This window comes from Mirounga angustirostris, unplaced genomic scaffold (assembly GCF_029215605.1).
Source record: "Mirounga angustirostris isolate CCGP_5_RB_7025 unplaced genomic scaffold, mMirAng1.0.hap1 SCAF_9, whole genome shotgun sequence".
Classification (NCBI taxonomy): Eukaryota; Metazoa; Chordata; class Mammalia; order Carnivora; family Phocidae; genus Mirounga; species Mirounga angustirostris.
The window spans coordinates 5,952,884-6,053,893 of NW_026991717.1; the positions used below are offsets into that span (position 1 = coordinate 5,952,884).

At 52.7% G+C, this 101,010-nt stretch overlaps 3 protein-coding genes and 1 long non-coding RNA gene across 5 annotated transcripts; 3 read left to right on the top strand and 1 right to left on the bottom strand.

The window, feature by feature from the left end:
* Window positions 1–4,013: 4,013 nt before the first annotated feature.
* Window positions 4,014–21,999, top strand: IDH2 (isocitrate dehydrogenase (NADP(+)) 2). The gene is made up of 11 exons (XM_064569880.1): window positions 4,014–4,234; window positions 13,717–13,808; window positions 14,693–14,858; window positions 15,963–16,123; window positions 16,208–16,351; window positions 18,587–18,723; window positions 18,894–19,045; window positions 20,669–20,781; window positions 20,958–21,055; window positions 21,151–21,243; window positions 21,647–21,999. The coding sequence occupies exons 1-11, from the start codon at window positions 4,117–4,119 to the stop codon at window positions 21,729–21,731; spliced, it is 1,359 nt and encodes a 452-aa protein (XP_064425950.1). The 5' UTR covers window positions 4,014–4,116; the 3' UTR covers window positions 21,732–21,999.
* Window positions 22,000–23,246: 1,247 nt separating this feature from the next.
* Window positions 23,247–89,088, bottom strand: ZNF710 (zinc finger protein 710). Of its 2 annotated transcripts, none has more exons than XM_045899400.3 (5): window positions 88,750–89,088; window positions 33,828–35,318; window positions 30,232–30,423; window positions 29,541–29,715; window positions 23,247–25,856 (listed from the first exon to the last, which is right to left on the bottom strand). In XM_045899400.3, the coding sequence occupies exons 2-5, from the start codon at window positions 35,289–35,291 to the stop codon at window positions 25,690–25,692; spliced, it is 1,998 nt and encodes a 665-aa protein (XP_045755356.1). In that variant the 5' UTR covers window positions 35,292–35,318; window positions 88,750–89,088; the 3' UTR covers window positions 23,247–25,689. The 2 variants fall into 2 exon arrangements, with proteins under 2 accessions (XP_045755356.1, XP_064425949.1); XM_064569879.1 differs by lacking the exon at window positions 88,750–89,088 and adding an exon at window positions 87,733–88,094.
* Window positions 42,370–44,125, top strand: LOC123862259 (uncharacterized). Its single transcript, XR_006795179.3, has 3 exons — window positions 42,370–42,534; window positions 43,009–43,233; window positions 43,910–44,125. It is a non-coding gene; the product is annotated as an uncharacterized LOC123862259 (long non-coding RNA).
* On the top strand, window positions 86,273–93,238 carry LOC135361506 (uncharacterized). Its single transcript, XM_064569713.1, has 2 exons — window positions 86,273–86,298; window positions 89,051–93,238. The coding sequence occupies exons 1-2, from the start codon at window positions 86,273–86,275 to the stop codon at window positions 90,327–90,329; spliced, it is 1,305 nt and encodes a 434-aa protein (XP_064425783.1). The 3' UTR covers window positions 90,330–93,238.
* Window positions 93,239–101,010: the final 7,772 nt, after the last annotated feature.

Sequence of the window (101,010 nt, forward strand, 5' to 3'; positions counted from 1 at the left end):
CCTGTTCAGCGGGAAGCCTGTTTCTCCCTCTCCTACTCCCCTTGCTTGTGTTCCCTCTCTCGCTGTGTCTCTCTCTGTCAAATAAATAAATAAATCTAAAAAAAAAAAAAATCTTCCAAGTTCGTTTCTGGACCCCATCTGTTATTTTTATTTATTTATTTATTTTAAAGATTTTATTTACTTATTTGACAGAGAGAGAGGGCAGGAGAGCACAGGCAGGGGGAGCAGCAGAGGGAGAGGGAGAAGCAGGCTCCCCGCTGAGCAAGGAGCTGGATGTGGGACTCGATCCCAGGACTCTGGATCGTGACCTGAGCCGAAGGCAGATGCTTAACCGACTGAGCCACCCAGGCGCCCCGTCCATAGATTTCTTTGACAAAATTAAAATCAGAGTACATATGATCTCACTGATATGAGATGTCTGAAAAACAAACAGGGTTCTCGAGGGGAGGGGGGTGGGAGGATGGGTTAGCCTGGTGGTGGGTATTGAGGAGGGCACGTTCTGCATGGAGCACTGGGTGTTGTGCACAAACAATGAATCACGGAACACTTCATCTAAAACTAATGATGTAATGTATGGGGATTAACATAAGAATAAAAAAAAAATCAGAGTAGTATATGGTGCTCTTTTATTGGGAGGGGGAGCCTGGGGAGTTGTTTACCTTGCATGATGACTTAGGTGTAAATGAATGCTGTGTGCCCCTCACCCGCGGCGCAGGCTTGAGAAGGTGGGCTTGGGGATGGGGCGGGCTGTGTGGTGGGGGGGATGGGAAGAGTCCACTTAATGGAAGGAAGGGGCCGTGCAAAGGCTCAGAGTCAGGGACTATTTAAGGGAATGGCTAAATTTAGAGTTCTTGGGGAGAGGAAATAGTAGAAGAGAAGGATGGTGAGGGAGGTGAAGGCCGGGAAATGTTCTAAGGATCAGACTTGACTGTGTCACGCCTGGAGAGCGACTCCAGGCGACTGCCCAGAGCCGGCTGGGGAGTGACTGCTCAGGGCTGGGCAGCCATAGTGTGATTGGGAAGGGTAGGGAAAAGACTGCTGGCAGGGACATCCATTTAGAAATGACCATAAATAGCTCTGCTATCAACACCGCCCCCTCCCCCCCCACACCATACCCTGCCTTCTTCTCCTCTTTTCTGATTTCTAATAATGGCATGATTTTTTTTCTAACCCCCGGGATGGAAGTCTGAGTCACTCTGACTCCTCCCCCTGCCCAAGTCCAGCCAGTGGCCATTCCTGCTGATTCCATCTCTACACCACCTCTGGAGTCTTGAGGGTCCTGCCAGGACCTCGTGTGAGGCCTGGCCCTGGTTCAGGGACTCTGGCCTCCCCTGCCCAGGCCCGGTCCCCTAGTCCCCAATGTCCTCTCACTGCTGTTGCCCGATGTTACCCCCTGCCAACAAACACACCGCACAACTAATGCCCTAGAGTGTCCACGTGGGTGAATTGTGAGTCCCTCCCTCTCCCAGACGGCCAGGCCTGTCCACCCTCCTCCCAGATCGTAATTATCCTTAAGAGCCAGCTTGATGGGCATTCCTGCCCTAAACCAACCAGGGTGCCCCCCACAGAAGTAATTTCGTCTTTGACTTTGGTGCTTTGCTCATCACCTAAGCTCCTCTTGGGACACTTTCTTCTTGTGCCTGGTATGTGGTGATGACACAGCTGTGTGTCTGGTTCCCCAAGGGTAGAGACTGAGTTTGGTGCCTCCACAGGGAACTTGCAGATGACCTCGTCTCAATAACTAATTGCTGTTGGATTAAAAACATGGAAGGGTGGGAGTTTCCGCTTCCGCTGACCCCAAGCTGAAGGATCTGAGCATTTTTCCTTTAAACACCATCGTTCTAGGGACGCCTGGGTGGCTCAGTCGGTTAAACGTCTGCCTTCGGCTCAGGTCATGATCCCAGGGTCCTGGGATCGAGTCCCGCATCAGGCTCCCTGCTCTGCGGGGAGCCTGCTTCTCCCTCTGCCTCTGCCTCTCTCTCTCTGTCTCTCATGAATAAATAAATAAAATCTTTAAAAAACAACAACAAAAAAAACACCACCATTCTATGAAATGGCTCTCAAGGCCAGTAGCTTGCACTGCCAGGCATTCCAGACAAGTGCAATAGATAGGGACTCTGTTTTCTCCTTCTTTCTTCTTACAAGAGCAATAGACTGTGAGCCAGGCATATGGGTATGAACTAGAGTTCTGCTACTTCCCAGCTGTGTGACGTTGAGTAAGTGTCCTGACCTCTTCGAGCAAATGTCAGCTGTCTCACCAAATAGGCACCGTATGTGGAAGGCGGGCATGGAGCTGGAGCGCTGGGAGGCAGGGAGTGAAGACGTTAACCTGAAGACATTGCCTCACTGCCCTGGGCTACTGCTGGGTTTGCAAAGGATACACATGCCCCCACCCTCTCTGCAGGTGATGGCTAGACTCTGGAACACACTGAGGCTTCGGTGCTGCCTCTCACCAGGGCTTCTGACACCCTAGTCTACCATGCAGAGGCACAGATGAGCCCCTGGGGGTTTCTTCATGGCCATTTCAGAAGTGGTAGTATGGGTAGCTGACATCCATAACAGAAGGATCCTCAGGGGGTCCTTTCTCCCAGGTGACAGGCATGGACACCAAGGCCCAGGTGCCTGATAATACCAGGATGGCATAAAGGCAATACCAGAGGCTTCCAAGGTCTTTAGCTGTGTTTTGAACAAGAGGACTGGGAACAGAATGAAAGGCATCATGAGTCATTCTGGGACACGCTGGCCTAAGATCAGGCCTTTGACTGAGACCTCAGACTTTGGCGGGGAGGGGCGTCCAAAAGCAACCTCCCCTTGGATCCAGTCTACTGGGTCTCAGGGCCAAAGCAGTAGCTCTGCCTGGTTGGGACAGGGAGAAGGAAGCATTGAAGTCAGTAATTCAAGGTTGCTTTCTTGGCCCAGCCCCATCTGGCACTGTTGACTGTGAGGCAATGAAGGGGAGAGCTGGGGACACAGGGCAGAAAGAGGTTGCTAGTATTTGGAGTGAATTGGTGTGACCAGGAAAGTGGGGGTTGGGGTCAGATTTTTCTAAATAAAACCCAGCCCCAGCTGGTGTCTCATTTCAAGAACATGGGCGATGAGACTGGTTGCTTGCGACAGAACCAATCAGTACTGTGTTCCGCATGCAAACAGGCAAAGATGGATCTGTTTCCCTGGGTGGATCCTGAACTCCTTCGGTGCAGGCTGCATGAGGACTCGTCTGGATCGTGATAAGCATCAAGTACAACCGTTGAGCCGAGGGTGTGCCCCAAGCCTTTTCCTTGCGTTATGTCACCCACCTCTCCTGGCAGCCCTGTTACTGTTACAATTCCCATTTCGGACGGGAGAAAACAGAGTCTGGCTAGGCTGAATTAACTTCGAGGATCAGCAGCTTGACCTGGTGAGAAGCAGAGGAGAAGAGATTTCAGCTCTTGACTCGGATCAGTCTACGCAACTCGTGTGGACAGGAGTATCTGAGCGCGAACTTGAGGAGCCGACGTGCCCGTGGTCTTAGTCCAAGTACACGGAACCCGCACTTGGTTAATGCGAAGGAGTTTCAGTCCAGCCAACGCGAAGGGCGCAGGCGTTTGCTCACTTTGGGGGTTCAAGCTGATTTGTCAGCAACTGACACCCAGGTTTAAATAGGGCATCCCGGAGAGAGGGGTTTAGCCCCGCTAACAGCTGCCCTAATCCCCCAGCTCAGACCCCGGCTCGCGCATCCCCGCGGGTCTGTCGATCTCTAGCAGCAGCCCCTTGGCTCCAAAGGAAGCGCGCTCTGGGCGCTGGGGCGGGGTCCGGCTGGCGCGGGGGGCGGGGGGGCCCGGAGGAGGCCGGCCAGGCCCAGGCCCCGGCCCCGCCTCCTCTCCGGCGAGGCCCAATCGGGTGGCGGCCCCCGACATCCCCGCCCCGCCCCTGCCCGCGCGCGGGCGCCGGGCAGGCCTCGGCCCCGCCTCCTCTCCGGCGAGGCCCAATCGGGTGGCGGCCCCCGACACCCCCGCCCCGCCCCTGCCCGCGCGCGGGCGCCGGGCAGGCCTCGGCGGCTCGCAGCCAGGCGGCCCGGAGCAGCACGGGCGCTGGGGTCTCGTCTGCCTCGCTCGGTTCGCTCGCCTGCCTGGCGGGATGGCTGGCTACCTGCGGGTCGTACGCTCGCTCTGCAGAGTCTCCAGCTCCGGCGGGCCGGCCTGGGCGCCGGCAGCCCCGACGGGCCCCAACTTGCAGGAGCAGCCGCGGCGCCACTGTGAGTGCCACGAGCAGGGTCCGGGCGGGGCGGGCTCCGGGCACCGCGACGTGGCGGCCTCCCGGGCGGGGACCTGGGAGCGCGAGTCGGGACGATCGCGGGGCCGGGGCGGCGGGCTTGGCACATAAAGAGCCGGGGGGCGGGGACGCGCTCCCCGGCCCCAGGCTCTCTGGCCGCGCCAGGCGCAGGGGTGGGGACTTGAAGGACGGTGGCAACTGGTGGCCCTGGCACGGCAGGTCCTGCGGCCCTGCGCGGGCGGGGGTTCCGGGCCTCCCCGCGCCCCCAGGTATTCCTGTGGGGGGTGCCGGGGGGGGGCCCGGGAGGGGGACAGGCCGGCGAGTAGGGGGCCGGAGCACCCGGCCCGGTGTTCGCGTGAGAGGGATGGTCGCGGCGCGGGCCCCGCTCAGACAAAGGCGGGGAGGAGGCTGCCGCTTCCCCTTTGCAGCCCGGCGCTCTGTAACCCCTCCTCGCTGTCAGGCCCGCGTCAGCTATTTTTGGAGGCTTTTACGCGACGGCTGGAGGAGCGTCCTTTTTATTTTACCTTTTGTTTACCCCCACCCCCCACCCCGGTCTAACTTAAGTCTCCATCCTGGGGCCTCTCCTTGGCCTGACCTGCCTTTTCTCGCCAGCCCAGCCTGCGCTGCTCCTTGGCCTGGCCCTCTCTCCCAACTGGGAGACTGGGCTCCTGGGCCGCCGCACCAAAATGCCACTTTCCTGAATAGTTCCTCACTGCTTCTGCGGTAGCCTTAGCACCCTGCTTAGGAGAGAAGACAGTAGTCGGGTCAGAACGAGCAGGATTTAGCCTGAGTCTCCATTACCAACCCCTCCCCCGCCCCCTGTGGCATGTGGGCATTGGCCCGCCCTGAGGCTCTCCATTGCCAGCTACAAAAGGCAGGGAGAATGTAGGTCTCTTGGCCCTGTCTCTTGCCTGTTGCCGCGGAAACCCCTTTCCTGACCTGGCCTGCAGCCCCTCAGAGTGAGTGAGGACGGTGAGGAAGAGGGAGTGGGGCCCAGGCAGCCGGGCCTTAACTGTTAGGGTAGGTAATCTTTAACGAGTGTGGGAGCAGCTGACCAGAATTGGGGAGGGGGGGGGAGAGCTTGGTCCCCCACCCCCACGTCTCCTGCCAAGAAGAAAGGGGCATTTCTGCTTTTGTACTAATGGGATTTGTCTCTAAGTGGTCAGTCCTGCAACTCCAAGGTTCTAAGTGCCCACAGGCCCCAAAACAGAGTTTCCCATATGGCAGAGTTTCCTTTAGCAAAATGGAGTGGGAGTTAGGTACATTCTCCAGGTCTCCCCTTTTCTCCTTTGCATTGATGGTAAGAAAGAAAGTTCTTTCAGTTGTAGGTCCTTCCACAAGTCCCCAAGCGGATGGGTTATTAATGGGGCCAATACGTAGTATTTGAGTTGGACAAGAGATTACAACTGTGGCCTCTGCTAGTTTGTTACCTGGCAACGCTGCGGGAGGCAGAATATTTGGCATTCCCCTTGATGACAAGGAAAGAATATATTTTTTTTGGCTAAAACACTCCTGTGTCTTTGCTGCTCGGTAATTCCCACGTCTCTAGTTTTGCAGTTCCTAGCCTCCAGTGATTGCTGGTGGTGGTTCTGATATGCTGGCCTTTGGGAAAGTGAGGGTGGGCTCTGCCCAAGCGCTCACTGGGAGAATGATCTTGTCTGGCCTTCCTTAGCTCCACTCCTCTCCCGGGAGCTTCTTGATTTTCTCACCCTACCTCTTAACTTTTCAGACCTTGGTGACTTGCCTGAACTCTTAGATTCCAGGGCGGATTATTTAATGATTGTTCAAAGTTCTGCAGACCCACCGGTGGAGTTATTATTATTTTTTTTTAAACTCTTTTTTAAGATTTTATTTATTTATTCATGAGAGACACAGAGAGAGAGAGAGGCAGAGGGAGAAGCAGGCTCCCAAGGAGCAGGGAGCCCGATGCGGGACTCGATCCCAGGACGCTGGGATCATGACCTGAGCCGAAGGCAGAGGCTTAACCATCTGAGCCACCCAGGCGCCCTCACCGGTGGAGTTATTAACGTGTTCTCCACTGAAGCTGGTTTCAACCACATCAGATAAGACCACTGCTGCCCCATCAGAGGTTTACCCCAGCCCCCAAATCCTCCATGGGAGCTTGGAGTCTCTTGTGCTGGTTCCATTCAGGGTATGAGGTGCTGGACACCGCCCTCTGGTTACTGGAAGCTAGGCTCTGTGACCTGCCCTGGAGTTTACACTAATGTAAATGCATGTTTAAAATGCCAGTGGAGGGGCACCTGGGTGGCTCAGTCGGTTAAACTGCTGCCTTCGGCTCAGGTCATGATCCCAGGGTCCTGGGATCGAGCCCCGCATCGGGCTCCCTGCTCTGCGGGAGGCCTGCTTCTCCCTCTCCCTCTGCCTGCCTCTCTGCCTACTTGTGCTCTCTATCTCTCTGTCAAATAAATAAATAAAAAATCTTTTAAAATGCCAGTGGATTGCACATTTTAACACAGTATGAAGTGTGAGCTTTTCCAGGGCAAGTTGCCCATTGCCTGGCAGAGATGCCACCCATGTACATTTGTGATGGTCTGGTGCAATCTGCTGGTGAGAATTCGCCCAGTCTCTGTGTGGCAATGCATCCCGGGGTGGGGGGGCGGGGATGGGAGGGAGCACATTTCATCCCAAGAGGAGGGGAGGGAAGGGCAGCAGCTTACTATAGACCAAATTGACTGTGACTTGACATTCACTTGTGACTTCAACAACTATTGTGTTCTCCTGTGTTTCAGGCAAGGTGCTGGGGACCGAGCCAGGGGTAAGAGGCAAAGATTTCTGCCCTTGTGGAGCCTAAATTCTAATGCGGGGACAGTCAGTAAAACAAGGTCGAAGTTGGCTAGTATGGAGTAAAGGAACATTGGCTAAGGGGAACAAATCGGGGCCAGGCAGGTGTGCGTGGAAGTTTGGATGGGGTGGCCAGCAAAGACCTTGAATGAAGCGCTAAGGGAAGGAAGGAAACAGGCCGTTTGGTTGTCAGGTGCCAAGGCCATGCTGGGGGTGTCCCCCTTTGCTTGAGGGAGGAGTGCCTGCGGCTGGCACAGAGTTGGGGGGGCAGTGACAGATTAGGTCAGGCCTCTGGGGGTCTTGCATTTTTGAGGACTTTGACCTTTACTCTGTGCGAAAGGGGAAGCTTTGCAGGGTTTTGAGAAGAGTATGGCCTGATATACATTTTAACAGGAGCACTCTGGTTTCAGCGTCTTGGTAGGCTTGTAGTCCTAATCTGGCAAGAGATGGTGGGGAAAAAGAAAGAGAGAGAGAAATGGTGACGGGCACCTGGGTGGTAGCACTGGGAGTGGTGAGAAGGGACTGGATTCTGATGTATTTTGAAGGAAGAGCCAATAGGATTTTTTGATGGTGCAGATGCGGGTGTGAGGGAGTGGAGTGGAGGATGACACCAAGGAAAACGCTAGAGCCTCTTCCAGATCGCTGCCCTGCCTTCTTGAGCTCCCAGGAATTGGGGGCTTCCCCTCGCATTCTGCTGGGCCATGCTGGCCCATCAGCTTCTCTGCTGACCCGTGGCCAGGGTGGGAAAGTGCAAAGCACTTACTCTTGGGGGGAGGCTGTCTTGGGAGAGACCTTCAGCCTTGAGTTTGGAGTAGCAGGCCGATCTCGAAACTGGGGACAAGTTTTGATATCCTTACTTGGTGCTGGGTGCTAGCAGTCCAGATGAGGAGGAGAACTGGCCTGTTGGGTCGCCTGTGGCTGGTATAATTCCGTCCCACACAGTGACCAAGAGGACATGTGCAACATGGCTTCTGAAGATTTCATGGTGGTTGGCCCTTGGAAGCTGTCAGGGAGGCCCATGTACTGTTCCTTGGATTTCAGATTGCTTGTCATCATTTGTCACCCAGAGAGGGGCACACGACGGCGGTGTCTTTACCATATTGGCCGAACCACACACCAGGTCGCCAACTCTGATGTCTTGGGGGGTCCTCTGGAGGGTACATAATGGGCCTGGAATCAAGGAGAAGGTGTGCGTGAGCACCAGCTCAGTGTGGGGGAAGCAACTCATGCTTCAAGAAGAGACTGGAGGGGCGCCTGGGTGGCTCAGTGGGTTGAGCATCTGCCTTCGGCTCAGGTCATGATCCCAGAGTTCCGGGATCAATCCCAGTGTCAGGCTCCCTGCCCAGTGGGGAGCCTGCTTCTCCCTCTCCCTTGCCTTCTCCCTCTGCCACTCCCCCTGCTTTTCCCTCTCTCTCTCTCTCTCTCAAAGAAATAAATAAAATCTTTAAAAAAAAAAAAAGAGACTGTATTTTTATGTAAAATCTCCTGGGTTGTTCTCCCCCCCCCCCCGCCGCCCCCCGGTTCAAATTTTTAAAAAAAATCTTATTTCTTATTTTGTATTGTGGTAAAAACCACACAATAAAAATTTCCATCTTAACCATTTTTAAGAGTGCAGTTCAGTAGTGTTAATACTTTCACATTGTTGTAAAACCAATCCCCAGAGCTTTATCATCTTGCAAAACCGAAATTCTGTACCCATTAAACAACAGTGCCCCACCCCCTCCTCCCCCAGCTCCTGGCAACTCCCCACCCTTCCACTTTCTGTTTCTATGAATTTGACTACTCGAGGTACCACCTGTAAATAAAATCAGACCGTAGTTTTCTTCTTGTGCCTAGCCTGTTTCAGTCCTCATAAGTCCTCCAGGTTTATCCCTGTTATAGCTTGTGTCAGCATTTTCTTAATTTTTAGGGCTGAATATTCCACTCTCTATATACCCATTTAAAAAATAGTTCATTTGGGGGCACCTGGGTGGCTCAATCGTTGGGCGTCTGCCTTCCGCTCAGGTCATGATCCCGGGGTCCTGGGATCGAGCCCCGCATCGGGCCCTGCTCCGCGGGAAGCCTGCTTCTCCCTCTCCCACTCGCCCTGCTTGTGTTCCCTCTCTCACTGTCTCTCTATCTGTCAGATAGATTAATAGAATCTTTGAAAAAAAAAAAGTCCATTTAAAATTTACTGACGTTCTGCGTAAGGTACAGGAATTATGAAAAGCTTAGGCAGTATGGTTATTAATTCCTTGCATATTTATTATTGCTTCTAATTTATTATAAGAGTTACCTCCCAGAAATGTTAATCACAGACGTACTGAAAGTGTTTGGGATGGGGTAATGCTGTCTGGGTAAGTATACCACATTGTAAGTCCACTGGCCGTCCAAGGGGAAACTGGCTTTGTGGAATTTGAAACAAAAGAACTTGAGCAGCAAAAGCTATTGAGGTAGGTCCCGATCCATCGCTTGTCACTAACCATGCCGGCACTTCTTTTTTTTTTAGCTTCCAAGCAAGTCCATGCACATTTGAGTGGTGGGGAGCCCAGTCTTGGAGAAACTTGGAATTAGGAACATTGTTTAACCTTTGGAGGGACGTTTCTCTTACCCTTCCTGGATTAGTTTCCAGAGTCCTCTTCTCTCGAAGGCTCATACCACATTTTGTTCATCCATTCGTTCCTTGATGGACACTTGACTTGCTTCCACCTCTTGGCTATTGTCAATAATTCTGCTATGGGACATGAGTGTACAAATACCTCTTTGAGACCTTGCTTTTATTTTTAATTTTTTTTTTTAAGATTTTATTTATTTGCGAGAGAGAGAATGAGAGACAGAGAGCACGAGAGGGAAGAGGGTCAGAGGGAGAAGCAGACTCCCCGCTGAGCAGGGAGCCCGATGTGGGACTCGATCCAGGGACTCCAGGATCATGACCTGAGCCGAGGGCAGTCGCTTAACCAACTGAGCCACCCAGGCGCCTTGAGACCCTGCTTTTAATTATTTCGGATATATATCTAGAAGTGGGATTGCTGGACCATGTGGCAATTCTCCTTTTTTTTTTTTTAAGGGGGGAGGGGCAGAGGGAAAGGGAGAGAGAGAATCCCAAGCAGGCTCCATGCCCAGAGCAGAGCCTGAGCACCCCTCACCCCCCACCCCCCACCCCATCTCACAACCCTGAGATCATGACCTGAGTGGAAATCAAGAGTTGGGAGCTTAACCGACTGAGCCACCTGGGTGCCCCTGGACAATATGGCAATTCTATCTTTAATTTATTTTCTATCTTTAATTTTTTGAGGAACCATCATACTGTTTTCCATACTGGCTGCAACATTTTACATTCTTACCAGCTGTACACAGGGTTCCAGTTTCTCCACATCCTCACCAACACCTGTTGTTTTCTGTTGGGGGGTGGGGTTGTTAGTTTGGTTTTTTTTGATAGTAGCTATCCTCATGGGTGTGAGGTGGTATCTCATTGTGATTTTCATTTGCATTTCCCTAATGATTAGTGCTATGGGGTGACTTTTCATATGCTTCTTGGCCATTTATATATCATTTTTGAAGAAATATCTGTTCAAGTCCTTTGCCCATTTATTAATTGGTTGTTATTGTTGTTGAAATCACCTGATTTTAAAACCTTGGTCACCAATCAATATATTATTTTTTAAAAACCCTGCCTGAGCAGGGTCGTTTTCTTGTGATTGTTTGTAATTTTGTAATTGTTGGTAATTTTTATTTTATTTTTTAAAGTAGGCTCCATGCCCAGTGTGGGGCTTGAACTCACAACCTTGAGATCAGGAGTTGCATGCTCTACTGATTGAGCCAGCCAGGCGCCCCAGGTCTCTGCTGCTTTGGCTCCCATGGCTGCTGACTTTTTTTTTTTATTTTATTTAAGATTTTATTTATTTATTTGACAGCAAGAGAGTGAGAGCACAAGCAGGGGGAGCGGCAGGGAGCCTGATGCGGGACTTGATCCCAGGGCCCTGGGATCATGACCTGAACCAAAGGCAGACACTTTTTTTTTTTTTTTTTAGATTTTATTTATTTATTAGAGAGAGAATGAGAGACAGAGAGCATGAGAGGGAGGAGGGTCAGAGGGAGAAGCAGACTCCCTGCCGAGCAGGGAGCCCGATGCGGGACTTGATCCAGGGACTCCAGGATCATGACCTGAGCCGAAGGCAGTCGCTCAACCGACTGAGCCACCCAGGCGCCCCCAAAGGCAGACACTTAACCAACTGAGCCACCCAGGCGCCCCACTCCTGACTCTGTTAATAGCTCTGCTTGCCCTCTCTCTCCATCTGTAGGTTTCCCCTCACATATTCACTCCTTGAGGCCAGGCACTGTTACGTTTTTCTGTTTCAGGAAGAGGTGCTTAGCACCTGGTTGTAAATAAGTGGGCCCTGTGTCCTCTGAGGGTTTGACACACCTGCAGGCACAGCAGGGAGGGCTGCCCGCTGTGATCTTGACATTGAGTTCTGCATGTAGGAGGTGTGTCCACAGCCCACAGGTTGCTGTGTGTGAAACCCAAAACTTGAGTGGAGCCCAGGTGAAGCTGAAACCTTCAGGACTGGCCCCAAATGAATTTTCCTTAGGGATTATGATTATGGCAGATTCAGTAGAGTTAAAAAAAAAATCTTGATTAGCTCTCATGACATTAACGCTTAAGAGATGCTCTTAAAGGGCGCCTGGGTGGCTCAGTCGTTAAGCGTCTGCCTTCGGCTCAGGTCATGATCCCAGGGTCCTGGGATCGAGTCCCACATCGGGCTCCCTGCTCGGCAGGAAGCCTGCTTCTCCCTCTCCCACTCCCCCTGCTTGTGTTCCTGCTCTCGCTATCTCTCTCTCTGTCAAATAAATAAATAAAAATCTTAAAAAAAAAAAAAGTTTAAAAAAAAAAGAGATGCTCTTAAAAACTAAGCTAGCTCTGTAACAGCCCAGTAGACTTTCTGCAGGTCCTAAAGCCCTTTATACTCAAGCTTTCAACCAGGTAAGGTAAAGGAATTTTGTAACTTGGGTCCAAAGGCCCCTTCGAATCCTGGAAAGGGTGGTAGAGCTGGGTGCACCTTGTTCTGTAGGGAATGGAATGTTTGGAGTCTGTTTGCTTTCCACTTCTCTGCATGTGACCCATGAGGGTGTCCAGAGGCTGTGCTTGAACCAGAGACCTGGGATCTATCCTGACTTCTGACACAAGCCACACTCCCTGGGTCTCATTTTTCTTCCTAAATAATCTCTCAAATTCTTTTTAGGTTAAAAAAAAAAAATCTGTTTGCATATCCTTGAGAGATTATTTTTAGATTAAAAAAGATCTGTGCACATCTTTGGAAAGTGAGTCATTTTGCTGCACATAATTCACCTTTTTCTCAGCGGGCTGGGGAAGTCAGCATGAATCACGGTGGGGGTGTGTGTTGTCGGACAGTGATATGTTTGGGGTTGTGGGGTTTTGGCCACTTCTGTTTTACATGTGCGTAGGTGGTCATGCTTTTTTAGTCTTGGCCTGCTTTTTTTTTTTTTTTAAAGATTTTATTTATTTATTTGAGAGAGAATGAGATAGAGAGAGAGCATGAGAGGGGGGAGGGTCAGAGGGAGAAGCAGACTCCCTGCCGAGCAGGGAGCCCGATGCGGGACTCGATCCCAGGACTCCAGGATCATGACCTGAGCCGAAGGCAGTCGTTCAACCAACTGAGCCACCCAGGTGCCCCTAGTCTTGGCCTGCTTTTTACAGACTTCTGTCCCTTGCTGTCCACCTAGCGGTGGTCACTTCTTCTGACCATTGGTGTTTTTAAGTGAGCATCTTGGTCCCCTGTTCGGACTTGCTGTCTAATCTCTGGTGAGGTGAAAGACCCAGCACTCCATCTGTAAGGATTGTGCGTAACGTAAGAGTCCATGGGCCCTGAGTGAGGGCTGAGGAGGCTCTGCTGGGGACAGAGCCCCACTCTTAGCTGTCCTGCCTGCGTTCCAGCAGCGAGTGAACTTTCTGGTGATGGAGGCCGGCTGTAGGTGTCGCACAGATCTGCTTGCGCGACTCTGCAGTCACTGCCTCCTCCCGGCTGTGCATAGAGGAACGTGCTAGCGCGTGGGTACCTCCTCTGTCTGCTCCAGGCTGAGGCTCAACAAGCTCCCTCCAGGTAGCCTGCACTGATTTAATGCGGTAGGCCGTTTTCCTGAATTTTCTTTGGAATTCACTTCCCAGACTGTTGGTTTTTCTCATGAGTCAGACTTTGCTTGGAGAGCCTCCCCCGGCTCCTCTTGTCCTCAACCATCTCCCTGGACCTTAGATGCTTCTCTGGCGGGACTGGCTACCCTGAGCCAGCTCGTATTGAGGGTTCTGAGTTCTAGTCCAGATGCCCTAAGCCACGCTTTCCATCGAGAAAGGTGTGACTCCTGGTAGATGTATTGTCTTCAAGCAGTGTAACCTGTGTCAGTCTCTTCTGCCTTCAGATTCCAGGGGAGAGGGTCTGACCGGCCAGGCTGGCATCCTTCTGGCCAGTCCTAGGTGGCCATCCTCAGTGGGGGATCCAGGCCCCCCAGGTGGCCGGGGAGCTGCTCCTGCTGAGGGGGACGGAACGTGGGGAGCTGGGCCCTGGCTGACACGGCTCCCTCCTTGGTGAAGGGCAGGTCCGGCCGGGGAGGAGAGGGGCTCCCCCACGAACCTCCCCAGAGGTGTGATGCACTCTGTGTGCCCGGTTCCAGATGCCGACAAGAGGATCAAGGTGGCGAAGCCGGTGGTGGAGATGGACGGCGATGAGATGACCCGGATCATCTGGCAGTTCATCAAGGAGAAGGTAGTTCCTCCCAAAGCAGGCGGCTCTCCGCACGGCCTCCTGGGCCCCGTGTCCGGTCCCAGGGCTCACCCGCCACCCTGGTGGGCAGCAACAGCCTTTTTCTGTCCTTCCATCCACCTTTCTGTCATGGCCACACATAGTTTTCACGACGTCAGGCAGGGGCCCGGCCTCAGCCGTCTGTCTTGTGCTGGTACCAAAGCCCACATGTTTTCCAGAATGGGTGCACATTCAAGGCCCATCCTGTATCGGGTCCGTCTTGATGCCCCACAGTCCGATGTGCGTTCTCCAGGGCGTGGGAAGAGCAGGGCTGGTGTGCCGGGCAGCATGCACACCTTTCCTGGGCGGTTCAGGGACATTATCTGGAGTCGTGGTTGTGGTGTGTCGTCGGACAGCGATACGTCCGAGCCATCGAGCCGTCATGGCAGAAGGCTCCCAGCGTGGCTCCTTGGCTTCCCCAAAGTCGCTGTGGTCTGGATCTGCCTGGAGAACTTGTCCATGTGAAGACCCCTGTATTGTGTGTGTGTCCACAAGAAGGTCGAGAATTGCCACTTCTGAATGGGGAGGAGAAGGGAACCCACCATATAGAGAAATCTAGATGCACTTGGGGTTGGGGTTCAGCTGAGTTGGTGGGCCATTGCGGTCCATGCTAGGGGCTGAGCCCTCTGAGGGGCTGCAGCCTGGTCTGCTGGCCTCTTTCCAGAGAGCCCTGCGTCCTGACGGCTTCTGCCTGGCCCCGCGGAGGAATGGCTGATCCCACCCTTCTGGCCGTGCTGCCCGCTTCCTCCACTGGCCTTCCCTGACTGGGCGTCCTGTGCCATGGCCCACACATGCCCCTGAGTCACAGACATCTGAGCTGACGCCTTGCCCCGGTCATCTGTCTCTAGCTCATCCTACCCCACGTGGATGTCCAGCTCAAGTACTTCGACCTGGGGCTCCCACACCGTGACCAGACCAATGACCAGGTCACCATAGACTCTGCGTTGGCCACCCAGAAGTACAGTGTGGCCGTCAAGTGTGCCACCATCACCCCTGATGAGGCCCGTGTGGAAGGTGTGAGGGTGCGGAGGTGGGTGGGCCGGGGCAGTGGGGGCTGGGCCACGAACCCGGGAGACGGGAGCCCCAGGGGTGCCTGCAGATGAAGCTGGGCGGGGTGTTGTTCCCAGGCCCGTGGTGTTTGTGCTCTGCTGTGCGGCTCTGGCCAGGGTAGGGGTCGTTGGCAACAGCGAGGAGGAAGCTCATGCAGGCACAGTAAGGACGGCCTCTTTGGGCAGCCTGACCCTCTGGGCTCCTGGACTGTTCTGCAGGCAGAACACAGAGTGCTCTGTGTCAGGCTCATACCCTTCAGAGCCTCAGAGGGCGCTGGGGAGCATTGCTTGGATCTCACCCCCCACTCGGCACCACAACTCTGTCTCAGAGAGGTGCCCTCACCAGGCTTGGACTGGCTGCTGGGCCCTGGTTCTGGGACCACTTTCGAGGGTTCCATGAAATAGGGCCCCAGTGTGTGGACAAAGGGGCCGGGTTTGGAAAACTCGAGAAAGGGTAGCTTAGGGGCTCGCGGAGCTCTTCCTTTCTTGCTACGACCTGCAGTGTGAGGGAGCTGGAAGGAGGCATTCAAGGCCCATTTCCCAAACGCTCCAGAGCTCCTCCCGTCTTTCGGGTGCAACCTGACCTTAGGCTACTGGAATCATCTCCGTGCTAAACTCTTTTTGCAGGTTTTCTTTTATTTCTCCCGAGCCCCGGGATTTAGGCATCCCTATTTTGTGGACAAGGAAGTAGGGAGTCACTGTCTTAATAATGTGGGCTGGACCCCGTGGTTCGTGGCAGCACCACGGTCTGCTGCAGGGCCGGGCGCTGCCACGGCCGAACATGATGTGGGAGCCGCTTTAGGAAGAAGTTTATTTAATCCTCACCGCGAGCCTTAGCAATCATTTCATTTTATAGCTCGGGTTAAGCCACCTGCATAAAACTCACAGTTAGAGGTGGTGGAGTTAGACCCTGAAGCCAAGCAATCTGATCCCACAGCCCACACATTCATATTCTAGACATTCCCCAGGATGATTTCCAGGGCCCCCGTCTGGCCGCGTTCTTGCCTAGGGTTCAAATTTTGGTTGGAAGGTGGGGGCTGCAGCCGGGCCACTTCGTCTCTGTCCTCAGAGTTCAAGCTGAAGAAGATGTGGAAGAGTCCCAACGGGACCATCCGAAACATCCTCGGGGGGACCGTCTTCCGGGAACCCATCCTCTGCAAAAACATCCCCCGCCTCGTCCCTGGCTGGACCAAGCCCATCACCATTGGCAGGCACGCCCACGGCGACCAGGTTGGCCCCGGAGGGAGCTGGCTCGCACTGGCCTGGGACCCTCACCCGGGCCCCCTGGCCAGAGCCGCGCTCTTGTCTCCGTAGTACAAGGCCACGGACTTTGTGGTGGACCGGGCCGGCACGTTCAAGATCGTCTTCTCCCCGAAGGACGGCAGTGGCGCGAAGGAGTGGGAGGTGTTCAACTTCCCCGGCGGCGGCGTGGGGATGGGCATGTACAATACGGACGAGGTGAGGCCCCGGCGCGCGGCTCCCCGAGCCTGGCCCCCTGCTCGGGCCGCTGTGGACTAGCCGATTCTGACTGCCCCGCGACAGCGGCCTGAGGAAGCTCCGCGGCCTGCGAGCAAATGCATCGGGATGTGTTCAGGGGGACCCGCAATGTGCCTGGGGTGGAGTGGGGCGGGCGGACTCCTGCTTAGCAGATGCTCCTGCTGTGCTCCTTCTCCGACACCCCGACTTCCTGTGTGTCTTCTCCGACACCCTGACTTCCTGTGCTCCTTCTCCGACACCCCGACTTCCTGTGTGTCTTCTCCGACACCCTGACTTCCAGTGCTCCTTCTCCGAAACCCCGACTTCCTGTGTGTCTTCTCTGACACCCCGACTTCCTGTGCTCCTTCTCTGACACCCCGACTTCCTGTGTGTCTTCTCCGACACCCCGACTTCTGTGCTCCTTCTCTGACACCCCGACTTCCTGTGTGTCTTCTCCGACACCCCGACTTCCAGTGCTCCTTCTCCGAAACCCCGACTTCCTGTGTGTCTTCTCTGACACCCCGACTTCCTGTGCTCCTTCTCTGACACCCCGACTTCCTGTGTGTCTTCTCCGACACCCCAACTTCCAGTGCTCCTTCTCCGACACCCCGACTTCCAGTGCTCCTTCTCCGACACCCCAACTTCCTGAGTTCCTTCTCCTACACCCCGACTTCTTGTGTGTCTTCTCCAACACCCCGACTTCCTGTGCTCCTTCTCCGACACCCCGACTTCCTGTGCTCCTCGACACCCCGACTTCCTGTGTGTCTTCTCCAACACCCCGACTTCCAGTGCTCCTTCTCCGACACCCCGACTTCTGTGCGTCTTCTCCGACATCCCGACTTCCTGTGCTCCTTCTCCGACACCCCGACTTCCTGTGCTCCTCCGACACCCCAACTTCCTGAGTTCCTTCTCCTACACCCCGACTTCTTGTGTGTCTTCTCCGACACCCCGACTTCCTGTGCTCCTCCGACACCCTGACCTCCTGTGTGTCTTCTCCGACACCCCGACTTCCTGTGCTCCTCTGACACCCCAACTTCCTGAGTTCCTTCTCCTATACCCCGACTTCCTGTGTTCCTCTGACACCCCAACTTCCTGAGTTCCTTCTCCTACACCCCGACTTCCTGTGCTCCTCCGACACCCCGACTTCCTGTGTGTCTTCTCCGACACCCTGACTTCCAGTGCTCCTTCTCTGACACCCCGACTTCCTGTGCTCCTTCTCCGACACCCCGACTTCCTGTGTGTCTTCTCCGACACCCTGACTTCCAGTGCTCCTTCTCCGACACCCCGACCTCCTGTGTGTCTTCTCCGACACCCCGACTTCCTGTGCTCCTTCTCCGACATCCCGACTTCCTGTGTGTCTTCTCCGACACCCTGACTTCCAGTGCTCCTTCTCCGACACCCCGACCTCCTGTGTGTCTTCTCCGACACCCCGACTTCCTGTGCTCCTTCTCCAACATCCCGACTTACTGTGTCTTCTCCGACACCCTGACTTCCTGTGCTCCTTCTCCGACACCCCGACTTCCTGTGTGTCTTCTCTGACACCCCGACTTCCTGTGCTCCTCCGACACCCCGACTTCCTGTGTTCCTCTGACACCCCGACTTCCTGTGTGTCTTCTCCCGACACACCTTTCGGGGCACGTTCGTTGTCAGGATGCTTAGCTTAAGCAAACTGGATGGGCATTTTTTCCCCCCTTTCCCAACTCTTGGCTTTCATTTGTTCTGGGGTTGGCCTCATTCTCTGGCCGTGAGGAAGTGGCCACCAGGAGCCCCAGGCTTGTCCCCTGCCAGCTTGGTTACCCTATCAGAAAAGAGCCTTTTTGTCAACAGGGTTCCGGCAAAAGTGCAGGCCTGAGTCACATGACCACCTCTGAGCCAATCACAGAGGGGCTCGGAGACGATAAGCCGGGACTCGGGGTCCACTCTAGAGACGGCTGGGTGGGCCGGGGGAATCAGCCCCACCTCAGCCATATGGTCTAAGAATTGGGGAGGGGAGGGGAGTTTTCCAAGGCAAAACTGAGGGGCTGCTTCCTCCCAGAAGTTGGGAGGGGGCTACTGGGCCAGTAGAAAGAGCAGCTGCTCCCTCCAGGGTGGCTGGGTTCACCCAGACTGTCAGGGCGGGTGGTGTGGAGGGAAGGGATGCCGTTCCTGGGGCCCTGGGGCCCTGGGGTGCCGGGGCCCAGGCTGGGGCCCACACCAGGGACCTCTCTCCCCCTGCAGTCCATCTCGGGTTTTGCACACAGCTGCTTCCAGTATGCCATCCAGAAGAAGTGGCCCCTGTACATGAGCACCAAGAACACCATCCTGAAAGCCTACGACGGGCGTTTCAAGGACATCTTCCAGGAGATCTTTGAGAAGTAACAGCCTCTCCCTTCATCGCTCCCGCAGGATTTCACAGCCTTCCTTGCCTGTGCCCCTAGCCCCCAGCCTACAGGGTGGTCACTGTCCCAGTGCATTGAGCTTGGGGGGAGATCCGCAACCTGTCAGCCTCCCGCCCTCTCCCCACAACAGGCCCTTGTGCTTCCAGGCACTATAAGACCGACTTTGACAAGAATAAGATCTGGTATGAGCACCGGCTTATTGACGACATGGTGGCTCAGGTCCTCAAGTCTTCCGGCGGCTTCGTGTGGGCCTGCAAGAACTACGACGGAGATGTGCAGTCGGATATCCTGGCGCAGGGTACGCTGGGAGCACCGCTCTCCAGGGGCTGGGCTGTTGGTCTTTTCTGGCTGGGGGACTTTCAGACCCTTTTCATAGAAAACTCTAGTGTGGCCTGCTGACTCATTGCAGGGTTCCTTGTGGACAGCAGGGGGCAGGAGCTCTCTGGCATCTGAGTGAGGAAGGCTTCCCAAATTAGGTTTGGACTGGTGTATTACTAAGGCTACTGTTACAGAGAAGGGAGAACATAGGAATTCAAGTTCTTTTTTTTTTTTAAGTTTTTTTTTTTGGTAAAGATTTTATTTATTTGACAGAGAGAGACACAGCGAAAGAGGGAACACAAGCAGGGGGAGTGGGAGAGGGAGAAGCAGGCTTCCCGCGGAGCAGGGAGCCCGATGCGGGGCTCGATCCCAGGACCCCGAGATCATGACCTGAGCTGAAGGCAGACGCTTAATGACTGAGCCACCCAGGCGCCCCAGGAATTCAAGTTCTAAAGGGCCAGGTGTGTCAGCTTTGAGGTTGTTCCTGCCTGTGGGCCAAGTGACTGTGGCTCCAGGTTTGGCTCCAGGAGGAAAATGGGATTGAGCACAACTGGGTGCTTTTTGAACAACAGAGAATTCATTTTGCACAGTAAATCTGTTGGATGTAGGAGAATACTGGGGAAGGTGGCAAAGCCCCACGCCCTAGAGTGTCCCGTGAGACAAATTGGATTGTGGCAGGAGCATGGATGAGGCCATTAGCGAGGTAGCTGTGAGAACTCGCCCATTTGTGCTGGGAACGAGAGCAGGAAAGGCGGTGAGAGTAGACAACATGTGAAGTACGGAGAGGGAGGAAAAACAATGTTCCATGAGATGGGGTGAAGTCTAGCTCCTGATACGGAGGAAAGTGAAGTCCACCCCAGGTTGTTGAGGAAAAGACGTAGGGTCCTGATGTTTTATAAAAACCTTTGGCTTTATTTCAGTAAGTGCAGTGGTGATCCTCTCACTAGAACAATTCCTATCTAGGATGGAAAGATGAAAAGCCATAGCAGACCAGAGAAAGGCATGAAAGTTACCCTTAAGTAATAAGGAATTGGTGAGCGTGAGGGTCCGGTAACCATGGAGAAGAGACCCTCTCCCCCTGCCCCAGCTGCAGACATTCTTAGACAACTAATTTTTTTTCTTTTCTTTTTTTTAAGATTTTATTTCTTTGTTTGAGAGAAAGTGAGAGAGTACAAGCAGGGTAGGGGGAGAGGAGATGAGTAGAGGGAGAGGGAGAAGCAGCCTTCCCACTGAGCAGAGAGCCTGACACTGGGCTCGATCCCAGGGTGCCGGGATTGTGATCTGAGCCAAAGGCAGACACTTAACCAGCCGAGCCACCCAGGTGCCCCTTAGACAAGTAATTTTCTTATAGAAGTTTTTCACTTTTTTGGAACACCTAGGTAGCTACCCAGATGTATGTTCACAGGCTGACGAATGCCACCTTTGAATGCCCCCTGCCCTGTGCTGGGCTCTGGAGACCCAGGACAAGGGTAGACAAGCCGGAAACGGTGGCTGTCCTCCCAGGCACAGTCGGGGCTTGTGAGCTGAGAGGCAGCTCACGAGCAGGAGGGCAGGGTGGGTGAGGGGTGGTGTTGGCACTGAAAGGAGTCTTCCCCCTCTTCAGGCTTTGGCTCCCTTGGCCTGATGACGTCTGTGCTGGTCTGCCCGGATGGGAAGACCATCGAGGCTGAGGCTGCTCATGGAACGGTCACCCGCCATTATCGGGAGCATCAGAAGGTGAGTGGTAGGGACTGTGGTCGCGTGCCCCTCTACCCCAGGGGCTCAGAACCCATTGGCGCGGAAGACTGGGGGGATGGGTCTGGCTTGTCAGTCTAGGGGTGGGCAGCTGCGTCCAGGTGGCCCCCTTGTCAGCTGCTTTGGCTCCTAATGCCTCTGTGACCCCTGCCCCGCAGGGCCGGCCCACCAGCACGAACCCCATTGCCAGCATCTTTGCCTGGACACGTGGCCTGGAGCACCGGGGGAAGCTGGACGGGAACCAGGACCTCATCAGGTGAGCCGAGAGGGCGGGGGGCCTGAGCTGGCCCAGGGCAGGTGCTGGGCCCCGGCTCTGTGAGCTGGGGCCTCACTCTGCCCCGCCGCCTGCAGGTTTGCGCAGACCCTGGAGAAAGTGTGTGTCCAGACTGTGGAGAGCGGAGCCATGACCAAGGACCTGGCAGGCTGCATCCATGGCCTCAGCAAGTGCGTGGCCTGTGGCAGAGGGCGGGGCTGGCCTTCGCGGACCTCGGGGCCGGGTGGGAAGAAGCCAGAGGCTCCTTAGAGGCCCCTCCGGGATCCGCTTCGCTGCCAAGGGCCTGAGGTGGGACAGGTCCACAGCCCTGAGGCCCAGTGCGTTGGGCCCCGTTCCCGGGGCTAGCGGGCTGGCCACTCAGGGCCTTGCCCCCCCCTTCCCTACGAGTTCCTGCTGAACTTGCTGCGGCCCTTGGCCGTGGGCTCCCGGCAGCCTGTGACCGGTAGCCTGGGTGCGCGGCTCCCCACGGGCAAGGGGGTCAGGGGGCAGCCACTTGGGGGGCCCGAGCTCGGGCTCTGCCCTGGAAGGGCCCGGCGGGGGGCGCTCCTCACGCGAACCGTGTTCCCTCGGCAGTGTGAAGCTGAACGAGCACTTCCTGAACACGTCGGACTTCCTGGACACCATCAAGAACAACCTGGACAAGGCCCTGGGCCAGTAGTGGGGGCGGGAGCGCGGCCCGACGGCTGTGGCGGGCGGGCCGGGCCGAGCAAGCCGCGGGCCGCGGGGGAGCCCCGCCTCAGGCCTTTCTAGGGGACGTTTTTTATATGAGCAAGGTGTTTTTAAAAGTGTCTGTGTTTCCCCTCATGGTGATGTGAGGCAGGAACAGCGTTTTACCTCAGCCAGTCAGTGTGTTTTGCATACTGTAATTTATATTGCCCTTGGAACACGTGGTGCCATATTTAGCTACTAAAAAGTTCTCCACAAAACCGTCTGCTGTGTTTGTGGCCCAGGGAAGGAGGCCGCGCAGCTAGGGCCCCAGAGATAGGGCCTCAAGGACTGGCGGATTCTCCCCGGGACAGACTGGACGCCGCAGGCCTGGGTCCCCGGCCGCCACCAGTCAGGGCCCACCGTGAGGGGAGGGGAGTGGGCAGCACTGGGAGCGTCCGAACTGCCCGGGCGCCGCCTGACGGGCCCCGGGACTCCCGGTGTGCGGGCCTGTGGGCTCCCTGAGATTACCTAGCACAATCCCGTTCCTATATCCTCCTGCCCATTTCAGGGTTGCTATCACTGCTCATATAGATTCTGGTTTTTTGCTTTGTTGGTTCTAACCTTCTCAACATCTCCAGACCTCTCTCTCTCTGCCCTTTTCTGGGTCTTCAAAGTGGATCCCACACAGCAGCTGCCCCTCTGTCCTGTCCATGGCTGCCTGGGGCTGGGGGCTTGGGGCTGGGACTGGGACTGGGGCTGGGGCTGGGACTGGGGCCCAGACTTGGGTTCATCTTCACTGTTCTTTGGCGAAAAAGTAAGATTACAAAGTTGCTTTAAAGCTAAATAGATCCAATTGAAAGGGCTGTCTTTTACGCAGGGATTGTATTCTACTTTTGGTGTTTACATGTCCAGGGGAAGAGTTGTACCATCTTCACTTGATACAGTAAATACTCGGCAACCCAGTTTCGGGGGGACTCTCATGGCTCCTGAGACTGGACAGTTGGGACCTTGGGAGCTTGGAGATGGGCTGTGGCCACCACTCACTCAGGTGGCCTCCATCTGGCCGAGGGACAACTTACTCCCTTCGCTCATCACACTGAACTCCCAGGGTGGCAGGAAGAAAAGCTGGTGTGCTGGTTCTGCTTAGGCCCAACTCCTGGGGCGAAGCTCAAGGTTTCTGGGCCCTTCTTAAGGGCTGGCAGCCTCTGAAGGGCAGTGTGGCATCGTGAGCTGGCTTCTGTCCTGGTGCCCTGTTGGTGGGTCAGCAGGGGAAGCGGTTTTTCTCTGTAGTTGGTGGGAATTCTGGGGCCTGGGCTGGAGCCCTTCCCTCTTGGGGGGCTCGGAGCAGCTCCCCGTGGGTGCCGGGCCCTGCAGGTGGCCATTCCCATGCAAAGGATGGTCTGGGTTTCTTCCCCTCCTTGCAGAGTGACGCCTCCGCGGGGTTGGGAAGCCTCGTTGGGAGTCCCTTGTGGGGGACGGTGAGGACCAAGTCCTCAAGAACCAGGGGAAGAAGCACTCACAGTCACCTCGCTAAAGAATATTCATTTATTTATAATTATTGCTAAGTAAACTTCTCTTTTAAACGGGAACATAAAAACACAGTAGGGCTTTGCACAAGTGGAATTTCTAAACAGTTGGTTTGTATACACGTCAAAATAAGTTAGGATGGAATTTGTCCAGGAGTTTCCAAGTCACCCAAGAGGCCGCGTGCGCACCTCTCTTGAAAGGTTGGGGGAGGGGTGAGGACAGGAGCCTTGCGGAGACCACCCCCCAGCTCAAATGTGTGAGTTGTGCTGTTTCCTTCTCTTAGCTTTGCCCGGGTCCAAGGCACAGGGCAGGGGGGCGTTCAAGTATCGAACCTCGCAGAGGGCCGGTGCTGATGGTGGGGCTGGGGGAGGAAAGGGGAGCCCCACCCTGGGGGCCAGCCCTTCTCCCTTGGGTTTCCACGACCAAGGCCACTGCACTGGCAGGAAAGAAGAGGAGGAGGAGGTACAGGGTTCTTTTTGGTACCAGGGGAGAAAGACATTGTGGGAAGAGGTAGTTTGCAGGGGGTGAGGCTTCTGCTCAGCAGGAGAAAATGTCTTCTACAGTGACGGGGTCACTGCCACCTGAGGGTCATCATGGCGGGCACCTGGGGGGCGGGGGGGGCGCCTCGGGGTTCTGGAGGGGAAAGGCTCCTGTGAGCCCCCAGCCCTCTGGTCTGCTGCCTCTTAGCGTGAGTGAGCTTTAGCAGAGAAGGAAGGGGCACCTGGCTGCCTGATCCCGAGGCCACCTTGTCCTCCTCTCAGTCCTGATCACAGCCACCCTGTAGCCTGGCTTGGTCCTTCACTAAGGATACAGCTTTGGGGGCGGCTGCATTTCCAGCTGGTTCCCCCCCACCCCCCACCCCGTCTGTTACCCCTCCTTTCCTGGTTTCTGGGCTGAAGTTGGTGGCTTCACCTCCTTCGCGCCTTTGGGGACAGCCCTGCCTGCCCCTCCCCACCGAGGCCTCAGGTGAGTGGGCAGGAGTCTGGGTGCCCTAGCGTTCCTGAATGTGCCCTTTCGTGCCCCGGGCCTGTCTTGGGGTCCCGGGGCAGGAGGGGGCGTGGGGACAGAGGCCAGGAGAGCAGGCGAGCCGGGCCGCGGGCTGAGCGAGTCAGGGGCCACAGGGGCGGTGCAGGCCCCCCCCCCCCCCCCCCCCGCCAGGGCCTGTCCGGCTCCGCCCCCGGCCCCCCGCCCCGGCCCCTCCACGCCTGGGCCAGGCCTGAGCCCTGCCCGGCCAGCCGCTCGAGGTTGGGGAGGCATGAAGCACGCACAGCACACGAGGGAGCTTCCGTTTGGAAAAAGAAAATGATCTCCATCAGAAAAGAATAGGCGACACAGAATTGGAAAGAAAAAAAAAAAATAAATTACCTTCAAAATACCCCTTTTGCTCAAAAAAATTTTTTTTTCTCTATGGTCTTCATTTTCTTTTTAACTATGTTGCTCTTCATGGGAACCTGTTGACTCTTGGCTGTCCACTTCCTCAACATGGATACTTGTTAATAATACAACACTCCAGCCACCCCCCAGGTGGTCCTTGGCCTCCTCTGAGGACAGCCCCTCTCGGTCCCCTGCCCCTCACTCGAGGGGCTTCCAGCTGTCTTAGCGTGTGCCCAGCGAAAGGCACGTCCCAGCTCTGCTCACGTCGGGGGACCCTGGTGCGGTGGCCCGTTCAACAAAGAACTGGATGACATCTGTTGAAATCCACTTTAGGGACACCCACTTTCAAACTGGGGAAGGTGGGGGCCTTCGGGGGGTTCGCTGGAGAGGGCACTAGCTGGGGGCTGGGCTACACCCCGCTTTCCTGAGGCCAGGACCGGGGCTGCATGCATGCCTGGCTCCCGGAGAGCTCGGGAGGCACCAGGAGGTAGAAGGCAGAGGGCCCTGCCTGGCTGTTGATGAACAGGGTGGGGAAGGGGGCTCTGGGGCCTGGGCGTTTTGCAGCCCAGGGAAGGGGGTGGGCTGGGGGCGGGGGGCGCGCAGTGCTGACCAGCACAGGAGCTCAAACATCCCTTAGAGGCAGGAGTTGGTCCAGAGCGGAAGCAAGGCCAGGCTCAAGTTATGTCTTCCTCCAGTGCCAGGGCCCCTCTGCCGGGCCTGGAGAGACCTGAGGACCTGTGCCCTTGTGACCTGGCCCCAGATGGCCCCCACCAGCATCTCTCCCACCCTCCCACAGCAGCAGGCCAAGGAGACCCAGAGCTGGGCCTTCTGTGCTCTCCTTCCTTCCCCAGATGCCTGGGGCCTGTGCCTGGTTCACAGCTGAGGCTAGTAGTAGTCTCCATTTGGTCGAAAAGTCCCTAGTGGTGCAAACGACTCGGTGGGGGCGGGGGGGGGGCTCGGGACAGTGGGGCAGTAGCTTCTGGGCCGCGGCAGGTGCAGCCCGCAGCAGCGGGGCCTCCCCCCACGTCCCACGCCCTCCCCGCCCCTGCTGGGCGGCCCAGCTTGCGCTATAGCACGTTGTAGTAGGCCATCTCCTTCATGGCCTGTCCGGTGAGGACGCTGGCCTCGGCGCTGCTGTCCACCCCGGCGTAGGCGTAGGCGTTCTCGAAGTCCTCCATCTCCTGCTGGCCGTCAAGCTCGGAGGGGTCAGTGCCTGTCAGCTCCATCATGGGGTCTGCAAGAGAGGGGCACAGTTAGGCCCGGATGCCGCCTCCTGGGAAGAGCCAGTCCCTTCTACACGGAAGCAGAGGACCTTTCTCAAGAGAGGACTTCCTAGTCATTGCTTCCAGAGGATTCTCCGCTGCCTCTCTTCCTTCCTGTGCCGGGAAGCCCCAGGCTCCTGGGGCTTCTCAGAGGGGTCAGCAGACCTGAGCGCTAAAGCTGTGTGTGTTGGGGGAGGTGGGGGGAGCAGTGCAGGCCTGGCCCTGAACTCCTGTTTGCCCTCCGAAGTCAGCCCTCCTATGCATCCTCTGCAGTGTTTTGCATTGGCCCCCTTGGCCACGTGAAAGCCTGCTGCTGTACGTCATGTTTCTACAGCACCACTCACTTAGCGTGTGAACTATGGAACTGCCCATACACCGTCTCATGAATGCTCACGGCAATCCCGTGCAGGAGGTCAAAAGGAAGTTCAGAGGAGTTAATCCACTTGCCAAAGGGCGCCCAGCAAGTGCGTTGTTTTGGCCCACTGTGCTGTTCTGCCTCAAAGGGCGGAAGGGAGCCCTTTCTAACCTCTGGCTTCCTACCAGCCTTAGCGCTTTAGACCGGCTTTGCCCAGTGGTCTCCTTAGGCCTTGCTCTTCGAGGACAAACACCCAAGGTAGGTCAACAGAGATGCATGAGGCAAAAACTCCAAGAGGCCTCTCGTAATTTTATCAATTTGAAATCTTACTGTAAAGTTCTTAGCGTCAGAACAAAAGCCAGGTGGAAAGCTCCGCAGAGGAGGCCCGGGGCTGCCTTCCATCCGAGGGAGGGAGGGAAGCCCAGGGGATGATCTGGGGACCCTGGGAAGCTGGCTGCCAAGGACTGTGGCTGAGCCCCAGTGTGTGTTCTGCCCCTGTGCACCTAGGAGAAGTGATGTGTTTTGGGGAGAAACAGACCCCAGTCAAGGGGGTGGTCCTGACAAGTCTAAGGCAGGGTTTTGGCACTTCTAACATTTGGGGCCATAATTCTTTCCTGTGGGGGGCGCTGTAGGATGTGCGTGGTAGGACGGCTAGCAGTTTCCCTGGTCTCTACCGGCGTCACTCCAGGAACAACAATCCAAAACGTCTCTAGACTTGGCCAAATGTCCCCAGGAGGCAAACTCACCCCCAGTAAGAACCAGTGGTCTAAAGGCAATTCTACCCCTCGCCAACGAGTGGGTCAGGAGTGAATTCAGGCCAGTGAATCATGACAGGGCTGCTTGTGAATTCTTTGAATTCACACGATTCTCACTGGTTTTTATAGAGCAAAGGGAAGAGGCTCTTACTGTCCCACTGGCTGTGCACAAGCCCTGAGCAGCATGCCGCCCTAAAGAACAATGGCAGCCATCTTGTGACCATGAGGAAAATCAGAGCTAACGCTGTGAACAGACGGAGGGAGCCTCACCCTGGTGTCATTGTTGAGGGGCTGACTCAGCCAACTCTGAAGATGGCCTGGATTTCAAGTCCTTTCTGAATCTATTTCATTATTGTTTAACGAGTTGGGGGGGGGTCTATTACTCATCTGACAAACTGTGAGTCTTTCTGACTTTATAAAACAAGGTTAGCTGTTCCAACTCCTAAAGATACTAGGCTGTTCCTTCCTCAAATCCTAGTGCCATACCTTCAAAGGATACAGTTCACTAAACACTAAAACAAGCTAACAGTGTACCATTTTTTACAAGGACATTGATCCACCTCTCAGATTTATTAGATGGTTCCATCTAGAATGTACGCTGCCTTCCTCCTGCGTAAGTGTGAAGCCTGAGCTTTTCAGACCAAGGTTATATGCGAGAGGCGGATTGGCTTGGGTCCCAGCCATTCAAGTGCCAATCACTCTTTTACTGTCTGTCATCTGGTGCAGTCAGGAAGAAAGCAGTCCTCTGCAGCCCTGGTTACTGACCTCAGACAGAAAGAGCGTGTGCCTTCACCACCCCCTGGGAGCAAGGTGTGCAGGGACAGCTGTTTCCAAAAGGACAAGTTCTGCTCTGGTCCCTCCTGGTGGGTTAGGTACATGGCGGGTCTGCTAGACTGTAGCTGTCAAACCCTACTGCACATAGAATGATCTAAAGTGCTTTAAAGTGCTGATCCTAGGCCACATGCCAGATCAATTACATCTGACTCTCTGGGGCTGAGACTCAGGCATCAGCATTTTAAAAATTCCCCAGGTGCTTTCGATGCGTAGCCAAGTTTGAGAACCAGACCTTGAGAGTCCAGATCAAAGGTTCTCAAAGTGAGGTCCCTGATCAGCAGCTTTGGCATCCCCTGAGAACTTGCTGGAAATGCAAATTCTGCAACCCTACCCCAGACCTACAGATTCAGATGCCCCAGGGGTGGAGCCCTGCCATTTGTTTTAACAGATTTCCAGGTGATTCCAATGCATGCCAAAGTTTGAACCACCACTCTAGTCCCACGCCTCTAAAACTCTACTGTGCAAACAGATCGCCCTGGGATCTTTTTTGAAGTGCAGATTCTGATTCAGGAGGTGTGGGGTAGGGCTGAGTCAGCAGTTCTAGCAAGATCCCAGATGATCCTGATACTGTTGGTTCTCGTACCACATTTTGAGTTGGAAGGGGCTGCAGAGAGCACCTCTATGCAGCTAATGGGGTTGCATCCTTGCTCACAAGAACGGAAAACCGAGGACACCCGTTTCTGCCAGAAAACCCAGGCCATTCACTGGTAAGCTGCTGCAAAACCAAAGCAGGGTGCCTGCAGCCATCCCCCAACATCTGACTGACTGCTAGCGAGTAACGTCATGCAGGCAGGTCCACTCACCCGTATTGTTCCCTCTGCTACTTTGTCTGAGAAGACATGCCAGACAGTCAACTAGCTCCAGACCGTTCAGGGAGCCTTCCTGAGGTGCCATCAGCTCTTTCTTCCAGGAGAATCTCTTAAGTCCCTCCTCCCCTCAATAAGGCAAGAGAGACGAACGGTCTTCCACGACTGACGAGTGTGGAGGGCACAGGATATCGCTCACACTTAGGGATGTTATAAGCTACCAACCGCAGAGGTGAGGCCCCTCCCCTGAGTGCGTGGCCTACACTGTCTTTGGCAAGCACTGTGAAGAGTGTGACGGACTGCATTACACTTTTTGCCTTGGCCGCTGGGAAGCTCAGAGCTCCCCCGGGCTGTCCACAGACCCTCCCATGGTACAGTTGGGATCGACCTCACCCGGCTTCCCTCATCTCTCCAGCCTGCCCTTTTCCCTTTTGTTACTTCCTTTCCCAGCCAACCATTTCTTTTAAATGTCACTGTCATAGTCATAACAGTGTCTGTCCTCCCCCGCCCCCCATGCCCAGGTGCTGTGATCTTCCCTGAGTTACCTAACTTCTCTGGCCTTCAGTTTCTGCATCTGTAAGATGGGGATAATTAGCAGAGCCAACTTCACTGTGGGGAGCACGTGAGTTAATAAAGGCCTGGCACACAGTCTGCACTTGATCAGTATTAGTTAGGATTTTTATTTCTTACTGTTTACGTGAGCCCGCTGAAGTCCTCTGAGGAACATAAATGCCCCATCGTCAGCACCAGGACCACCTTCCAGGGTACCTCCCCCCTAGGCCGGAGCCCACCCCAGTGAGGTCTCAGGCCTGGCCAGCCTCCCCCCGGCCCTGACTGGACGGGAGGCTCCTGAGTGTGCCGTGACAGGACCACTCCTGTGCCGTCCGCTGTGCGTGGCCCACCCACCTTGGCTGTCTAGGCCGATGTCCATGACACCATGCTTGACCTTCATGTGCCGGCTCAGGTTGCCCTTGAGGTTAAACTTGCTGGAGCAGTAGGGGCACTTGAAGGGCTTGCTGCCCGCGTGCAGGTGCATGTGGCCCAGCAGGTTGTACATGCGGTTGAAGGACTTCCCACACACCTGGAACACACCAACTCGGCATCAGGAGCCCTTGGGGAGCCTGCCCTCCCTGAACCCTCAGCCCACTCCCACCTCCCTGCTGGGGCTCGAATCCCATTGGCTATGGACAGCACTCACTCTGTCCTTTCCTAGGTGACCCCAGAGGCCCGAGAGCCAGAGACCCAAGCCAACTCTTGCTGGCCGCTGTTCCACTCTCCCTGAGCTGGAGTTACCAAAAACCCAGGGCTGGGCTCTCACACTGAGTCCCACGCCTGGGCTTTTCCCCTCTGGCTGTGCAGGGACCTTCACCCCGTCCCCAACTTCCAAAAAATACCACCTCAACAGCGTATAAGCTCTGAACACCACGGCCCACAGCACCCCACCCACAGCACCGAGCCCGGGCGTTTTCACCCCCGAACTGGGTTCCCCTGCTTGCACTGGCCAGGCCGGCTCCGGGCAGGTGTTAGCGGCTGTAGTCATGCCGACCTGGGGCCACCCGTGGGGACGTCCTGCCTGGGGGCCCTGACAGCCTGGTACCTTGCATTTGAATGGCTTCACAGGCGAGTGTACAATCATGTGGGTCTTGAGGGTCTGCTTCTGCACGAAGGTCTTAAAGCAGATGTGGCACTGGTAGGGCCGGACGCTGGTATGGATCAGCATGTGCCGCTTCATGTTTGCCTGCAGGGTGAACTCCCGGCCGCACACCTCGCACTTGAACTCCTTCACGCCCTGGCGGGAGGAGGGGCGGGAGGGGTGATGGTCAGGCCATGCGACGGGCACAGCTCCTGGAAGTGTGTGTGTGTGGGGGGGGGGGGGGGCGGCCACAGTACCTGAATGTATGCACAGCTTCTAGAAAGCAACTTCCTGGGGGTGGGTTCCAGACGGGTACCCCTTGAGGAAAGCCTCTGGGAGAATGTTGGGGCGGGGCCACTGACTCCAGGAAGCCTTCTAGTTCCTACCCACACACCTGCTGTCTCCTGCCCACCTGGGCAGGTGTACCTCTAGGTTCATACCAGCGCACCAAGGCAAATGTGTTCATTCATTCGTTCGTCCGTCCATCCATCCATCCATCCATCCATCCAGCAACCATTTACTGGGCACCTGAGACAAGCCCAGCATCACGCCAGGCACCAGGGATCTGTGGCCAAGATGAGAGCCACAGCCTGGAGGACTGTCCTCAGGTCAAGGGCACATCTATGTGTTTTTCCCCTCAGTGTTGTCTCTCAGTGGTCCTTCTGGTTCATGGACCCCTTTGAGATTAAAAGTGTGGACACTCCAGGAAAAATGACACTTGGATCTGAATACAAGAGTTCTCAAACCTCCGGAGCCCATCCACTTGACCCCTTGAGAGTTTTCCGAGCTTCCCTGGTAATAAGAACCAACCACCTTGTTGCATATACAGCCTCTTGGGAGATTCCTCCCTGGAGATGCCGGGCCAGTAGGCCCAGGAATTTTTAGTCTCAACAAGTCCCTCAGATGATTCTTATCATTGAAGGAGTTTGGGACACTTGGCCCCAGGAGACAATGATTCCAGGGGCAAACCCTCTGGTTTATCGTAACATGCTCGTCCATGGTCTGGAGGGGGCCCCCGGAGTGGGACAGGGCGTTGTGAGCACAGGGGGTCCCATGTACTGCCTGGGGAGGAAAGTCAGGACAAAGGTTGGGAGTTGATCTCTTTGCCGAGGCAGTAATTTAGTAGACCCCCGGTGGGACAGACATGTGGGTGCGGGCATGGCTGCTGTCTGCTTATGTGGGACAGTTTCGTATTTTGAGGTGCCTGTGTCTATCTCTGTTAGCAGACAGGGGCTGTGGGGCGCGTCTCTACGCTCACCTGACACACTGAAGGTGTGTCTGACCACCAGGGGGACCTGCCTCGGGGCGCTGACTCCCTAAGTGCATATGATGTGCATGCTGTGCAAATTTAGGCTGATGACAGGCATGTTTTCCATTTTACCGGCCTTTGATTTTTGTTTTCGGTTTTTCTTCACAGTATTATTTCTCTTTTAACACTTTGCAGACTCGCAGGGATTTTTAGTAGAGGAGAAAAATGGCACAGAGAGGGCCCATGTGCTTTTGGTTGCCCCTCTTTTCCCTGCAGACACGAAGTCGGTCGGTCATCTGGTTTCACTCAAGGCACGGTCCGCTTTAATGGCGGAGCCCAGACTCAGCTTCAGAATCCTTCTTAACATCACACTCCGGGCAGCTATACCAGCTGACTGGGGAGCAGCTGCAAAAGCCTACAAATCATCTCTGCTCTAGTAGAAGGCGTTCCCAGGGCCGGGAAGGCTGGATTCTTGGGCTGGCAGGCTATCACCCCCCGACTCGCTGCCGCGTTCACTGTGGGAGGTGAGGGCACAGGCTGGACCCCGAGTGGCCCTACGGTGGCCATTACAGAACGAGGGAGCTCTCTACCTTGAGCTGCAAAACGTGAAGTTGGTTGGATTTGGGGTGGAAACGATGGGGCGGGCTAAGTGCCGGAGCGAGGCTGTGGGACCCACAAGGCCTCATTCCATCTGCTTGGACAGAAGGGCCTCTGGGAGGGGGTGGTGACAGTGGTTGAAAGGCAGGGTGGCTAGCGGCCTGAGGGGAGGGAGAGGACGGTGGGGGACAGTGGGTCAAAGTGATCTCGGGGACACAGTGGACAAGGACAGTGTGCTCCCCACCTTCCATCCCTACAAACCGCTCTGTCTAGTTTATGTCCTTTTCCATAACAAATATTTTTCCTTCTATCTGCTCCCTTTTAAAAATGAAATATATTCCAGCTTTTCCTAAAGGTAGGTCCCAGGTTTTGATACAGTTTTGTAATTACAAGGAGCAAAGGAAACCTTCTCTACTTCTGACCGGCTCGTCCACCGCCCTGTGGCCTCCCGGTCTCTGCGTTCCCGGAGGGTAGGCTGCTTCACTGATTCTCCAACTGGGTTCCCTGGGACCTGCCGGGGTTCCTCCAAGAGTTCATTCAAAAACTTCAAAAAAGACTGAGGGTTCTAGAGGGGAGGGGAGGGGGGGGATGGGTTAGCCTGGTGATGGGTATTGAGGAGGGCATGGAATGCATGGAGCACTGGGTGTTATACGCAAACAATGCATCATGGAACACTACATCAAAAACTAACGATGTGGGGCGCCCGGGTGGTTCAGCCGTTAAGCGTCTGCCTTCGGCTCAGGTCGTGATCGTCGGGTCCTGGGAGGGAGCCCCCATCGCTCCCTGCTCAGCGGGAAGCCTGCTTCTCCCTCTCCCACTGCCCCCTGCTTGTGTTCCCTCTCTCGCTGTGTCTCTCTCTGTCAAATAAAAAAAGAAAATCTTAAAAAAATACACAAAAAACTAATGATGTCATGTATGGTGATTAACATAACATTAAAAAAAACAAACTTCAAAAAAGTAAGTTTTACTGTTAAGAAAAAAACCCTGAGGGCACCTGGGTGGCTCAGTCGTTAAGCGTCTGCCTTCGGCTCAGGTCATGATCCCAGGGTCCTGGGATCAAGTCCCACATCGGGCTCCCTCCTCGGCGGGAAGCCTGCTAGCCCTCTCCCACTCCCGCTGCTTGTGTTCCTGCTCTCGCTATCTCTGTCTCTGTCAAATAAATAAATAAAATCTTAAAAAAAAAAAAAAAAGATGGGCACCTGGGTGGCTCAGTTGGTTAAGCGACTGCCTTCAGCTCAGGTCATGATCCTGGAGTCTCGGGATCGAGTCCCGCATCGGGCTCCCTGCTCGGCAGGGAGTCTGCTTCTCCCTCTGACCCTCCCCCCTCTCATGCTCTCTCTCTCTCATTGTCTCTCTCAAATAAATAAATAAAATCTTAAAAAAAAAAAAAGAAAAAAACCCTGAGTTTCAATTGTATTTTTTTCTAATACTCCTCCCAATGAACATGTAATTATAAACGTAAGACAGGTTCATCTGCGTCCCACCTCTATTGACCCCTAAATGATCTGAAGCAGGACTTTGGGAGGCACTGGGTGAAAGGCGGGCAGGAGGAGAGGGAGGAGCCTCAGGCCTGGGGCCACGCCCCCGGGGGGGAGGGAGGCCGCCGGGGGAGGGGCAGAGGCGCCAGGGGCTAGGCCCCGCCCCTCCCCTCCCCGGGGAGGCCCCCCCGCCCCCGCAGCCCCTCCCCCCCGCCCAGGGCGGCCGGCAGCCGTACCTTGTGGGTGAGGGAGTGCTGCTTGAGGTGGTGGATCTGGCTGAACTCCATGCCGCACTCGGTGCACACGAAGGGCCGCACGTTCTGGTGCTTGAGCATGTGGTTCTGCAGCTGGCTGCGGTAGTGGAAGGACTTGTCGCACTCGAGGCACTGGTAGAGGGTGGGGCCCTGGTGGGAGGCCAGGTGGCGCTTGAGCTGGGTCAGGGTGGAGAAGTCCAGGCCGCACTCGACACACACGTGGCAGCGGCCGCTCTCGTGCTTCACCTCGTGCGCCTTGAGCTCGCTGGGGTAGGCAAAGCCGCGGCCGCAGAAGTGGCAGCTGTAGGGCTTGACCTCCGAGTGCAGGAGCATGTGGCGCTTGAGGTGGCTGGTCTGCGTGAAGGCCTTCTGGCACACCTGGCACTTGTGCGGCCGGGTGCCCTGGTGCGTCAGCAGGTGCGTCTGCAGGTGGCTGGGCTGCTTGAAGAGCTTGCTGCAGTGCGGGCACGAATGCGGCTTGATGCCGTTGTGGCCCAGGATGTGCGTCACCAGGTTGTACTTGGACGTGTAGGACTTCTCGCACATGCGGCACTGCCAGCGCTTCTGGCGGTCGCCCGCCTCCACCAGGTACGAGTCGTCGATCTGCACGTTGATGTCCAGCCGGTCCAGCTGGGCCTTCTTGTGGCGCTCCGCCGTCGAGCCGGCCGCGTCGGCCTCGAACTCGCCGGCCTCCTGCCACACGAAGCCCTGCTCCGGCTTCACGGGCTCCGGGGACTCCATGGTGGCGGCCTCGGGATCGCTCAGGGGGGCCAGGGGGGCCGGCTCAAAGCCACACTCGGAGGGCAGGGCCTCCGGCCCGGGCAGCGCCATGCCGGGCTCCGGGAAGCCGTCCCGGGCCGGGTCGGGGAAGTGGGGGTCGTACGGGGCCGCGTCCAGCTCGGGCCTCGGGGCTCGCGGCAGGTGGCGCAGCGTCCGGGGCTTGCGGCTGAAGGCGCTGAGGTCGATCATCTTGACCGCGCTGCTCTGCACCAGGGTCTCGCCGCCGCCGCCGGCCACCTGGGCGGGGGCCTCCGCGGGGCCGGCATCCTTGTCGTCACCGGGCACGGACACCTCGTAGACCTCCTGCTCCTCCTCCTCCTCCTCCACCTTCTCAAACTTGACCTTGGGCACCAGCCGCACGGGCGGCCGCGTCTTCCGCCGGGTGTGCTTCTCGAAGGCCGCCTCCACCTCCAGCACCTCCTCTTCTGCCGGCTCCTCCAGGGCCCTCCCGCTGCAGGCCAGCTGGTAGACGTCGGGGCCCGGGGGCCCGGGCTCCCCCGCGGCCGACCCGGACAGCTCGGGCCCCAGGTCCGGGTAGAAGGCTTCGGCGCTTATGGTGGCTCCGAAGAGCTCATTTTCCGAGACCAGGCCCAGCACGGCGGCCTGAGCCAAGGACAGCACCACCACGGCATCCGTCTGTGTCCCTGAGTCCGTGAAGCCCTCCATCCCGCGCGGCTGGCTAGGAGGGCATCGCTGCAGGGGGAGAACGGAGCGTTAAGACTGCCGGTTCCTGGCCGCGCACACAATAGACACACACGCATGTAGCCATTAGCTTGGCTAATTTGGGCTGCATTGGTCCCCGGCGTGTTTCTCCCCCTGCCTTGGGAACAGGACGCACTTGTCATTACGGGGACGCCCTCTGTGTGTCTGACCATTTCCCCCATTCCCTGTGGGATCCTGGACAAGCCCTGCCCCCTCCCTGGCCTCAGTCGGCCCTCCTGTAACAGGAGGGTGGCATTTCCACAGCGGTTCTCAGACTATGTTCCCCATAATGTCCTTCCAGAGTTCCTCCAAAAAGCCGATTTAAAATCGCAAAAAATAAAGGCTCCTTTCTTTTAAAAATCCATTTTAGAGTACCCATCTACTCTCAAACGTGATAGACACCTCGCTTCGGCACGTTCTGTGGCCCCACTGGCTTTGTTCCCAAGGTAATTAATTTTGCACAGACCTTGAGACTGTACAGTGAGGTGTTTGGGGTTTTAAGAAATATATATATTGCCGGGAGAGGGGGTGAGGTGGGGGAAAGATTTAAAAAAATGTTATATATATATATAGCAAAAACAAGGCAACACACAAACATAAATTAGGTGCCAAGGTCCATCTCGGCGGCTTATCTGTGAAGCCTGATGTTACAGGACTCCGTCACAACAGGTGATTGTTCTGGATTAGCTAAGTATTACACATTTAGATATCTAAATTTATGCCGATTAAAAGTACAGCTCTCCTCGGATTTGCACACTGGCGTTCCACGTAGGATGTGATCTGGTCGAAGGGCCCGTGATCACGGCTAACACGTTCGAGAGCACTGTCTGAAACGAATACAAAAGCCGGCTCCCAGGTTTGCAGGCATGCGCTCTGACCCAACGGGGTCTTCTAAAAAAGCCAACACGCCCACCCGCTCCGGTCCAAACCCCGGGAGCACCGGCTCCCTGCCTTCCTAGGGGCGCAGTCTGTGTAACGGGCCCTTGCATGTGATTCTCCCACCGGCGCCAACGAGCTCCTGGCTCCTCCCACCAGCCTTCCAGGCTTCCCTCAAATTGCACCTATTTCTGGGACTCACCGGGCCTCCCTGGGCCCTGGCGCCCTCTCCGGGCCTCCCCGGGACTGCGTGTGCCCCGCATGTGGGAGGGCCTCCTCTCTGGCCTGGGACACTCGGCCTGATTGCAAGGCCCACCTGGTTTGGCGCAGGCACACCAGAAGTGCTCCATAGGAAGGGGAAAGCTATTACTGGGCTGGCTCCTGGCTGCCTGGCCGGCTCTGACCTCAGGGTCAGGGTCAGGCACATGGCGGGCTGTGGCCCTTCCTCAGGAAACCGGCTCTGGGCCTCGTATCTCCCTCCCCCCACAGGCCAGGGGAGCTTCTCCTTCCTGAAGCCGGCTAAAAATAAAATACCCCAGACAGGAATTTAGCTTCCTTGAAACGGACACTAAAGATTAAACTATTAATCTTAAAGTCAGACTCTCATGAGAGGGTCAGGTGGGACATTCCCACTCTCCCCCCCCACCCCCCCCAGACCACCAGTCTGACACAGCACCCAGGGGCAGCCCTCATGCCAGCTGTGGGTTTGAGCAAACAACATGCTCAGCACTTTTTCTAGACTTCCCTGAAGTCAGGGCCAGGGAGGGAGCAACTGATCCCCAGCAGCAGAGCTGGTGTTGGGCCTTGGCCCTGGGTTTGGAGTTCAAATCTGACTTTTGCCCTTTTCTTGCTCAGGCACATCCCATAGCATCCCCTGCTCGTGGGGTGGTGAGTGCAAATGTTGGCTCCCTCTCTGTCCTCCCTTCCGCGGCCCCAAAGCTGGCACCTCCCCCCCACCCCACCCCCAGCGACCTCAAGTGAATGGGAGCAAAGAAGCCATCATCCCTCTGGGAGATGAGCCGCGGGAGCGGGGCACAGGTCTGGCGTGGGCCCCCGTGGGGCGGGTCACCGTCCAGTTTATCATCAGGGCTAGGACTGACCTTTTGGAGTGAAAGGGGCCACTCCTAATGATCACACCAGCCCCTCTGGCCAACCAGGCGTCCCCTTCCCCTGGGAGCAGGCAGGCAGTTTTGACTTTGGGGCTGGAGTCAATGTTCCTGTGACAGGAGCCTCTGCCTGGGTGTGAAAGGGGACCTGCCCAGGGTTCTTGCTCATGAGGGGTTTGTGCCCATGTGGCGTGGGACACAGGGGAGCCAACAATTAACCCTAAATGTGGGCAGAAGAGCTAGCTTCCCATTACCAAGTGCTCACAAGGTCCCAGGTGAGCCATTTACTCCTAAAACAACCCCATGGGGGGGGGTGGGGGCGGGATGCACCCCATTTCACAGCCCAGGAACCCAGGGCCTCAGTCACAGGCTCGAGTGTCCCATCAGTCAGGACAGAGCTGGGTCTGCACCCAGGCGTGTGGGCCCGACAGCCCAGCCCCATCTGGGCCCCATGCCTCTAGCTCTGCTCCTTTAATCTGTACCACCTGGTAGGTCGCGTCACAGCTCTGAGCCCGGCCTCGGCTCCCAGGTGCTGCCCTGTGGTGCCCAGGGTCCGAGGAGCCAGCAGGTGCTCAGGCGACCTGCAACTGGGAAGCCTCAGAGCTGTCCCTGTCCGGCTGGTCCGGGACCCCTCCAGGGCAGCTAGAGCCCCTCCACGGCTCTCTACTCATACCGCACTTCTTGCTGGAACCCTGCATCAGCCCCATACCTGCCTGGCCAGTCAGACCCCTGCTCTTCCCGTGCGCCGGACAGACACTTGCCTGAGCAGAACACCGCACCCCGCCCCCACCCCCCACCGCAAGTGCACGTTCAGGCTGCAATGCGGGCTGCACGTGTGTGCGTGTGCGCGCGTGGGTTTCAGATGGGCTCTGTTTGTTGAGACAGAGGCTCAGAAGAGGAAGACAGGGAATCTAATTTACCTGCATTTTGCATGCGTGCTCCGTCTACCAGACACAGAAACGAGGAGTGGGAAGGTGGGGACACTCTGCAACCCAGTGTTCCTATTTCTCCTCCTCCTGGGTCATCTTTTGGGCATCCTCCCCCCCTCCGCCCCACTGGCTACAGCCCTCCTGTTTTATGCCCTAGCTCGAGGCCTGGAGGAGAGCCTGCCAGGTGTGTACCACCTGTGGGCCAGGCGCCCCCTCCTCAAGGCCCCCCCTTGTGTGGGGCTCAGAACCAAAGCTCACCACTGTGTCCCAGAGAAAGGGGAGCTCAGGCCTTCCTGGGCTCTCCACGGCCTCGCTAGGAGGTGAGGGGCATCCATCTGGGCAGGATGCAGCTCAGCCTCCTGCCAGGGCACCCTTGGTTCCCAATGTGGAGAGAAAGGACATGGCAAAGGCAGGAAAACAGAGGAGATAGAATAGCTGCTTGGTTGTAGCCTAAAGAGTGGGACTGGGAGTGCGGGGAAGGGAGGCCATGGCGGGGAGGTAGGAGGGGCAGCCCTATTTCCCAGGGCCCAGCATCACCCAGGCCAGCCCCCTGGGGAGCGCCCCAAGCCTTACCCTCTGAGGCCCAGCAGGAGGCCTTCCCCACCCGGGCAGGGACCCGGGCCCCCAGAGCGCTGTCACTTCACCTACTGCTATACTCTAAGTGTTCCCGTCAACACCGACACTCTTGTCAAATGCATTAAGGGGTGACTTGCTGTGTGATGCTGGACGAGTCACCTGACCACACAAGGTCTTGGTTTCCTTGTCTATAAAAAAGCACACGTGGCTTCTTGGAACGCTGAGGGCAAGTTAATCCTTGGCCTACCTGCCTGTCACCCCGGGTCCCCTCTGTGAGATGTGGCAGCACCCCTGTTCCCCCCACACTGTTCTAGAAGAGCCTTTCCCGTCAGTGAGAGCCCCTCCACGCATCCCCGCTCTGAGAGCAGGACAGGGCTGGGGAGCTCGGGGTGGCCAGTGTCCCTAGAACATACACGGAGGGCAGAGCTCGGGTGGAAGGCACTGGAGGCCTGGTCTGCCTTGGGGGCCCTGGGAAGGAAGTGACCTGCAGGTTATTCTTTGAGTAAATTCTACCACCAGGACATCCTCTCAAGAAACAACTGACAGCATAGGAATAATGCCCTGGGGCCTCTGCCAACCCCACTCTGGGATGTCCCCATGCGCTGTGACCCGTTTACTGTGATGACTATTCCTTGAGGGTCTAGTAGGTGTCAGGGCCTGTGCCCCCACAAAGGCTGCACGGTGCTCCGGGCTTCTGCTGGGAGGGCAGGTTTGGCCCTTGGCCCCTTCATCTTGGCCTTGGACCACCAGGTGGCCCAGAGGCTGTGTCTCCAGTCCTGCAACTGAATCACCGACTCAGCCACAGCTCCCGGGTACCCACGAGGTGCTGGGTACTGGTCTTGATTGTAGGGATACAGTAGAGAGCAAAATAAAGTTGCAGCCCTCAAGGAGCCACCCTGAGCGAGCTCAGTTAACAGTGGAAGTACCGGGATCTGGGGGGCGGGGGAGGCAGGGGCGCAGCACTGGGGCCCGGTGGGGGCAGGGCTGAGGCCTGGGGCCCTGCAGAGACAGTTCAGGGCCCAGTAGAGAACAGAGGATGGTCTCACTCCTCGGTCTGGCATTTGCACCCTCTGGAATGTGGCTCAGGGTCCCTTTCTGCCCCCGGCACCAGCTGCACCCCTTGGGGGGGTGCATGCCCATGCGTGCAGGGGCTGCGGCTGGGCCCTCTGTCCCCCGGGTGTGGACAAGCGGAGGCTGGGGTGGGGCGGGAGGGCAGCTGGGCCCGGGGAGGGGAAAAGGCAGTCGCAGGTATGTCCGGGGCTGTAAGCACTCGCAGCAAAACTGCCCGCTGTGTCCTTGGCTGTCTTCCTCACTGCAGACCTCAAGGTGAATCCCCAGAAAGGAAGAGGAAGCAAAAGCCAGGGCTGGAGTCTTGTGCAAACCTCAGGGCTCCTTGCCACAGTCTCACTTCTGCTGGCCCTGGGCCTCACTGGACTCGGCCCTGGGCCTCCCTGGACTCGGGGCATGAGGGCCGTGCTGAGGGGGCGGGTGGGGATGGGGTGTGGCGGCCAAGGGGGAAGTGTGCGAGTCTCTCTCTGCCTCAGCTTCCCCTTTTCTCTATGGGCAGATTTGCTGAGCCCGCCTCCAGGAGTCAGGGTGGCTGGGCCACCAACACAGTGCCTCCAACCCACAAACCACACAAGAGCCTGAGGTACACGTACACTGTGTCCAGCCACTTCTTTCTACAGGTAAGGAAAGTGAGGCCCAGGGAGGGGACTGGTCCAAGGTCACACAGTGAGAAGGTGAGGCAAGGACTAGAGTATAGGCTGTGGGCCCCGGAGCCTATCCTCAGCCACATGGCCTGCAGGATAAAGTCCTCACGTCTTAGCTGGCTGCTCAGTGTTGTCCCCAGCTAGGCTCCACCTGATCCTCCATCAAGCCTTCCTGCCTCTCTGCAGTGTGTGCGTACACACGCACACAAAACCGGTCTTCTACCTCAGGGCCTTTGCACAGGCTGACTCCGCTGCCAGGCCTGCCCTTCCCTGGCACTGAGTGAATACCCCCTTATCCTTTAGGATTCCCCCCTCCAGGGAAGCATTCCTTAGCCTGTGGGCAGGGCAAGGGCCTCTTCCACAGCCTGAGGCCTCAGGTTAATTTTCCTATAGACTCGGCTGGGCCATGGTGCCCCGCTGTTTGCTCAAACACTAATCTAGATGTTGCTGTGAACTATCCTGTGGATGTGATTAACATCTACAACCAGCTGACCTGAAGTAAAGCAGACTGCCCTCCTTAATGTCAGCAGCTCTCAGCCAATCGGTTGAAGCCTTCGGAGAACAGCTGAGATTTCCCAGAGAAGGGATTCTGCCTGAAGACCGAATCACGGAAATCCTGCCCGCGTTGCCAGCCTGCCAGTCTGCCCTGCAGATTTCGGACTTGCCAGCCCCCACAATTGGGTGAGCCAATTCCTTAAAATAAATCTCTCTCTTTGTATATATATATATATATATATATATATATATATATATATATATATACATCCTACTGGTTCTGCTTCTCTGGAGAACTCGGTACAATCACGCTGATTCATAACTGTATGTTTATGATCATCTCACCACCAGCCGGCCCACCCAGAGGATAGTGACTGTAGGGAAGCAGAGTGGGCCCCGTAGGGGAGTGTCCTGGGGGACAGACACCAGGCTAGAGGAAGGGGGAGGAAAGAGCTGATAGCCACTGAGGCACCTAGAATGAATGAATGAGACCGGGGGGGTGGGGGGGGGTGGGAATCCTTGCCTGAGAGTTCCACAGACGCTTTGCTCTTCTGTGCCCTTTTAGCCACCTCACCCCCGGGACAGTCCTGCCTCCTCCACAGGGGTGGACTCCAGGCTTCACAGAGAGGGTTTTGCTCTGGCAGAGTCCCCGGGGGCTCGGGCCCACGAGCGCGGCGCTATTCCCACCTGTGACGCCTGCAGAGGTGGGGCCAGTTCCTCCCACAGGCCTGTTCTGAAAGCCCTTCCCTTCTCCATCTCCTGGAAGGCCCCAGGCACCGAGACTCATCCTGGGGGCCCCACCTCTGCTTTACAAGCCGAGAGCTGAGGTGGGCCTGGCTGCCACAGGGCCGCCACTGTGTGAGGGAGGTCACAGGGACCCCTTCACCCAAGGAAACGAGGGATGGAGTCCCCGTGGCGAGAGGCACAACCTCGGGCCCACTGTATCTGTGTGACCTCTCAGACTCAGACTCTCCCGAGGGCAGACATCCTGGCTTCACAGGGTCCAAAGGCCTCGTTTGATTAAGAGCACAGTGCCTGGGCCTGGAATCTCCAGGGATATTTTCTTTCTTTTTAGGTTTACTTATTTTTAGTAATCTCTACACCCAACGTGGGGCTCGAACTCATGACCCCGAGATCAAGTGCTCCACACTCTTCCGACTGAGCCAGCCAGGCGCCCTGACCCTACCTTCTTGAAGCTGTGACAGCCCACCCCGCGTGGGCTCCTTCCTCTCCCTCCCCTATGGGCACCTGCCCCCCTCCCAGCGCGGGGCTACCCCACACAGCTCACCCCCACATAGGCAGTGCACACGGCAGCTGGACCCAGACCTTGGCCTGCTCCTCCCCATGCCCCAGTGGGCTTAGGCCAGACGGGTTCCTCTCTGGGAAACATGGCTATGCATCAGGCCTCACACCCTTAACCACAGGAGCCGATGCCCAAGGACTTCATGCAGGCGTGCCGTGAGATGGAGTCAGGCCAGGACACGAGTGGGCAGAACTCCTGAGAAAGCCTGAGGTATGGGGGGTGGGGGAGGCGGGCTGGGGGCTGTGCCCGGCTCTCTGAGGAGGAGGCCACCCACACTTCAGAGGAGCAGAGCCCTGGCCCCAGGTGGACTGAAGCACCTTCAGGGGGGCCTGGGGAGAGTCCTGCTCTCTGGATGGGGCCAGCCCCTGCTTCTAGCCTGGGGATCCCTTGCTGACAGTCAACCCCCTTTGTCCTGAGGTCAGGTGGGTGGGTCTCTGATCCTTGTAGAAATGAGCCTGTCTAAAACGACCCAGGCATCTGATGCAGAAATTATGGGAGAAATGCCACGCCGTCTGCAGAGCTACCCACGGGACCCAGGGTAGCTTCCCCTTGATGCTGGTGTGGGAGTGATATGGTGTCTCTGATCTGAAGTCACCAGGCCCCCAGAAGCTGTGGGCCCCGGGTCCTCCCACCTGCTGCCCCACCGGCTCCCTGGGCAGATGCATCTGTTTCTTTACCACAAAGGAAGGAAGCTCGGTTCTCCCACAGCGGGACAGTGGCCCTGCTGAAGGCCCTTCACCACGGCCACTCGGGCTGTGTACCCTCAAGGCTGGCTTTGGAATCCCATCGGCAGGGCTGGAAGGAACTCTGTGGACCCTCCTGTCCAATGCCATCATTTAGAGATGAGGGAAGCGACGCCCCAAGCCCTCCCCCCACCACAGGGACGAACCTGAGAGCTCTTGATTCCTGGTAGGTTTCTGCCCACCATGTCAACAAACACGGTGGCCACTCCCACCGGGGTGTCTGCCTTCCAAGGCCTGGGGGCCTCGAGGGAGGGCACGGTGGGATCAGGCAGCAAGGGATTCAACCAACCTGCAGGAAGTGTCTTGAGTTCTCAAGAGTTGGCCCTCACACCTGCCCCTTGACCTCAAAGGCTAAAACAGTCCTGGCTCCCCTGCTCAGGACCCAGGCCACTTGCCCTCCTCCCACAGTCAAGGGCAAACATCTCCACCAAGGACTTAGAAGAACTTGAGCGTGATTGGTTTCTCCCCATGTGGCAGCTTCTCAGCATGCTGCTCGTCCCCTTATCATCCCCCAGACACGTGGGCTTTTTTCATCTTTAACAGACCTGCCCGCACACAGCCTTTTCATACGCTGTTCCCCCTGCCTGGAATGCTCTTCCTCATCTTTCACCTTTCAACGGGGCAGCCCTTTGGAAGCCTTCCCTGACTCTCCTCATGACCCCAGTCAGGTTTGACTCCCCCAAGTTCTAAGAAGCTAGACATGCAATACTTTTCTTTCCTGGACCTTATTAAAAATCGTAATGATGTATCTCTTTACGTAACTACTGGCTTGCTGTCTGGCACTCCGGTTAGATCACAGCCGACAAGGCCAGGGCAAAGAGCACGTCTGTATGCTTCCGCAGCTCATTCCCAGCAGAGTGCACACCCAGAACGAAGACTGTCCTTTTGAGAAGACCCATATTCAAGTGCAAAGAAAAAAAAAGAGGCCCGGGCGCCTGGGTGGCTCAGACGGTTAAGCGTCTGCCTTCGGCTCAGGTCATGACCCCAGGGTCCTGGGATCGAGTCCCGCATCGGGCTCCCTGCTCCTTGGGAGCGTGCTTCTCTCTCTCTGTCTCTCATGAATAAATAAATAAAATCTTTAAAAAAAAAAAAAAAAAAAGAGGCCCTTTGCTGAGCCCCGGGTGGAACCAGCCTCCTCCCTTGAGCCTAGACTTCCTCTCTTCGAGCTCCAGGACCAGTGCCTGCTCCCAGGAGAAGGGACAGCAGGCCTCATGTTTCCGGAAAACTCCATGTCTTTCCTCCAAATCCAGAAGCAAAAAGCACATCTGCCCTCCAAACTACTACCCTCTGCTGGACCCAAAGATCACCAGCTTCCTGTCACAGGGAAAAACAAACAAAAACTTGGGCTTACGAGTTCATGGGACAAAGATAAGAATCACAGATGAAGGAACGACAGGGGCATTTATTGGGCTTGAACTTTGTCAGGCCCCGTGATGAGCACACACAATTTCTAGGCTTCCGGGCAGCCCTCTGGGGTTGGGAGGACCATTTCCGTTCTGTAGTTGTGGACACGGTGGCTTGGAGAGAGGCAGCCCCTGCAGGGTGGGGAGTCTCCCCAGGGCCCGGGCCAGCGCTGGGCGGGGAATGAGGTTTCCGGGTTGCGTCTTCTACCCCTGCTGACCTCAGTTTCCCCGCCAGGGCCGGAGTCAGCCCTGGGAGCCCCTCCTGGCTTCCCTTCCTCCTCACCAGGCCCCGCCCTCTCGGAGACCTCAGCCTTCTCCATCCTGTCTTCCTTTCCCTCCATTCCTCCCCTCCTTTCGTTTCCGTGGCAACCCCATCCTCTGCTCTGCCACTCGGTCCTGCGCTCCCACCTCCTCTTTCCTCTTTCATCTCTCCCCTCCACGTGGGGTATGGTCCACATGCCCCTCTGTCCTTTGCTTCTGGTCTCTCACTCCCTTTTGCTATGCTTTTATCTCCTTCAATGTTCTCTTGTCATCTCAGGGCGACATTTATTTACCTCTTGCTTAAGAAAAAAGAAAAAGGAGGGAAGGAGGGAAAAGAAACCCCCGTTTCACCAGCCTTGGCTTCTCTAGTTGAGTCCCAGCCACCATTCTCTTGTGAGTGCCACCCCCGAATGAGCCCCCTGCCCGCCACCATGCAGGCTCCCCACGACCTCACCTGTAGAAGGGAGGAGGCAGACGCACGGCGGGGAGGACAGCTGCGAGGTATCCGGGTGAGGGCTCACTGGGGGCAGGCACTCCGGGGGGTGCACCCTGCTTTCCTGAGGCTGGGCTGGGGGAGACGCCGGAGGCCCCCTCAGGACGCAGCAAGGGCAGGACCTAGAGCGTGGGTTAAGCCAGGTCCAGAATCCCTCCTCAGTGTGGCCCACGAAGGCCCACACGCACACTGCCCCGAGCCGCCTGCCCAGGCCCCACGCTGCGGCACACGGGGGATGCCCATGTACCAGGCAAGGTACACTCCCGCTCCAGACAGGATGGTGGATCCATCCATTCTTCAAGATTCACTCTTCACCGTAATCCTAAACTGCCTCTGGGAAAAGGAAGCGTCCACTCTTCTAGCCAGCTCTGCGTCTCCACAGCTTAAGGCAGATAGAAGGTGGCCAGCCCATTTCCTTTCAGCCATTGTTTACTGAGCCTGTATGATGGACCAGGCGCGTGATACAGGCTGTCCCATGGAGATGGGCATCTTAATTTTCATTTTACAGATGGGCAGACTGAGGCTTGGAAAAGCTGTCACTTGTCCAAACCACACAGTCAGTAAGAGGTAAAGGTGGGCTTTGAACTGATTATAATCATGTTCTTCCCCTGTGATGTCCCTTCTTCCTGGGTCCCCAGGAGGACAGGGTTAGCCCCCCCCCCCATCCTGCCTTCTGCATTTCTGTGCTCAATCTGGAGTGATCAGAAATGACGGGAGAAACAAAGAGATTTACCACAGAAATTATAAGTAAGCCGACTGTCGCCGTGGCCCCAGCGTCTGAGTGACAGAGGACAGATAGCCTGGCAGAAAATGATGTTACTCTCCTCTGAGACCAAAGTCATCTGGAGAAGAAAGGACCATGGATCTTTGGGCGCCCCACAGGCTTGTGAGCCTCTGTGGAAGTTGTGACTGGCTCCCTAAGTCCCGGGACTCAAAGGCTCTGCTGGAGGAGCTCCCGGCCCACCCTGTCGGGTGCAGATGGCAAGGCCTGGCCACAGGAGGTGGCAGGTCCCGGCGCCCAGGCCAGCTAAGCCCACAGAGACCCCCATGACACAACAGCTCTGCTTCTCCCCCAAGAGGCTCGCTCAGCGCCTCAGGAACCCCGGGAGCAAGGCCTGAGGAGGAAGAGATAGGAAGCAGCAAACAGGGATGGGGGAGTAGGGAGGGGCAGCCCCTGGCTCTGCAGATGAACAGAGTGGGGAGGAACCTGGCTCTCAGGCTGGCAGGCCCGGCCTGCACCCCTATCTTTGCCACTTACGAGCTGTGTGACCTTGAGCATTTTCCTCAACCTCCCTGGGCCTCAGTTTCCCCATCTGTAAAATGGAGTAGGGATACGGAAAGGCCCTGCCTTAAAGCTCCTCCTTCAGGTCAGGCTTGTAGATGATGAGATCATGTATATAAGGGGTGGGATCCGCATAACAGGACCCACTTTACAGAGACGTCTGGTGACGTGCCCCGAAGTCACCAGATCACCAGAGAAAGGTGGAGGTTGGGGTTCCTTCTCGGATCTAACTTAAATGCGTGTGCTTTTAAGGGCAAGGAGATCGGGGAGATAGAATTTGGTAACAGTGCTGGAGCATAGGAAGGACTAGGTTTCTAGGAGCTACTGTTCGTCTTCTTCCCATCACCATCCACTCTGTTGGGCGAGGCTGATGCAGGCTGCTGGTGGGACCCCAAGATCCCCACTCTCAGGGACCTCATAATTTGGTTAGAAGGATAAGACTAAGAACCACAAAACAGAAGAGCAAAATAGCAGGCAGGAAATGAGCCCTAAATGTGTGGGGAACCACAAAAGGACAAAGTAACGATGCTTTTCCCTCCTCTATTTCAACGTAAGGGGTCAGGAACATTCTTCCTTGTCAAGTGGCCCTTCGGGAGGCCACAGAGGCTGTGGAGTCAGCTGCATCTCTCACACGTCTGTTTGTGTGAGCCCATCTCTTCTGCGATAGGGGACAAAGGTTCCCATTTTCCAGAGCTCTCAGGAGGTTTCACTGAGCCCACTAAGCCCAGTGAGCATGATCCCCGGTGCTCAGGACACAGAGTCGGGCGGAGGGGTGGGGAAGCCTCGAGATGGGGGAGCCTGGCTAGGAAGCCCCCACCCCCAGAGATGCACAAGGACTGAAGAGGGCCTGCCCGGCTGGAGGCAGAGGATGGACGAGGGAACGTAAGGAGGACAGAAGAGCAGCGGGCAGAGAGAAGGGACGAGGATGGGGGAGGAGGGTGGCCTAGACCCAGAGCCCTCCCCTTCCTTCCCACTGCCGCCGGTGTGAGTCACCCCGGGGCCTCCATCCCGGCAGAGCCCCTGGCGTGGCTGCCTCCTGATGCCCATGCCGTGATCAACATTTATTTTGCAGTCACCCACACACCCAACTCGAGAACGGATTTATGCCAGGAGAGGAGTAAAAAAAAAAATGCCTCTCTCATTCACGTAAAGCCTCCAGGGATCTCCCGGGGGGAGGGACCGCTGGCCCAACATTTAGGCTGACAGCGTACACAGGCAGACATCAGACATGTATGCCGTCCACACAGGCTATAATCCGCGGCAAGCAGGAGCAACGTGCAAATCCATCCATTCTTAGTCACCTTCATGCAGCGAGGCGAGGGACGAGGTGAGGGTCGGGACCCACGAAAGGGGTGGGAGCCCGCGTGCATATGCACACTCAAAGACCCTGCACACTCAAAGACCCGGCAGACTGGCCGGGGAGGAATGCATGTGGGGGGGAGGGAACCCGCAGTTTAGCTGTGAGATAAAAGGGTCGGCGGGAGGCTGGCAGGGAAGGCCGGATGGGCATCCCAGCCGGGGGCTGCTGGGTTGTTACGTCCCGGGAGCCAATGCCCAATGCCGTGGGCCAAGGCAGGCCTCATCTGCAGGCTGGAGGAGAGGTGAGGGGAGTCCAGGAAGGCAGGGAGGCCTGGGAGGGAGAGCCAGGAGGGGCGCTTAAGGGCAGGTCCCCAGCAGGGAGGCGGATCCACAGACTCAGAGGAGAAGGTGCTGCAGGTGGCCAGCTCAGCCCAGAGCGCGATCTGGTTTCCTCTTCAATCTAGATCACAAAGGACGACACTCAGGGCCTCCAGAGGCCTCATCTGCCGAGTGGTGAGCTCTGGGTCGTGGATCCCCAGGTACAAAAATTCAAATGCATGTGGTGCTGGGACCCAAGGGCCAAAATGACTTTAATGGACATGACAATCATAAATATCTGGCCTTCAGCAGAGGGGACCGTGGTCCAACTTGAAGGCTTCCTCCCCACTGTCCTGTGGGGATGTAGAGTCAGCCCGGCCACTGCCTGGCTGAATGGCCTTGGGTGACTTGCTTCAACTCTCAGAGCCTCAGTTTGCTCAACTGTAAAATGGAGATACCAGCTGCCCACCCTACAGAATGGTAGAGAAGATTAAATAAGATTCCGGAGTGAAGGTACCTGGCATGCGGGCTGGCGTTTGGTAAATGGTGATTTTTTTTGGTTTCACCACTATAATATATGGGCACACACAATGTGAATCACCAAGGACCCAACAATATCTGGCATGTCCTTATTACTACTAAAAATATGCTCTTACCACTCCCATGAATGAGCACGACCACTTGGAAAAAGCATCTGCTATTGTGAAGGAGAGAAAGTAGCCAAATCGGGTGCACGGGGAGAGAGGCTGGAAACGAACCTGACCTTATGGAAGGTTCTAGTTTAGTTCTCAGCCTGCACAGGAGCCCCTGGCTTGTCTGGGGACAGGCGTTCCCGACCCCAGTGCTTGTGGGCTGCAAGGGTCCCTCGGGCCCCAGGCCCAGAGGAGAGCCCTTGGAGAGTCCTCGGAGAGGCAGGAAAGCCTTTCCTGGCCGGACGTGGAAGCCCTCCTCATAGGTGCCCGACATCGTCTCTTTTCTGAAACTTTACAACCCATCAAGGCAGCCCCAAAGACCAAATTCCTAAACAAATCACAAAACCCAACTGTCCTCGGGCACCTGGGTGGCTCAGTCGTTAAGCGCCTGCCTTCGGCTCAGGTCATGATCCCAGGGTCCTGGGATCGAGCCCCGCATCGGGCTCCCTGCTCGGCAGGAAGCCTGCTTCTCCCTCTCCCTCTCCCACTCCCCCTGCTTGTGTTCCCTCTCTCGCTGTCTCTCTCTCTCTGTCAAATAAATAAATAAAATCTTAAAAAAAACCAAACAAACAAACCCAACTGTCCTCACGCGAGTAGTTGATTTCTGGGACCCCTGGGCACCTGCTCAGTCTCTCAGAGCTGGGATGACTCACCATCAGCAAACACAGCCCTGATGGGTCACAAGGTGAAGGGGAGACGCTGAGAATGAGGACTCCCCCTCCCCCCCAACCAACGTGCTGGCCCAGATTCCCTGAAACAAAAATGCCCAGGAAGCTTCTAGTGAGAAAGCCACATTCCCGGACACATGCACAGGTCAGGGGGCAAGGGTCACCCTCCTCCCTGCGCCGCAGCCGGGACCTGCCTCCGAGAGGCTCCACAGAGCCCCTCCTCCAAACGCCCCCGGATCTGGGTGCCAAGTGCAGGACAAACACAGGCTCTTCTGGGACTCCGAGAGCGAGGCCGGGCGGGGGAGGGAACAGGTCCGCTCATGCAGGCACAGCCCTCCCCGGCTCCCCGGTCTGGCCACTGCTGCGGGGTCCTCTCTGCTGGTGGCCAATCTGGGCAGGGCCTATTCCCGCCCCACAGATCGGGGGGTGAGGATCCCGACGTTAGCCGACTGGCTGGCTGTCCTGGGAGCTGCAGTGCCGGCCGCGCCTGCTCGAAGGGCATTACCGAACTTAGTACTGACCGCTGTCTGTGTGGTTGGTACTAGGACCATCACCCTCCCGTCCTACACATAAGGAAACTGAGGCACGGAAAGATTAAGAACACCTTTAGAGCAGTGCTCCCTGGGACTGCTTCCATACTGATGCAAGCGGATAGCATTTAGGGTTTTTTGTGTTTTTTTAAGATTTATTTACTTATTTGAGAGAGAGCATGTGGGAGCGAGTGGGGGGAGGGGCAGAGGGAGAGGGAGAGAATCTCAAGCGGACTCCCTGCTGACCATGGAGCCCGAAGCGGGCTCGGTCTCACCACCCCGAGATCATGACCTGAGCTGAAATGAAGAGTTGGACACTTAACCTCCTGGGCCACCCAGGTGCTCCCAAGCAGGTGGCATTTAGAAACTTTTACAGCTACGTGAAATTGCTAGGACATCCAGGCAGGCTGATAAGGTGTTGGTCTGTAAGGATCACGAATAAGAGTAGTTTTAAAAGTAGAAGCACTAGGGGCGCCTGGGTGGCTCAGTTGGTTAAGCGACTGCCTTCGGCTCAGATCACGATCCTGGAGTCCCTGGATCGAGTCCCGCATCGGGCTCCCTGCTTGGCAGGGAGTCTGCTTCTCCCTCTGACCCTCCCCCCTCTCATGTGCTCGCTCGCTCTCATTCTCTCTCTCTCAAATAAATAAAATCTTAAAAAAAAAAAAAAAGTAGAAGCACTGGTTTAGAGCCCAGACTGGTTTGCGAAGGCCTAAGTTCAGTCCTGCCCCTCTTCACTCCCAGAGGCGTGACTATTTCTCTCTACTAACGTGGGGTGGTACGGAGAGCACCTGCCTTACAAGCTGAAAAATGCAAAGGGCTCCCAGAGGCACCTGGCACGCCTGTTTGCTATTATTAGCACTGGGCACCTTGCTGGGGCCATAGCGCTAGTTCCTGGAGGAGTGGCGCTCCTTGATGCCAGTTCTCCGAGGGGGACTGACCACCAGCTCCTCTGCCACCCTGGTGGCCGGGGCCCAGGACACACGCCTACCTCTAAAAGCCTTTCCACAGATGCAGACCCTCCACCCCTCTGCTGGGAGCTGCCCCCCCTTTCTTCTTCAGGCCACGGTGGCTGTGGGCGCCTTCATGGGGTGTAAGGAGATGTTCTGGCCCAAACTGGAAAAACCTGCCGGGCAGCCAGCACCCCTAACTCTTGCAACCTCCAGTTTTGCCAGCAGGTGTCTTGAGAAGCAGGTGGGGCGCAGGCAGAGCAGCGATGGCCTTCTCGCCTGTTCCCAGTCTCAGAGCTCTCCGGCCGGGTCCACACTGGCTCCGCAACCTTCTCCATCCTTCCCTGGGGTCCAATCCCAAACTTGCCCAGATAACTGCATTCCCTGCTACCTTTACCCATAGTCCACTTCGTCCAGAGCCCCAGACCCAGAGTGAGGACACACAGTCATGCTCGAGGCACGGTTTCCTGAACAAAGGACCCTTCAGGGTGGGGGTGGGGGGTAGCTCAGATCCACCTCCCCAGAAGCTCTTCCTCCACCTGGACCCCAGTGGCCACAGACGAGGCTGCTCTCTGTCCCTACCCGTCCTGCTGTCTGGCTTGGTCACCACCTATTCCGGCTCCTGCCACCCTCCACGTCTGGTGCTGACTTGTCCCTCTACCTTTCTCCACAGATGTGGCCGGAACCCTGTCGCAGTCTTCTTTGGGTAGGAGACTGCGCCTTTCCCTCAATACCTTGTGCCCTCAGCGGGTAGGGGCCGGGGCCCCACTCGGTATGGGGCTTTCCATTCTACCTAGCACTCAGCTGCATGCCGTGCTGTAACCATCCCACATCTGCTAAGGACAAATTCAGTTCACACCTCAACAAATGTTTACGAAGCACCTGCCCTGGACCAGCTGTGCTGGGTGTGGCAGAAGGAAGACACAGAGCTTGCCCTTGGGAGCCTCCCACTAGCCCAGGCCTCCACTCTGGCCTTGTGGCTTACGCCAGCATCCTCACTCCGCACTGCCCAGGCCACTCACACCCCAGGGCTCCTTCCCAGGGCTCCCTATAACCCCCGCAGGGGACCTAGCCCTTCCTCCTGGGCTCTGAGGAGGACCAAAGGGTCTCCCAGACCTGGCCCCTCTCTCCTACAGGCCTGCCTCCCCCACACTCCTCAGGTAACCCTGACCCACTCACTTGCCTTCCCTCTTGGGCCTCAGGCTCGAGGCCTTCCCCACACCTTGGTTGCAGCCCCTGGCGGTGCCCGAATTCTTGCCTTCTCTCTACCCCTGAACAGGAGGTCAGATCCCACGTCCTCCACCACCTCTTGGACCCCTGCTCTTTGTCCCCTCCCCTGGACACCCTAGGTGACCGCCTCCAAACGCAAGAGGCTTTGATTCGGGCCTCCTCCCTGACCTGGCAGCAGCCCCTGCATCTTCCCCGGGCTCCAGGCCACTCACGGCTTCCCTCTAGCTTTGCTTCTTCCTCCTGGTGGGCTCTGCTGGCCCGTCTTACCAGGGCTTCCTCAGACTCTCCCCTCTTTGCTGATGTCACCAGAACGATGCCTCTATTCCCTACCCCGCAGCGTTTCCTAGGTGTCGAACCTTCTGTTAACCATCCTTCTAAACTCCAAGGAGGGCTCGCCTCCTGGGAGCCATCGGCCCCTCTCAGGGTCCTCCTTTCTGCTGTTCCAGGTTTTCAGGCCCCTCTGCAGGGCTCCAGGGCCAGCCAATGCAAGACCTGCCGCCCCCAGGGGCTGGGGCCACGCCAGACAACTGTGGCAGTGGGTGTGGACCCGGCCTTCTTCCTCACGCTCAGCCCACGTGCCACGTCCCTTGCAGGAAAGACAGGCTCTCACAGAGGAGGGAAGTTTGGGTGGGGGGAGGGGTCTGCATCCACCTCGGACCTTGACCCTCACATCGAGGCCCACCCTAGGGCCAGGCAGAGAGGGAGCCGGTCCCCAGGGCCATGTCTGAATCCTGCAGGCGGCAGGACCGGCCCTTGAGCCAACCATCCCTGTTGACCGATGCGGGCCTTCCTGGCGAGAACCGGCTGCCTGTGAGCAGCTCCCTCTGGTCTGGCGGAGCCCCTTTCCAAACACCCTTCCCTCTCAAAGTGGGAGCCTGGAGGAAACCATGTCCCACACGGCGGGGTTTTTTTTTTTTCCCCCTTTTACACATTTAGAGCAACGGAGGAAAATGAACACATTCACATTCTCCCTGCTCAAATAAACCAACTTCTCTGTGCGTTCCATCCCTTGAAAACAGAAGCACTATTCAAAAAGAAAAAGAAAAAAGAAGAAAGAAAGAGGCAAAAAGAACTGAATAGAAGAGGAAGAAGGGGGGAAGGAGAGCGGGAGGAGAGTGGTCCCCGAGGGAGCCGGGCAGGGCTCAGAATGAAAGGCAGAGCGGGAAGGGAAGGAGAGCGGAGAGACAAAGCGGGAGAGAAAGCCGGGAGCTTTGAAAGGAAGAGTGTTCGGCGTGAATTCGGCGTGCAGGGGAGAGGGGAGCACTTGAAAAGGAGCAGCCGAGGCTGTGACCCCTCATTCACACTCGTGCCAATCACAGTGACAATGCGGACCCTTTTCTTCATTTTTCCTTCTCCCCTTTCTGGGGAGGAAGGGAGGGAGGGAGGGAGAGGCTGAGAACTGCAAGTTAATTCCTAAAAATACAAAAAATAAATTCAGTTCCACCGGAGAAGCATCAAAGAGCGGTTTGAAAGGCTTCCCCGGAAACTCACTACACCCGCAAGAGTAGTGCTCCCTCTCAGGGAGCCGGGGGGGCACAGGCCTGCGACCATCAGCTTTATTTCAGGGACCTGGGTGAGCCAAGGTGGAGAGGGCCCCAGGCTGTGACGCTGGCAGGGAGGCCTGGTCTCCGTGGGCGGCTTGGCTCTCGTGGTTGTCCTGCCCCGGCGGCGGAGAGCTGAGGGCCCAGGCAGGAGGGCCAAGGAGGAGGGTTTAGTGGGGCGGCTGGGCACATGGTACTTGTGGAATGAATGACATTCTAGTGGCTCTGGGATGGGGGGGAAGTCCTCTGCAGGGACTGCTCAGGCTGGGAGGGTGAGAGGTGAGTCCTTTTCATTAGGGATCACTTTGCTTACAAGGGAGGGGCCTCTGTGGCCTCCTCACAGATCAGCACGTTCCTGAGTTAGCCAAGACCAAAAGCCTGCAAGATATGTGGGTGCCCCAAGGACCCCAGGTCCCTCGTTCCTCCCTGCAATCAGACGTCAGTCATGACGTATCTCCTGTGTGCTCAGCCTGGTGCTAAGCTCCGGGTCACACAGCGCACAGGACCCTGCCTACCTGCACACAGCCCTCAGTCTAGTGACCAAATGGCTCCCAGGATGTCCCTCTGAGACCACGGGTGAATGTCCCTGGTCCCCCTTTCTTTGTCTTTCCTGGTCTCGCTCTCCTTGTCTTTCAATACTCAGCGAGTCATGACGAAACCCGAAATGGGGTCACCTTTATGCAGAGGTTCCTTTTTCCTTCTGATCATCCAGACGCTGGATAATGAGAAATGCCTGGGAACAGAGAGGCTGGGTGCAGGAAGACTGATTGGTTTATTGATTGATTGACTGAGCGAGCCTCACTCTCACTCCTCTATTGAGCAATCAGTCTGTGCCTGAGCTCAGGGCCATGGGCTGGGATTAGAAAGTGACAAGGACCAATCGGAGGCCCCGACACGCTTGAGGCCAATCTAGTCGGGGGTGGGGGTGGGGTGCACCACCGAGCTGGGAAAGGAAACCCTGCCTTTGCTAGCTTCATCTGGGAAGGGCTGTTAAGTTGGAACGGGCCCAGAAAGGCCTCCAAACCCAACAAGGAAGCCGAGAGATCAGGCACATGGAAAATGCAAAGAAGCGCAGGGTCAGAAATTTCCCTGCACCACCAGGAGCATACAATTACTCTTGCCTTTCAATCCAACAAATGCGAATTCCAACAAATAGTTATTGAGTGCCTACTATGTGCCAGCCAGCTCTTGTGCATTCCTAGAGAATGCAGTGAACAAGAAGACCAAGGCTTGCCCTTGAGAACTCACACTCAGGGCGTGGGGCAGCACAGGCAAAGAAACAGGGGATTACAATTTAGTGTGAGGGGGCTGCGGGGGCCCTGGAGGAGGGGCAGCCTCGGGGAGGCTGGGAGGAGGGGTCAGGGAAACCTTTGCAGAGGAGAGGGCACAGAGTTATTTTAATCCGTTAAAACGAACGAGATTTTCATTTGTTTTGAGAAAGCTTTATAGAATTTCACTGGTGGGATACCCCAGTGTCTAGGAAAAACAATGGAATTGATCAATGAACTATAGATAAAACATCGGATAGATGTTTTCTCGATCCTTTGGTGTATTGGGAAGAATCAGAAATAGACCCAGAAAACTAAGCTGCTGAGAAAAATAATGAACTCTTTTTAAAGAAGAAATGTAGCTCAGTACTAGGCTCGGCGATGAGCCGTATTAGCATTGTGAGTTTAACCCCAAATTGTGATAGAATATTAGCAGGAAGGGCAAGGATATGGCGGCAACAGATAATGTCCAAAATTGCTAAACGGAGAAGTCATAGGATAAACATATTGTTTCAAAATATGGAGGTGAATAACAGAAGAGAAATAAAAAGAATTGAGAAAATCGTTTATGGATCTAGAGGGCTGGCGTACGCAAGAAGGCGGGCGGGGCCTGCTGCTTTCTCCTGACCAGGCCTTCAGTATTGTCTGACATTAAAAAAGATGCATATGAGGCGCCTGGTGGCTCAGTCGGTTAAGCAGCTGCCTTCAGCTCAGGTCATGATCTCAGGGTCCTGGGATCGAGCTCAGCGGGGAGTTTGCTTCTCCCTCTCCCTATGCTGCTCCCCCTGCTTGTACTCTCTCTCTCTGTCAAATAACTAAAATCTTTAAAAAAAAAAAAAAGAAGGATGCATATGGATTAGTTTGATAAAAAAAAAAACAAAACAAAAAGCAAGCAAACAAGCAAAAAAGGCTTGGCAAAGGATGCACTGTTAAGTCAAGCTGGGATCTTTCTGGAGTACTCAGCCGAGAAACAGAAAGGGCACCATGCTTATACGTTTATGAGAACAGAAATTTCTTCGAGAAAGAGCACGATTCAGTGGGCTCCTGCCCAACGTAACACAATTAGACAGAACAGAATGGGGGGAAGAGTACCTTGGGGAAAAAAACCTGGAGGATATTGGTATGTAGCTTTAACAACAAGATCCGGAGCAATAGGGACCCTGCCCTGGGGGATGAGGAGATCCAGAGACCGGGGTGCTGCTCTCTAGCAGGGGCCTAGATCCTTAGGAAAACTGGGGTGCGTGTGAATACAGCTCACTTGGGCAAAGGCAGTGTGATCTACCTGCAGGGAGGGTGGTGGTCGGGGCCCGCCGGCCTGAGCCCCAGGACCCCTGAGGAGCTGAGCTCCCCTGGATCCTCAGCATCGAGTCCACCATGTCCAAAGTGCCCTCGCGCTCTGGCACTCACAGGCTCACGCTGACCGTTCCCACCAGCCACTCCACTGTACGTTACGGTCTTTTCTAGGCCTTTTAAATTTGAAACATGTGACAGCAACACAGGTTGTCCAGAAGTCCCTTCTCTGGCAACCTCACTTACCCCAAAACCAGAGACTGGTGGAGAGTACCACATAGCTCAGAAAGCCCAGCAGTTAATCGGACTGAGGGTGCCTCCAAGAGGGGTCTTTGCAGTTACACTCACTCTTCCCTCCACGGACAATGCCCCTCCCTTGTAGCCTCTGGACTCAGTTCCTTTTTTTTTTAGATTTTATTTATTTGACACAGAGAGCACAAGCAAGCGGAGCAGGGGGAGAGGGAGAGGGAGAAGCAGACTCCCCGCTGAGCAGAGAGCCCGATGAGGGGCTCGATCCCAGGACCCTGGGATCATGACCTGAGCCGAAGGCAGACGCTTCACCGGCTAAGCCACCCAGGCGCCCCTGGACTCAGTTCTAACAAGCTTGTGTGTCTGGCTTCCTAGACCGGCAGATGCAGGCCACAGATGAGAAGGACCAGCAGGAAGCTGGCTGGGGTGCCCCTGCCGGAGACTGGGACAGTGAGGGTGCGGGATGCAAACCTACCAGATGGCAGTGTGGGACCAGCCAGGGTGGGGAGGGCAGCACCAGCACCTCCATACCTCAGTTCAGTCCCTAAGCGTCTGACTGTCAAGACAGGTTCGATCCTATTAGAGTATATCCAGTGTTCTGTTTAGCACTCGGGGACGCAGGTGCTGGGGCCAGGGCTGAGGTTCGGTGACATGACCTTGTAACTTACCCGGTCTCCCAGCTGCCACCTCAGTGCAGGGGGCATGGGAAGCCCCAGTGTGGGTCATAAGGGCTGGGCTCTGGGCCAGCTCTGCCCACCGTGGGGACCTGGGCATGAACTCAATCTCTCAGAACCCCATCCACTCAGTGACTAGAGAACGCCGGCCCAATCGGGCCAAGCTTGGTGTGGATTGAGTGAAATAATCTTCACAGTCAGCTGAAACATTTTATAAATATAACGTAATGTTACTAATGCCACCTCTTTTTCTGGTGGCTGGACAGGACATCCCATGACTCGTACAAGGGTAGGGGACAAAGGAGATACCCTCTGCCTTCGGACTTTTTTGGACACAATGAAGCAATTATCAGGCCAGTTTGAAAACCATGCAAACTTAACTTGTACGGGCTCAATCAAAGACAAAGCCAGAATCCATTCTACAAGACAGCTGGCCTGCCTGGGCTCTTCAAAGCCCCCGCAAACACACAAAGCAGGGGGACTGTTCTAGATTAAAAGAAGCTAAAGAAACGTAACAACCAAACGCAACACCTGAGCCTTTTTGGATCAGGAAAAGAACCTAAAAAACACATTCGGAGGACAACTGGGGAGTATCATATGGATTATATACATTATATTATATATTATTGAATAATGGTCATTTTTTAAGGCATGATGACACCATTGCCGCTACAAGGGGAAAGTTCTTGCTCCTAAAAGACACCTGCCGAGGTATTGAGGGGTGAAGTATCATGCTGCCCATAACTCACTTTCAAATGATTCAGCAAAACCATGTGAAAGAGAACGAGATAAAGCAAACGTAGTAAAACGTTAACAACTGGTGGACCTAGATGAAGGTTCTTAGCTTTTCAGTTAGGCTCGACATTTTCAAAATACAAAGTAATGAGGAAACAGACCCTGCAGGCGAATTGTGACTTGTTTTTTGCGTTTGTTGGGCCCATCTTTGGTTTGTTACCCAACCTACCCAACGCAGACTCCATGTGCCCGTGATGAGGACGGGGGGTCATGCTGTGCTCCCCGATCCGATCTGCACGGCACACACAGGAAATACCTGGACGGTGCGCTCACGGCCAGCCTCGGCCACAGCTGGCCCCCGCCCTGCCGCTGGAGGGCCCAGGGGAAGTCAACACCTGGGCACAGCTTCCTCTCGGGTCGGCCCCTCGAGGAGCTCATCTCTCCCTCCTCAAGCCCATCTCCCGTGTGTCCAGATTTCAATACTTTATGCCTGGGCCCATCAGCCCCCTGGATTCTGAGTTCTTTGAGGACAGAAGCCCAGATCCTGGTACCCCACGTTTGAAGGTCAGAGAAAAGGATCCAGACCGTGGGGATCACGGTGCTGAAGATGCTCTAACAGTCAGAACCACGAAGTGCCCGTTGGAGATCATTTGGACTGGAACGTACTAGCTCAGCCCTCATTCCATCCTAGCCAGGTGGTGGCGAAGGCTGGAAACCCCAGGCTCTGTTACCCAGTGGTGATGTCCCCTGGCAAGGAGGCCTGTTTCCCTTTCTGAACATGGGCCCTGCCAGCTGGCTCTCTAGGGACCCCATCCCTGCTTAGTGCTCCCTTAGCTCATTGTGGCCAGAGGCTCAGGGTGGATTGAGTTTGCAAAGCAGCCTTCCCATCATCACCAGAGAGAAGTGCCAGTGCGTTCTTGCTGAGGCCATCTTCCTCAAGTGCTCCCAGGGGATGCCTGGGCTTGCCGCCCTGGGGGAGCAAATGAAAACGCCCAGGATGGGCCCATCCCCAGAGGCTCTGGTAATTTTCAAGGCCCTTGCGTGATTGGAAGGAGCACCAGGGTGGAGTACCATCCCCTAAGGAACCAGGTCAGAGCCGAGACAGGCAGACGTTCTCTGTGTCCTGCTGGCCCTCCTCCCGCCCATCCTCCAGAGGAGCCATCCCTTCCTGGGCAGGCCCCCTCCCCTCTCCACCTCCCCAAAGGTGGGGCTCAAGGGTCACTTCAGCAACCCCGGGCTGCCTACTTCTCCGGGAGCCCAGGGCCTTGAAGGCCGCACGAGCGTCCAGATGCCATGCTCAGGCATCAGGAAGCCAGAGGATGGTTTTAGGCAAGGGGCTGTTGTGATCCAGTCCTTCTGGTTACAGTATGGCCATGGTGAAGGCGGGCCAGGACAGCATCCCACTGGGCTTATCTGTTATCTCCTCCACAGTCCCCACCCCCCGCTCTCAGGCCTCCGCGGAAGCCTCGAAACCTCCATCTTTGGGAAGCAGGGCCAGGTTTGTCACCGGGGCATGAGTGGTGTCACAAGGAAGAATAGAGCATGCTTTCTTTCCACTGTGGCCAGTAGGGCTGACAGCTGAATGTGGGCAGGACATGGTGAGTGACAAATGCTAACAATGAGAATTCATTCCAGGCTCCCAATGGGCAGAGACCATCTGGACGGAGCCAGAGGCCACTGAAGGGACGTCCCTCGGTGGGGGAAGGTGCTCACTTGAGCCACTTCAGAGAGAGGCTCTGGAAATCCAAGGAGCATTCTTGCTCATTCAGAGGGACGTTAAAATCAAACAGCACCAAATGAATGGCGGGAAATGTCACCCAGCAAACACGGGAAGGGTTTTCCCATCCAGATGAAAGCAATGGGAAAGGAAGAGGGAAACAGAGCTGGAGCGAGGGGGAGGGCAGCACAGAAGGAGGGGAGGAAAGAAAGGAGGAGGAGGAGTGGGAGGGAGGGTCCAACGTTTGTGAGTTTACCAAGGAAGGGGGAAACAGGGTAGAGGAGAGAAAGAAGAAGAGGAAGTCACTCCAACCCTTGAGAAAAGCTGCCCGTGGGACAGGGTGGGGAACTCACAGCTGGCATGGAGGCTAAGTCCCTCTTCTTCCAAAAAGAAGCCCAATTTGGCCACCCCGGAAGCCTCAGAAATCCATAAGGCTGGGCAATGCCGACCGCAGGGTGCAGTCCCCCGCCTTGGGGCGCCAGGCTTAGGAGGGTCTGTGCTTGGGTCCATCACGCTCTGCTCTAGCCATCTTGAAGTTCTTCCTAATTTTCAGACCAGGGGCCCTCATTTTCATTTTGCAACACCAAATCATGTAGCCGGTCCTGGCTGACCTTTCCAGAGGTCATTTTTGCTAGCAAGGCTGGAGCAGGAAGGCGGTGGGCCAGCTCCAGTTGCTGCTCCCTGTTTGCTAACCAAATACGCATCCTGGCCTTGTTGACTCAGCCAGCAGGCGGGCCTGACTCAGATGAAGCGTGAGGAGCTGTGTGAGCTGTAGCGAGGCGTCGTTCCAGGGGCTCTGAGGGTCCGCCGCACACCGGGCACAAGATGGTTCTGACCCCATCCCTCGGTGTAGGACGCACGGGTGGTCCTCAGGCCCCAGAGCCAGGCTGCACACCCGCCCGGTCCTGGAGACCTGCCTTCTGCAGTTCACTGGCGCTGAGGGTCCACATCCAGGAACAGCTGGGCGAAGAGTGGAGACGCCCCGTCTGTGGTTGCTGCAGGCTCAAGAAGGGAGGCTCAGCTCATCACCCGCACACTGCAGACAGAGCTGCGGGGTTTGGGGACAAGCCCACGGATTCACGTGTGGCCCCCACACCGTTCACGGGACCACTGTGCGGTCACCAAGTCTCTAAATGAAGTGGCCAGGAGGATCCAGGCCAACACGGCGACCGCAGGCCCGACCGAGCCCAGCCCCCTCCTGAGCTGCACTCCCCTTTCTCACTCAAGGGCCAAGGTGCAGGCCAGGGACCCCCAATCCCAACACACTGGCCTCTCCCCCCTGCCAGAACTTTCCTTCTGAAGACCAAAGGCATACTCTCCAGACTCCCTCCCTACCAGCAGGGAGATCCTGGGGTCTGGTGCCTTTCGGGAGCCACGGACATCAGCCTCCCGCTCCGAAGGGGCGGAGGACCCCAACAGCCTCATTTCCAAGGGCTTGCAGTTCAGATGATCAAAACCTCCTGGCCCCAACCTGGGGGCGATGGGAAGAAGCCCAAGTCCCCACAGGTGCCAGGTGGGCAAAGGAAACACACCTGCAGGCAAAACCCAATTCAGCTGGAACCCAGGAGGCCCACCTACGGCCAGAACAAAGCCGGGCTCACCAGGCCTGCAAAGGGCGTCTTGGGCCCTAGGGTGGCAGGAGGGCAGGCGGGCCTCTTAGAAGGGGCCAGGAGAGTGAGGCAGTGAGGCGGGAGGCCGGGCCCTCCTCTCTGCCAGGGAAGGGCCCTCAGGAACTGGATTAATCAGCAGGAAACCGAAGACTGTTTCCCTGCACCAAGGGCACAGAAAACACACACACACACACACAGGAATTCAGAAACTGGGAGGATATCTGGCAACTTCCTGGAGACCCACAATGCAATCCACTTTTTTCAAATAACAGACAAAACAGCACAGAGAACCCTCCCTTTCCCAAGTGCAGAGACCCCCAGCATCATCTCATTTTTATCTTGCTTGGAAGCCCTTCCAGGAGGGACTGTCACTGCCCGTTTCCTAAACACCGAGACTCAGAGAAGGAAAGCCAGCGGGGCCGAAGTCACAACTGCTAGCCAGGCCTGCAACAAGGACTCCAAGGGCCAGCTCTTAAACCACCTCACTCCGCCCCGGACCAACCAATCTCCGCGCCCCCCACCCCTGACTCCCGGACCAGGCTTCCATGAATCTTCGGGGACAAGCAGAAGGGCTCACAATGGAGTTGCCAGCTGGTGTGGCAGCCGACCGCCTTCTGCACGAACTGGCCTGTGGGGCTCCCAGGAAGAACGAGAACTAACGGGACAGGTCCTGGCCCTGAGACTGAGGCAGGAGGTGCGTGATGCCCACACGGGTCCCTGCCCAGCTCGAGGTGCGGCTGCAGGTCACGCCCTCGGATGCTGTCCCGGCAGGTGGCCTGCAGTATAAGTTGCTATAGCTCGTTCTCAATTCCTCTGGGCTGGGTGACGCTGTGCAGAACAGCACCATCGGCCCATGGCCCATCCTTTTGTGTGGCTCTGGCCCAAGAAGGTATGACAGTGCTTACACATTTAAGAAATTAACTGTAGGGGCGCCTGGGTGGCTCAGACAGTCAAGCGTCTGCTTTCAGCTCAGGTCATGATCTCAGGGTCCTGGGATGGAGCCCTGTGCTGGGCTCCTTGCTCAGCAGGGAGTCTGCTTCTCCCTCTCCCTCTGCCCCTCCCGCCTGTGCTCTCTCTCTCTCTCTCTCAAATAAAATCTTTATTTTTTTTTAAGATTTATTTATTTGACAGAGAGAGACACAGCGAGAGAGGGGACACAAGCAGGGACAGAGGGATAGGGAGAACTGGACTCCCCACTAAGCAAGGAGTCCAATGTGGGACTCGATCCCAGGACTCTGGGATCATGACCTGAGCCAAAGGCAGAAGCTCAACGACTGAGCCACCCAGGCACCCTCAAATAAATAAAATTCTCAAAAAAAAAGAAATTAAATGTAGATGTGTATCTTTCCCCTTAGGTGAACACTCCACTACTAGGTGAGAGAGCCTCAAATTTGCCCTTCTGAAGGTCATCTCACCTGCCTCTCCTCTCTCTTTAAAACAGAAAAACAAAAAACACAACAAAACAAAAACATTTAAGTTTCTTAAGTGTTTTTGGAATTTACATTCAACTGCACATGGCCCGCTGAGCTCTATGGAGCTGAGGTTTGAAGAGAATGTTCTGTCAGTGGGAAGTCCACAAGTGTTCAGTCAGTACAAAATTTGCAATCCTTAGCCACGTTCATTGCTTTGCTGGGTTCCTCCAGATGGAAAAGGGCTCTGGTTTATAGGAGCCCAAGCATCTGCCGGTTTAATCTCAGAAGGACAAGGCCACTGTAACAGTTGAGGGTTGGCCTATGTTGGCTGTAAACAAGACTGGCGGCTAGGAAACACCTGATGTTACTTTAAGATGCAGTCTCTTGGGCCCTGCCTGGATCCAGCGGATTTGGGACTGGACACAGGGAACTGCATTTTTTTTTTTTTTTAAGATTTTATTTATTTATTTGTCAGAGAGAGCACAAGCTGGGGGAGAAGCAAGCAGAGGGAGAAGCAGGCTCCCCGCCAAGCAAGGAGCCTGATGCGAGACTCAGATCATGACCTGAGCCGAAGGCAGATGCTTAACTGACTGAGCCACCCAGGCGTCCCAAGGGAACTGCATTTTAACAAGCTCCCAAGCAGGGAATAATGAAGGACTCGGCCACTGAAGATGGCCCTGCTGCGTGAGAACCCGGAGTTACGGGGTGCCACCAGGGTCCTCAGAAGCTTTGGCCTGGGGCAAGTAAAACAAACCCAAACCAAAAAGACCAATTGGATTTAGTGCACGAGGGCAAGTGCTGCGTCAGTCCCTAGTGTGGAGATGCCAGTGGCCTAAATCCCGTTTGTTTGCTGAAGGCGGCCTCTCCTTCTCGCTCAGCTGAGCCTGGCACATAGTAAACACTCAACTAACGTCAGTGGTTGTTCTTCATCAACGAGGCAATTAAAGCCCAGACGGCTTGCGGTTTGCTCAAGGTTAAGTTCTTGGCAAAACCAAGGCCTGCCCTGGAGCTCATGCCTCATTCCTCGGTAACTCAGTTTCCTGACCTATAAAATGGAGCTAATGTAGTTGCGAATCCTTACATAGTTGCTGTGAAAACGAAAGGAGAGGATTGCTTTGTAAACGCACTTAGCCTGCCCTCCGGGGAGCACTCAGTAAATATACAGTAACTGTCCATATAACCATGACTCTCAATTTTGAAAGCCTGAGAATGACATAAAATCTGTTTCTGTCTGACTGGAGCTTGTTTATTCCACATGGATATTAGCACTAAATGCCCTGGTGAGGCTGAATAGTCCAGATGGTCCCTCCGCCTTGGTAGGGGACCTTTCTGGTTGGACAGGAGAGCTCACCACCCTGTAAATAGGCTACCCCATGACACACCTGGCCTGTGCCTGCTCTTGGGGAGACCAGCTGGCAGAAACTCTCTGCAAACACGTTCCGGGCCCTCAGAGGTTTCCCAGTGGGCACCTGTCCAGCACACTTACTATGCCCATAATATGCCAGGCAGGGTGCTGGGCACTGGAAAATACAAGAACAGCAATAAACAGGGCAGAGCCTTCCCCTGCCATGAGCTTACAAAACTGTAAAGTGGGTACAAATTTCTTTTTCTGATTAAAATTTTCTATTATAAAATTAAGAAAACTACCCACTGCAAAGAGTTTGAAAAGGATGGAAGAGAAAAAAAAAAAAAATTAATACTCCTCACCCTAACCCAGCCCCCTCTTGTGTATTTCTTCCTGGGCCTCCCCAAGCATGTGGTTTTCACAAGATGTTGATGGTGGTACTGACAACCTGGTGTCCTGCTCATTTCTCCTTACCTGGACGACCAAGCGATTTTCCATGTTGTACGTTCATAATCAATAGTCTATGTTCATAAACACAGCACGTCCACACTAACACAGAGACCACCATCTGCCTGCCCACACTCACACCGAAGGACACTCAGATTTCTTCCCATTTGTCCGTACGGCCCACAAAATGCCTTCATGCATTCATGCAGAGAGAAGATAAAGGGAAGAGGCAGATGTATAATTCGATGGTGTCAGATGAGCCTGGGTTGAATAATGCCACTGTGTGAACCTGGACAAGTCACTTAACCTCTCTGAACTTTGGTTTCCCCTCAAATTGGCACAACACTTCCTTCAGATGGTTATGAAGAGGATTAAACTGGAGACCATCAGTAAAACCCCCAGCACAGGGGCTGACAGTAAATATGCACTTTCTTTTCTCTTAAATACCAGAAGGTCGTCACTGTGACTCCTGAATGCCTTCTCAAAGGCTAGGACAATCTGCAGAGACACCCCTTGGAGGACGGTGCAGGAGCTTCCCCAATCCTCCGCACAGATAGCTAAATTCTGGGAAATTTAGAATTCACAATTGAAGTAATTCAGAGGAGTGAATGTATTCTGCAACTTACTTCAAAATGGTTCAGGAAAAAAAAGCCCATATACATGTACAGATGAAGCAAATATGGCAGCAAACATCACTGTAATATCTAATCACAAGTGTACGAGTATTTACTGTACTGTTCTTTCATTTCTATATAATTGCAATTTTTCGTTATAAAACCTTGGTGAAAACTCCTGCTTTAAGTTTAAAAGGTAGAGCGCCTAGGTGGCTCAGTCGTTAAGCGCCTGCCTTCGGCTCAGGTCATGATCCTGGGGTCCTGGGATTGAGCCCCGCGTTGGGCTCCCTGCTCAGCAGGAAGCCTGCTTCTCCCTCTCCCACTCCCCCTGCTTGTGTTCCCTCTCTCGCTGTGTCTGTCAAATAAATAAATAAAGTATTAAAAAAAAATTTTAGAAGGTAAAAAGCCATGTAATACTTAAAAAACTTGCATTGCATTCATTTATTTGAACAAGTAATAATAGTACAATATCTGTGATGCTCTCTGACCTCATAGGGCTTACCATCCAGCATTTCTTTTTTTTTTTTTTAAAGATTTTATTTATTTATTTGAGAGAGAGAGACTGAGAGAGAGAGAGAGCATGAGAGGGGGGAGGGTCGGGAGGGTCAGAGGGAGAAGCAGACTCCCTGGCGAGCAGGGAGCCCGATGCGGAACTCGATCCAGGGACTCCAGGATCAGGACCTGAGCCGAAGGCAGTCGCTTAACCAACTGAGCCACCCAGGCGCCCACCATCCAGCATTTCTTTGGGTGGGTATTTCCTTACTAATTTTATTATCTGTTCACTTTCTCTTCAAGTTTCAATCTTGTTAAAAAAAGATTTATATTTATTTGAGGCGGGGAGGGGCAGAGGGAGAGGGAGAGAGAGTCTTAAGCCGACTCTGCACTGAGCGTGGAGCCCGACGAGGGGCCTGATCTCATGACCCTGAGATCAGGACCTGAGCCAAAACCAAGAGTCGGACTCTTAACCAACTGTGCCACTTGGGCACCCCTAAACCTCGATTTTTAAAAACAAATGTATATATGGTCTTAATAGCATAAAAATATTAACCCTTTAGGGTATCTTATAATAAAATCTTTTCCCCCAGGTTCTCAAATGTTTCGTAGAATTCACAGATCAGTTACAATTTTTTTTTTAATGTAGTCAAATCTGTTGGGTTTTTGATGACTTTTTTATTTCGAAACTTTGGAAACTGACCTTTAGCCCAAGATTTGGTATAGAATAAACTGAATATATGGAACGTTTACTTCTTCTTTAGTATATATTTCTGTTTCAGTATTATTGAGGATTTTAAAAGCAAGGCTAGGACAGTGAATATGATGGCAGGCCTCTTTACTTTGTTACTGGTTTGAACAGGAACGCTTCTAGTGTTTCATGGTTAATTACAACATTGGCTATTGGTTTGAAATAGATATTCTTCATCACGCTACAAATGCGCCCTTCTATTCCTTTTTTGGTGTATTGATTAGGTAGAAATGGTTGTTCGATTTTAATCAATTTTCCCCTGCATATATTGGAATCAATCCAGTTTTACTTCTTTAACCCATTAGCATGACATAGTTACTATATTAAGCTTTCCTGATATTGACAATTGCCCCCACTGGGTTATGGTAGATGACTTGTTTAATACATTATTGAATTCTATTTCCAACGTAACATTTCCATCCTCTGTGCCATGGTTAATATCAGGCTTATTTTGCTTTGTAGAATGAATTGGATCATTCCATCAATCTTGTGCTAAGCCATGGACTAGCTTAATATTATCAGTATTATCAAATTTGAAATAATTACCTAGCAAAAACACTTGGGACTGGTGTCTTCTTTGGGTAAAGGGGGCAGTGCTTTAATAACAATCACAAATTTTTTTTCTCAATTAACAACATATATATTTTCAGAAGAGCCTTCATTTAATTGAGATTTTCAAACTTAAGTCGACCGTGCCTACATTTTATTTCTTAAAATGTCTCTATTGAGATGTTCCCTTTCTTGTTCCTATTATTTTTTTCTCTTCTTTCTCAAGTCGATTTGCCAGAGGTTAGTCTACTGTATTGTTTGTTTAAAAACAGAATCAGCTCTTGGATATATTTGCTAATTTTACTGTGTTTCTGTTTTCTAATTCATTTATTTCTGGCTTTACTCTTTTTTTCTCCCCATTTTCCTTAGGGGCTGTTTTTTATTCTTTTTTTTTCTAAGATCTCAGGCTAATTCTTGGTTTATTCTCTTTTTCTGTCTCCCTTCTTCTAATAAAAGCATTTAAGTCCATGAGAATAGCGGCAGCTGTCTCCCAGAGGTTTAGTTATGTGGCATTCTGGTTTTCAAGGCTTTCTAAATATTTGTCACTATATTCTTTATTCCTTCCTCGACCAAATAGCAATTTTGGAGAGGGTTTTAAAATTTTTCAAGTGGTTGGGTTTTAGTTTTAGTCCGTTTAAATTTACAATTATTTTGGCTACGTTTACTGCATGGTGATCAAAGAACTCCCTGACTGGCACAATTTCTGTTGTGGGTGGAACGTGAGTTCTTACAGTTGGTTACTGGTGGCTGACAGAAATGTCTGCAAAGCATATGCTCGCTTGCAAAGCCCAAGTGCTTTTCAAAAGTTCTTGCTTGCCATAATGTTACGTCAAACGAAAGAGAAAGAGGATACAGAGTTCAATGTGCTTGTAACCATGTTTAAAATACAGTGTTTACTTATGTGCACCGAAGAAGGCTGTGACCAAATATATAAAGGCACTGAACAGTGTTGGTAATTTCTACTTTGAGGAGATAATGGGCAATTTTTACTTTCCCGTATTTTTCTTCTTTTTTTTTTAAAGTAGCGTGGAGCCCAGCACAGGGCTTAAACTCAACGACCCTGAGATCAAGACCTGAGCTGAGATCAAGAGTCAGACGCTCAACCAACTCAGCCACTCGGGCACCCTGACACTTTCCTGTATTCTTAAATTGTCCTGTATTTCAAATTTTCTATAGAAGCGTAAGATTTACTCTTTTAATAATAAGATTTCTCTGAATGCTAATTCACCTAAGCTTTGGTAAGAGAAATGCTCTGCGGCTGAAAGTGTTTTTGCAAATCGCCCCCTGGCCAGAGTTAAGGAAGTTACCGAGAAGTACCTGACCAATGCTTGGACTTGGCCCCTAACCGGCAATGACACCTGAAGATGGTGACCCTTGTGAGGGAGCCACCGTCACTCCGGTGCTGGAGGTCCCCTCTGGAGGACGTTCATTCGCAGGAGGCACCCAGGAGAGTCACCCTCATCCTCCGTGTTCCCCACTCGCAAACGAGCACGCCCTCATTACTGTGATGGTGGACTTGTCCCTCAGAGGAAAAAACAGCAGAATCCAACTACTACAACCGACCCATGTGGGCTTTTATTTTCTCCCTTCCTATATGATCTCTAAGGCCTACCCAAAAAAAACACATTTCCAACTGCTAGAGCTGAACTTGGAGCAACTCTGGCCAAAGCCCCCATCTGGGCCCTTGCAAATGGAAAAGGGGGCTGACGGTCCCCGTGGCGGTACCACCAGCTCCTGTGGCCCCCCCACAATACTAGCGGCTCTGGAGACGGAAAGATACAGAGAGATCCAGAAGCCTGCTCCATGACTGCCCACCCTGAGAAGGAAGCAGGGAGGGAAGCTGAAGGAGAGGCGGCAGGGGCCAGAAAGGAGAGAGGGAGAAGGGGGTGTGTGACAGGGAGCGGAGAGGTAGTTCAGGAGTTCCTGGGAGACCCATCCGTTCAGAACCATGAGCCAGTGAGCGCACCACACAGGTGCAACGGCCCAGCCAGCCACTTGGGCTGACTCCCCCTCTCAACGTTCATTACCATTACCAGGAGTCCCTCACACAGGGAAGGACTTTCTCCTGTTTCCCTGCCCTCCATCCCCACTGACCCGCACCCTCTGCACCGGGAGACAGTGGCAGGAAGGAGGGAGAAAAGCATGGTGGGGAGGAAGGGGAGACAGGAGGGCCCTCAGATGTCTCGACTGGCTTCCAAAGAGCCCCTGCCCAGTCTGGTGGGTAGTCTGGGGCCACCTGCGTCATAGGGAGGAGACACTTAGAAAGCCGAGGAAGAGAATCCTGACGGAGGCGCCCTTCCCCTAGGGGAACATATTAAGGTGGCCAAGCAAAGACAGCAAGGGCCAAAAGCAGTGCGGCGGTGGGCAGAGAGATGCGGGTGTGTGCCCAGCTCCCAGCGGTGTCTTGTCTCTGGGGGACGCTCACTACCTGGGTATAGCTCAGGTAAGGGGTGTGGGAGGTCTCGTGACTGCCGCCAGGGAAAAGAGCCACAGACATCCTCTCTCTATAAACCCTGCGCCCCGACCCCCAGCCGCCCTTGCTGTCCCTCTGGCTTCCTATGTCTGGGCAGAGTTCTGCCCACCACCTTGGATGTTCTGAGCAGTGACCTTCAAGCATGTCTATGTTTAAGCCTGATGCCTCCTGCAGGCCCCAACTTCCTGCCCTCTGCTCTGTGTAGTGTCTACACAGCGGGTTGAAACGCCCAAATCAGAATGCAGCCAAGGACCTGGAGCCAATACCCTCTGGAAAGGGTGTTCTCAGCACGTCAGCCAGCGGAAGAACTTACAGAGGGAGAATGGGAGTGAACTCGTGTTTTCGGTCTAATTTTTATCTAGAAGTTAGCAGGCTCTCCAGTGGCTCATCTGGCCCACCTCTGTGTCTCCTGCTTTATTTACTGTTCTGGTGTGTCCTAGGGGTTGGGTGGCAGAGTGGTTCAATGGATGGTATGTGAACTCTGGACTCAGTCATACCTGGGTTCAAATCCCCCTACAATCCCTTACAGGGACAAGGCCGTGGGAAAGTGGCCACCTCCGTGAACCTGCTTCTCTGCCTCTAAAATGAGTCCGGAATACTGTTTCTTGCAGGGTTATTGACTAAAAAGAGTCTAGCCCTCTGATTGGCCCGAGCAGGTGCTCAATGAACACTGGTTTTCTTTCTCTTTCTCTTGCCAAGCTTTAGGGAAACCCAGACTGAAGATCTCATGCACTCATGCAACATTTCAAAAGATCTTCCTACATTCTCAAGTCAATTTGGTAACTATAAATATGTATTAGGAACACACCCTGGTGGAAAAATTTTACTTGGGATTATTTCTTGGTGAGTTTTAAGAAATACAATCAAGCATAGAAAATATACTTTTGTAAATTATCTGTAAACAACTGGTGCAAAGCTGAAATTTTAGGTGAAATGAGAAGGAATTCAAGCACAAGTGCTATACTTATTCCTCTGAGGGGTTTCTCCACTCTCAGATCAACGTTTCCAGGGGGATTTCCCCACATGGAGTTAACAACAACACAAGTCCCAAGTCCCCTGGTTTATGGCAGTGATCTGTCATGTTGCTTCTTCGCTCAGAGCCCATGGGGGCTCTGCCTAGCCTCTGGATTAAGTCTGGGACACATTCCCAGATCAGCCCCTCCCTACACCTCCAGCCCCTTCTTCTACCATCTCACCTACACATCCTACCTCCCATTCATACCAAACCACCACTGAGTCTTCAAATGTGCCGGTTCTTCCTGCCTTGGCATGTTTCGGTACCCAATGGAATGCTCCTGCTCCCCTTGCCTGCTGAGACTCCCCTAAAGACCACCTCCACCAGGCAGTCTTCTCTGCATACATCCCTGCCCCCACCATATTCCTAACTTCCTGTGCTCTTGTTTGCATATCCAATATTCCTTCTGGCTGAGGGCTCACTGGGGACAAAAGCCCTGTCATTTCCCTTTATGTCACAGAGTCTGGCACATGGTAGGTACTTGGCAAATGTTTGCTGCTCTAATAAAGGAATAAAGAGATGAGTAAGGAGATTTGTAAGAGAAAAGAGCAGTCAGGATGGCTCTTCCATCCTGAATTGACTTGACAGCCCTGTGGTACGCAGGTAATAATGATAACCATGTGTTACCCCGCAGAGAGCAGAGCTATAAAAAGTAGGCTCATAAACCCATTTCACAGGCCATGAAACCAAGGCTTGGTCGGGAAGGCTGTGCCTCATCGGGGCTGGGAGATGGTGAGCCAAGATGCAAAGCCATGGTTCCTGTGAACCTGAGTCCTATGGCTTAAAGGGATGTCCTCCCCTGTGTCTCAGAGCCCACTTCCGTGGGGAGCTTATGGGGAAAAGAGCAGCTTCCTGTTTCCATATTGAAAACGGTTTCTGTCCTACAGAGTTCCCCAGGGCCAAGAAGGTGCCAGGGCAGAAGCTGGAACACAAAGGAGAGCAAACCCATGACCCTGGTGATGCTGTCTCAGGCTACCCCGAGCCAGGACCCCTCCACCCTGGGACCCAGCACTTTCCCCACTGCTAAGGACGGGGTTCCACACCCCCTCTAACAGGACACTAAATTTGCCCACTGCTTGTGCCTTTGGTGGGTCCAACACCATTAAAAGTGGACCCTCGTCTTCCCCAGGTCTTAACTGGCTAAGAAGCAAAGGGACAAGTTTCATTCTATGTAAGGTGGCAGAAAGGGATCCAGCCAACGTATCACAAATGGGGGCGGGGTGGGATGGCAATGGGCCATTCAGCGATGCAAGGCAGGACCGGGCAGATAAGAGATCTCATCCACCAGACAGATCACGGGCCTACAATGACAAAGGCGCTAGAAGCCGTCGCTGGTGCATCGAGGGAAAGGAAGAGCATATTAAATTTTAAACAAAGCCCACCCCAGGGGAAATCTCCAGCCTCCGTCTCCCAGCCCGCACCTCTCATTTCCAGCACAGGCTCGGAGAAACTGAAACGTCCGTCCCTCATCTCAGGGGGCTGGGTTTTGTGTTTTTGTTTTTTGGAACCCAACGGGCAGTCGCTGGCATGCTGTGTTTCCGGGTAGCATCTAAGAGCAGCCTGGGCCTCCAGGAGCCCCTGCGGCCTTCCCACCAGGCCTGGGAAAGGAGGGTGAAGGGGGGCCGGGAACCGGAGCAGAGCGGGTGCGGGGAAAGAGCGGTGACATGCTTGGATGTGTCAGATCTGGGAGGTGGGCACCAGTCTAGTGTCCCCGGTTGGAGAAGAGGAAAGAGGGAAGCTAAGAAGCAGGGAAGGTCCTCAGAGGCCACGCCAACCAAAACTACCATAAAGAACATGCTGACATGCACGAGGAAGAGAGCCGAAAAGGAGGAAGACCGAGTGTGGAGCTGGAACAGGAAGGCCCAATTTAGCCTAAGCAACTGTTACTTCCTCAGTCATTCCATCAAGCCTCCCTCCTGTCCCCCTCCCGCCCTGGCCAAGGCAGTGGTGGTGGGTGGAGGAGTCAGGCAGGTGGGGCTGAAGGTCTGGGCAGATGCACTACTCCCACGACCTGGGGGCGGAGGGGGAGGGGGGCGCGACAGAAAATCCCCCTGACCCGCAACCCCAAACCCCAACCCAGGTCGGGAGGAACAGCCTTGGTCTCTGGCGTTGGGGTGGGATGTTTGCTCTATGAGCATCCTCTTGGAAGAAAGACTGTCAAAGTTCCCCGAGAGACTCTGGAGCCCTCAAAGCCAGCACTGTGCCGGGCATTCTAAGGATGGGCACCTTGAGGTTTCCCTGGGGAGCCAAAGGCCTGCCCAGTTGCCTGCAGTCAGAGGAGACTCAGCCCTTGAGTCGCACTGCAAGCCAAGGGGCAAGGATGGGACGTTCTCTCTCACAGCTCAGCTCAGGCCTCTCCCCGGCCACTGACTCTCTACCAGCAGCTGCTCAATGTTTGGAAAAAGTGATGTCTGAGAAACACACAACTAGGGTTTAAAAGAAAAGGACTTTGGATTTACCCAAAAGGAGTAAAAAATACGATATAACCTTTCTGGAGGGCCGTTTAACCATCTGAATCAAGAGCCTTTAGAATGTGTCCTCGGCACAGGGATTCCTTCTAGAAACGGATCCCAAGGAATAATCAAGGCTGTGGGCAAAAATACCCAAGGATGTTCACCGCAGCGTTCCTTAGAAGACAGAAAAAGAGGAAATACTGGAAATGTAGGAGGACAGCTTAACAGTATTATGGTCCTTCTGTTTGAAAGAATATTATGCAGCCCTTTAAAGTGAGCTGGGGGTGATGAGCTCAGGAGGTGCACGGGAGTGTTGAATCACTATACTTCACATCTGAAACTAATGCAGCACTGTATATTAGCTCTACTGGAATTAAAACTAAAAAAAAATTAGGGGCACCTGGGTGGCTCAGTTGGTTAAGCGTGTGACCTCAGCGAGGTCATGGTCTGGGGGTCCTGGGATTGAGCCCCACAGAGGGTTGGTTCCCTGCTTGGTGGGGAGTCTGTTTCTCCCTCTCCCTCTGCCCCCCCCCCCGCTTGTGTGTGCTCTCTAATAAATAAATAAAATCTTAAAAAAAAAAACTAAAAAAATAATATAGTGACTTGGAGGAAGAGATCTAACTCCATGAAAATTTTAATCACAAATTGTTAAGAGAAAAAAAAAAAGGAAGGAAAAAAGTAACATGAAGGTACACATGGTATGATCTCATTTTAATTAAAAAAATATAAGCTGGAAGGGCATATAATATACTGAAATATTTAATTATAGAAGGGTTTTGCTTTCTTCTTTTTGCTTGTTTATATTTCCTAAATTTTCCGCAAAAATCATAAATCTCTTTGTAACAAGAAAAAAAATCAATAAAATCTATTTTCTAAAAAACAAAAGGAAGAGATCCAAGAGCCAAGAGACTGTTCATTCCTTGGACATTCAAACCTGAACTGGATTTGGAAAATAAACAAACAAAAAACAAAATAAAACTGAACAGAGAGACATCTTAACACCATCTAAGAATATTTTCAAGAACTAAGGGGTGGTTTCCAGCGAAGACGAATTAAAATCTCTGGGAGGCCGGAGTGAGTGCAGACAGGGTGAGAATCATAAGCCGAGAGCCAAACCCCGCAGAATACTCAGAACCCAACTTCTCTGTCCAGGTCCTTCAGATAATTGCCACTAGGAGAGGAAAAGGAGAGCAAGCAGCGGAGCCAAGGTACAAAAAGGCAAAAAAAAAACCATTTCTTTTGTCCTTCGTGGAGGACGGGACAATAGCTGTCTCTTTAGACAGTAAATTCAAGAAGGAGAGAGAGGGGGAAAAAAAAAGGCCAGTTCCTAAGCTGAGACTGGCTAATCTACCTGGTGATAGGGAATCAATTTTTACAACCAAAGTATAAAAGCTCTAAAATGGGGGCTTGGGGGCACCTGGGTGGCTCAGTCGGTTAAGGGTCCAACTCTTGATTTCAGCTCGGGTCATGATCTCAGAGTCATGAGACTGAGCAAAGGTGGGGGGCGGTAGTTCTGCTCTGGGAGTGGAGTCTGCTTGGGATTCTCTCTCTCCCTCTCACTCTGCCCTTCCCCTTTGCTCACACACGTGCTCTCTCTCTCTCAAAATAAATAAATAAATAAATAAATAAATAAATAAATAAATAAATAAAATAAGATAAGATAAAATAAAATAAAATTGGGGTTTGGAAGACAAATTCTGACAAGCTCTGTAACCAAAACAAAAGAATTTAGCTGATGTTACATAGAAGTTTTTCTGGAGAATGAGCTAGAACATAGGCAGATAATGGACTGGAACACTCGGGAGGGTATTAAGAGTACTCAGCACACCATTTACAGAAGCTGGCCTTTGCCTAACAGCGATGACCTAGAGCCCAAGGAAGGAACAATTCCACAGAGGATGGTCTTAATTACTCAAGTGTCAGGAAAACCCAAGGAGGAATAATGGCAGACATCTAAATTTCTCCAGTCCTCTTTATGATCAAAAGTTTTAAAGTCTACCTCTAATATCAAAATGTATTCATTTGAGGAACATATACTGGGTGCCTCCTACCGGTTCATGCATTCAGCAAATGGCTGGGTACAAACTAACGTTCAAGGCACTTTCACATCCACCAGCCAGACAAACAAAAATGGACAGGGTGGGTCATTAGGATGCATCCCTTGTAAAGATGCCAAGTAGCACTGCGACAGGGAGTGGGACATGCCGGCTCAGGCCCACGATCCTGAAGACTTCTTACCCCCATTAGCATTCCTCGGCCCCAAAGGACTCTGCCTCTTTCTTAAGAAATGATGACTCCAACTTGGAAAATAAATACGACGCCACACACGAGAACAGGTGGTGCTGGATGATTTTGTATCTCTTAAAGACATCAAATTCTTCCCCCGGGTGAAGCTGTACCTATAAATTACAGTCTCGTATTATATATGGCCAACACCTTTAGCTTTGTTCTCCTACAGCATTTCTCCTTGACAAAAAAGAAGCCGTCAATACTCTACTTTGAAAACAGCATAGGAGGTGTTTTTGTGAGACAAAAAAAAAAAAGAAAAGAAAAAGAAAAGAAGAAAGCAAGCAAGCACTTTTCCCTTTAATTAAAGGGATGCCATCCAATTGCACCTCTGGATTGAAAAATAGAAACAGAAAATTATTCTTCCAGAATCTTCTACGTACCAAGTACCTTTAGCCCTAGAAACTTCTCCACCATATAACAAAGTCAAAGCCCCTGCTTCGGGCACCAGGAAGTGTTCCCTGCACCTGGCAGCAGCTGGTACCTACCTGAGGCCAGTTCACAGACAGTAATAAAAGCTCCCTTGAAATAATGTTAAGGTTCAGACACTCTGATAAAAGCTGGGAACTTCAAAGGTAGGACTGCAAAGCCCATCCCTAATCCTCCTCATTGTGTCTGATGTGGCTGGCTGGGCTCTGGGCTGGCTCTACCACCTACCGCCTGAGCTTTGCCCCATAGGCATTTGTGAGCCAGCAAGCCAGCTGGGGGAGGTGGGACAGAACTTACACTTACTCCCTTGGGAGGGGTGGGCCTTTGGCCAAGGTGTACAACCGCTGGTCTTTGACCGATGGGATGTCAGTTAAAAATGAGGGAAGAGGGGAGCCTGGGTGGCTCAGTCGTTAAGTGTCTGCCTTCGGCTCCTGGGATCGAGCCCTGCATCAGGCTCCCTGCCCGGCGGGAAGCCTGCTTCTCCCTCTCCCACTCCCCCTGCTTGTGTTCCCTCTCTCGCTGTGTCTCTCTCTGTCAAATAAATAAATTAAATCTTAAAAAAAAAAAAAAATAAGGGAAGAAAACAAGGAAAAAAAATACTTATCTACGGACAGAAGCCCAATGGTTCTGGAGTGGTAACTGGATTCAATGCGAGGTTCCAAGGCTCTCTCCATGAACTTGAGCAAGTCATTTCAGCTTCAGTTCCTCAGTCTATAAAAATGGTAACCTCACTGGGGGTTGCTGAGGGGAGTAACTAAGATGCCCTGTGTGAAAATGCAGAGCAAAGGTGAGATTCTTCTTCCCACCCTAACTTCCTTCTTTAAAAAATACCCCCTTTCATTTTTTTTTTTTTTTGTTAGGTAGGATATGCACATAAGGCATAAAATTCAAAATGTGGAAAAAGTAACCTTGTAGAGCTATTGCATAGCCAGGCATTCTGTCCTGTCCTCTGTCACTTAAGAAAACATCTCAGTGGGGCGCCTGGGTGGCTCAGTTGGTTAAGTGACTGCCTTCGGCTCAGGTCATGATCCTGAAGTCCCGGGATCGAGTCCCGCATCGGGCTCCCTGCTCGGCGGGGAGTCTGCTTCTCCCTCTCCCGCTCCCCCCTCTTGTGCTCTTTCTCTCTCTCACTCTCTCTCTCAAATAAATAAATAAAATCTTAAAAAAAAAAAAAAAGATATCGAAAACATCTCAGTGACCACGACCACATCGACCGACCACATGGACACACGGGGAGCTTTCACGTTCTTTTTTTACAGCTGCCCAGAATGGCATTGTATGATCATAGGACAATTTATTTACCAGTTCCCTCCTGGTGGACATTAAGGTTTTCTTTTCTTTCTTCTTTTTTTTTTTTGCTTTTACAAGCAATGATGCAATGAACTATCTTGAAAAATGCTCATTTTGCATGTTATGCCACATACCTGTGAGAAAAATTCCCAGAACTGGAACTGCTTGTGCACTTTGGATTTTAATAAACATCATCAAAATCCTCACTATACAACATGCACTCTATCGACAATTATGAGAGCATTTGTTCCTACTGTGACTTCTCCAGAGTAGAGTTAACTTGCATCTCTCTAATTAGTAGTGGGCTGAACATGTTCTTACAAGGTTAAGAACCATTTGTATTTCCTTTTCTGTGAACTGTCCATGTTCTTAGCCTATTTTAAATCTTAAAAACAAAAACAAAAATCATGAAACACATAGGAAGCAAGCCCTCAAGAGTGGGAATGAGCAGAAGCATCGTATAACAGAACTATACCTGCAAACACTTCAGGGACTGGAATTATTAGGCTCCATTAGTGAAGCCTGAGACTCTTGATCTTGGAGTCAGGAGTTCGAGCCCTATGTTGGGCCTAGAGCTACTTGAAAAAAAGATGAAATAAAACATAAAAATAGTTGAGCTGACCGTCTTTTTCTTAATGATTTGCAGGAGCTCTTTAGATATTAAGGAAACCAGCTCTTTCTATGATCTATGTTGTAAAAATGTTCTCCAGTTTTGAGAACTAGGAGACTCTTCTGATTCCATTTATGATGATTTTAGCCACACAGAAATTTTTTACTTGTGTCTAATTACATCACTCTTTTCTTTTATGGCTTCTGGGTTTTAAGTCCTAGTATTTCCTGGGTTCATTTTTTTTGTATTTACCATCTTTAAGCCATCTGAAATTTATTATGTTATAATTGGTTCATTTTTTTAGAAAGTCATCAAGTTGCCATCTCGTCACAAATTTTAAAAAATGCTATCTTTATTTCGTATCAAATTACCTTTAATTTACCTCTGAGTCCCTTCTCTTCCAAATCTTGCTCAGCTGCCTCAAATCATGCTCTTTCTCTCCATGGCCCTCACATCCCTTCATTCCATCTGTGAGCCAAGAGTTGATCCATGTTATCGTGACTGACAATCATGCAAACTGTGCTGAATCTCAGCATCTTAGAACAAGTGTAGATCTCAGAAGCATCCCTTCATTTTACAGCAAGGACACTGAGGTCCAAAAAGGTGAACTGGACTTGTCTAAGATTATAGGGAAGGCTTGAGCTTGGACTTTTTTTTTTTTAATTACTATCCAAGAAGAAGAGAAGAATTGATTTTGCCATAAATTCTGCTCAATCAATAGGTATCTATTAAGCAACTACTATGCCCAACAGTGAATCAGGCACTGGGGCTCTAGAAATAAATGACACAGCTCTGAGCTTTCAAGAAGCTCAGAATCCAATGTGGGGTCTAGACGTACACACCTACAGACTAAGAGGTAAGGCAACAGTGGCCAATGGATGTGGAAGAACAGGTCAGTTCTGCAAGGGATGGCATGGGGAAGGCTCAGAAGATACATAGCCTTTATTTTTATTTTATTTTATTTTTTTAGAAGATACATAATTTTTAATTGGGCCTGGCATGACCAGGACTTTGTCCAAATATGGAGAGAAAGTATTTGGCAATAGGGGAACAATGAGACTAAGTGGAGTATCTGGTCCTATAAAGTCAGGAAGGAAGTAATCTGGCTTCATGTTAGCTGTGGGTGGACTTTCAAAAAAAAGGCTCCTCTGAGGATCTGTGGTCATTGCCAGGTCCTCAAAATGGCACACTAAGAATAACAAATAAATGGACCCATCTGACAGGCCTTCAGGTGTCTGGCAGAAAGCAACATGTCCTCTGTGGAAGAATGTACTCTCATCCCATACTTCAAAGAATTCTCACAGAATTCTAACAAACATAAATTCACAATCAAAAATCATGGAACACATGCAGGGGCACCTTTTGGCTCACTTGGTTAAGCATGTGACTCTTGATTTTGGCTCGGGTCATGATCTCAGGGTCTTGAGATGGAGCCTCGCCTTGGGCTCCGTGCTCAGTGGGGAGTCTGCTTGAGGATTCTCTCTCCCTCTCCCTCTGCTCCTCCCTCCCTCACGAGTGCTCACTCTCTCTCTCTCTCAAATAAATAAATAAATCTTAAAAACAAAACCAAAAATCATCAAACACATAGGTAGCAAGCCCTCAAGAGTGGGAATGAGCAGAAGCATCATATGACAGAACTATTTCTGCAAACACTTCAGGGACTGGAATTATTAGATACAGAATCCAAAAATAAGTATGTTTAATGTGATTAATAAAAAATGGGGAATTAAAAACACAAGTAAGGAATTAAGAGATTATTTTAAAAAAACACAAACCACTATGCATCCTCGGAAAAGGATAAAATAGAAACAGAAGTAAAAAATATAATCATCCAGGTTAAAAACTCAAAGGATGAGCATCAAAAATAGTAAGTGTAGTGAAAACATATCCAATATATTAAAATTTGTGAGTTAATATTGATACTAAAAATACTTCTGTGGAAGGACTAAACAGATTAGAGATGACTAAAGAGAGAATTAGTGAGCTGGAAGACAAGTAAGATATTATCCAGAAAACATTACAAAAAACCAGAAGACTGAAAATGAAATGGAAGTTAAGAAACATAAAGGATAGAGTAAGATCTACCATACATCTAACTGGAGTTCCCAAAAGAGAGACCAGAGAGAGATAACGATGGAGAGACAATATTCCAAGAGATAACCACTAAAAATCCTCTAGAACTGATAAAAGTCACCAATCTTTGATTTCAGGAAGTCCAATGAATCCTTAGCCGAATAAATTCAAATCCACTCCTAAGTAAATAATAATGAACTGCAAAACATACAAATGAGTGTGCATGTGTGCGTGCATGCACACTCACCCACACACACTCCCCCCCCCAACAACAACCAGGCAGAAGATATTACTTGAGAAGAACAATAATTGTGCTACCAATTTCTCAACATCAACAACTGGCCAGAAGACAATGGAATACTATCTTTATTTATTTTATTTTTAAAAAGATTTTATTTATTTATTTTGGAGAAAGAGAGAGAGCTCGTGTACAAGCAGGGGGAGAGCGGAGGGACAAGCAGGCTCCGCGCTGAGCCTGGAGCCAAATCTCAGGACCCTGAGATCACGACCTGAGCTGAAATCAAGAGTTGGATGCTCAACTGACTGAGCCACCCAGGCTCCTCTGGAATACGATCTTTAAATACTCAGAGAAAATAACTATCAAGCTAATGTTTTATACCCACTAAAACAATACTTTAACAATAAGGATGACATACAATTTTAGTCAAACAGAAACTGGAAAGTTGATGACTAAAAGATCTTCACCACATGCTGTCCTGATCATAGAAAGTAGGTCTTCGATGCAAGGAGAAATCAGTAAACAAAACGGAAAATAGGGGGAAAATCAAAGCAAAGGTTAACTGCATAGGACATTAAAAATAAATGCCTGGGGCACCTGAGTGGCTCAGTCAGTTAAGCGTCTGACTTTTTTTTTTTTTTTTTAAGATTTTATTTATTTATTTGAGAGAGAGAGAGAAACAGCAGGAGAGGGGAGAGGGTCAGAGGGAGAAGCAGGCCTCCCGGATCACGACCTGAGCTGAAGGCAGTCGCTTAAGTGACTGAGCCACCCAGGCGCCCAAGCGTCTGACTCTTTGATTTCAGGTCAGGTCATGATCTCAGGGTCGTGAGATCGAGCCCCACGTCGGGTTCTGTGCTGGGTGTGGAGTTGGCTCCCTCTCATGTCCCTCCCCCCCCCCTTTAAATAAATAAATAAATAAATAAATAAATAAATAAATAAATAAATAAATAAATAAATGCATGCCTGATTTGTGGAACTGAAGAGAGAAATAAGATGCATCTAAACCACTATGTGACAACTGAATGTGTCACAATGGTGACTTTATGTAAAGCATTCCAAGGTCCTTGCATTATTTGAGAAAAGATACAGACAGTAACTAACTTCTGCAGTTTGCATGCATCAAAAGAATAGAAACAGAGTGTGTAAGGTGCAAAGCAGTAGAGGAAAAAAAACCGAATGAAGGAAAGAAAAGAAAAAAAACCCTTTTAATCAATTTAAAAAAATGAACAGGGGCACCTGGATGGCTCAGTCAGTCAGTGGAGTGTACGACACTTGATCTTGGGGTGGTGGGTTTGAGCCCCATGATGGATGTAGAGACTACTGAAAAAGTCTTTAAAAAATTAAAGAGTGGACAAAGAATCAGAAAAAGAAGAAACAGAAAGCACAAAGTAAGATGGTAGAAAGAAATCCATATATATCTAGAACCATAACCAATGTCAACCCAGCTCTGGACTGTTTACAGGATACAGAGAGACAGGGACATAGGACAAGAGTCTGAAACCAGAGACATGGAAGGGAAACGGGCAGCAGAGAACCCTGGCTGAGGCACCAAAGTGTAGCTAGGAGAGGAGGGAATGGCAGAAAACAGTAGGATCAGAGAGGTAGGAAGAGGGCCCACAGTGACAAGCCAACACGGTCCATAACAGTATCTGCCACGGAGAAGTCAGGTAAGTAGAGGCCCCCAAACGGACTGCCAGGTGTGATTAGAGGGTGGGCCAGAGGCCTCTGCAAACACAGGTAGGAATGGGGAGTGAAATACTCTGCTGTTTCAGAGCTGGAGAGAAGAAGGGAGAGAAGAAGCAGGGACAGAAAGGGTGAACTCTTCTCTGAAAGTCCTAGGGGGGAGAGAGTGATATGGGAGTTGGGGAGAGGCAGGGCCAAAGGAGGATGTGGGATGCTCAGGCCTAGGGAGGCAGCTGGGGGCAGGACACAGGGGATCTAGGGCTGGGACTGATGGTAGGCATGCTCCCCCAGTGGTAGGCATAGGCTTCCCAGCTTGGGGCAGGAGTGTTTCTAGGAGCGGCTGTGCAGTGGTGGGGGATGGGAAGAATTCTGAATTTCAATGGCGTCCTGCTTTCAGGTAATGGCAAGTCCACAGTGAACTCGTGGTCTGTGGCTAGTGACGGGAGGTGAGGCATGTAAGCTCCGGGGGCCCCAGCATCAAACGTCACAGGGTGGGGTTAGCCTACCAGCACCACCAGCCTCCAAAGGGTACCTGATACTTTTCAAGAGGCTGGCGTGGATGTGGTCCTTGTGAGGACGTTGTGATATGGTGCACAAAACCACCACTGAGGTTTGGCTCTTGTTTTTTACCGAATGCACACAGGATAGCCCATTCCATGGCTGCCCTACTGGGAACAAGATGGCGTCATGGATGCGTTCAGACATGACCCAGAAGACAAACCACACGTAACCAAGAGTCATCACAGAAGTTAGTTTCCCGTGTAAATCTGGAGCGTGGACATTCCTGATTTCTGTGGTGATCATTCTTACCGGATTTTGATCCCCTACTTATTACACACTGGGGACACAGAAGGAAGAAAGGGAAAGCAGTCTGGCCACAACATGATCCCCTATTCTCAGCTTCCGACTGCATTGAAAACCCTCACGATTCCAACGCCTCTCTCCGTGCTCCCCAAATATACACACAATAGAGCACATAGGTGTAACATCAGAAACGCCTTTACCGTGACGGTTGCAGAAGACAGAATTAAAACCCCCTTAGAGGTCGACCCACTTCTAATAGTCCTTTTACTCCATTTATAAATATATAGATTATAAAGATAATATATACTGATAAAAATTCACGTATTACAGAAATGAATTAAAGAGAAAACAAAAGGCCTCTGTACTTGAGGGTAAACGCACTTGGGGATGGGGGAAGGGTCAGGTCTGCGAGCTACACACGTTAATTAGTAAGTAATAAGAACCAGTCATTTTACCTTTTGAAGCTGCTGATTCGACATACGTTTTTGGCCCTGCTGTGGCTTCTCACATCCTTTAATCCCCCTTTAGGAATCTACCCCAATCTCTTGCCCCCACCTCACCCCTTATTCAACAGTGCACATCTTCAAGGATCTCCTGCCCAATGCTAGAATTTTTTTTTTTTTTTAAAGATTTTATTTATTTATTTGAGAGAGAGAGAGAGAGCACAAGAGGGGGAGCGGGAGAGGGAGAAGCAGACTCCCCGCCGAGCAGGGAGCCCGATGCGGGACTCGATCCCGGGACTCCAGGATCATGACCTGAGCCAAAGGCAGTCGCTTAACCAACTGAGCCACCCAGGCGCCCCAATGCTAGAATTTTAAATTTTGCCTGCAGTACTGCGGCCATCTTGTTTTCTAATTTTTTCTTTTCTTTTCTTTTTTTGAGCAAACAAAAATGAGTTGGGCCCAACGGTGACACAGGATCTCATGGGCCAGCCCGGCAACCTGGTGCAACGTGTAACCTGTTTCCTTGGGAAAAACCTGTCTGTTTTATGCATGAGCAACTAACTGGGAGACACTTAACTTGTAATCGTAGGGGCCTCTGTAATCTCCATTTCTGTTCTACCAAAGGAGTTCTCCCCGACTCCCACCTGCCCTGTTAACGACTCCCACCTGCCCTGTTAACGAAGTGAGGCTTTGTGAGCAGGGACGCCCTGGGGCCCACCCATCGGGCGCCAGGCCGGGTTCTGACGCTTGACCTCCGGAAAGTCATTCAACCTAAATGACCAGATAATATGGAAAGTGCTTACAATGGTGCCTGGTCCATAGTAAGTGCTGGGTCATAAGAGAGTGGGGTGAGACTAGTTCAGAAAGGCATCTGTCCTATAGTTTGGGGAAGCCACAGACCCCTTTGAGGCTGGCGAGAGCTATGGGTCCTCTCCCCAGCGAAGTGCACACACAACCCCATAATCCTCTGCACAGCTGCTCGTGTATCTCAAGTACCCCCTTGCCTCCCCGCGCCCCATACTGCAAGGCTCAAGGACCGCTCTCAGCCCTCTGGTCCTCTCCACACTGATGTGAGGATCTCAGGCGCGAAACTCTGTGGCAACGCTTCAAGTCTCATGTTCACAAGCAATGGACTATTGAGCAACAACCCCGTTTCAGGTTCCGCTTTTGGCAGAAATGTTACACCTTTCTTCCCCAAAGCCCTTCTGACCCTTGCCCCTTTTGCTCTCGATTCAGGCCAAATCCTCCCTGGGTCACCTTAAGACAATCTCTCTGTATGCAACAAAGCTCTACATCTCTTTGCAAATTATTCTGATCCTTCCCCAAAGCTCTTGATGGTCGGGCCGCTGTGCAGCATCTACTGAAGCCAGGCCACTGCACGGACCCCGTGCCTGCTGGGCCCCCCACCCAAGGCCCCGCAGAGGTGGATGCGGCAGACGCCCGGGCCCTCACTCTTAATAAGCTTGGAAACAGCGCAAACCAGCAAAAGCCAAAGATGACAGAAGCCAGAAGGAACTCATGAAATGATCTAATTCCCTCATTAACCAGAGAAGTGACTTTCCCAGTGGCCACCCCACTCATTCACAGCCAAGCTGAGAACCTCCTGGTTCAGTACTTGGATTCCTTCGGCATTTCTCAGACTTTACCGTGCAGGTGAGTTGAGTGAAAATGCAGTTTCTGCATTTCTAGCAGGCTCCCGGGCCGAGATGCTGATGCTGCGGGTGCTCGGACCACTTAGGAGTAGCAAGGGTTTACATCAAGGTTAATGGACTATCCCACCCTGGCTAAAGCCTCTTCACCCACCCTTCCTGTGGCTGTTTAAATGCCCTTTCTTCAGGAAAGCCTCTCTTCCCCTCCATCCTCCCTGATTATCAGCTCCCATGGCCTCTGTACTTTTCCCTTTGAAGCGTTTGTAACAACTGTAATTAAAGAGTATTTGTGTAATTATTAGTTCAGTGTCTGTCTCCCAGGGAGACTACAAGCTCCATGAGGTCGGGACCAGCACAGAGCCTGGCAAATCACACTGTCAATAAAAGGGGAGCTGTTGTGCTCTGGAATAGCCTGGACCAGCATCCTCAAGTAGAAAGGGAAGGTTTACACCTGTGGAAAACACCTTCTGGAGGCCTCAAGGCCAACAGTGATACTTTTAGCTTTAGAATTCCCAGCAGTTTCAAATACATACCAACTAAAATTTAAGTTGAAAAGCATACTTCAAGAGAAAAACGTCTCCTAAATGTTTATCAAGTGCAAAATAGTCCCGGATCTGTACTAGCCACTCTACTTGGGGAATGGTTAGGCCTCCCAAAGAAGCATTCCCTTCGAATCTTCCTTGGGTAAACGGTCTTTGGGCACTGTGCGGGCTCTGGCATCGGGAGCGGGGGGCACGCCCCCTGACCAGCCTCACGCCACTGCAGACCAACAGTTTCTTTTTGAGTTTTTCTGCTGCCATCGTTTTGAGGAACTCCAAAGCTCTGAGTGCTCAGCTCTAGGGAGGCAAAGTCTGAAGCCAGACAGCCCAGGTTCAGGGATCAGCTCTGTGTCCTTCAGCAAGTGACTCAACTCCACTATGCTCTAGTTTCCCCATCTGCCAAATGGGAATACTAAGGGACATGATACACACACAGAGTACAAGCCTGGCCCCAGATACATGACTATTACTATTCTCCCTCTATCCAGCGCAATTTGAGATCTCTCTATTGTTTTGCACAATCTCTACCCCGTGGCTCCATCTATTTAGGATCGACTCTTCCCAGCTGCTCCTGCCTTACCTGTCTAGAGCTTGTCTGAAGCCATGACTCACTGCAAAACTCTGCAGGTCCCATCAATCACCTTCCCATCCCCGCCTCTGTGTGTCACTCACGGGTTCCTTCTGGGAGGGAGGTCTTTCTCCCAATGCCCAGGACACTTACTCACCAAGAATTATCGAGGGCCCACCACGTGGGCACAGGGGCTCAGCAATGAACAAAGACTTTCTACCCTCACGAGCTAACATTCTAGTAGGAGATCTGACCCATGAACAGACATCAGTTCAGGTCTCTGGCTCTTCCTTACACACCCATTCTTCTCCGCAGACCAATCCTAAATAAATGGCACACAAGTACAAAGCATGAAGAAAGCATCAGATCCAGAAGTGCTGAGTGTGACTTGGGAATAACCCCATGATGAAAATGCTGCTCCACGGAATGGGGGGCCTTTGGTCCTGGGTTCCCCCTAGCAGCTGGCCTGTCAAATCCTCCAGAACAGTATGTATGTAACAAACCCGGGCAATAAGGTGCTCCGATTACCTGTCCCCTGCAGGTAGCAGACACCCATGGCTTCTTTATTCTCAGAGCCACACTCTTTGTACAGAGCCTGATTCGGGACCTCCAGCAGGAAGAGAGGCCCTGGCCTTGTGTTGAAGAGCACTGGAAATGGACTCTGAAAGCTCACATTCAAATGCTGGCTCTGTCAACAGAGTGTGGCCCCAGGCATGGAGCCTCGGTTTCTCTTAGACAATCTCTAAGGTGTCTTCCAGCTTTGAAGTCTAAGGGTTGAGATCAACCATCATTAACATGAGACTCAGCAGATTCAGAGATTCCTTAATTGAGCAACATGAGCCCCAGGCCTGGGACCCGGTGGTGAGCAAGCCAGATGAGGAGCCTGTGGGGAGCATCCTCCGAGACACACTTGACTTCTCCTTTGTTTATTTACTCCCTTCTAACTTCAAACTTGAACTTTTTAAGCAGACTCCGACAGAAATATCTCTGGGCTACAAGGCAAACCTAAAATAGAAGTAGTGCAAAATCTCTGGTGGACCCATTAGTCTCCCTTCCTTCAACTCAAGAACCCTTCCAGACCTTGTCTGTCTCCTTGTCTCTAGACAGCGAGACTAAAATAAGTCTCCTTGGTAGGAAATGCTTGGTTGGAATGGAAGTGACCCAAGTACGGAACAAATGGCCTGCTGGCCACACACCACAGGATAAGGACCCACCTAAGAATCTGCCTGGAGAAGAGTGAGCACCTGCCCTCACTTCAACTCATTGCATCTCCCTCCATAGACAGGCGGGCAACCAGGCGAGACTGCAGGAAAGAAAATGTGACCCAAATGTCCAGCTCCCCCTACTCAGAAGAAAGCAGCTCTATTTCCAGTGCCCTCGTGTGAGAAAGCCAGATCCTGCAGGTTTCGGGAGCACGAATGCAGCTAGAGCTATAGGTCAACAATTAGGGGTCAGGCAGGTGCTTGGTCCAGGGTGACAGGTGGCCCATGGGCCAGTTGACAAAACCACCAAGAAAGCTCTAGAAAACAATATTCACTTTAAAACAAACAAGAAGGTACAATCATACTAGGTCTCAAAAAACCAAAACTGGACAGGCCCATGGCTTGATCACAAACACTAAAAACACACTTTCTAACGGCTAATGACAATTAGGCGTGGTTTTCTTCCCTTCTCCCATAAGACTCGGTCCTTTGAAGGCCCCCAGATAAGAGCACAACAGGGATGCAGGCCCAGGGGCCCCCTCTACTTGGGAGAAATGAACTTTGACTGTTTTTGCTTACACGTGTACAAAGGCAGAACTCAAATAGCTTCAAAGTTGGCTGGGTGACCCCCAAGGGTGCAAAGTCCTGCTCTGCACACCTGTGGGGGAATTTCTGTGAATTTCCCAGGCGCCCACGGGAACCGATTACGTCCCCTCCAGGTCGACAACTGCTAGGAGTTTCCACTTTGCACAGAAATAAAGGCGCTCAGGGTGTTCTTAGCAGTTAGGGCGCTCAGCCTGCAGCTCAAAGGTGGGCTACCAGGATGGTCGTTCACTGGACCGCTCAGACTGGGAAGGACGAGCACCTCGCAGTGTCCCTGTGAAAACGCACCCAGGCTACGGCTCTGCCTTTGCCCCAACCAACACAGAGCTTAGAGATACACCAAGGACCGTTTCGGGTTAGTTAAAACCCACGCCAGCACCTCCCTGGCCTCTTAAATCTTCCCAAACTACAGCTCAGACTGGAGGGAAGCCGTTGCAGCGACCATAAAAGTCATCTTAAGAGGCAAGTTGGAAAAAAACCCGATACGCACCAGTTGGCAAGTCCGCAGTTAGGGGGACGGGGGCACCAGGGCCGGATCTGTGGGATCCGCGCGCCTGCAGGGGCTGCCCCGTCGGTCCCCGGGTCCCCGCGCCCACCCGGCAGCCTCCTGGCCCCCTAGTCTGACGCCGGCGATCACACCCCACAGCTCTGTCCAATTAGGAAAATGACCGCGAGGAGACAGAGAGAGGGGCGACGAGGAAGGGGAAGTGAGACTAGGGAGCCTGGGGACAGGCCGTGGGGACCCCGCCAGCCGGCGAGCGCCTTCAACAGGTCCCCCGCCCGGGGCGCCCCGACGCCGGCCCGGCCGGGGTCCAGCAGCGCACGGCGTGCGGCCGCCGGCTGCCCTCCGGGGCGCCCCCGCTTACCCCCACTCCTCCGCGCCGGCGCGCTCGGCCCTCCCCCCCCCCCGGGACGGCGGGGACGCGCAGCACCCCCCCCCCCCCCGGAGAATAAAGTTTGTGGGCAGCCGCAGGGGCGGGGCGGCGCGGCGAGGGGGTGAAACTTTGAGTCCCGGGCCGGGTGTGGGGGGAGCGCGCGGGGCGCCGGGACACCCACGTGCGGGCCCGGGAGCCGCCGCCGCCGCCGCCGCCTCCCCGGCCTCCCGCTCCGCCGCCGCCGCCGCCGCGGCGCTTTCCTTTCATTTCTGCTTCTCTCTCCCTCTCTCTCCTCCCTCTCTCTCTTCTCATTCGCGCGCTCTCCTCGCTCTCGCCCTCTTTCGCTCGCTCGCTCGCTCGCTCCCTCCCCTCCCCCCCCAGACGCCATCTCTCCCTCTTTCCCCGGCTCTCCCTCTCTCCCTCCAGCTCCCCGGCATGAGGGAATGTGGAAGTGAAAGGAAAAGACGACATGTTTGCAGCGCGGCGCGGGCCTGCGCGCGGCCGTCCCCGGGGAGAGGCGGGGGGCGGGTCGGCCGCGGCCGCCTCGACCCACCCCCGCGCCCCCCGCGCCCCCGCCGGCGCGCCGCCCGGGGCTGCGGGGCCGGGGGCCGGGGGCCGCGCGGGACACTCACCCTGCTCCGGGCGCGGCTCCTGCGCTGGGGCCCTCGGCGGGCCGGGGCCGGGGCCGGGCCGGGGGCTCCTGGCTGCCCACCGCCCGGGCTGCTGCTGCGCGCCCGCCGCCCGCCTCCACGCGCGCCCGCCGCCTGCTCCTGCCGCCCTCCCTCCGGCTCCTCTCTTTCTCTCCCTCCTCTCTCTCCCTCTCTCTCTCGCTCTCTCTCTCCTGCTCGCTCGCTCGCTCGCTCTCCCTCCCTGGAAGAAGGGAATGAGGCAGGGCTGACGTGAAGGGATGCAAAACAGCTCCTCCTAACCCAGCTCGCAGAGGAAGAGAGACAGAAAAGCAGCCCTTTTATCTCTCTTTTGTTTTCTCACTTCCTTCCACCCCCCCCAGCACCCCCCTCTTGTCAGCCCAAGTTTTCTTTTCTCTTTCTACCGCAGAGAGGATTTTTCTTCCTTTCTTTCTCTTTCTTTCGGTTCAACTCTCCCACTCAAATTGAAAGCCTGGAGGGTTTTCTTTCTCCTTTTTTTTCCTTCCCTCTTTTCTTCCTTCTTCCTCCTTTCTTATTTCTCTAAAAGGGTTTTGTTTGCTGTGGGAGTTTCGTTTGAAAATCAAGTCACGCCTTTTTTCCTCCTTTTCTTTCTTTCTCTCTTTTTTTTTTTTTCTCCGCTCAGCAGAAAAGGGGAACAAAGATTAACTGAAGCGGGGGAGAGGGGGAGCGCCAGAACCTCGCATGGAAATGGGGGGCCCGGCCCCGCACAAAGGGGGCCCGGGGGCTGCGCGCCCCCTCCCCCCTGGGAAGCCCGGGGCGTCCTCCCGAGAGGAGGGTCGGTGGGGGTGGGGGCGGGGGCCCCGGCGGCGGCTGGGTGCCGGTTCCTTCCGAAGTGCGGGCGGGGGCCGCCGAGTCCGCCCCTCCCCAGCCAGGGGTGGAAAGCTGGGTGTGTTCTTTACTTATGTATTTTTAAAGTAGGCAGATGGGCTTGGAACAAACATCCCCGCAGAGCACTGAACTGTAAAAGAGCCTTTAAACAGCTGTTTGCAGAGCCCTGGACGGCCAGGCTCGAGGGAGCGGCGCGGGCTGCGAGCGCCCGGGCCGGGGTGGGAAGGGGCTCGGAGCAGGCGCTGGGATCGGCCCCCCGTGGGCTCTCCGATCTCTGGGCCTGGGCCCCCGCCCCCCCCCCCGGGCGCACGGCTGGGGGGCGCCGAGGCGTGGCCGTTCGCGGCGCGGGGGGTCAGGCCCCAGGCGCCTCCCCGCGGGGTCGCGGGCTTTGGCACAGCCTGGCCCCCCCCGCCCCCCCGCCCCAGACCCCGCTCCGGGGCAGGCCGGACCTTCGGCCTCCAACCTCCGGAACGCCCGCCGCTCGGAGCCGCTTCTCAACTCCGACGCTGGGCCGGTCGCGAGTCCTCGGACTGAGCCGGGCAGAGCCGCCAGGAAGGGTCAATTATTCATGGGGCGCCTGGGCGTGCTCCCAAGACCTGCTCTGCCCTCAGCTTCTCCGGAGAAGTGGGGAGAAGACAAGGGAAAAGTTCCCAGAGCAAAGTTGGCCCCGTTTCTCATTTTCCCAAGTGAGTATTGAGCACCTGCTGGATGCCTGACCCTTGGACGGGGGCTGCTGCTAGCGGTTGTGGGGAGAAACGTGAGGTCTTCGTGGGCCTCGAGAGTTTCCGCAGGAAACAATGCCAGAGCAGGCTGCCGCCCAGGACCGGGTCACCGAGAGGAAGGAAAGCCGGAATCCTCACCCCTCCCTCTTCTCTTCCTTCCCCTTCTCTTCCTTCCTCCCGGCTGCTTCTCCTTGGCTCCACCCCTTCTCCTCATCAATTCCTCCCACACTTCCCTGCTCTCCCTGGCTTTTCACTGGAGGGTCCCTTCTCCCAGCGAGGAGCAGATGCTGAGCCCCATTGTCTCTCCCCCAGTGACTGCAGCCTCCCGGGGACAGGACCTGCCACTCTTCACCCCTCCCCCCAGCCCAGAGGCCTGGGCCTTTAGAGACTGGAGCCCCAAGGCCACTGCCCCTCGCTCCACCCTAAACCAGCTCCTGGTGTTGTGAGCAATGACTCCAGTCACTCAGAACATGGTTTGTTTCTGCCTGGGAGTGAGAAAACAGTAGTCTGAGACTTTGCTTTAGCAAGGAGGACACCATGGTTTTCACACGAGAGCACTGAGCCCGGGATGACCCCGGAGCATTCGCCCACTGTGCCCTCTTAGTAGGATAGACAGGAAGCCACATTGCTGTCATTTTATATCCTCCCACACTTAGTGCACCTAAGCTGTATTCTCCAAACAAAGCAGAACACAGCTGATAATCAGGCATTCATTTAACAGATGCTTACTGACTACCTTCTCTGTGCCCACCACCGTGCTGCATGCTGAGGACCTCACCATCGGCACACATGGCCCTCGCTTAGGCTTCGCAGCCCTGCAGGGGAGGGGAAGTGGCGAGAAGACAGGCAACCACGATGCCATGTGATACACGCCAGGATGAACCAAGGAAGCACCTGAAAGGGTACTTGGACTGGAGTGCTCAGGGGTGGCTTTCTGGAGGAGGTGACATCTAAATGAGTAGGCCTGTGCCAGGCAAATGCATGGGAAGGTACACCCTGTCCAAAGGCCCCAGGGCAAGAGAGAACATTCTTACAGGTTCTTGGAATTGCCACAAGTATTTGCTGCAGTGTGGAGTACAATGGGGGAGTGGGAGTGAGGACCGCCAAGCACACAAGTCAGGGAGGGGCCTGTGGGGAGGGTGTCAGGGTGTAAGTCAGGGAGGCGGGGCCAGGATCAGCGAGATACAGCACATTTTAGCTTCTCCCACTTGCTAGCTTCATGAACTTGGGTGGTGGCAGCCTCGGGGAATAACCTAGACTCAGTTTGCTCACTCCTAAATTGGGGTTAAGAAGACCCGTGGGCTGCAGCGACAGGGTCTTCTGTTTAACGGCCCAGGCTTAACTTGCTGCATATCCCTGGGCAAGTTGACCCAAGTTTTCTCATCTGTACAATGAGATGAAAGCCCCTCACTCACAGAGTTCTTTTGAGTCTTACCAGAGCCCGTGCCCAGCACAGGATCTAGGACGGAAGTTCCAGTATATGGTAACTTTTATTCATTATTATAAATCAGGGAGTGACTGACAGGGAGGTACCTGTCCAACCTGGAAGTGACATTACATTCTGGGCTGAAACCAAAATGACTCGCCATGTCAGAAACGTGATGTGCTCTCTGGGGAAGAAGCATCCTTCAAAGATGGCCCGTGTCCTGGTGGGTGACTGGGATTGGGGCAACACCTATGTCTGATCAGGATGTCCAGGGTGTCATCTCCCAAACATGACTGGAATGTGCCGACCGGAGTTCCAGAAGCCTGGCCTGATCAGTGGAGTTGTAGCCTGCCTGAAGAACAAATAGAAATCAGAAGAGAGGGGGCCTCATAAAATCCAGAAGGGTCCCTAGGAGCAGACACCTGGCTGTGTTTGCTCAGTGGAGAGAGGTAGACACAGACGTTCACACCGAGGGGGAGAGAGGGAGAAAAAGAGATTATTGACTCCTCCAGAGCCCGAATGAAATCTCTTAAAACCTCTCAGGCCTTTGCTTGGGTTCCTCATTCCCCAAGTAACCTGCCGATGAACTTGGCACCAGCAAAATGCCCCCCTGGATAGAGGCAGACCCCGGTGTTCCAGTTCCTGCATTGTAAACATTTTATACCTCTATTATTTCTTTATGACACAAGTTCATTGTGAAAGAATTTGAAAACCAGCTAAGCCCAATAGAAAAAGAACCCCCTGTAGAGACATTATATTTTGGTGTAGATCCTTGGACATTTTATACCCACATATCCACATGTAAATGCCCATCATGATGAAACTGTGCAAAGTAAATCTTGTTAAACAGATGAATGATGATACGTGTAAATACGGTATTTTTACAAAATTAACAAAAATGACATAGCACTATGCCTACTGAATTACAACCACTTCAACCCAGTAATAGGCCATAAATATCCTTCCCTGTGTATAAACATCCACATTATAACTCACGAATGATACTATTCCATGGTGTGCGTGTATCTTCATTTGTTTAAACAAATTGTTGCACTGCGGGATGTTTCCGGTTTTCCACTTTTATGGACCCGCGCCGATAAACATAAAGCACCTGAGTGCCAGGTGGACATCGTATTCTGGTCATCATTTTACCTAGGAGGAGACTGTTGCACAGAGACGTTAGAACAAACTTCCCAAGGCCACAGCTGCGGTGTGGCTGAACCAGACTTTGAATCCAGAGCTTCCAGTTGGGAGTTCCTTTCCGGCATGCCTGTTTTCTCCTTTTGTTTTAGAGCAACTGTTCCCTCCATGTACCTCCCTGTTGTGTTTTTTTTTTTTTTTTTTTTCCACAGATTGCCTCCCGGTGACGACCGGTCGGGGCAGGTGACCCACTTCCTTCTCTGACACTCCTTTAAACTTCAGGAGTGTCCACTTCTGGGGGGAGTTGGGAGGAATAAAAGCAGTAATGTATGGCATGGCCCACACGACGCTGCATTTCATAAATTGTAAAGCCTACGTGAGTGTCAGGAGCTCCCAGCAAGAGCCTAGACACACAGTCAGACCCCAGCACTGTTGAGCCAAATTCCCTGACCTGCCCCAAACCAGGAAGGAAGCCTCCAGATTCACAAGAGAGAGGGAGAAATCGCTGTTGTGATGCAGAAGCAGCAAACGGAGGCCTCTCCCGGGCATGCCATAGTTGCCGGCCTAGAGCTGAAATGGGAAGGAGGGTTTGTTAATATGAGGTGTACTCATCCTCATGGTCTCCTTGAGGGAGGATGCATGCATGCCACAGGCCTTCCAGAATGTTTGTATCCATCTCTGAAAATCTGAGGAATTTTGTAAGCTGAGAAAAGGGATGAAACACAGCTCTTCACTGTTCCAATTGATGTGTTCTCCAGAGTAACTGTTTGGAGATTAGCAGGTGAATATTGAAATCTGTTTCTTTCCTTTTTTTTTTTTTTTTAAAGATTTTATTTATTTATTTGAGAAAGAGAGCTTGAGCAGGGAGGAGAGGGAGAAACAGACTCCCCACTGAGCAGGGAGCCCAATGCGGGGCTTGATCCCAGGCCCTGGGATCGTGACCTGAGCCGAAGGCAGACGCTTAACCGACTGAGCCACTCAGGTGCCCTAAAATCCGTTTCTTTCATTGACAAAATCAAACAGACGTTTAAAAAAGTATCACCAGTCTCTTTGCAGTATTTAATATTCAATTTTTAGTATCAAACCTCCCAACTGGAATCCAGCCAGTGGAAGGTGTCGGGCCCCAGGGTTGAACTTTAAAAGGAGCTGTGGAAAGCAGAGGTGGGTCTGGGGCCCCTGAAGGACTGGCCCAGTGGCAGGGGACCAAGAACTAGATTAGTGACTGGGGTCCCACAGAAGATGGGCAATGACTCAAAATCCTCAGAAGTATAGTAACAATTTAGGAATAACCAGGGTTTCCAGGGCAAACCCAAAGAAAATCGAAAGTCTGTGTGGATAGGTGGAGCAAACATCTGACATCTGAGGATTATTTTTCAAGGAGTAATGACGGGGTGCATCAGATAATCCACCTCCTCTGACCCTGTCCTTGTGACCAAGAGTGCATATTTGTATGAGTTCATTCCGATATGTAACTTAACAGGACTTATTTGCATAAATATAAGAATAAAAATATGCGCAGAGAAACACAGACCATTGACCATAACAGGAAACTGCCAGTGTCACCAAACAGTTAAAAACAAGTAAGTACAGGGCGCCTGGGTGGCTCAGTTGGTTAAGCGACTGCCTTCGGCTCAGGTCATGATCCTGGGGTCCCGGGATCGAGTCCCGCATCGGGCTCCCTGCTCGGCGGGGAGTCTGCCTCTCCCTCTGACCCTCTTCCCTCTTGTGCCCTCTGTCTCTCATTCTCTCTCTCAAATAAATAAATAAAATCTTTAAAAAAAAACAAAAACAAAAAACAAAAAACAAGTAAGTACATAAAAGCCACAATGATGACATGTATTGCTATGGGAGGGCTCATTGGTACAAAGCCTGGAAAATTGGTTGATATTAGAGATCAAGAGAAGTTTAAAAGTTACTTTGATTCAGTAACTTTCATTCTAGAAATCTGAGAGAATTAGCAAGGTGGACAAAAATGCATGTGAAGGATGTTTATCAAAGTATTATTTATGTTGGCAAAAATTACAACAACAACAAAAAAAAAAGGAGAAGGAAATAACCTAAACAATGAGGACATTTTTAAAGAAGTTAGGGCATGCACATTTGATGTAATACTATATAGCTATTAAAAACCATGTTTTTTTAAAAAAAGATTTAATTAATTAACTAATTAATTTAGAAAGCATGGGTGGGGAGAGAGGGAGAGGGAGAGAATCTCAAGCAGACTCCCCACTAAACATGGAGCCCGATGCGGGGCTTGATCCCATGACCTTGAGATCATGACCTGAGCTGAAACCAAAGAGTCAGATGCTTAACCGACTGAGCCACTGAGGCACCTCTAAAAACCATGTTTTTGAAGAGTATTTAATGACCTGGGAAATGTTTGTAACATCCTGAGCAAGATACAAAATTGCATATGCGTCAGGATTATATTTTTGTATGATTTTATGTATACATACTTACTTATCCCAAAAAACACACATAAAATACTGGGAAGGAAATACAAACAAGTTAAAAAATTACTTCTGTTTGTGGGAATTATAGGCGATTTTTATTTCCTTCTTTGACTCTTAGTGTATTTGACAAATTTCTATGTTGATGACACTATTTGTAAACAATAACAGATATTTGGAGAGCGAGATCTAGGCTTCTTACCCCCACCACAGTCAACGGTGAAAAGACACAGGCCAGGCCTTCAAGGAGCTTCCACTCCATAGGAGAAAACTGTCAAGCAAACAGCAAGTGAATTCTGCAGAATGCAATTATTTTTCCTCCCTTGGAAATGTTTGAAGACCTAGGAGGAAAGAGGAACCAGCGTTTTGGTTGCTGATGATTTGGGCTCTGGGTTGAATAGACTATCTATTGTGAAAGTGTATTGTGCAAAAGGAGAATGGGGCTTTTTATGAAGGGAGATAAAGAGGGCGCGGGGTGGGAACTGCTAGGCTGGGGGAGGAGGAGGCAGGCCTGGGCGTGGTGGGTGGACTGCGAGCAGGGCTGCCCCGAAAGTCCTTCCAAGTTGTCCTCCTCAGCCTACCCCTGGGTCACAGTGTCCAGGGCCTGCTGAGGACTTGGCGCTCTGTTCATAACAGGGGCTCAGCAAATGTTTACTGTCCCTAAGAACAGATGAACAGATAAGCCTGTAACATCAGGGCTCACTCTCATGAATTTCCTTTAAGGCATCAATTAAACATATTGTCTGGAAAAGAAAGACTCCATTGTGAAGCCATGATAATGAGCAGGACAGGAGGGGAATTGATAGTCTTCACCAAGGCAGCAAGGTGTGCTTGTGTGTTTGGGTGTTTGTTGTATGTGTGTGTCTGCTTGAAGGTCAGGAAGGACCTGAGTTCAAGTTTGAACGTGGCAACAAGTGGAATCTGAGGAGCTCTTGGCTGTGGCAGCTTATCAGCTGTGTGACCTTGGCCGGACTCAGTCTCTGAATGCTTCACTGCCTAGAAAATGGGCTTAGGGCAACCTACGTTCGTGGAGATCAGACGAGATAATGCCTGCAAGAGAATGCTGTGTAGACAGCAAAACAGTCTGCAAATGGAACGAGCTTTTAATGTCAATATGATTACCTATAAACCCCCAAGCATCACCTGCTCGGCAGGGACAGGGGAGGGGTAGGTACCAAAAGGTGACGGCTTTGCCGTGCCTTATCTTCAGACAGGAATTCTCTTTTTGGTCTCCTTCTTTTGCCTTTAATCTTCGCTTCATCAACAAACATTTACTGAGAACCCACAACGTGCCGGCCACCCTCAAGGGTCTCCCAGGCAACCAAGGGTGACTCGTGTAAGGCTAGTGATGACTTATACAAAGAGCACAAGAGGTGGACCCAGCTCTCATCTCTGGGGAGTCTTCCTAGAAGTGGTGACGTTTAAAATGAGTCTTGAAAGAAAAGCGGGAATCTGCTCAGCCAAACAAGGGGGGACATGCTTTGAGCAGGGGAACAGACTTTAGGAAGTTCCTTCCGCTGCAGTTTCCCGCTCTGAGGCATCCTACCTCACTGCTGAATGAGACAATACATGCAAAGGGCCTCGCACAGAGCCTGGCCTTCGGTTGTTACTGAAAAAAGCCAGTTATTTGTCCTCTTGGTATCAAAATCACTTCCCCTTTGAAGCTTACTTCCTGTTCACGTTTTGCTCTTTTCCCCCAGTTCCTGAAGATATTTTGACTGTTGGCTTGGGCCTGTGAGTTATACTCAGCCTATTTTCCAGGATTCACAAAATAATTTTAAAAGTGGAATTTTCAACCATAAAGAAAATCCCAATAAATTTGAAATACAAACCTCATAGGGATCACATCCTTTGTTGACAATACGCTAAATCTAGAAATGAATGTTAATTGGCTATTTAAAATTCTCCAAAATAGCTTTTAGATAAAGGAGAAAATGAAGGATAAAGAGTTAATTTGGAAAATAACACAAAGAAGAACCAAATCTATGAAAACCAACAGTGTATGTGCAAAGTTCTACTCAAAAACTTATTTAGCTTTATTTATTTGTTTGTTTGTTTACTGGGGGCGAGGAGCAGAGGGAGAGAGACAAGCAAACTCTGCTGAGCACAGAGCCCAATGAAGGACTCAATCTCATGACCCTGAGATCATGACCTGAAACGAAATCAAGAGTCAGAACCTCAACCAACTGAGCCACCCAGTTGCCTCCAAAATTTGTTTGGTTTTTAAGATGATTCTACTATTAAACTCAGAAAAAGTTAAACAAGATATTCACTACACAAATTTAGAAATATCAGAAAACAAAACCCCAAGTAAAGATAAGGAAGGAAGGGCGCCTGGGTGGCTCAGTTGGTTAAGCATCTGCTTTCGGCTCAGGTCATGATCCTGGGGTCCTGGGATCAAGTTGGCACTGGGCTCCTTGCTCAGTGGGGAGCCTGCTTCTCCGTCTGCCTCTGCCCCGCCCCCCCACTTATGCATGCACATACTCTCTCTCTCAAATAAATAAAATCTTAAGAAAAAAAGAAAGATGAGGAAGGAAGAGATCAGGCAAAAAGCAGAAAAGAATAAATTAAGAAAATGGAACATAGTCCAGTTAATGCATGTGCCTTTGAGTTGTTTCTTTTTGTGAAAATGAGGTCTACATAATACAATGGACAAACATAATGAAGAAAAGAAAGCAGAAACAAACACAAGGTGAAATGGTGGGAATAACAGAAACAGAGAGACTTTAAAAATAAAAATCTAAAAGGATATTATGTGACATTGCTGACAAATTTGAAAACTCCAGTGAAAAAGGCAATTTTCTGGGAAAAAAAAATAGAGAAGTTTCCCTGTGTGACAGAATCAAAAGCAGAAAATCTAAAGTACCTCCTTCGGTTTCTGTTCAAAAGCACCCTGGACAGAGAGACTTCCCCAACCAACTTTCCAAAGCCCCGCGCCCCCACCCCCGTTTCCATTTTCCCCCGCAGCGCTTCACACCATCTGATATGACATATGCCTAATTGCTTACTTGTTTCCCTTCTTCTCTCCCCACTGGAATAGGAACTTCCTGAGAAGAGAGAATTTGTTGTTGTCGTTTTTTTAATTTAACTTTTTATTTTGACATAATTGTGTTTTTTTTAATTAAACGTTTTATTTTGAGATCATCGTAAGAAAACCACTTGGCTTGCTGTTGTATACCTACCGCACAGAGCTGACACACAGAGGCCGCTTGAAATAAATACTAATTTAGTGAATAAATGAATTGAGGAAGAATTTAAGGAACAGATCAAGAACACTTCCGCCCAAAGTTATCAGTCCAGAGGGTTGTACTGGGGAGACGGTGGATGTCTTCGAAAGTTTTGAGGCATGAGTAACCCCATGTTCTAGAAATTAAACCAGAATATAGCATTTTCTCTATGAAGAAAACTGCCTTTTTTTTTTTTTCCCTAAGAGAGGACTTGAATAAGGAGAGACCCACCATATGCCTGAGGTAAAGGTTAAATAATGGACAGGTGGAAAGGTCAAATGAATTTACAGACTTAATGCAAATCCAAATGTGACTCTTTTTCAGACTTTTACAAAAAAAAAAGATAAAATTCATTTAGCAATATAAACAGAATTTCAAAGAAAATTTTGTAAAGTAAGAATAAGGATGGAGGGAACTGATCTGTATATAAAACATACTGGGGGGGCGCCTGGGTGGCTCAGTTGTTAAGCGTCTGCCTTCGGCTCAGGTCATGATCCCAGGGTCCTGGGATCGAACCCCGCATTGGGCTCCCTGCTCCGCGGGAAGCCTGCTTCTCCCTCTCCCACTCCCCCTGCTTGTGTTCCCTCTGTCGCTGTGTCTCTCTCTGTTAAATAAATAAATAAAATCTTAAAAAAAAATACTGGGAAATTATAATATTTAAAATTGTGTGGTATTAGGGCAAAGATGTACAGTTATTTTATTTTTTATTCATCTTATTTTAATTAATTAATTAATTTTAGAGAGGGAGGGTGAGAGAGACTGTGCAGGAGCTGAGGGGGAGAAAGGGACTGAGGGAGAGGGAGAGAGAGGATCTTAAGCAGGCTCCATGCCCAGCACAGAGCCCAACGTGGGGCTGGATCTTATGACCCTGAGATCACAACCTGAGCTGAACTCAAGAGTCAGACGTTCAACTGACTGAGCCACCTAGGTGCCCCTATTTTTAATTTTTTTTTGTGTCTAGTTTTTATTTAAATGATGTACAGTTATTTTAATAGATTAAAATAGGTAACTCAAGGATCACCCGCCTGGGTGGCTCAGTCGATTAAGTGTCTGCCTTCGGCTCAGATCATGATCCCAGCGTTCTGGGGTCGAATCTCACATCCGGCTCCCCGCTCAGCAGGGCGCCTGCTTCTCCTCTCCCTCTGTAGCTCCCCCTGCTTGTGCTCTCTCTCTTCTGTCAAATAAATAAATAAAATCTTAAAAAAAAATAGGTAACTCAAAATCAGACAATGATCCACATACTAATTTAACATGTAATCAAGTACTATCATGGGGAAGAGGGGGTTATTTTAAAAATTATTTTGGGCTAACTGCTAGCAATTTAGGGGAAACATATTCTACCCTTACCTTACATAACAATACAGCAAATAGGTTCTATTCTGATTTAATAATAATAATAATAGGTCAAACCATTAAAAAGTTGTGAGGAAAAGAAAATAGACAGTTTCAAACAGCTGGAGAAGAAATGACTTTTTTAAAAAAGATTTTATTCATTTTTAATTTATTTTTTAAAAGGATTTATTTATTTGAGAGAGAGAGCATGAGCGTGAACAGGGGGAAGGGCAGAGGGAGAGGGAGAGAAGCAGAGTCTCTGCTGGGTGCAGATCCAGTGGTTGGTCACAACCTCGATCTCACAACCCTGAGGTCATGACCTGAGCCAAAATCAAGAGTCAGACACCTAACCGACTGAGCCACCCAGGCGCCCCAAGATTTTATTTTTAAGTAATCCCTACACCCAACTTGGGGCTCGAACTCACAACCCCGAGATCAAGAGTCGCCTGCTCCACCGACTGAGCCAGCCAGGTGCCCCTAGAAATGACTTTTTAAGCTTAGACTCAGTGGAGTTAATCAACAGACAAAAGAGCATTTTTGGTGATGTAAATAAATCAAACCTTACTATGCTAAGAAAACAAAAATTATCTCCAAGATCTGTTAAGTGAAGAAATCAAGTTGCATTTAGGATAATGTTCACATGAGGAAGAAAAATGTACACAAAACAAAGCTATCTATTTGTGTGTGAATATGCCATGTGTATAAATGTCTAGAAAGTGGTGAGAAGGGGCATACACAAACTGATGGACTAGCATTTGGGGTGTGGAGTGGACTGCAGAAGACAGTGGGCCGAGGGGGACACTGGCTTTATCTGAAGCATATGATTTTACATTTTTTACATCAAGAATATGCTCATGTTCACTTGTGTAATTTTAAAAGATAAAGTGGCGACAAAAACCAAAAGGCAGACTGTGTTAAACATTTTTAAATATTTTAAAAGCCGTCTTTAAAAATTATATAAACCGCATGTATAAACGATTTTTTTTTTTTAAGCTGTAAAATCCCAACAGATAAATGATCAAAAGATACCATAAGTCAGGTCACTCAGGAGAAAATAACCAGAAAACAAAACTACAAGAAAATGTTCACACTCACAGTCA

What these genes read in the sequence shown, in the direction of transcription:
- IDH2 (XM_064569880.1), top strand. Translation starts at nt 4,117, where the DNA reads ATGGCTGGCTACCTGCGGGTCGTACGCTCGCTCTGCAGAGTCTCCAGC. An exon ending in GGCAGTTCATCAAGGAGAAG is followed by an intron (nt 13,809 to 14,692) that starts GTAGTTCCTCCC and finishes ATCTGTCTCTAG; the next exon opens with CTCATCCTACCCCACGTGGA. An exon ending in GGGAACCAGGACCTCATCAG is followed by an intron (nt 21,056 to 21,150) that starts GTGAGCCGAGAG and finishes CGCCGCCTGCAG; the next exon opens with GTTTGCGCAGACCCTGGAGA.
- ZNF710 (XM_045899400.3), bottom strand. Translation starts at nt 35,291, where the DNA reads ATGGAGGGCTTCACGGACTCAGGGACACAGACGGATGCCGTGGTGGTG. An exon ending in TGAAGCCATTCAAATGCAAG is followed by an intron (nt 29,716 to 30,231) that starts GTACCAGGCTGT and finishes GGTGTGTTCCAG; the next exon opens with GTGTGTGGGAAGTCCTTCAA. An exon ending in CATCGGCCTAGACAGCCAAG is followed by an intron (nt 25,857 to 29,540) that starts GTGGGTGGGCCA and finishes CCTCTCTTGCAG; the next exon opens with ACCCCATGATGGAGCTGACA.
- LOC135361506 (XM_064569713.1), top strand. Translation starts at nt 86,273, where the DNA reads ATGAGCCCCAGGCCTGGGACCCGGTG. An exon ending in CCCAGGCCTGGGACCCGGTG is followed by an intron (nt 86,299 to 89,050) that starts GTGAGCAAGCCA and finishes CTCCTAACCCAG; the next exon opens with CTCGCAGAGGAAGAGAGACA.